This window comes from Pristiophorus japonicus, chromosome 16 (genome assembly GCF_044704955.1).
Source record: "Pristiophorus japonicus isolate sPriJap1 chromosome 16, sPriJap1.hap1, whole genome shotgun sequence".
Taxonomy (NCBI): domain Eukaryota; kingdom Metazoa; phylum Chordata; class Chondrichthyes; family Pristiophoridae; genus Pristiophorus; species Pristiophorus japonicus.
The window spans coordinates 34,628,175-34,772,353 of NC_091992.1; the positions used below are offsets into that span (position 1 = coordinate 34,628,175).

Genomic DNA, 144,179 nt, shown 5'->3' on the forward strand with positions numbered 1-144,179 from the left:
CCTTCATCTAAATCATTAATGTATATTATTACCCATTCATAGTTACCTGAGAAGGTGGCTTGCTAAGCTACTTCAGAGGACAGTTAAGAGTCAATCACGTTGGTGTGGGACTGGATAGGATGATGGGTTTCCCTCCCTAAAGGACATTAGTGAATTAGTTGGATTTTTACAACAATCCAACAGCTTCATGGTCACTTTTTAACTGATACTGTAATTTTTTTGCTTTGTGGGAAGCAGTGTAATTTATGCACCTGTGAGTATGCTCACAAGTTTGGAGAGCTGTTGAGCCCCTGTTTGTGAGCCTGGGGGGGCGTCAGGACCACCGTGCAGGGACTGCCTGTCTTTTACCAGGAACTCACCAGGGTCTGGAACAAAGTCACCACCAAGCGCAGCTCTCCACCGTCTGGAGTGGCGGCTGTCCTGCAGGAGCCGCTGCTCAGGAATCCGTACCTCCACGACCACGGTTTTAGGTGCTAGGCGGACGAGAGGGCTGTGGCTGGCGAAGTGACCAGGGTCAGGGACCTGCTCGATGGCGGAGGAGCGGGCTGGATGGCGGCAGACATGCTGGCACGGCGCCTAAACTGGGCCGATGTCATCGAGTCGCTAAAAACAGCGCTGGGCTCTGACTCAGTTAGGTGTGTCAAGGAGGCTCAAGCACATGGGGAGATCCCGTCCGAACTGACCCCTGCTCGGACGGAATTCCTCATCAGCGCCAAGCCTCGAAACCTGCCTCGGGAGCCGGCGCCTCACAACTTGAGCCACCTCGGGGAAATCCCCTCCGTGCCTTTCAGTTCTGCACGGAGGGGTTTCCTGTACAGGCTGCTTCTGCACACTCTCAACCTTGCCGTCTTCGTCTGCCGTCCGGACACGCCATGGCGCACCATCTTGCCGTCCGGAGGAGGCGGGGGTCCCCGATGGAGTGCACTCTATGCAGGAGTCATCCCACTATTTAGCGGGGACTTGGCCTAGAGGGTGGTGCACAGAGCAGTCCCGTGCAATACACTTCTAAGTCAGTTCACGGGTTCCCAGGCCGCCTGCAATTTCTGCAGTCTGGAGGAGTCCGTGTTCCATGTTTTTATTGAATATACGAGGTTGCAGCCCCTCTTCCACTATTTAAAGGGGCTGCTCATCAAATTCTGGTTGCACTTCAGTCCCACACTCCTGATCTTTGGGCACCCTGTGCGGAGGGGAGCGAGTAGGTCCGAAGGCCTCCTCATAGGACTGCTCCTGGGCACGGCCAATGGTGCCATTAGCCGGTCCAGGCAGTGGGCGGTCGAGGGGGTCGTTCAGCCCGACTGCCTGCCTCTCTTCCGCGCTTACATCCGAGCCAGGGTGTCCCTGAAGATGGAGCACGCGGAGTCCACCGGTATGATCGCGGCCTTCCGCGAGAGGTGGGCGCCGGAGGAACTGGAGTACATCATCACCCCCGGCAATCAAATTTTAATTTGATTTTATATGTTTTAAAGTTTAATTTGTTTTATTGCCGGTTTTAGTGCCCCCCCAGTCATGGGGCACTTGTACAATTCGCCTCTTGGTGCCCAAAAAAACCCCACAAATCCCCCCCCCCGCTTTAATAAGGGGGCACTTGATTTAACATTTATTTTTGGTTTTGCAACAAAAGAGTTGTCGAGCTGTTGAGTTGTGGCCAGTCACGTGATGTTCACAAGACTCAATAAAACCCCAGACAGTTGGGTTCAGGGGATCCACGATGAGACAGGTGGTTGTGAGCCTGATGGATGAACTGGCAATGTGCAGTGTGACTGTTAAATCTTTGCTCATAAACCAATTAATTCTTAGTAGCAAAGTGTTGCTATGAATTCTTAAGCAAAGAACCCATGAAGCAAATACATTACGGATACCATCTTTTTATTATGGGATTTAAAAAAAACTGCATTGAAATTGCCATGTTCGGATTTGAACTCGTGTTTTCTAGATTACTAGTCTGGTTACATAAACACCACATTACCGAACCCCTGCATAACAATAGCAAAATCAGTGAATATTGAGTAACTGCATTTTGCACACCTGAGTGCATGCACTGATTGTTATATCTTCATTAATACAATGCATGTTATTTGAAAGCCTTTGGTTGCTTTTGATAAGGTTCCGAATGAAAGAAATGAAGACATTGCTGATTTATCAAAGCTTTGTTATTTGACACGGAATGCTTTTCTCAGTAAAAATAAATAAAAGTAGAGCTGGAATTCCACAAAGCAGGATTGAGAAAGTTTGGGATTAAACTATCACGCCAGTTACTAGGGTGATTAGGATCAACCGCTCATCTCACATTGGTGGACCGTTTTTAATATATACAGGAACAATATTGATTTACATGCAGGATTAAGAAAGTTTGGGATTAAACTATCACTCAGTGAGCAGTCCTGGCCTGCAAGACTATCAGCAGGCCGGGGCCATTGGAGGGAGCAGCGTGCGACGGCCCAGCTGGGAAATCGGCGTGGTCCCGGCCTGCAAGACCATCAGCAGGCGGGGGCCATTGGAGGGAGCAGTGTGCGGTGGCATACCACTGCAGGGAGCAGCCCGTGCTGCTGCAGGAGGGCGATGGCTACGAAGCCAGGTCGCTGATTGCAGTGCGGGCAGTCACAGCAGGAGGGGCGAAGGAGCGGCAAGAGTCCATAGAGGGAAGTGACCGGGGCCCAGGAGAAGCGTGAATCTGGGGCCCAGAAGAGGTGAGGGCCCAGGGGCAGCACAGACCAGCCCACACTGCGATATGTGCGCGTGCTCGGTCTGTGCAGCAGAGCTGGTCTCCAGTTAGTCTTGGGTAATCCTTGCCAGTGGACCAAGACCTAACTCTGTCAGGCCTGTGTGGTGGCTGGTGTGCAACGGCTAACACACGTTAAAAAAATCCACGCACTGGTATCGTCCACTCTTCACGATGTAGTTCTGGATCTGGAATATTAGGTCCTTCATTGAAACACCTGTGAACTCATCCCTTTTTGGCGTGGAAGCAAGTCATCCTCACTTCGATGGTGATGCTGTGATGCTATTTACATAAATTGTACCAAGCTAGTTCTGTGGGAGGGGGAATGGAGAAAGTAGGAGGAAAACATTAGGGAGATAACAAAGACATAGCTAAATGGGTAAGTTTCAAGAACACTTTCAGTGATGGGGAGAGCTTTAAAAAGAGAAATGGATTGAGGAGTATAAAAGGGGTAGGGTTGTAATGCTCATACGCAAATGTGCAAAGAATTAGAAATAAAGTTGAGAAACTAGAGACATTCATTACAATGGATGAAACCTGATTACAGCTGGGGCAAGACTGGGCCCCCATTCTAACCTAACCTGCCCACCGGGAGTGGGGCAGTTTCGGTGCCTCCCCTCCCCTCCCTCCCTTCTCACCCCCCCTCCCTTCTCACCCCCCCTCCCCTCACTCCCTTCTCACCTCCCTCGTCACCCCCCTCCCCCCAACCCCTCTTCCCCCCACTCCCTCTTTCCCCCACTACACCCCCTCTCCCCAACTCCACCACTCCTCCACCCCCTCCCCTCCACCCCTCCCCCCCCATCCTCCCCCTCCCCTCCACCCCTCGCTGTCAGAAACACAGACACTGACAGACAGAGAATGAGAGAGACACACACAGACAGACAGAGAGATAGAGACACTAACAGAGACACACAGGGGGTGGGGGGCCGTCCCAGCACGCTGTTGGAGGACTCCCGGTGCTGCAGTCAGTAAGTAGAAAATGTTTTATTTATTGATTTTTTTAAAAATTTAGTTTTTATTAATTTTTTTTGATTGATTTATTGGTTGATTTATTGATGTATTCATCATTTATTATTGATGATGACTCTTTTTGTAACATTGAAGTGGGGCAGTTTCGGGTTGGACACCCGTTTTACTCTGTTCTGACACCCATTTTATCCCATTCAATTTTACACTCCATTGCCGTCAATGGAGAGTTAAATCAGATGGGATATAAAACAAGCATCTGATCCAGATCCTCCCACCATTCTCGACAGGTGGGTTATGTTACAATCAGAGCTTATATATAAAATGTATAAAGTTTCCAGGTGAGGTAGAGAAGGAAAGGGGAAGGACGATAGCCTTATTGGTGAAGAACACAATTACAGCCATAGAAAGGAAAGGTCTTATTGATGGTGACCCTCAGACAGCATGTGCTGAGTTAAGAAATAATCTGAGATCATAGAATCATTGGGCCCAAGTTTCGGCCTCAGTTGCTCCTGATTTTTTGGAGCAACTGGTGTAGAACAGAGTATCTTAGAAATTCAAATTCTCGGCATTTAGTTTGCTCCAGTTCTAGTCAGTTAGAACAGTTGCACTTTGGAACAGAATTTTTTTTTCAAAAGGGGGCGTGTCCGGCCACTTACGCCTGTTTTCAAAGTTTCGGCAGTGAAAACTTAGTCCAAACTAACTTAGAATGGAGTAAGTGAAGATTTTTGTACGCTCAAAAAAACCTTCTCTACACTTTAGAAAATCAGGCGTAGGTTACAAATCAGGTGTAGGGAATGGGTGGAGGGAGGGGGGGTTTAAAGGGAAGTTTACAAACATTAAACACTTCAATGTTACAAAAAGAGTCATCATCAATAATAAATGATGAATACATCAATAAATCAACCAATAAATCAATCAAAAAAAATTAATAAAAACTAAATTTTTTAAAAAAATCAATAAATAAAACATTTTCTACTTACTGACTGCAGCACCGGGAGTCCTCCAACAGCGTGCTGGGACGGCCCTCCCCCCCCCCCCATGTGTCTCTGTTAGTGTCTCTATCTCTCTGTCTGTCTGTGTGTGTGTCTCTCACTCTCTGTCTGTCAGTGTCTGTGTTTCTGACAGCAAGGGGTGGAGGGGAGGGGGAGGATGGGGTGGAGGGGAGGGGGTGGAGGGGTGATGGAGTTGGGGAGAGGGGGTGTAGTGGGGGAAAGAGGGGTTAGGGGGAAGAGGGGGTGGGGGAGGGGGGTGAGAAGGGAGGGAAGGGAGGGGGGTGAGAAGGGAGGGGGGGTGAGAAGGGAGGGAGGGGAGGGGGGGTGAGAAAGGAGGGAGGGGTGGGGGGGAGGAGAGGTAGGACGAGGGAGGGGAGGGGGAGAGAAGGGAGGGTGGGGAAGGGAGGGGGGAAGAGAAGGGAGGGAGGGGGAAGAGAAGGGAGGGAGGGGGGAGAGAAGGGAGGGGGGGGAGAGAAGGGAGGGAGGAGGGGGGTGAGAGAAGGGAAGGAGGGGAGGGGGGTGAGAGAAGGGAGGGAGGGAGGGGAGGGGGGAGGAGAAGGGAGGGAGGGGAAGGGGGGAGAAAAGGAGGGAAGAGAGAGAGAGAGAGAGAAGGGAGAGAGAGAGAGAGAGAGAGAGAAAGAAAGGAGAGGGAGGCTGAACGGGCCGGGCCTGGCCGGGCCCAAGACATCGAGCTTAGACTTACTGGATTGACAGGTAGGTAGCGTCGGGTCCGGGGTCCGGGGGGGTCGGGAGCGCGGATCGGGGGGAGCGCGGGTCGGGGCGGAGGGGAGGGGGGGTCGGGAGCGCGGATCGGGGGGAGCACGGGACGGGGCGGAGGAGAGGTGGGGTCGGTCGGTCGGGGGGGGCGGAGATCGGTCAGGGGGGGGAGATCGGTCGGGAGCGGAGGTCAGTCGGGGAGGGGGGGGAAGGTCGGGAGCGGGGGAAGCGGAGGTCGGGTCGGGGGGGGGGGTGGTGGCCGTCCGGCGGGGAGGGTTGGGGGTGGGAGCGGGAGTCAAGTCGGGTCGGGTCTGGTCCGGAGGAAGCAGGAGCTGGGCGTGGGAGAAGCCTTATGCACGCAGCCCCAGTGAGGCCATTCGGCCAGGGCTAGGGGCTGCGTGCTTTGGGCCCCTCCCACACAGTTTCGGGCACCTGGAGCTACTGCACTTGCGTGCCCACTGTAGCGCGCATGTGCAGAGGTCCCAGCACTGTTTTCAGCGCAGGGACCTGGCTCCGCCCCCTACAGCTCCTGCTGCGCCGCGCGAGCTGCAAACGACCTGCAGGGAGCCGGAGAATCTGGAAGTTTTTTTTAGGCGCACTTTGTGGCGCGAAGAACGGGCGTCCAGTTCGGGGCTGCGCCTTCCTAGGCGCGGCCCGAAACTTGGGCCCATAGAATGGTTACAGCAGGGAAGAAAGCCATTCGACCCGTTGAGCCCGTGCCGACTCTCCTAGCTAGTCCCACTCCCACGCCCTTTCCCCGTAGTCATGCAAAATTTTTTCTTTTAGATACTTATCCACTTCCCTTTTGAAAGATAAGATTGAGTCTGCCTCCACCACCCTCTCAGGCCGTATATTCCAGATCTTAACCACTCGCTGTGTAAAAAAGTTGTTTCTTACATCGCTTTTAATTGTTTTGCCAATCACCTTAAATCTGTGTCCTCTGGTTCTCGATCCTTCCACCAATGGGAACCGTTTCTCTCTATCTACTTTGTCCAGACCCCTCATGATTTTGAACACCTCAATCAAATCTCCTCTCAATCTTCTCTGCTCCAAGTAGAACAAACCCAGCTTCTCCAGTTTATCAACGTAACTGAAGTCCCTCATTTCTTGAATCATTCTCGTAAATCTTTTCTGCACCCTCTCTAAGGCCTTCACATCCTTCCTAGTGTGGTGCCCAGAATTGGACACAGTACTCCAATTGGGGCCAAACCAGTGTTTTATACAGGTTCATCATAATTTCTACACTTTGTACTCTATACCTCTAATTATGAAGTCCAGGGTCCCGTAAACCTTTTTAACTGCTTTCTCAAGCTGCCCTGCCACCTTCAATGATTTATGCACTCATACCCCCAGGTCGCTATGTTCATGCATCCCCTTTAGGATTGTACCCTTTAGTTTATATTTCCTCTGCTCATTCTACCAAAATGCATCACTTCACACTTTTCTGCGTTAAATTTCATCTGCCACGTGTCCGCCCATTCCACCAGCCTTTCTATGTCCTCTTGAAGTCTGTCACTATCCTCTTCACTGTTCACTATACTTCCAAGTTATATGTCATCTGCAAATTTTGATATTGTTCCCTATTCACCCACTTCCAAGTCATTAATATATATCAAGAAAAGCAGTGGTCCTGGAATCGACCCCTGGAGTCTGCGACTATATTGAAAGTATATCTTATGGGGGCAGCTAACCCACAACTTGCAACAGGCACTGCACCTGCAAATTGAGGTGCCGCTTCCTGGGACATCGTACATAAGTTTGGATTTGCATCAGTGCACTTGCCTGAAGAGCAGCATTACAGAGGCCCTCAACTGTCATGGCACCAGATTCATGGGTGATGGTTTCCAAATTACTCGGGCCACAGAAACATAAGGCAACCAGTCAAAGATGAAAATGAAAAGTGTAAAGTCAGACAGATATTCTGTAGTCTTACACATTTTTGCCTTTTGAAAAGGGAGAGAAAAACCTTGCACACATTTCCTTGGGAGATTAAATTAATTTAGTCAGAGTGGAAGCTAGAAAGGATTACATGAGGTTGATGGCCAAATGGCCCGTTTTCATGGCCATTTTCCGATGTTCTTACAAGTTATCTGTATAGCAGCAATATTAACAGCACTTAACCATCACAATGAATATTGATGTTCAGTTTTTAATTGCCACTTGTAAAATGGACAGATAGCTTCTTCTACATGTTTAAGAGAGGATTTCTAATATATATGGGATTCTTCTAAAATCCCTTCAATGTTGGCTGTAAAAACGATGGTCCATTTACACAGGTTTTTCTCACTGGAGGAGGATTTCCTGCAGTGTATTAGGGATGGATTTCTAGACCAATATGTCAAGGAACCAACTAGAGGGTTGGCCATCCTCGACTGGGTAATATGTAATGAGAAAGGACGAATTAGCAATCTTGTACATCCCTGTCTGGAGTAAAAATAAAACGGGGAAGGTGGCTCAACCGTGGCTAACAAGGGAAATTAAGGATAGTGTTAAAACCAAGGAAGAGGCATATAAATTGGCTAGAAAAAGGAACAAACCTGAGGACTTGGGAGAAATTTAGAATTCAACAAAGGAGGACTAAGGGTTTAATTAAGAGGGGCAAAATAGAGTACGAGAAGAAGCTTGCAGGGAACATAAAAACTGACTGCAAAAGCTTCCATAAATATGTGAAGAGAAAAAGATGACTGAAGACAAACATAGGTCCCTTGCAGTCGGATTCAGGTGAATTTATAATGGGGAACAAAGAAATGGCAGACCAATTGAACAAATACTTCGGTTCTGTCTTCACGAAGGAAGACACAAATAATCTTCCAAATGTACCAGGGGACAGTGAGTCTAGTTAGAAGGAGGAACTGAAGGATATCCTTATTAGGCGGGAAATTGTGTTAGGGAAATTGATGGGATTGAAGGCCGATAAATCCCCGGGGCCTGATAGTCTGCATCCCAGAGTACTTAAGGAAGTGGCCCTAGAAATAGTGGATGCATTGGTGATCATTTTCCAACAGCCTATTGACTGGATCAGTGCCTATGGACTGGAGGGTAGCTAATGTAACACCACTTTTTAAAAAAGGAGGGAGAGAGAAAACGGGTAATATTGACCGGTTAGCCTGACATCAGTAGTGGGGAAAATGTTGGAATCAATCATTAAGGATGAAATCGCAGCACATTTGGAAAGCAGTAACAGGATTGGTCCAAGTCAGCATGGATTTATGAAAGGGAAATCATGCTTGACGAATCTTCTGGAATTTTTTGAGAATGTAATGAGCAGAGTGGACAAGGGAGAACCAGTGGACTTTCAAAAGGCTTTTGACAAGGTCCCACACAAGAGATTGGTGTGCAAAATCAAAGCGCATGGTATTGGGGGAAATGTACTGACGTGGATAGAGAACTGGTTGGCTGACAGGAAGCAGAGAGTCGGGATAAACAGGTCCTTTTCAGAATGGCAGGCAGTGACTAGTGGAGTGCCGCAGGGCTCAGTGCTGGAACCCCAGCTCTTTACAATATACATTAACGATTTAGATGAAGGAATTGAGTGTAATATCTCCAAGTTTGCAAATGACACTAAACTGGGTGGCGGTGTGAGCTGTGAGGAGGACGCTAAGAGGCTGCAGGGTGACTTGGACAGGTTAGATAAGTGGGCAAGTGCATGGCAGATGCAGTATAATGTGGATAAATGTGAGATTATCCATATTGGGGGCAAAAACAGGAAGGCAGAATATTATCTGAATGGTGGCAGATTAGGAAAAGGAAAGGTGCAATGAGACCTGGGTGTCATGGTTCATCAGTCATTGAAAGTTGGCATGCAGGTACAGCAGGCGGTGAAGAAGGCAAATAGTATGTTGGCCTTCATAGCTAGAGGATTTGAGTATAGGAGCAGGGAGGTCTTACTGCAGTTGTAGAGGGCCTTAGTGAGGCCTCACCTGGAATATTGTGTTCAGTTTTGGTCTTCCAACCTGAGGAAGGACGTTCTTGCTATTGAACGAGTGCAGCGAAGGTTCACCAGACTGATTCCAGGGATGGCGGGACTGTCATATGAGGAGAGTCTGGATCAACTAGGCCTTTATTCACTGGAGTTTAGAAGGATGAGAGGGCCCCTCATAGAAACATATTAGATTCTGACTGGACTGGGCAGGTTAGATGTGGGAAGAATGTTCCCGATGTTGGGGAAGTCGAGAACCAAGGGACATAGTCTTAGGATAAGAGGTAGGCCATTTAGGACTGAGATGAGGAGAAACGCATTCACTCAGGGAGTTGTTAACCTGTGGAATTCCCTGCCGCAGAGAGTTGTTGATGCCAGTTCATTGGATATATTCAAGAGGGAGTTAGATATGGCCCTTACGGCTAAAGGGATCAAGGGGTATGGAGAGAAAGCAGGAAAGGGGTACTGAGGGAATGATCAGCCATGATCTTATTGAATGGTGGTGCAGGCTCAAAGGGCCAAATGGCCTACTCCTGCACCTATTTTCTATGTTTCTATGTTTCTATGTTTGTTGTGCGCGGCTCCTTGGCGAAGAGTGACCATAATATAGTAGAATTCTTTATTAAGATGGAGAGTGACACAGTTAATTCAGAGACTCGGATCCTGAACTTAAGGAAAGGTAACTTCGATGGTTTGAGGCGTGAATTGGCTAGAATAGACTGGCAAATGATACTTAAAGGGTTGACGGTGGATAGGCAATGGCAAACATTTAAAGATCACATGGATGAACTTCAACAATTGTACATCCCTGTCTGGAGTAAAAATAAAACGGGGAAGGTGGCTCAACCGTGGCTAACAAGGGAAATTAAGGATAGTGTTAAATCCAAGGAAGAGGCATATAAATTGGCCAGAAAAAGCAGAAAACCTGAGGACTGGGAGAAATTTAGAATTCAGTAGAGGAGGACAAAGGGTTTAATTAGAAGGGAGAAAATAGAGTATGAGAGGAAGCTTGCCGGGAACATAAAAACTGACTGCAAAAGCTTCTATAGATATGTGAAGAGAAAAAGATTTGTGAAGACAAATGTAGGTCCCTTTCAATCAGATTCAGGTGAATTTGTAATGGGGAACAAAGAAATGTCAGACCAGTTGAACAAATACTTTGGTTCTGTCTTCACGAAGGAAGACACAAATAACCTTCTGGAAATACTAGGGGACTGAGGGTCTAGTGAGAAGGAGGAACTGAAGGAAATTCTTATTAGGCGGGAAATTATGTTAGGGAAATTGATGGGATTGAAGGTCGCTAAATCCCCGAGGCCTGATAGTCTGCATCCCGGTGTACTTAAGGAAGTGGCCCTAGAAATAGTGGATGCATTGGTGATCATTTTCCAACAGTCTATCGACCCTGGATCAGTTCCTATGGACTGGAGGGTAGCTAATGTAACACCACTTTTTTAAAAAGGAGGGAGAGAGAAAATGGGTAATTATAGACCGGTTAGCCTGACATCAGTAGTGGGGAAAATGTTGGAATTAATTATTAAAGATAAAATAACAGCGCATTTGGAAAGCAGTGCTAGGATCAGCCCAAGTCAGCATGGATTTATGAAAGGGAAATCATGCTTGACAAATCTTCTGGAATTTTCTGAGGATGTAACTAGTAGAGTGGACAAGGGAGAACCAGTGGATGTGGTATATTTGGACTTTCAAAAGGCTTTTGACAAGGTCCCGCACAAGAGATTGATGTGCAAAATTAAAGCACATGGTATTGGGGGTAATGTACTGACGTGGATAGAGAACTCGTTGGCAGACAGGAAGCAGAGAGTGGGGATAAATGTGTCCTTTTCAGAATGGCAGGCAGTGACTAGTGGGGTGCCGCAGGGCTCAGTGCTGGGTCCCTAGCTCTTTACAATATACATTAACGATTTAGATGAAGGAATTGAGTGTAATAGCTCCAAGTTTTCAGATGACACTAAGCTGGGTGGCGGTGTGAGCTGTGAGGAGGATGCTAAGAGGCTGCAGGGTGACTTGGACAGGTTAGGTGAGTGGGCAAATGCATGGCAGATGCAGTATAATGTGGATAAATGTGAGGTTATCCACTTTGGGGGCAAAAACATGAAGGCATAATATTATCTGAATGGCAGCAGATTAGGAAAAGGGGAGGTGCAACGAGATCTGGGTGCCATGTTACATCAGTCATTGAAAGTTGGCATGCAGGTACAGCAGGCAGTGAAGAAGGCAAATGGTATGTTGGCCTTCATAGCTAGGGGATTTGAGTATAGGAACAGGGAGGTCTTACTGCAGTTGTATAGGGCCTTGGTGAGGCCTCACCTGGAATATTGTGTTCAGTTTTGGTCTTCTAATCTGAGGAAGGACGTTCTTGCTATTGAGGGAGTGCAGCGAAGGTTCACCAGACTGATTCCCGGGATGGCAAGACTGACATATGAGGCGAGACTGGATCAACTGGGCCTGTATTCACTGGAGTTTAGAAGGGTGAGAGGGGATTTCATAGAAACATATAAAATTCTGACGGGACTGGGCAGGTTAGATGCAGGAAGAATGTTCCCGATGTTGGGGAAGTCCAAAACCAGAGGACACAGTCTAAGGATAAGGGGTAAGCCATTTAGGACTGAGATGAGGAGAAATTCTTCACTCAGAGAGTTGCTAACCTGTGGAATTCCCTACCGCAGAGAGTTGTTGATGCCAATTAATTGGATATATTCAAGAGGGAGTTAGATATGGCCCTTACGGCTAAAAGGATCAAGGGGTGTGGAGAGAAAGCAGGAAAGGGGTACTGAAGTGAATGATCAGCCATGATCTTATTGAACGGTGATGCAGGTTCGAAGGGCCAAATGGCCTGTTCCTGCACCTATTTTCTATGTTTCTATGTTTCTATGTCTCTAAAAGGGTATGAGTGGCCTGTTGGGGTTATGTTAAAACTTCATTGGCTGTAAAGCATTTGGGACGTCCTGAGATCGTGAATGGCACTATATAAATGTAGATTCTTTCTTTTATGTGTTGGTAACTTTTTTGCAGCATTGTGTCTTTGTTTACCTTCAATCCAAAATCCTCAGGCTCAGCAAGGCTGCCAGCTGGGAGCAACAACTGGAGCATGACAAAGATGAGGCATTTTTGTTCCATTTGGTTCAGTACTATCCCTTTCAATCCAGTCCTATGCAGTTTAAAGAAAGAAAGATTTGCATTTATATGGCACCTTTCACAACCACCATACGTTGCAAAGCATTTTACAGCCAATGAAGTACTTTTTGAAGTGTAGTCACTGTTGTGATGTAGGAAATGCAGCAGCTAATTTGCGCACAGCAAACTCCCACAAATCGTGAATGTGATGATGACCAGATAATCTGTTTTTGTTATGTTGATTGAGAGATAAATATTGGCCAGAGCACCAGGGATAACTCCCCTGCTCTTCTTCGAAACAGTGTCATGGAACCTTTTACGTCCACCTGAAAGAGCAGACAGGTGCCTCGGTTTAACAACTCGTGTGAAAGACAGCACCATTCGACCGCGCAGCACTCCCTCAGCACTGCACTGGAGTGTCAGCAGAGATTTTTGTGCTCCAGTCTCTGAGGCAAGGGTGCTACCCACTGTGCCATTGGCTGACACACAAAGTGCAAACAACTGCCTTCAGATTCCTGTACTAACTCCACCTCAATACGATGTTGCAAGTATTGTTAGTTATAAACTGCAAAAAGAAGTAATTCAAATGTAAACATGATCGTGTTATTGGTTCAGGGTGCATGTGATTGAACATACATAAGAACATAAGAACATAAGAATTAGGAACAGGAGTAGGCCATTTAGCCCCTCGAGCCTGCTCCGCCACTCAACAAGATCTTGGCTGATCTGGCCGTGGACTCAGCTCCACTTACCCGCCCTCTCCCCATAACCCTTAATTCCCTTATTGGTTAAAAATCCATCTATCTGTGATTTGAATACATTCAATGAGCTAGCCTCAACTGCTTCCTTGGGCAGAGAATTCCACAGATTCACAACCCTCTGGGAGAAGAAATTCCTTCTCAACTCGGTTTTAAATTGGCTCCCCCGTGTTTTGAGGCTGTGCCCCCTAGTTCTAGTCTCCCCGACCAGTGGAAACAACCTCTCTGCCTCTATCTTGTCTATCCCTTTCATTATTTTAAATGTTTCTATAAGATCACCCCTCATCCTTCTGAACTCCACCGAGTAAAGACCCAGTCTACTCAATCTATCATCATAAGGTAACCCCCTCATCTCCGGAATCAGCCCAGTAAATCGTCTCTGTACCCCCTCCAAAGCTAGTATATCCTTTCTTAAGTAAGGTGACTAAAACTGCACGCAGTACCCCAGGTGCGGCCTCACCAATACCCTGTACAGTTGCAGCAGGACCTCCCTGCTTTTGTACTCCAACCCTCTCGCAATGAAGGCCAACATTCCATTCACCTTCCTGATTACCTGCTGCACCTGCAAACAAACTTTTTGGGATTCATGCACAAGGACCCCCAGGTCCCTCTGCACCGCAGCATGTTGTAATTTCTCCCCATTCAAATAATATTCCCTTTTACTGTTGATTTCTAATTTTTAATAGTCACATATTCAAAATCCAGGAAATTCCAGTCAAGTTTTCCGAGGATAGAAACAATACTGTTGGAATTGAAGCAGCAACTTGAGAATATCTAAGAGGAGGAAGAGATCCACTTGGAGATTCTTTGAAAGAAGGAACTGGTGAGTTTGAAACTCTTGAAAGAAAAAAAATCAATTTGAAGTTTCCAAGGAGCAGCTTAAATTACTAGAGGCTCCCACAGTGATAAGAAATTAAAAACAAATCGCTGCGTGTACTTGAAAGTTATTTGCAAAAGATTAGCTTCGTTCCTAGACTTGCAATCGTTATAATGAGTTAGATAATAGACTTTCTACTGCAAATAGCTGTACTAACTATTACTGGTTTGCTTGTTCGCCTTTTATTAATGCACTTGCTTAATGGATTGAAACTTAAAATGTGGCCAGAAGATGTTGGCTGGATTTTTGGGTCTTCTCCACTCTGTTTTTCGCCCTGGAGCGACGGCAATGGCGGCGGTGAGGTGTTTTGGCCGGGTAGTCAGCCTCCAGCGCCCCGCAGCGAACCTCGGGTCCGGTTTTGCGGCAGCGCGGAGCACCACCGCCTGGAAGAGCTGCGTGGTGTGCAATGCCCTTGGTTATGACACTGGCGCGAGTTTGAACTCCTGCCCAACCCGTCCGCCTGGTAAATCAGTGTAATCCAACCATCCCGTCAGCGAAGAGGTGAGTCATGCAGACCTAAGGTCAGTGTGATTGTTTTCTCTTTTAATTTTTTTCTGTGATTTGTGTTGTGGTGGCGTGGGCAATATTTTGGGAATGTTTCTGTGTGTTTTTTTTAGGTTCCCCCCTCCCTCCCCCGCCCCCCAACCAGGCATCTCTCGGAGCGCTCCCAGCCCAGCTCTTTAGCTCGGGAGTTTCCCATGCTAGCGCCCAAGAGAGGTGTACAACGCCTCCCTTAGTGCAGCGCCCCCTGACACTCAGGGCCCAGCTGTCCAAACTTACCTACTGAGGCACAAATTATTCCAGGGTGCTAACTTTCCCTCCCCACCATCATTATCGCCCCAAAAAGATCAAAACCAAAAATCCAACCCGTTATGTTCCATTTGCTTATTGTAGTTGAGAGAAATCCTATGAAAAGCATAGGACAAGTTCAGTAATTAATCGATAGGATTTGCTGTTTCATTTCCCGGGTGTGTTTGCCAAGATCCCGAGACTAAGATAAACACTCTCAAAGGTATGGGGTGTTGGGACTCGCCCATGCAAGAGATCTAAGCATCAAGAGTCAAAATAATCTAGAGAATGAAGGGCAGAGAAGACTCAAAAACATAACATGGAAGCCAACACTTATTCAGTCGGCAAGTCAAGCATTTGATTTCATGCACGTCCTGGCATCTGGTTACAAAGCAACATTTCTCACACAGAGAACCATAGACCATAGGGCGGCAGAGGGAGGGGCAGAGAGGGAGGACAGATGGAAATTATTTTTCAAACTAATATATGCCAATACATGCTATGATCAATTTTGCACAAGATTTCTTAAAAGCATGAAAAATTGTTCAACCAATAAGATGTATCAGTGTGCAAAATAATACATTTAGGCTGAGAAATTGGATCTGCTTGCATCGGCTGTTAAGGTATGGAATAGAAAATGGCGGCTGCCTCGCTTCCGCCCACTTCCGGCGCAGATCGCAGCAGCCACCATTTTGGGAAAGTCGGCAGTGCTGCCATTGCCGACCTTCCCAAATCGTAGATGAGCCAAATCGTGATGTCAATCGGCGTGCAACTCTGATTTGACAGAAGACCTGTCATTTTGGATGCTGTACCTTTTAACGCTCTCTCTAAATCACGACCAGCAGTAGGAAGAATTTCCCCATCAGTACTATTTAAGGGGATTAGTAACAACTTGCAGCTGACTTGTTTTTTTCATTTCGACTGGCTCTGTGTAAGTTTGTACAACTGCTAGAGCTTTCTACAATTATTTAAAGTTGGTGAGGTGACAGGGAGTGTTGGTGCAACTGGAGAATGCCTTACTTCTCATTTAAAGGGTTCTGCTCACATTACTTGCTCCCAGTCATTGGGACTCTACTTGCAGTTCCTCTCGCACTCGAGTATGACAGGGAGATGGAGCAGAGGCAGCAAAGAAGAGGGCAAGCTGCTCGCAGAGGGAGGAGGAGCAGAAGGGCTCTCAGCAGGAGGCCTTACCCACCTAGGGTCTTCTGAAAGCACTTCTACCTGCGCTTAAGCCAGGAGCAGAGTATTAGGAAGCTCTGCTTCACCAAGAGGATGATCACAGAACTCTGCCACCACCTGCAACCAGACCTGCCGCCTCAGTGCAAAGCAACGGGTGCTACCAGCAATGTTCACCGTGCAATGTTCCCCCTAATGTTTTTCCGGGTGGGTGGCCCCTCTAGGGATCTGCGTGGCCCAGTCACAGCATGTGCAAAATTTAACATTCAAAAAACGGTCCCAGGCTGCATGGGACTGGCAGAGAGGTGCGTGGCCATGCAGCTAAGAGGGAGCGTTGTCACCGTGGCCCTCAATTTTCTCGCCACCAATACTTGCAGTCTGGAGCAAGAGACGTAGCTAACATCTCCCAGTTCGCTATCTGACACTGCATCTGGGAGGTCAAAGAGGCTCTGTACTTCAGGAGAAGGGACTTCATTGTCTTCTCTCTGAACACAGGGAAGCAGGAGGAGCCCACATGTGGCTTTGCCAGGATATCGGGCTTGCCTGTGGTGCAGGGCACCATCAACTGCACACAAATGGCTTTGCGGGCGCCGCACATACCAATCCTGAGATGTTCCATAACTGCAAAGGTTACTCTTCACATAGGCCCCAAGTTTCCACATGATTTGCTCCCGATTTTTAGGAGCAACTGGTGTAGAACGGAGTATCTTAGAAATCGGAATTCTCCACATTTAGTTTTCTGCAGTTCTAGTCAGGTAGAACAGTTTCACTTTGGAACTGAATTTTTTTTTCAAAAGGGGGCGTGTCCGGCCACTGACGCCTGATTTGAAAATTTCCACAGTGAAAACGTACTCCAAACTAACTTAGAATGGAGTAAGTGAAGATTTTTGTAGGCTTGAAAAAACCTTGTCTACACATTAAAAAATCAGGCGCAGGTTACAAATTAGGCGTCGGGAAAGAGGGGGGGGGGGAAGGGAAGTCATTAAATTCTACAATAAATCCTTAGTTATACTTACACAAATATTATGCAAATAAATCCAACCTGAATAAAAATTTATAAGCAAAGAAAAGATTAAATAAACCATGTTCCTACCTGTGTGAAAGTGCTTCAGGCAGGCCTTTCAGTCAGCGGTGTGGTGTCGGTCCCGATGACGGGAGGGGCAGGCAGGCAGCCGTTCCTGACGGCAGTGGGGGGGAGGCAGGGAGAAGGCTGCAGGAAGCCTCATTACTTGAGGCAGCCGTTTGCCGTCGGGCCCGACGGACGGCAGGGGGAGAAAGCTGCAAGAAGCCTCAGTGCTGATCATGGAAGGGCAATGTGGTTTTATTAAAAAATGTTAAAAATTGAACAGCTACAAAGAATTTGAATAGTCTCAAACAAGTGCATGTGTTCTGTTTATCACAGTCTATCTTTAATTACAGAATGCACTCCCTCACCCTCACACACAGAAATATCAAGAAAATTAAAATACAAGCCTTTGCAAGGGTTCAATAAACAAATTTTCACTTTTTCTGCAGCACGTTTTAAAATGACCGAGTGCCAATGTTTCCTTCACACTGCGCGTGCGTGAACGCTCCAACGCGCACGCGCAGGGTTGCCGGCATGAAAAAAAATAATTTAAATTGTACCCGCCCCCCTCCTACTTACAAAATTGGCGCGAGTGGTAGGCTCCGCCCCCTGGGCGTCGCGCCAAGCAGACATCGAGCTGCAAAGCGCTCGAGAATAGCGCGGTTTTTTTCAGGCGCCGTTTTCGGTGTGAAAAACGGGCGCCCAGCTCCGAGGGGCGCCCGTTTTGCCGCGTGTGGAAACTTGGAGCCTTAATGTGCAGTTGGTATGCAATCACATCCAGCGCATTGTGATGGTTAGTGCCCGCTATCCTGGCAGCAATCTTCCAGCTCCCACATCAAACCTGAGGGTGGCTGCTTGGAGACAAGAGCTATCCACTCTGCACCTGGCTGATGACTCCCCTCCACAACTTTACCACTCGTGGCCAGAACTCATACAATGAGAGCCATGCTGCAATGAGGATCCTCATGGTGCAGACCATCGAAAGTGCTCAAGCAACGGTTTTGTTGCTTTGACCGCTCGAGTGCTCACCGGAGCAGGTGTCCCATTTGGTGGTGGTCTGCTGCATACTCCACAATTTGGCCATCATGATGGCGCAACCCTTGTCACCACCTCAGGAGGAAGGGGAAGAGGAGCAGGAGGAGGAGAAAGGAAGGAAGGAAGGAGGCAGGCAGTAGATCCCATTCCGGACGGGCAGTCCGTGAGCGCCTCATCAGACTCCGGTTCCAATAAATGAAATGAGAGCCACCACAAAACAAATCGAGAAATTTATCAAATCCAATTCAAAACAACTTCAACTAATCACCCTTGTGCATTTCCTTAGTGTTTGTCTTTTGTGTTCCATTTAATATTCTAGTGCTCCGACGATGTGCTCCCCCAGTGGCAGCAGCATGGCTGGTGGAAGGCTGCAGATGGCCTTGCAGGATAATCTAGAGCAGCTCTGGGCCTAGAAGACCTGGCTGTCGATTGCACCACCTTGGCATGGGCAGCAGTAGTATGGGCTGGCTGGATGACAGGCAACAGCAAGGGCACTGGCAGAGTTGCAGTGGTGGGAGTAGGAATGCTGTCACCTTGAGAGAGGGTAGTAGATTCTTGCTCCATGGAGGCACTTCCACTCCCCAGGGGAGGCACCTCAGTAATCCTAGCCATCTGTTGGAGTACAGATTGCTGGACTGCTGTGACACCCTGCGAGCCCCTTTCCACACTCATAAACCCAACTTCATGGGTAGCAGCCTGAGATTCCACTGCAGACATTGGGTCGCTTCCGCCTGTGCTGCAATGGAAGCTGCGACATCACCCGTCACACCCAGTGTCATGGTTATATCCACAAGGTTTTTCATGGAGTTGCTCATCATTTCCATCCTCGAAATGACAGGCTCCAAGCTCCGTGCAAAGCCCTGTGCAAGGTTGGAGCCAGACTTCTCCTTGTTCCTTGACACTGGCTCTCTGACAGGCTTGCCGTTGTACCAAGCATTTCCATTGGCATGCCCATCACCCTTCTTTTGAAGGCCTCCCCATCGAGGTTATCATCTGAGCCCTGTGCAGCAGAACTTGCACGTGAACCCGCCCTCTGGGGAGCTGGCCCCCGAGGTACCCTTGCCCCCTGACCCGCCTGCAGCCCACTCATCCCCAATTAATCACCATGTACAGATCCTGCCTCTATGTTGCACTCGAAAGTCCACGCAGTGCCTATATCAGAACTGGTGTCGGCGAGTGTCAGATCGAGTGATGGTGCCTCTCCTTCTCCTTCACTCTCCTCCTCCATGACTTTGGGGACTGTCTGTGCTGGTGGGACTTCATGGGTATCTGAAAGGAGAAAGGCACAAGGGTCGGCTTATGGCGAGGGGTTTGGCGGGAGGGGCGCGGTGGGAAGCAAGATATCCATGCATACACCATACGCAGCTTGTAAGTGAGAAGACATTGTGGGATGAGGGGGCAGTGGGATGTGAGAAGAAGGATTAGGTTTGAGCATACTGTCATCATCAGCAATCCTTTCAATGTCCCAGCTCGCCAGTGACTCACTGATGGCCTCACCAATGATCTCCAGCACTGCTTCCTCCAGCTCTGTGAGGCTCTGCATTCGGGCTTCCCCTCCACTTGTCTGCTGCTCCGCCGGTTGTGTCAGTGAGAGTGGTGCAATGTGTTTGGGTGATGTCCCTGCCTTGGTTGAATAGCTGGCAGTGTGTGCAAGGTGTGAGGTGTGGGTGTGAGTCTTGCAGCAGCGGTAAGTGTGTGAGGGTGAGGTCAAGCTATGATTCTGAGGTATGAGTTGTGATTGCTAGAGATTGTTGGTAAGTGAGTGATGGGGGGTGTGGTGCAGTGATCACTGTGTGAGGCTAGTGGTGCAGATGGTGGAATATGGTATTTGAAGATTCATTCACTCACCTTGACCACTCGTGTGAGATAATTAAACTTCTGGCAGCACTGAATCCAGGTCCTGGGGATAATAGTCATCACACTTACAGCTTCAGCTATCTCCTGCCACAGCCTTCTGGCATTCTGTCTTGAAGGCCTCCTGCCCCGCTGCGCGTAGAATCCCCAGGACCAAGGCCTCCAGTGCCACATCGGAAAATCTCCTCACCCTCTCCCGTAGCAGTTGGGCTGTGACTTTCTCCACACTTAAAGGGGAGGTGCTTCTGCAACAAAGCACCTCCCCTTTAAGTAGTGCAGAGAGCCTAGCCAAACTTTATTGGCCAGGCTTGCACCCGATATTGACCTCCCTGTTGAGTGCTAAGCCAACCAGTAGCATGTTTTACTCTGAGATCAGCGCTCCAAACTTTATAATGAGCAGGGAGCACGAATTGTGTGTGCTGCCTGCACCACCTTGAAGGGACACGGGCACATCTTGCTTCACGCTGCACGCACCCATTTTTGGGCCTTATCCAATTTCTAGGCCTTAAACGCTAAACTCACTGTCCTGAAGCTAATGGGAATAGTAGAATTGAAATCCTTAGTAAATGTTACAAATAAAAATAAGTTACAAATACTGGAAATTCACAGCAGGCCCAGCAGCATCTGCAAAGACAAAAAGAGGTCAGCGTTTCGGGTGCAAACCCTTTGTCAGAACACTCTGTGATCTGATGGTAAGCAGTAAAGACGGCTGTAATCCATCATACTCTTCCCCTCCGCTCCATGGAGCTGCTGTCAATCAATACAGATAACAGTGTATTGCTGAACGAGATGTCAGTCAGCCGGGAGTTGTACACAGAGAGAACAGACAGGTGGTGAGGTAGGTGTCAGTCAACAGATGCTATGAGCGTTTGGTGCTAAGGAAGCACTTCAGTAGCTGGCTTTATTTTCTTTAAAAGGTACCAATGGATTATACAAGCAGTTGATAAAGAACTTGGGAGTGCTTCGTGAAATAACTCAAGGCTTTGATTTACTAAATCCAACTTGTCCTGTTTGACTCCATTTTCCATCCCAAGCACCATTTCCCACCTAAAAGGGCATACAGGCAGAATACTAATGAATGGCGGTGTCTTGGAATCTGAGTAAAGTGGCCTGAATATGAATGCGTCTCAGGATCAGTTTCAGAGTGTAGAAGTGTGATCCTGAATTATGTTATTGGATTTTCTCTAGAGAAGGTCTAAACGGTGACCTGATAGACACCTTTAAAATGATGAAAGGGTTTGATAGAGTAGACCTAGAGAAGATGTTTCCACTTGTCAGGGAATCCAAAACTAGGAGCCATAAATATAAGACAGCCATTAATAAATCCACAAAGGAATTTAGGAGAAACTTCTTTGTCCAGCGAGTGGTTAGAATGTGGAACTCGCTACCACATGGAGTCGTTGAGGTGACTAGCATAGATGTGTTTAAGGGGAAGCTAGATAAACACATGGGGGAGAAAGGAATAGAAGGTTATGCTGATAGGGTTAGTAGGATGGGAGGAGGCTCATGTGAAAAGTAAACACCAGCATAGACCAGTTGGGCCGAATGGTCTGTTTCTGTGCTGGAAATTCGATGTAATTCTATGTTGCTATGGGCCACTGACATTTTGAAGGGATTCAGCAATATCGGTCGTTTCAGTGGAATGGTTCACATCATGAGCTCAGTCAGCCCACATGGATCTAATTGCGCCATATGTCAGTGTCAAGGGTCCAATATGCACCAAGCTCAAGAGTAATACTTTTGTTTGAAGTTCCATTCATATAAACAATCATCTTTGTGACTGAACAAGAGCCAGATGTGGATCCTCTGGAGACGAAATCTGCCAACAGCGACAGTTCCCAAGAGAGCTCTACTCACATTTATAAGTGCTTTCTAATCACTTCTTTGAGCTGATTCACATACAATAGAATTCAGCTGGCGTTTCTCCCAGCCTGCATTTCATTTATGATGCATTTGCTCCAATCTAGCCAACAGAGATGGATAGGTACCAAGGCAAGGTCAGGGCTTTATTTTTAACACCGGCATTTGGACCCTAGTTTTCCCAGAATGAGATGCATTCATTTTCCCATTAAAACAATCTAGGCATCATTTTTAATTGGAAAGAAAAAGGAAAAAGGGAAACGGTCATAAATATAAATGAACATTTCTGTACAAGTCTGAGTAATCCACTGCTCTAAAGTCCATGCCAATTAGTTTCCTCCGTACACCTAAAAATAATATTCCAGCAAACATGTATCTCTTAACACTCTTGTACTGAGATACTTAGAGTAAAATTCAGTCGGAGGCCGCTTAGGGCTCTAATGGTGGCGGGTCGGAAAAAATTTGGTTGCTGTGCCCTGAGAGCGGAGTGGAGCACGAAGGGAGGCATTCCACACCTCTCTTAGGGCGCTAGGCCGGGTGAGCAACTGAAAATCCGTTGCTAAAGAGCCGGCTTCAGAGCGTCCTAAGAGAGGCCTCCCTGCAAAAAAAAAAATCGGCATAAAAAACATTCCCAATAAAGTACTCCCCTCCAAATAAAGGTGAATCGCAAAAAAAATTCAAAGCAATATCAATTTCACTTACCTTTTCTCTTCATTCCTTCCCATAGCGCCCCGGGACAGCTCTGACCGCCGTCTTTCTCTGGCAATGTCACTACGGGGCGCTACAGGTGCCGCTCCAACCAAATATCGCATCGCTGTCGTAACTGGAGGCATTGCACACCTGCACGACACTCCCGGGCGGTACTGCTCAGTGCCACCGGCACTGGCACACTGAATGTGTTGAGCGGCGCGAATGCTGGTGTTCGCGGCTCCGACCCCTTTAACGTCCCTGTTCCCACCCTTTCCAGGGGCGCTAAGCAACCGAATTTCTACTCCATATCTTTTGGTGATTGTATTTGCTGAATAGAATAACCTGGAATTAAGGTACATTTGGAACCTTGGATTATGCCTTCATTCTTGTTAAAAAAAAAAATAACAATTGAAGCAAGTTATAATTTTGATTTTGGTAGAGAATTGATGTTTTACCCCTCAATGATCTAATAGTGGGAAACCCATAAAATAAATATTGCTCCAGTACTAAACGTTATAAGGGGACATACCAGAATGCTTATTCATGTCTTCTGTTGCCGTGTTTTATGCATTAGAACTGTTGGTTAGAGATAGCCTGGAGGCAACATTTTTTGTGTATAACTCCCTCTACTGTGACAACATGATGTCTAGCACCAGTGACATTAAGATATTATGGACTAATAGAATGGTTACAGCACGGAAAAGGCCATTCAGCCCCTCAAGCCCATGCCGACTCTCAGCTAGTCCCACTCCCCCGCTCTTTCCCCATAGTGGATTTTGGGTAGAGAGATGCCCTTCATTCTGTCCTCCTGAGCTGGATTTGAACTGTGGACCTAAAATCAAACAACATTGTCACTCTATTTCCAAATATATATATATATATAAAGATTTAGTAAATCTTTGTGTGAAGCTGTAATACACACCATGTTAACATTTGTACGATACAGTCCTATGATATTGGTACAGTAAAGATATGAAATGTGTAACGGTGGAATGTTAGTTTAATCTTTTAATGAGAAATACCATTTAATTCATAAGTAAGGAAGTCATCTTAATGAGTAGAGGAAATGCACATTTAAATAATCCTCCATCAAGTGTTCTATTGATGATAAATGTATAAAAATTCTAGATATGTCGTGCTGTATAACAAGTATGGAGAGTGATTTAATACTCCCTGTGGGATGTGAGTTGGTTTTCAGTTTTTTGGAGAGAGTTCAGCTGCCATATTGCACATGTTCTGAGGTTTCGATTTTGTTGAAAAGAATGTAGATTATTACAGTCCCAGATGCAACATATTTTATAGGTAATCTGATGTAGCGAGCTGGGTTCCTGTGATTGCCGCTGTCAGTTGTGCAATGAGGTAGTCAAGAGAGCCAACACTGAGGTTATTCTGATTTATTCTGGCAGTGTGCGTGTCGGGGATTAGTCTGTGCTGCAGTACCTCCTGGCTCCACCGCACAGTGGATTATATCTTTGTCTATTTTGTTTCCATTTCAGGCTTGTCAAACTCCCGAACTCAACAATCATGGTGACAGAAAGTACTTGCATTTAGATAGCGCCTATCATGACATCAGAAGGTCCCAAAGCGCTTTACAGCCAATGCAGTACTTTTTGAAGTGCAGTCACTGTTGTAATGTAGGAAACGTGGCAGCTAATTTGCGCACTGCAAGCTCCCACAAACAGCAATGTGATAATTACCAGATAATCTATTCTAGTGATGGTAGTTGAGGGATAAATCTTGGCCAGGGCACCAAGGAGAACGCCCCTGCTCTTCTTCGAATAATGCCATGGGATCTTTTACATCTGCTTGAGAGGACAGATAGGGCCTGGGTTTAATGTCTCATCTGGAAGGAGGTACCTCCGACAGTGCAGCACTTCTTCAGCTCTGCAGTGAAGCGTCAGCCTGGATTATGTGTTCAAGTCACCAGAGTGGAACTTTGCTACCACTGAGCCATGGCTAACATCTGACAGGTTTCCTATGAGTCCAGGTGACCATCAGTGCTCCACATATCATCCCCGATGTGTACCTAAACATGAAAGGGTTATCGCTCCATAAATCTTTCAATCACAGGGTTAGTTTATATTAACCAAAGATATTAAGGGATATGAGGAAATGGAGGGTATATGCAGTTAGGTCACAGACGAACCATGATCTCATTGAATGACGGAACAGGATCGAGGGGCTAAATGGCCTACTCCTGTTCCTTCGATCAAATCACCCCTTAATCTTCTAAATTCCACGGCATACAACCCTAGTTTGTGTAATCTCTCCTCGTAAACTAATTCTTGGAATCCAGGTATCATTCTAGAAAATCTGCACTGCACTCCCTCCAAGGCCAATATATCCTTCCTAAGGTGTAATGCCCAGAACTGAACACAGTACTACAGGTGTGGTCTAACTAAGATTTTGTATAGCTGTAGCATGACTTCTAACCGCTTGTATTCTAATTCTCTAGATGTAAAGGCCAGCATTTTAATGATCTATGTACATGGGGACATCTAAGTCTCTTTGGATCTCCATTGCTTCTAACTTTTCACCATTTAGAAAGTACTCTGATCTATCCTTTTTAGATCCAAAGTGAATGACCTCACATTTGCCTACATTGAAATCCATTGTCCACAGTTTTGCAAATTCACTTATTAATATCTCTTTTACAGTTCTGGCAAAGTCTACAAAATCATTATTGTTTCCTGCATGCTGTGCAACATTTCCATCCAAAGTGGAATGAGCATGCAACAGGATGAGGAAGATACTCATGGAGGTGTGAAGACTCACAGAAAGAGAGTGAGCTGAGGAGGAGGGAGAGACATTGAGTGACAGGAAGGATCTCAGGCACTGAAATTGATCAACTTACCGCCCACTGCCACCCACTGCCGCCCACTGCTGCTGATATTCCTCTGCAACATCCGCCCAGTGCCACTTTCAACATGGCCTGGAGCAGGCGGGAGGGGAGAACCGCCGGGAAGCGCCTGTCGATGTCAGCGGACGGCCGAGTGGCGTAAGTAGACTCCCGCCCCCCGAGATACCAGATTGGTGCAGGCGGGAGTCGGCGGCAGAACAGGGATGGACCGCTGCGAGGAGGCTGGTCTGTTCCCGACGGTAAGTAGGAAGATCGTGGAAAAAAGATTAGCGAACAATTTTTATTTGTTTTTTCCACAGCGACTTACCTTGATGGAGTTCACTAAAGGTCTTCCGATGGTTTTTTAACTTTTTTGTGAATGATTTTTATTTTTAGGTCTTCGACCCTCCGTGGACCCGACTCCATCCTCAGCGGCACTTGGGTGACAAGCGCCTCTGACACGGAGAATGAGAGCTCCAGCCGGCTGCCGCCCAGATTAACAGTGTTTGTCCCTCATTTGCTGCCTGCCAACCTTCGAGGGCCCTTGGTGACAAAAACCCCGCCGAAAGTACCGTCCAGTACCTTGGCGGCCATCAGCGGCACTTTGGCCGGCACTTGGACGGGCAGAGGCCTTGACCAAATTCGGCCCCTCAGTGACTGAGAACTGGTTTCAGTAGTGGATGTATCATCCCACCAAGCATCTTTGTTTATTCTATGAACTCTCACTCTTAGGCGCTAAAAACAATAGCTTCCAGCTTCTCAAGTTGAATTGTCATGTTCCACCCTATCCCTCGCCACAACCAGTTCTTATAACCTTCCATTGCACATCCAACAACTACTGACCATACAAAGAAAAGGTAAAGACTTGCTACAAATTCAGGTCTGCCACAGATACCTTCTTAGATTCAATTACACCAATCACTCCCATAAGCAGATCCCACATACATTATGTTTTGGAGTTGATTCATGTTACTCAATATCTACTAACACAGCAGTCTAACCCAGGGGATATAATAATACACCCACCTTGCAGTATGAACTGGACATGTCTTTCGCATGTGCCTTCACATGCACTTCTCCAACCATTCAGCAGGTGGATTATTTTACACTTTAACAAGATGAGGCCAAATGAAACATTAAGCTGTTTTAATTCTCAGATAGCCAGTGAACAGATGGAACAACAGTTACGATCAGTCTCACTTAATTCCATCAATACAATTTGTCATGTTGATGCAGTGGAGGAGACCAATGTGAGTAATGACATCAGCCAGAGACCTCCACAGCTTTGTTCTAACTGTTCTCAACACATGAGACAATATCTGTATTTAGTTCTTCTGGCACCTGGCAGAAAGCTTACCTCACCATACAAAACTTTGTGTTGGCTCCAAACTGATCTATGTTCTAGTCTAACCCCGACAATTTCAGAGAAACGAGTTCCAAGAAGATTATGGAGCTGTTGGACCAAAACCTTCTTCATTTTGCTCCCCTCCTGTTCATATTAACACTTTATGGCTAACGCCATTGGTTAATGGTACAATTTTAAAGAGGGTGCAGGAACAGAGAGACCTGGTGGTGTAGATACACAAATATTTGAAGGTGCCAGGACAAGTTGAGAAAGGCTGTTAAAAAAGTACACAGGATCCTTGGCTTTACAAATAGAGGTATAGAGTACAAAAGCAAGGAAGCTAAACACTGATTCAGCCCCAGCTGGAGTATTGCAGCCAATTCTGGGCACCACACTTTAGAAAGGATGTCAAGGCCTTGGAGAGGTTGTAGAGGAGATTTACTAGAATGATACCAGGGATACGGCCCTTCAGTTATGTGGAGAGACTAGAGAAGCTGGGATTGTTCTCCTTAGAGCAGAGAAGGTTAAGGTTTTGATAGAGGTGTTAAAAATCATGAAGGGTTTCGATAGAGTAAATAAGGAAAAACTCTTTCAAGTGGCAGCAGGGCCAGTAACCAGAGGACATAGATTTAAGTTAATTGGCAAAAGAACCAGAGGCGACATAAGGAAAAAAAAATTCTGCAGAATTATTGTGATCTGGAATGCACTGCCTGAAAGGGTGATGAAAGCAGATTCAATCGTAACTTTGAGAAGGAATTTGTATAAATATATGAAGGGGAAAAAATTGCAGGAATATGGGGAAAGAGAAGGAGAGTGGGATTAATTGGATAACTCTTTCAAAGAGCCGGCACGAGCACGATAGGCCGAAAGGCCTTCTTCTGTGTTGTATCATTCTATCATTCTATGATTCTATAATTATATTGCCTGATTTCTTTACATAAATTGCTTGAATTCTGTACAGCTTCAATGTTTAAAGAATGTACCAGAAGTGACCACTGAGGCCCATCTGGCTGGTGGCAAAGTTCAAAAAATACTATTTCCTTTTCCTGTTCCCCTCAGACTACTTCCTCTGCCAAACATCAATACTCTCAAAGTTGCTGAGGCTCTGCTCCCTGATCTAAAATATCGGATGAAGTGGTATTAAGATCTCAGAATGTGAGGCTGGAGATTAAAATGGAACATTGTCTAAAAAATACCTCAGATTAGTGAGCTTGTGAAGACAATTAGGCTATAAATTAGCAGAAGCTGTCTGAGTCAGAGACAAAACCAACCGCAGACTAAATGGATTTGACTCTTTGATCTTTTACATTTTATCTATGTTATATCTAAGATCTATCGCTTATTCATTTTGAAGGGCAGTGTGTTCTCGTGAAGCGCCCTGTGAGACAATTCCCTATATTTATCCTCTGAAGAGAGGTGTGGTATCAGAAGGATAGCTGTAATAAAAGTACAAACTGCTTTGGAACAGTTTATGCAGAGACATAATAAATCGGCTTCTAGGTAGGGTTGGGGAAGTAGAAATCTAAAATCAGATAACCACCAGTTGGATGTTGTGATGCGGGGGTGAGGCTGTAGTTTTTTTGTTACTGGATGGATGAGCTAAAATAGGCTGATTGTCCCTTCACATCTTTATCTATCTCGCTGCCGGACAAACTGTCCTCGTTAATGACTACTGCAACACAACAGCTGAGTTTCAGAAACAGGCAGTAAGATCGGCGCTGCAATTTTGAGGTAAACCAGCCGGTTTACGCCGGATCAAGCGAGTTAAAATTGGCCATGCAGACTCCTGTAACTAGGTGTCCGAGGCCTCTGTGATGTCAGTCACAATGTTTGTGAGAGTATACTATTCTGCACTTGTTCCTTCATTGCTTTGGGAATCCCCTATAAAGGGCCGTGAAGATGTCACTTGCTCCATGGTACCCGCAGGTCAGGGCCGTGCTGGATTCTGGGCCGCCTCCACGCCGGTGATTTGAGCATGGGCAGGTACAGCAGGAGCAGCGAGGTCAGGGCGAAGGAGCGGTGAGAGATTGTAGAGTGACATGATCGGAGCCCAGGAGAGGCGTGAATTTGGGGCCCAGAAGAGGCAAGGGCCTGGGGCAGCACTGGGCCAGCCCACACTGTGATATGTGTGTGCACAAGGTCCAGTCGTCTTGGTTAATCCTTGCCACTGGACCAAGACCAAGCTCTGTCAAACCCGTGTGGTGGCTGGTGTGCAACGACCACCACACGTTAAAAAATTCCACGCACAGGCATCTTCCATCCTTCAGGATGTAGTTCGGGACCTGGAATATTCATTGAAACAGCTGTGATCTCATTCCTTTTTGGCGTGGAAGCAAGTCCGCCTAAGAAGAAGACTCTGAAGTTAGGCAAACATGTCCCACAGGGCTGCAGTGATGTCAGAGATGCGCAGACTCAGATGCTAGGCTGCCTGAGGTGGACTCCTGAATCAACCCCTGTCTGAAGGCAGGCCCAGTCAGAGACCAATCCCTTGCCCATACAGTTAAACTGCAGCAGGGGGCTCTCAGCCTACCAAGCTGTTTCTTTTTTCTCTCTTGCCACCTCCGCTTACTCCTCCTCACTTGTGAGTTGCGAATTTCTCAATGTCCCTTTCATAAACTCACTCACTATATTCTCCAGGGCTCTCATATCTGTGCTGTTGCTTGGGTCAAGGGAGTGCTTGACTGAAGCTGCTATGATGTGTGAAAAGCTATCTTGATACTTGTTACTGCCACCTCATCTTGGGAGGAACCTGCAGGAAGAAAAAAGGTGATCTATTTATGATGCATTCCCAAGATACTGAGTGCAATACGCAGCTGCTAATCTAGTGCAGCTACAGTTGTCAACATGAAGACAGGAAGCTGGTGTATGGGATACGCTGAGCCACACTGCAATTGTGCCCTCCACCTACTGTTGTATGCAAGAGTGCTGTGAAAAGGGGAATCTTATCTTGGTATGCTGTCTCTCCACTGGGGCCAAAACTTCCATGGAAAAAGAGCATGCATGCATGCCAAGGAGGGTACGTTTCCCTTGAAACTTCTCCTGATCTGCAAAAATCTTTTCTGGATTTGCTCCCAGGTTCAGCACATCCAGAAGACTACTTTCACCTCCTTCCTTTACAGTTTTAGCAATAGGACCTCCAGGGTGTGGGGGGTCAGTGAGAGGCAAACTTTGCTCATGTTTTGCCTTTTTACATATTCTCCGTGCCTGAAAGTCCTCTGTCTTCACAAACCGCGGGGTCTCCCCTTGACTAACCAGTACATTCCTTCAAGGGCTATCCTGCTTTTGTGAGCCCTCCAGCCCAAGCCAATTGCACACCTCGCCTGCCTCTCTGCACATTTTCCATGTGCAAGGAACCGAGGCAAATGAGGGGCAAGGGAAGATTGTCTGACAAAATGAATGAGACCAGCCCTCCCCATTACCAGCACAGGTGTGCCCCTGCCATGGGTTAGTGCAGACCTCATTTTCCTGGACTTACACAATCAAGGCTTACCGATCCAGATTTTGCAAATTATGTAACTATAAGCTATTGAGGAACCTGCGGGGGCCCAAAATTTCATTTTGCCATTTTTTTGGCGTTATTTCAGATTAATGGACTTTTTTTAGTCAGAAATAATGCCCAAAAAAAGTCTGAAGTTTTGCCAAAGTTATTTTTTATTTTGCCGCAGCGCAGAAAGACCGTTGGTTTCGAGGGTGGAGATAATTGTTAGCACCGATAAAGTGAGGCCCATACTCTGCGCATGCCCAAGCATTTAAGTTTCCAGGATAACGGGAGGCACAATGGGAGGGAACGAGCTGTCTCTCTCTGGTTCCCAGAGGAAGGAAATGTGTGCTGAGGGCTGTTTTTATATAATTGTGTAGCGGGAGCTTGACACTGTAGCTAACCCATGCTGTACCTGCCCTGGGAGTGTTTTGATGCTGAAACGTGAACTCCCCGTCTGAGCCGCTGAACTCTGCAGACGGCTTGCAAATGAGTATAGTACTGTACAGTGCTAATATAACATCCTTCAACTTTCCTTTATTGTTCCACAGCCACTGAGGTGTTCCCTGGCCAAATGGCCCCGCCTCGGTTGCCCCTATCCCTGGCCAAATGGCCCGCCGAGTGTTTTATCACAGTAAACATTAAGTGCTAAATATAAAATAACTTTCTTTTATAATGTAGTAATTCAAAGACAATGGGCTCAATTTTGCCCAAAGCCATTTTTTAGTGTATTGCCAGAGTTACGCCCGTTTTTCTAGGCCAAAAATACTCCAGAAATATTTGTGCCAAGTTTTCCCGCAGTATTTTTCAAAATTAGCGCCGCGCAGCCTGTCCAGTCGACTCAGGGGGGCGGGGGGAGGGGGGGGGCTGCAGCCTGCTGTCTGTACCGAAAAAATAATGCCACACCTGCGCATGCGCGGATAAAAAAGGGCGTGCATGCTCAGTACAGCTCCCGGTCTGCAATCGGCCATTTTTAAAGAGCCAGTTGTGTGTGTGAGAACGTGGAGTGCTGTGTGAGAACATTGGAAAAATCGGAGTTCTCGGACAAGATGCAACGCGGTGCAAGGACCAAGAATTTCTTACAGGATGAAGTGAGACCAGATGGCACGAGCTGGACACCAGCAGAGGTCACATAAAAGTTTCACCAAAATAAATGAAGAAATGCTGGAACCAAGTTGCAGAAGTTTACTATGCAATAGTGACCACCCTGAGATCTGGAGGCCAGTGCAAAAAGAAGTGGCAGGACCTTGGTCAAGTAGTTAGTGTAAGTAATATTTTCATTTATTCAATGCAATTGCAATTGTAAATGTGACCATCTATATGTTCCACCCAGCAGAAAGACACCCTCCCTAAAAAGTTGTATTTCATCTTTGCAGAGGAAAGTGGCACATAACAAATGGGAAAGAACCCGAACAGGAGGAGGCCTGGAAAATCTGCACTCACTGACACTCTTGGACGAGAGGGTCGCTGCTTTGATGGGTCCTGCCTGGAGAAAAGCAACCACCACTACACACTCGGGCCCACACTCGAGGGAGAGGGTAAGTCCTGCAAATTCCACAGTCTGGCTTTGCTAAATGTTAAGTACTGCGTGGGCTAGCCATGCTTCGGTTCATGGGGATGTCTCCGTCAGCTACGCTTCGGTTGATGCAGTGTGCTATCATTCATCGTGATCCTTCAAATGAGCCTGCTGCCTGCGCTGTGTGAGCCTACTCATGCCACCCAGCCTGCCCCCTCCTCTGCTGCTAACCATTTGTCCGTTCTGTTATATTTTGCAGAACTTGAGGCCAACCCTGACAATGCAGTAAAAGATTCAGACGAGGATGAGCCTGAAGAGGAGAATATCTTCCAATCTCACCTTCCAGACCAAAGCATGGCGGTGAGAGGGAGGGGATGGATGAAGACCCCACTGGTGTATTCACTTTTGAGCAGGTGCAGGTGCCATCCATTGAGGTGCCAGCTCCTTCCCTGACTTGTTGTTTGAGTGTTGGTGGGACAATCCATGGTTTCCCACCGTCCGAGGCTGCAGGTCCCGGTGGGATGCAGCAAGGCACACCCAGGGCCTCACCGCCCGAGGCTGCAGGTTCCAGTGGGATGGAGCAAGGCACACCCAGGGCCCCACCATCCCAGGCTGTGGGTCCCAGTGGGATGGAGCAAGATACATCCAGGGCCCCACGATCCGAGGCTGCGGATCCCACTGGGATGCTGTGAGCCACACCCAGGGTGAGGAAGGGGAGGAGAGCTCGATCGCGCTCTCCTGAGGTGCAGGATCTAACAGATGTGGTTCACGTGATGGCTATGAGTGCGGAGAGCATTGACCTTACGTGATCACTCCTGGACACCATCAGTGGGGTGGGTGTTGAGGTATCAGGACTGTTGGAAGAAGTAACAACACTCTCACGAGAAATAGGAATGATGTCTGGGACCACGAGTGAGGGTATATCTGAGTCAGCTGAAACCATGTCACTGAACATGAGGGAGGGAATGACACAGATAGTTCAAACGCTCTCAGTGAACATGAGGGAGGGAATGTTGCAGGTAGTTGAGATATTTTTGCTCAACATGAGGGTGGGAAGGTTGGAGGTCTTTGAGACACAGTCAGGGCGCATGAGGGATGGCATGTTGGAATTGGCTGCTGCAATAAGGGAACACGCCCAGACCCCGCGCACCCATTGAGAGAATCAACTGCCACTCCCACTCCAATCCCCAGAGCAGCCTCTGAAGAGCCCCAAGCCGGGCCTCCACATTGCCGCCTGCCGCCCCCCCCCACCCCCCTCCCCCCCCGCACCTCAACAGGTTGCGCATTACCTGAGATGTTAGCAAGAATAAGCTTGGTACCAACCCCAGAAACATTGCACCACTGCCTGCGGGCAGGGGTGGAGTCATCAAGACCAAGCACGGCGGGCTGTCTTAGAATAAGGTGGAGGAGAGATGGGTGTAACCTTTCTTTGCTGCTGTTGTTGTTATTATTATTGTTGTTACTGTTGTAACTTTTGTTCTCAGCTTAAAAGTTTTTTGTAAGTTATATAAATTTACAAGTTTAAAGTTTGTAAGTGATCTTAAAGTTTGTAAGTGATCTTAACTGAAAACTTTAAAGTTTGATATAGGAATATTTTTATTTAAGTTAAGTACAAATGTTTGTTAACTTTTTGAATAAAATATATTTTAAATTATAACTGAATCATTTCCATTATTTGTTCCATTATTAACACAACTTTTGATGTAAACAAGAATTATTTCCATCATTTATTCCATTAAAACAACACAACATTATGGAACAGGTCCAAACAGTAATCATGGTCCATGTGGAATAGTTGGCGCTGAGCCTTCAAGCAGCAAAGTGTTCACGGATGTGCTGCTGGCACAAGGCTCAAGCAATTGTTAAAGGGGCACGAAGGACCCCCCTCCTCTGCCGGAGTACTCTGGGTTCAGGTACTTGCATGGCTTCCTTGTCCTCGTCCTCCTCCTCCTGCTCGTCATCTGCATCTTCCTCATCATTATCATCAGCCACTCTCACCGCAGGTGGGTCTTCTACTATCAGCTGCTGCTCCCTCATGATGTCTAAGTTATGCAGCATGCAGCACACAACAGTGAACTGACCGACAATCTCAGGGGAGTATTGCAAGTAGCTAGGCATCGGAAACGCTGTTTCAAGATGCCAATGGTCCTCTCTATGATGCTGCGCGTCGCAGTGTGTGGCATGTTGTATTTCCAGCCAGCTTCCTTCCGGGTTACGCGTAGGAGCATCATGAGCCAGGTGGTGAGGCTGTACCCTTTGTCTCCCAGCAGCCAGTTCTGCCCTTCTGTCTGCTGTTGAGATGGCAGATATAGCACTCTCACATAGGATGAACGCATCATGGGTGCTCCCAGGGTACCTTGCATCAACTGACAGAATGCGATGCATGTAGTCACACACGAGCTGTATATTAATGGAGTGGAAGCCTTTTCTGTTCATGTACATCTCAGAATCCTCCAAAAGTGCTCGCAAGGCGATGTGGGTACAATCAATGCAGCCCTGTACCTTTGGGAAGCCAGCATTCCTGGAGAAGCCCACAGCCCTATCACACATTGCCTGGGCGGTCATGGGGAACTTTATATAGTCATTCCTCTGGGCATATAGTGCAGCAGTCACCTGCCGAATGCAGACATGTGTTGCATGTTGAGAAATGGCGCACACATCCCCAGTTGTAGCTTGGAAGGATCCGGATGCATAGAATGAAAGTGCAACTGTAACCTTCACTTCAACGGACAAAGTAGTCCTCCTGACGCTTCTACGTTGCAGGTCTGCTTTCACCAACTCACAGATCTCAGTTACAACTTCTTTGCAGAAACGCAGCCTTCTGAAGTAGTCTGCATCACTCAGGTGCAGGTACAAATGCCTTTCTCGATATACCCAACATGGGTAAGGCCTCCTGCCCAGCACCCTACGGGCTCTGAGGTTTCTCATGTGATGACGCCGAATCAAATATCTCCTTCTCAGCACTATGATGCAGAAAGCTTGCTCAATGTATGGCATTGTCAGTATTGCCCTCATGCTTAAATGTTACCTCAAAATGGCAGGAAGGCAGGACAGATTCTTTGTTCTCTCTCCCCAAGGCCTGTATGGACCATACCCAGGTCTGAGCAAGCGCAGTGATCGGGAACCGCCCCCCCCCCCCACCCCCCACCCCTAGGCTCATTGCAGTCTTGTGGCTTCTTCCAATCGAGTTCAACAGCACCTTCCCTCCCACCCCCGCTTCCCCACCCCCCCGGGCTTGTTTTGGAGCCGAGCCCCGAGCCCCTGTGTCTGGTCGTAGGGCCGATTCTGCCGGCCGACGCTTTGAGCCTTCAGCCTTGTTTGAAGACATTCGGTGGTGGCGTGTGAGTAAAAAAAATGAAAAGTTCAGAATTCCATCAAACTTCCATCTCATCCATGGTAAGGTAGAAAAATTTAATTATTTATGCATATTTGAAGTATTCTTATCTCCCTCCATAACTTCGATGAAAAACAATGGAGTCTTTCTGCACCAGTTTTTCAATGTGCGCTGCTTTCTCTTAACTCACGAGAACGTTTTTCGGGAGTGGCCAGGTACGCTGACCTAGGATAAATTTTTGGGGGGCTAACTTTGAAAAACTGGTGCAGTCATGAGGTAATGTCCCCTATGACATAAAAAAAAATCTAAAAACATTGTAACTAATTCAATTACACTGGCGCGGATTCCTTTCATTTAAAAACTTACGCCAAAAAAAGCAGCGCGTGCCAAAAAAATGGCACAAATGACCAGGGAAAATTGAGCCCAATATTGCATTCAATAATAACATAATAAATACAGATCAACACCGCAAATCAAGATGGCATTGGTAACACCAGCGCCTTTCTTTAAAAAATCCTTAATGGCAAAACTCGCAAAACCGTGGCGTTATGGGTGGGTTTGACCCCGAGTGACATCGGAAAAACTGTACTTAGAAGAAACAGCCATTATCTGTTACGGATGGCGTTATATCCTTGGCGAAACTGCAAAATTAAGTTCACTCTAAAAAACACTGTTAGCTCAAAAAAAAGGAGCTAAATGGTGGCGAATTTTGGGCCCCAGGGGCCAGATTTTGCTGTCAAACTAACAGTGAGGTTAAAGGCGCTCGCCATTATTTACACGTAAATGGTACGGCAACTTCAGACAACAGGCAGATTCGCGGTTAAATGCCAATATCCAAACGTTGCTGCCGAGTTGCACCGCTCTGCCATTGGCTGTATTTTCATGGTAGATACGAACTAAACCCATTGCAGAAATTTAGGGCTAATAATTACAAGCGCAAGGACCCTTTATTGATGTGATCATTGTTAATTACTACCAACCATTCCCTCGGGCACTGAAAATTAAATTGGTAAGTGGGAGTCTCATTCCTTCAGGCTATGAATTGTTTTAGGAGATTTTTTTGATTCTTACTTTTCCTTTCTGTCTCTTAATCCAGTCTTTCTTTCCCTCTCTTTATTTATTTTTCTGTACTTGATTTGATATTGAATTGAACCCCTTTAAATCACCCTCTTTCTTAGTCCTTCCACTGTTTATTTCCCAATCCTTAATTGTCATTGATTAAGGAGATATCCTGTTGGTTGTCCTGTTCACTCAGGTCCCAGATGCCCTGTTTCAATCACTGAGCCATTATCAGCTCACACTTTCAGCAACTTAGTGGGCAAAGATTTTGTGCTAAAAGGTGCAAGGGCTAGTCTAACTAATGGCAGACGCTGTTAGATGCCCTGCGACAGCATAATCTGATCCAACCCATTTCAGAGTGTCCCAATGGCTAAGTAGGTGAATGGACTTCTTCATGTGATATTGATCCATATACGCCCCAGAGATCCAAGATGAATATTTGATCAGTGCTGAGTTAGATCCCAGCTGGGACAGCATTAACCCTTCTACAACTGGTCTCAATATGAATGGGCTGTGGAAAAGGGATGAAATCAGTTATCATTCTGAATCCTCCACCAATTAAGAATATAAGGACATAAGAATTAGGAGCAGGATTATGCCATACGGCCCTTTGAGCCTGCTCCGCCATTCAATAAGATCATGGCTGATCCACAACCTCAACTCCACCTTCCCGCCCAATCCCCGTATCCCTGGATTCTCCTAGAGTCAAAAATTCTATCAATCTCTTGAATGTGCTCAAGAACTCATCATCCACAGTCCTTTGGGGGTAGAGAATTACAAAGATTCACAACCCTCTGATTGTGGAAATTCCTCCTAATCTCAGTCAACTCCTTATTTGGTAATGCTGGCTGGAAAGCTAATAAGCATGGACATCAGTTAGGATATAATTGGGCTTGATAGGCCACCCTGCATTCACTTACGGTTTCATGTATGAAGGATAGCAACTTGCAAATAAAGATTTGATATGCCCATAACTGTACCCAAATGTGAGTCACCACCTATAAAAGAGGAAGGAAAAAATTGAGGGATAAATACAGTCATCTAACCACAAGATATGCTTACGCTGCATCTCTCTTCTTTGGCAGTCCCTTGGAGTCGAGGATGACTTGCTTCCACACTAAAATTGAGTTCTCAGGTGACTGATGAGTCCGATGCGGGACCTACAGTCTCTGTCACAGGTGGGGCAGATGGTGGTTGGAGGGACGTTGGTTGAAGGACGGGAGAATGGAGAACTTGGGTTGTCACGTGCTCCTTCCATTGTTTGCGCTTGGCCTCCACTTTATCCCAGCGAAGAGACGCGAGATGTTCGACGCCTTCCCAGATGCTTCTCCTCCACTTTGAGCAGTCTTGGGCTAGGGAATTCCCAGGTGTCGGTGGGGATGTTGCACTTTTTCAAGGAGGCTTTGAGGGTGTCCTTGAAGCATTTCCTCTGCCCACCTGGAGCTTGCTTGCCATGTCGGAGCTCTGAGTAGAGCACTTGTTTTGGGAGTCGTGTAGCGGGCATGTGGACAATGTGGCCCATCCATCGGAGCTGATCGAACGTGATCAATACTTCGATGCTGGGGATGTTGGCCTGAGCGAGAACACTGACGTTGGTGCACACATCCTGCCAATGGATTTGCAGGATCTTGCAGAGGCAGCATTGGTGAAACTTCTCCAGTGCTTTGAGGTGTCTGCTGTTCATAGTTCATGTCTCTGAAGCATATTGGAGGGCAGGCATCACTACTAATCTGTAGACCATGAGCTTGGTGCCGGGTTTGAGGTCCTGGTTTTCAAACACTCTCTTCCTCAGGCGATCGAAGGCTGCACTGGCACACTGCAGGTGGTGTTGGACTTCATCATCGACGTCTGCCCTTGTTGACAGTAGACTCCCGAGGTATGAAAAATGGTTCACGTTGTCCAAGGCCTCATCGTGCATTTTGATAATCGAGGAGCAGTAATGTGTGGCGGGGGCAGGTTGGTAGAGGACCTTTGTCTTACGGATGTTTAGTGTAAGGCCCATGCTCTCGTGCACTTCGGTGAAGGTGTTGATGATGAATTAGAGTTTGGCCTTCAAGTGTGCACAGACACAAGCATCGTCTGCGTACTGTAGTTCAATGACAGCGGATGGGACAACCTTGGATCTGGCCTGAAGGCAGCGGAGGTTGAACAGTTTCCCGTTTGTTCTGTAGATTAGCTCCACTCCAGCGGGAGCTTACTGAGAGTGAGATGTAGCATTGCAGCAAGGAAAATCGAGAAGATGTCACAGCCTTGCTTGACCCCGGTCCATACGTGAATTGGGTCTGTGGTGGATCCGTTGGTCAAGATCACATAGAAACATAGAAACATAGAAAATATGTGCAGGAGCAGGCCATTCAGCCCTTCTAGCCTGCACCGCCATTCAATGAGTTCATGGCTGAACATGCAACTTCAGTACCCCATTCCTGCTTTCTCGCCATACCCCTTGATCCCCCTAGTAGTAAGGACTTCATCTAACTCCTTTTTGAATATATTTAGTGAATTGGCCTCAACAACTTTCTGTGGTAGAGAATTCCACAGGTTCGCCACTCTCTGGGTGAAGAAGTTTCTCCTCATCTCGGTCCTAAATGGCTTACCCCTTATCCTTAGACTGTGTCCCCTGGTTCTGGACTTCCCCAACATTGGGAACATTCTTCCTGCATCTAACCTGTCTAACCCCGTCAGAATTTTAAACGTTTCTATGAGGTCCCCTCTCATTCTTCTGAACTCCAGTGAACACAAGCCCAGTTGATCCAGTCTTTCTTGATAGGTTAGTCCCGCCATCCCGGGAATCAGTCTGGTGAACCTTCGCTGCACTCCCTCAATAGCAAGAATGTCCTTCCTCAGGTTAGGAGACCAAAACGGTACACAATACTCCAGGTGTGGCCTCACCAAGGCCCTGTACAACTGTAGCAACACCTCCCTGCCCCTGTACTCAAATCCCCTCGCTATGAAGGCCAACATGCCATTTGCTTTCTTAACCGCCTGCTGTACCTGCATGCCAACCTTCAATGACTGATGTACCATGACACCCAGGTCTCGTTGCACCTCCCCGTTTCCTAATCTGTCACCATTCAGATAATAGTCTGTCTCTCTGTTTTTACCACCAAAGTGGATAACCTCACATTTATCCACATTATACTTCATCTGCCATGCATTTGCCCACTCACCTAACCTATCCAAGTCGCTCTGCAGCCTCATGGCATCCTCCTCGCAGCTCACACTGCCACCCAACTTAGTGTCATCCGCAAATTTGGAGATACTACATTTAATCCCCTCGTCCAAATCATTAATGTACAATGTAAACAGCTGGGGCCCCAGCACAGAACCTTGCGGTACCCCACTAGTCACTGCCTGCCATTCTGAAAAGTCCCCATTTACTCCTACTCTTTGCTTCCTGTCTGACAACCAGTTCTCAATCCACGTCCGCATACTACCCCCAATCCCATGTGCTTTCACTTTGCACATTAATCACGACTTGTATGTCGTCGTGAAGCAGGCGGAGGATGATGACAAACTTTTGAGGGCAGCCGAATTTGAGAGGGACGCTCCATAATCCCTCACGGTTGACAGTGTCGAAGGCCTTATGCTATATAGGAAGAATAGAATCATCATCATCATAGGCAGTCCCTCGGAATCGAGGAAGACTTGCTTCCACTCATAGAATGAGTCCTTAGGTGGCTGAACAGTCCAATATGAGAGCCACAGTCCCTGTCACAGGTGGGACAGACAGTCGTTGAGGGTAAGGGAGGGTGGGACAGATTTGCCGCACGCTCTTTCCGCTGCCTGCGCTTGATTTCTGCATGCTCTCGGCGGTGAGACTCGAGGTGCTCAGCACCCTCCCGGATGCACTTCCTCCACTTAGGGCGGTCTTTGGCCAGGGCCATAGCACAAATGCTGTTACGTTTTTTGAGGAAAGTGTAGTTATTATTTTTAAATGATTTCTTAATTGAATTAATAAAATATGTATACTCGGCTTTTGGTCCCTTGCTGTTTTCATTTTGTAGGCGTAGGTTTGACAGTTTACCATAATCATGAATTAGCTGGGAAATAATGTGAGCATACTGATTAATGCTGCAACCGACAGCAACACAGTCAATTAATTATGCGTGAACGTTGCATTTATCTTGAATGCAGAGCATCAGCACTAAGTTAATTTCATCCAATAACATTTTATGGGCAAGATAGCTGCTTCCTTTAGAAATTATTTTGACAGCACGTGAAAGTAAAACACAGAGGAGCAGTGTTTGCTAGGTTTGCATCGTCGATGAGCCATACAATATGCAGCTCTGCGCTACAATATTCTGCACCAGTACAGCCCTGATTTTCTTCTCACACAAAACTAATAAAACGAAGAAACCAATGAAATACTGACACTCAGCAAGATTATTTTCTGTCACCATTACAATGTCTGTCTGCGTGTAATTGTGTCTGCGGTGACTGATGATCGAGGCGGCGCAGTACACATCGAGGAACTTGGGTGAAATATTAATTTAGTGGAAACTGTGATCATTACTTTAGGAACCAGTATGGTCTATTTTCAGCAATAATACAAAACATGAACAATTATGCATAGCCCACCTTCTCCCAGGTCTCTACCAATACTGCCCCGCAATTGACTGCTCAGAGAAAAGGCTTGCACTTATATGGCGCCCGTTCACGACCACCGCATGTCGCAAAGCACTTCACAGCTAATGTGCTTTTTGAAGTGTAGTCACTTCTGTAATGTAGGAAACGCAGCAGCCAATTCGTGCACAGCAAGCTCCCACAAATAGCCATGTGATAATGACCAGATAATCTGTTCTTTAGTGATATTAATTAAGGGATAAATATTGGCCAGGACACCAGGGATAACTCCCTTGCTCTTCTTCAAAATAGTGCCATAGGACCTTTTACATCCATCTACAAGAACTGCCAGGGCCTCAGTTTAACACTTCATCAGAAAGACAGCACTTCCAACATGCAACACTCCTTCAGCACTGCACGGAAGTGTCAGCTTAGATTTTTGTGTTCAAGTCTCTGGAATGGAGCTTGAACCCACAATTTTCTGACTCAGAGGCGAGGGTGCTATCAACTGAGTCACAGATGACACTTTGAGGTTTGAGAGTGTGACCAGGATTGACTTTCTCTTCATCTTACTTGCTCCCTCCCCAACAGCATTGGGTGGTGGGGGGTGGCAACACTGTGGGGGCGCGGGAAGTGTCATTGGTGTAAGGACGATTAGCTTTCTTCCAGTCCATTTAGAAACAAGTCATGGGATTTTGTTTAATTCCGTCACTGAAAACTATTTGTTTAAACTGAATGGCCTCTCACCCCAAACATATGGACACCCTAATCAGTCTCTAATGGTACTTTGACATTATATGCGTGTTGCCAACCAGGGATTTCCCTTCATCAGCTGAACTCCATAGTGTAAACAAGCCTGGCTCCCTTATCCAATGGCATCATAGTAAACAACTTGCATTAATGTAGCAGTTTTATTCTAACAAAGGGAAGCCAGCAACAATAGATGATTTACAGATGGAGATGGGCATTGAACCAGGAAGGAGAGGTTAGGAAGGTTGACCAAACGATTACTTAAGAGATAGGTTTTGAAAAGGCTTTTAAGGTATGAGAGGGAAGTGGAGTGAAAGAAATGTCACGGCAAGAAATTGCAGTGAGCAGGATGCTGAAGACTTTACTGCTCCTGCTGGGACAAAGGGAGGCCATTGTAGGTCTGTGAGGGCTGACTATCTGACTAGTGATTTGGTACAGGGCAGGATTGCACTATTTGGAGTTTATAGAGGGTGAATGAATGGAGGCCACAAAGGAGAGCATTGGAATAGCAAAGTCTGTAGGTGACAAGCACAGTTTTCAGGTTACTGTGATGAAGGGGCATTGGTAGGGATAGAAGTGGGCAGTTTTGCAGAGTTGGAAGTATGTGGTCTTTTGTGGTGGAGAGGTTATGGAGCCTGAAAATAAATTAAGGATCCTGAGCTTGTGAATGGTCTGGTTGACCCTCCAGGATCGATTATGTTGTGTATCTGTAAAGCATGCTCTCCCATGTTCCGCCACCAGGGAGCTCATCCCCTGAAATCCCAAGGGATCCCAGCCTCCCTTGGGAGCACTGTATAAAAGCCGGCCCCTAAGGCCTGTTCCTCACTCTGGAGTGTCTTATTAAAGACTGAGGTCACTGTTACTTTAACCTCCCTGTGTGCAGCTTCATCTGTGTTAGGAACACAATAACTGGTGACGAGAATTCGAATCCTACACAAAGATGCAGCAAACTGTGGGCATCCTGGAGAAGTTCTCGGAGGGTGAGGACTGGGAAGCCTATGTCGAACGGTTAGACCAGTACTTTGTAGCCAACGAGCTGGACGGAGAAGGAAGTGCTGCAAAAAGGAGAGCGGTCCTCCTCACAATCTGCAGGGCACCGACCTACAGCCTCATGAAGAGTCTTCTGGCTCCGGTGAAACCCATAGATAAGTCGTATGAAGTACTGTGTACACTGGTCCGGGAGCATCTTAACCCGAAGGAGAGCGTGCTGATGGCGAGGTATCGGTTCTACAAGTGCCAGCGATCTGAAGGTCAGGAAGTGGCGAGCTACGTCGTCAAGCTAAGCCGATTTGCAGGACAATGTGAGTTTGATGGCTCAGAGACCTTTTTGTACTGGGCATTGGGCATGAGACCATCCTACGAAAACACTTGATTGTAGAGACACCAACCCTCAGTAAGGCCATTGCGATAGCACAGGCGTTTATGTCCACCAGTGATAATACCAAACAAATCTCTCAACACACAAGTGCTAGCAATGTTCATAAATTAACTGGAACTGTGTTTGCGAGCAGAAATGTACAGGGCAGAACCCACGAGTCTGCAACTGCCTCAGGTGACCCAGATGACTCAGAGTCCCCAACAAAGGATGAATGCAAGGCAATTCACACCTTGTTGGTGTTGTGGAGGCTTCCATTCAGCTTATTCATGCCACTTCAAAGTGTATGTTTGCAAGAGCTGTGGAACAATGGGGCACCTCCAACGAGCTTGCAAACGAGCTTCAAGCTCTGCAAAACCTGCTAACCACCACGTGGCAGAGGATGATCGGTCCATAGTGGATCAAAGCAATTTCGAGCCTCAGAGAGAGGAGGCAGATGCTGAAGTACACAGGGTGCACACATTTTTGACGAAATGTCCACCTATAATGCTAAATGTAAAATTGAATGGCTTACCCGTAGCCATGGAACTGGACACTGGTGCTAGCCAATCCATCATGAGTAAAAAGATGTTTGAGAGACTGTGGAGCAACAAGGCATTCAGACCAGCCCTGAGCCCCATCCACACGAAACTGAGAACGTACACCAAAGAGCTTATCATTGTCCTGGGCATTGCCATGGTCAAGGTCACCTACGAGGGCACGGTGCACGAAGTGCCACTCTGGATTGTCCCGAGTGATGGCCCCACACTGCTTGGAAGGAGCTGGCTGGGTAAAATCCACTGGAACTGGGATGACATCCGAGCGCTATCACATGTCGATGAGGCCTCATGTACCCAGGTTCTTAACAAATTTCCTTCCCTTTTTGAGCCAGGCATTGGAAACTTTTCCGGGTGAAGGTGCGTATCCACTTGGTCCCAGAGGCACGACCCATTCACCACAAGGTGCGAGCGGTACCTCACATGATGAGGGAGAGAGTGGAAATCGAGCTGGACAGGCTGCATCGCAAGGGCATCATCTCCTCAGTGGAATTCAGCGAGTGGGCCAGCCCCCCGATTGATCCAGTACTCAAAAGTGATGGCACGGTCAGGATTTGCAGCGATTATAAAGTAACTATTAATCGTTTCTCGCTACAGGACGAATACCCGCTACCTAAGGCAGACAACCTATTTGCGACGCTGGCAGGAGGCAAGTCGTTCACCAAGCTCGACCTGACTTCAGCCTACATGATGCAGGAACTGAAGGAATCTTCGAAGGGCCTCATCTGCATCAACACGCACAAGGGACTGTTCATCTACAACAGGTCCCCGCTTAGAATTCGGTCGTCTACAGCGATCTTCCAAAGAAACATGGAGAGCCTACTCAAGTCAGTACCACACACGGTGGGGGTCTTTAAGGACAACATGTTGGTCACGGGTTGGGACACCGCCGAGCACCTACAAAAGCTGGAGGAGGTCCTCCAGCAACTGGATCGCGTAGGGCTGCGGCTAAAAAGGTTGAAATGCATCTTCATGGCAACAGAAGTGGAGTTTTTGGGAGAAAGATCGCGGCGGATGGCATTCGGCCCACAGACGCCAAGACAGAGGCTATCAGGAACGCGCCCAGGCCACAGAATATCACGGAGCTGCGGTCATTCCTGGGACTCCTCAACTATTTTGGTAACTTCCTACCGGGGTTAAGCACCCTTTTAGAGCCCCTACATATATTATTGCGCAAAGGTGAGAACTGGGTATGGGGAAAAAAACAAGTAATTGCTTTGGAGAAAGCCAGAAACATTTTATGGTCACAAGCTGCTTGTATTGTATAACCAGTGTAAAAGACTTGTGCTAGCATGTGACGCGTCGTCGTATGGAGTCGGGTGTGTATTACAACAAGCTAACGTTGCGGGGAAGTTGCAACCTGTCGCCTTTGCTTCCAGGAGTTTGTCTAAGGCCGAGAGGGCCTACAGCATGATTGAGAAAGAGGCATTCGCGTGTGTGTTCGGGGTAAAGAAAATGCATCAGTACCTGTTTGGCCTCAAATTTGAGCTGGAAACCAATCACAAGCCCCTCACATCCCTGTTCGCTGAAAACAAGGGGATAAATACTAATGCCTCAGCCCGCATACAAAGGTGGGCACTCGAGCTATCAGCGTATAACTATACCATCCACCACAGGCCAGGCACCGAGAACTGTGCGGATGCTCTCAGTCGGCTACCATTGCCCACCACGGGGGTGGAAATGGCACAGCCTGCAAACTTGTTGATGGTGGCGCAGCCCGCAGACTTGTTGATGGTCATGGAAGCGTTTGAAAATGATAAATCACCTGTCACGGCCCGCCAGATTAGGACTTGGACCAGCCAAGATCCTCTGCTGTCCCTAGTAAAAAACTGTGTACTGCATGGGAGCTGGGCCAGCATTCCCATTGAAATGCAAGAGCCAATCGAGCCGTTCCAGCGGCGAAAGGACGAGCTGTCCATTCAGGCAGACTGCCTGTTGTGGGGTAACCGCATAGTGCTACCCAAAAAGGGCAGGGAGACGTTCATCTCAGATCTCCACAGCACACACCCGGGTATAGTAATGATGAAAGCGATAGCCAGATCCCATGTGTGGTGGCCCGGTATCGACTCTGACTTAGAGTCCTGTGTACGGCAATGCAGCGTATGTGCTCAGTTGAGCAACGCGTCCAGAGAGGCACCACTTAGTTTGTGGTCCTGGCCCTCCAGACCATGGTCAAGGATCCATGTCGACTATGCAGGCCCATTTCTCGGTAAAATGTTTCTGGTGGTGGTGGATGCTTTTTCAAAATGGATTGAATATGAAATAATGTTGGGAAGCACCGCCCCCGCCGCCATTGAAAGCCGAGGGCCATGTTTGCCACCCATGTCCTGCCTGACATACTGGTCACTGACAACGGGCCATGTTTCACCAGTGTCGAATTTAAAGAATTCATGACCCGCAATGGGATCAAACATGTCCCCTCGGCCCCGTTTAAACCAGCCTCCAATGGGCAGGCAGAGCAGGCAGTACAAACTATCAAACAGAGCCTTAAACGAGTCACAGAAGGCTCACTCCAAACCCGCCTCTCCCGAGTACTGCTCAGCTACCGCATGAGACCCCACTCGCTCACAGGGGTGCCCCTGGCTGAGCTACTCATGAAAAGGACACTTAAAACCAGACTCTCGCTGCTTCACCCCAACCTGCATGATCAGGTAGAGAGCAGGCAGCAGCAACAAAATGTAAACGATGGTCGCGCCACTGTGTCACGGGATATTGATCTGAATGACCCTGTGTATGTGCTAAACTATGGACATGGTCCCAAACGGATCGCGGGCACGGTGATAGCTAAAGAAAGGAATATGGGTGTTTGTAAACAAACTGGACAATGGACAAATTTGCAGAATGCACCTGGACCAAACGAGGCTACGGTTCACAGACTGCCCTGAACAACCCACAGCAGACGCCACCTTTTTCGAGCCCACAACACACACCCAAAGGATCAACAACACCACGCCGGACCAGGAAATCGAACCCATCACGCCCAACAGCCGAGCAAGGCCAGGCTCACCTAGCAGCCCTGCAGGGCCAACAACACGCCAGCCCAGCGAGGGCACAGCCAACACACCAGAAGAGACATTTGTACCGAGGCGGTCCACCAGTGAAAGAAAGGCTCCCAACCGCCTCAACTTGTAAATAGTTTTCACTTTGACTTTGGGCGGGGGGGGGGGGGGAATGGGAGTGATGTTGTGTATCTGTAAAGCATGCACTTCCAGATTCCGCCACCAGGGAGCTCATCCCCTGAAGTCCCAAGGGATCCCAGCATCCCTTGGGAGCACTGTCTATAAGCCGGCCCCTAAGGCCTGTCTCTCTGGAGTGTCTTATTAAAGACTGAGGTCACTGTTACTTTAACCTCCCTGCGTGCAGCCTCATCTGTGTTAGGAACACAATAGATTAGCTATCTCTTCAAAAAGTTTGAGGCCTTTCAAAGGGCTGCATTCGAACACATGCTAACTCTGTTGGCGTGGGAGACTGGGCAGAAGATTTGTCTCCCTCCAGAAAATGGCTACCTAGAAAAAGTGGCGGCACCTGGTTCCACCGAGTTCCTCCCCCAAATTCCAGCTGCTGCCAGCCAATCTGCCCATTTTAAGCCTTTAACCCCGGCTGGTATTTTGGCTCTATTATCTTTTGAACTTTTTATTAATAAGCATAATTTACCGGAACACAAATACAGATAGTATTTGTACCGTTAGGATCTGTTGTAAAGTGTGAGTTTTTTTGGAGGAAGTAAATTCATGGATCTAGAAATTCATTTGGACAGCGCCACTCGCGAGGGTTGGAACAGGGGCGCTGAAGGGTTTGCAGCTGCGAGCGCCGACATTCGCGCCACTCAGCAAATCAGTGTGCCAGTACCAGCAGCGCTAAGGAGTATCGCCCGGGAGCGTAGCATTGGTGTGCAATGCCCCGGTATCGACATGTATGCACTGCACCTGTAGCGCCCCATAGTGACCCCGCCAGAGAAAGCAGGCATGCAGAGCGGTCCTGGGGCACTACGACAAGGAATGACTGCATGAGGTAAGTGTGAGCGATCATTTTTGTTTGCGATTTAACTTTATTTGGGCTGAGTAATGTGTGGGAATATTTTTTTTGCAGGGAGGCCTCTCTTAGGGCGCTACGAAGCTGGCTCTTTAGCACGGGATATTCAGTTGCTCACCTGGCCTCGCGTCCTTAGAGAAGTGTGGAACGTTTCCCTTGGCGCTTCACTCCACTGTCAGGGAGCAACCATTGAATTTTGTGGCTGCCATCACAATCCATTTTCCGGCGCTAAATTTAACGACCGCCCGACATTAGCGCCTGAAAAACCCTCCAACCGAATTTCCAGCCCATGATTTTTAGAAGAGAAATCAAAGTTGAATCACATATTTTGTCCTGTTACTGGAGCTGCTGTTTCTTGCCATTCGGAACAAATTCAGAACTGACGGCACAGATTTTCCTTGGTTGCACCAGGGCAATGTAAATGGGTGGAAAATTGAGTGGACTCCACGGCAGGCATGTGATCCCCCTCACCTGCGTTCCCTCTCTGCACTTCACTCAGGGGATTATTTAAGTCCAAACGCAACAGAGACAAATCTGCCCAAACATTTATTATGAACAGAAAAAGTTGCTGGGTCCAAACAAGCCAATCCCTTTTCCATTGACTAACCCCTACTACTTAACATGGGCCGAAAAATCTGTGGAGGCAACATCCTGAGCTCTTTTCACAACCTCAAGATGTCCCAAAGCGCTTTTGATGTACAGCCACTGTTATAATGCAGGAAACGTGGCAGCCAATATGCACACAGCAAGCTCCCACAAACAGCAATGTAATAATGACCAGATAAGCTGTTCTTTTTTTAGTGATGTTGATTGAGGGATAAATATTGGCTAGGACATTGGGGATAACTCCCCTGCTCTCCTTTGAATAGTGCCTTGGTATCTTTTACGTCCACCTGAGAGAGCAGACTGGGTCTCGGTTTATCATCTCACGCAAAAGACGGCAGCTCCGACAGTGCAGCAGCGCTCCCTCAGCACTGCACTGGAGTGTCAGCCTAGGTTTTTCTGCTTAAGTCTCTGGAGCAGGTCTTGAACCCATAACATCTGACACAAAGGTCAGAGTGCTACCCACTGAGCCGCAGCTGACACTGTAAATAAGGTAACCATTTAGCCTTTGTTTAGGCAAGGTGAAAATAAACAATGAGGGCACAACAGCTTTATTCACAAGTTTTCAAGGCGATCTATGTCTCTTGAGTGATATAAAACATATTTAGAAATAGCCCTCTTTTGTAGAAAGGTCATATTGCTCTGAGTGTGTGACTGTGTTCTGTTCAGACTGGTTGCTCATTCCCCTACCTGGGAACCTCCAGCACTGACCCTACAGAAGTCTATGGAGTCAGGGGAGGTTAATATCACTGATAAAATAGGGGAATGTCACATGAACACTTCAAGAGTTTGCTCGCTAATAATGTCAGCAGTGGTTTCTGGCCCTATGCCGACTTAATCAGGATAAATGCATTGTTAAAATCCAAGCCTGATTATGTGAATTTGAAAATAATTTTCCACATTACGATATAACATTGGCAGTATATTTACAGTGTCAAAGGCTTCACAGCAGACCTCCTTCCGTTAATGCAGGTATCATTAACCAGGACTGTTCTGTTCAGTTCTTTGTACTTCTTTGAGTAATGCCTTGTACATGATTTCTCCCATGTAATGTTCTTTTCAGTCCACATAGCTTTCACATTTGATGCAATCTTTTCTGCATACCACACTGTGGTCATTCCATAGAAATTCCTTGTAGAATGCATGATACTTTCTATACAATTGCCCATGTAATGGTTTGTTCTTTAAAGCTTCTCCATGTAATGTAATGCTACACTGTTTTTGCCACAAGCCAGCACTGTACTTCAGACATCTGAGATCACTGATGTGGAAAAGGGACTTAAAAGTGCCTCTGCGAAAATGCCGGAAGGATGTGAGAGTGTTTAAGAGCACTTTCATGGGCTCAAGACATAAATGGATCTTTAATCTCCACATCTACAAACTGAATGAGCAACACAACCCAGTCTGAACTGAGCGCACTACCTCGCTCAGATTAATATGACCTTTGTACAAAAGAAGCCTATTTCTAAATATGTTTTATGTCACTCATATCAGAGAAATAGATAGCCTTGAAATCATGTGGACTAAAGCTGTTGTACCCTCATTTACTATTCTTTATTTTCACTTTTTTTAAACAAAGTCTAAATAATAATCTTATTAGAGCTATAAAGCTACTGCCATTAAATTCTACTTTTGTCTCTGGTACTGAAGATATTATAGGCCCCATGTACACCAGTTTGAGGATACATGTCTACATTCACATGTATGGTTGAGTAGGGCATTGGAAGGTCATTGGCTCCCATTAAACCATATCCCAACATGAGCTACTGCCTTCCGGAGACAAAAGAGCTCATATGGAGAAAGCTGGTGGAGAATTGAAAGTTCCTGTTCTGTCTACTTCCTGTGGTAGACAGGAAAGGAGTAATTTTAACATAACCTGCCTGGCGCAAACGGGCCGGGTTCGAGTCAGACGTTCATTTTATAGCCCGTCTGATTTTACAGCCGTCTGACGTCAATGGAACGTGAAATTGAGGGGAGTGGAGGTGTAAAAGGGACTTCCAACCCGAACCTGAACCTGTACCTTTCCCACTGGGCGAGTTAAACTAAAATTACCCCAGGAGTCTCTCAGTGATTATGTGGCCCACATTGTCCTTGATTCAGTATTTAATACCACACACATAAATGACAGTTCAGTGTTCGAAAATTAATCTCTCTGTTCTGAGTGGCAATTGCTCATAGCACCAATTTCTTCGCCATGCTTAGAATCCTGGGTGAATTATATGTAATTTCAGGCCAGCGGAATTGCCATAACAATAAAAAAAACATTACCAGCGATTAGACCACAGAAAGGGTCATTTTGGGTTTGTAGATTTTATCAAACAAATCCAATTCAAAAAGATATTAAAACTTATCTACAAATTTATTGACAGGCTGCGTACAAAGCAAACAACATATCAAATACACAATCAGTCTTTTCTTTATCCGTCCTCATAAAGAATCCCCTACGCCATGCTGGAGATTTGCATTTCTGTAATTAATTAATTAGACTGTGATCTCTAGTTAGCACCTCAACATTTCAGAATGTGATATGTTATCCAGTAGCACAGACCCTTTTAAACAGTCATATTTTTAGAATTCATCAGTGGCAGTTGGTGTGAAATCATTAGTGTTGAGAATTATAACATTGTTACAAATAGCATCACGTCTCAAACATGCACAAGGTCAAGTATAGCACAGATCACTGACAATGCTGACAACACACTTCAACCCTTATCTCAGAGCAGTCTTGTGTTTCATAATATTTACACTCAGCACATTTAGTCTCATGCCCAAAGTCTCCCCTGCTCCAGCAATTTAAGAAATTATTGTTGAATTTTGTCAGGTCACTGTGATGTCAAATTGGTTGAAACTGCCAGAACTCAATTTTATTGTGCGGTAAAATCAGAGAATTGGCAGGCAAGACAGCACAAAGAGATATGTGGAAAATGCACTAATGATGCATTGGGTAGCCAACAATTTCTGCATAAATAGGTTGGGAAAGTCTCTGCTTATTGCCTGTTTACTTAATAGCTACAGGAAAAAGTATCTCTTCGTCTCCTTGTGTTGAATTTGAACCTTGAATTCTATGCAGAAATTGACTGCCACTTTTCCCTCCATCACAATAGTGACTACATTTCAAAAGTACTTCATTGGCCATGAAGCACTTTGGGACTGCGCTTTACATGACCTTGTGCATGTTTGAGACGTGATACTATTTGTAACAATGTTATAATTCTCAACATGAATGATTTCACACTAACTGCCACTGATGAGTTCTAGAAATATGACTGTTTAAAAGGGTCTGCACTGCTGGATAACATATTCTGACGTAATGAAAGATGGTATGAATATTCAGGGGTATTTGACCCTTTAGAAGGATAGACAGAAAGGAAAAGAAGGTGGTGTAGCTCTGTTAATAAAGGATGAGATCAGTGCAGTAGTGAGAAATGATATTGGCTCAGAAGATCAAGATGTAGAATCAGTTTGGGTGGAGATAAGAAATAATAAGGGAAATAAGTCACTGGTGGGAGTGATCTATAGGCCCCCCCCAATAGTAGCTACACTGTAGGACAGAGTATAAATCATGAAATAATGGGGACTTGTAAGAAAGGTACTACAATAATCATGGGCGATTTTAATCTTCCTTTAGATTGGACAAATTCAATTGGCAAAGTTCATAGAGTGTATTCGGGATGGTTTCTTGGAATAATACGTTGTGGAACCAACCAGGGAGCAGGCTATTTTAGATCTGGTAATGTGTAATGAGATAGGATTAATAAATGAGATCATACTAAAGGATCCTCTAGGGAAGAGTGATCACAGCATGTTAGAATTTCAAATTCAGTTTGTGGGTGAGAAACTTGAATAAAGGCAATTACAAAGATATGAAGACAGAGTTGGCTAAACTGGACTGGGAAAATAGATTAAAGGGTAAGACGGTAGATAAGCAGTGGCAGATATTTAAGGAGATATTTCATAACTTTCAGCAAAGATATATTCTAGTGAGAAAGAAAGACTTGAACAGACGGATGAACCATCTGTGGCTAACTAAGGAATTTAAGGATTGTATCAAATTTAAAACAAAGGCATACAATGTTGCCAAGATTAGTGAGAGGCCAGAGGATTGGGAAATTTTTAGAAACCAGCAAAGGACGACTAAAAAAAATAATAGAGGGTGAAGATAGATTATGAGTAAATTAACAAGAAACTTAAAAACAGACAGTAAGAGCTTCTACAGGTAAATAAAAAGGAAAAGTTTAGCTAAAGTAAACGTGGTCCCTTAGAGGATGAGACTGGGGAATTGATAATGGGGAACAGGGAAATGGCAGAGACTTTGAACAAATATTTTGTATCGGTCTTTTCACATTAAAAACATCCCGATAATAGATAATCAAGGGGCTATAGGGAGGGGGGAACTTAAAACAATCACTATCACTAAAGAAAAAGTACTCGTTAAAATAATGGAACTAAACGTGGACAAGTCCCCTGGACCTGATGACTTACACCCTCAGGTCTTAAAAGAAGTGACTACAGAGATAGTGGATGCGTTGGTTGCAATCTACCAAAATTCCTTGGATTCTGAGGAGGTCCCAGCAGATTTGGAAAACTGCAAATGTAACGCCCCTATTCAAGAAAGGAGGGAGACAAAAAGCAAGAAACTATAGACCAGTTAGCCAAACATCTGTCATTGGGAGAATGCTGGAGTCCATTATTAAGGAAGTAGCAGCAGTACATTTACTTGATCATAATACAATCAAGCAGAGTCAGCATGGTTTTATGAAAGGGAAATCGGATTTGACAAATTTGCTACAGTTCTTTGAAGATGTAACGAGCAGGATGGATGAAAGGGAACCAGTGGATGTAATGTATTTGGATTTCCAGAAGGCATTCGATAAGGTACCACATAAAAAGTTACTTCACAAGATAAGAGCTCACGGGGTTGGGAGTAATATATTAGCGTGGATAGCAGATTGGCTAACTCAGAAAACAGAGAATTGGAATAAATGGTTCATTCTCTGGTTAGCAAACTATAACTAATAGGGTGCCACAGGAATCAGTGCTGAGGCCTCAACTATTTACAATCTATATTAATGACTTGAATGAAGGGACCGAGTGTACTGTAGCCAAATTTGCTGATGATACAATGATAGGTGGGAAAGCAAGTTGCAAAGAGAATACAAAGAATTTGCAAAGGGATATGTATAGGTTAAGTGAGTGGGCAAAAATTTGGCAAATGGAGTGTAATGTAGGAAAATGTGAGGTTATCCACTTTGGTAGGAAGAATAAAAAAGCAAATTATTATTCAAATGGAGAGAGATTACAAAATGCTGCAGTGCAGAGGGGTCTGGGGGTCCTTGTACATGAAACACAAAAAATTAGCATGCAGTTACAGCAAATAATTAGGAAGGCAAATGAAACGTTGGCCTTTATTGCAAGGAGGTGGAGTATAAAAGTAGGGAAGTCTTTCTACAACTGTACAGGGCGTTGGTGAGACCACACCTGGAGTACTGCGTACAGTTTTGATTTCCTTATTTAGGATTGGAGGCAGTTCAGAGAAGGTTCATTCGGTTGATTCCTGAAATGAGGGGGTTGTCTTATGAAGAAAGGTTGAGCAGGTTGAGCCTATACTCATTGGAATTTAGAAGAATGAGAGGTGATCTTATTGAAACATATAAGATTCTGATGGGGCTTGACAGGGTAGATGCAGAGAGTACATTTCCCCTCGTGGGAAAATCTAGAACTAGGGGGCATAGTTTCAGAATAAGGGGCCGCCCATTTAAAATGGAGACGAGGAGGAATTTCTTCTCTCAGAGGGTCGTGAATCTTTGGAATTCTTTACCCCAGTGAGCTGTGGAGGCTGGGTCATTGAATATATTTAAGGTAGAGATAGACAGATTTTTGAACTATAAAGGAATCAAGGGTTATGGGGAGAGGGCAGAAAAGTGGAGTTGAGGCCAAGATCAGATCAGCCATGATCTTATTGACTGGCGGAGCAGGCTCAAAGGGCCAAATGGCCTACTCCTGCTCCTATTTCTTGTGTTCTTATATAAATGCTAGAAATGTAAATTTCTTTCTTTCTTTCTTTTTTTCCCCTTAAACAGAGTAGGCTATACTTGTGACATGGTCAAACAGACCTTATTGTTGGAGTATGGTGACTCTTACCACTTGCACTCAACATAATGTCAGCCGCATCAACTGTTGTTAAAGGTAGGTGCTTGTCAATCTGTACACTAGACCTCACATCACTAGCAGGCTAGGATTTCAGCAGTGTCACTGCAAATCAAGAAGATGTCTGTCTTCACACGAGCCACCATCTGAATCCCAGAAGCTGTGCGACTGCTGCAACTTGTACAGAACATAATGGATTAGAGACAAATTCCATATCTCAGTGTCAGCCTAGAAATGTAGGTCAAGGAGACAGCCAGTCATGATTTATTCAGTAGCCTTGTTAGCAACTGCAACTACATAAACAGTGAGAGAACTGGAAACTTCCAGCCAGTCTAACAAGGTGGTGCAGCCTGTACTACATTAGAACTGGTGTTCAATCAGATGCCTCAAATATGACTGGCAAGCTGGCAGTAACTTACGAACACAAATCATTCTCTGGGAAGTGTCACCGGTCTTGATGTGATAGAGCACCATAGTGAAATCAGAATAGACAATTTGCCTGTAGGAGTTACCAAGTGTTCACAGCATGCTATAATTACAAATGATTTGAAGCCCAACACAAATACTCATTAGATAAAACAATATTATGTAAAGCCACTTTATTAATTTTCTGCCAATCAATAAGAAAAATGGAGCAATATCCCACAGTATAGTATATCGAAAACAGGTCAGAATTGATCAACAAAGAACAAAACCATAAGAGCATTCTGTTGAGCTGATTTTGTTTCCGATTATGCCTCTATGAGGATGTCTAATTATGTTTTGAGAACATAATATGTTAGTACTTGCTTTGTACAAAAAGATGTTTTTGACCAGTATGTTCAGCTTTAATAGTTTCAGTGCAGACGGTGCCATAATGTAGTCACACCCAAGCATCTTGTAAGCCATGGGATCGCCTTGGTAATGTTACACCAGGCATGAGCTCAGAGTCATTTTATATACATCACCACAGGAATCTTGTGTCTGGAGTGAAAGGTTTGATCTGTTCCAAATACTTGGAATGACCTGTTTGATAGGTCCCCATCCAAGAACAATGATCATCACATAGTTAAAGCATCAAACCAATAGAAACATAGAAATTTACAGCACAGATGGAGACCATTTCGGCCCATCGTGCCCGCGCCGGCCGACAAAGAGCTGCACGGCCCTCGGCCAGCTGCCCTGAAGATTACATATAAACCTATGAACAATGAACAATGGCGGAAAGGTAAAGAGCACCCAGCCCAACCAATCCAACCCACACAACTGTGACGCTCCTTGCACCGAAACATTCTACACTGCACCCCAACCGGAGCCATGTGATACCTATTGACTAAAGCAAGCAGATGAACGTCCACATATTGGTAATTCTTAGTCCACTTAGGGGCCCAGGCCAGGACTGTGGCCTGTAATCTTAGAATTTGGATGGCTGATTCTTTTTTCAATGTGAATTTTTAAAGTGCCCTGCTTTGCAGTGAGGGAGCACTGATACCTCACTAGGCTGGGCATCTCCAACACGCTTGTTTTATATGGCAGGCGCCAAAGCTGCATCCCCTCGTGGTGCATGCACCCACTACAGGCAGGCTAATTAAGGGACCTCCATCTGATGCTGGAAAGTTCTCCGGGGTCATTGGCAGAGATGCTTGGCGAGTGCAAACCTGACATAAGTGCCACGATCACAGGGCCGTGAATTTACAGGGCTACTGTTTTGGGCATGATTTGTAAAACCTTCCCTTTCTCTTCCTATTCTCAAGATTAACCAGTCAGAGAAAATGTCACAACTAACTAGGCACCTCACAGTGAGTTGTGTCAAGCACTCTGTATGTCCAAAGCATCAAAACAGATACTAACACCCCAGCGAATGTAGGCCGTGAGTTTGAGAAAGATGTACAAGGTGAGTCACAATTCACAAGTGTAAAGGAGCAAATGGACGTGACAAGAAAAGCAGGGGTAAGAGCTGGCAATCTGGCCAACATATATCTACCTTATGGGCAATGAGTAGGCATGCTGGAGGGACTTCCTTCAAATAGGAGCTAATGTAGGACCAGAACGCATTTGCCCATCTTTGGTTTCCAACATAAGCAGCCTGTAACAACTGACAGAGAATGTGCTGCAGTGCTCCTGTGACATCACTACAGTCATTCATGAGAGATTTACTCAAATATTTCAGATTTGGTTTTGGGGTTCAGCATCTCTGACCAGTGCCTTAGGTGAACCCTCAATGCCTACAAACTAGATTGTGGCTTCACCGATGCAATAGTTAGGTAATATATAGTGAGCCCAGGGGTTAAACAGAAAATCCTCATCACTGTATATTAGCTATTGGTTGTATCACATGCCAGCCCTCATGTGATCTTCCCAATGTCAGAAGGTGATAGAATAAACACTTCATTAGAACATGGCTTAGAATATAAACTGCCAAACAGATTTATTAAACTGGGTTCTGTAGCACCCATTTTTTAGGCGCTAGGTGGCCTCCTTATACTGAAAAATGGAGTCAGAGCTGTGTGCACAAACTTCTGATGGAAGGGCGCCAGGCGCCATCTTGGTAAAGGGGTTTGTCCGTGCACACCTATCGACCTCCGGCAGCATGCACAGCAGGCAGATTAAGATTCAAGCAGTGTGTAACACTGATTTGACACCAGCGCTGCCATTTTCAAATGACACGCTCCAGCCTTAACCTCGCACAGCTGAACACCGATGTTAAATGGCCCCCACCTGCAATATTTAAAGGGATCGTGAACTAGATACAGGTCATTTGCTGGATTATTTCTTCTGGTTGCTGGTGCAATTGTACGCGTTGTTGGAGCTTTCGTATAGTTGCCTAAAGTTTGAATAGTCTACAGGAACTGATCTGGTTGGTGCCGAATTACTTTTATGTTCATTTAAAAGCTTGTGCTGGTATAAGTTGCTTCCAGACATGAGTGGTCTGGTCGGCCATTCTCTTGGAATTAAGCATGACTGGGAGAATGAAGAGAGACTTCTCAAAGCAGGACAAGCTGCTGGAAGAGGGAGGAGGAGGAGGCAGGAGGCCACATTTTCCGAGGGTCTTTAGGAATAATTCTCTTACCTCAACATCAGCGACAGTCGATGCACGAGAGATCTTCGCTTCACTAAAGAAGTCGTGAGTGGAATCTGCCAATTGCTGCAGCCAGAACTGTAGCCTCAAGGCAGAACAAGGGTCACTTAATTTTTATGCGTCTGGCTTCTTCCAGGCTGCTGCTGGCGATATAAGCACTGTCTCAGAGTTTGCAGTACACATAAGGGAAGCTTCCTATACAAAGAGAGATAGCTTCATCTCAGTTCCTCTTGCCAGAAAGAAGCAGGTGGAGTGAGCACGAGGGTTTGCATGGACTGCAAGTTTCCCCATAGTGCAGGGTGTTATTGACTGCATGCAAATTGCCTTGCCTCCATCTCATGCCACGGCCATTTTCATGAACTGAAAGGGATTCCACTCCCTCAATGTGCAACTGGAGTGAGACCATAGGCAGCACATCACGCAGGTCACTGCCCAATATCCTGGCAGTAGTCACAATGGCTTCATTCTGCAGCAGTCCTCTGCACCAGTTGTATTTGACCCACCACAGCAAGACAACTTTTTCTTAGGCGATCCCTTGAATCGAGGATGACTTGCTTCCATGCCAAAAAGGGATGAGTTCAATGAGTTCACAGGTGTTTCAATGAAGGACCTAATATTCCAGTCCTGTATTGAAGGGTGGAAGATGCCTCTGCATGGATTTTTTTAATGTGTGGTGGCCGTTGCACACCAGCCACCACACGGGCTTGACAGAGCTAGGTCCAGTGGCAAGGATTAACCAAGATGACTGGAGATCTACTCTGCTGCACGGGCCTAGTGCGCACACATATCGCAGTGTGAGTTGGCCCGTGCTGCCCCTGGGCCCACGCCTCTTCTAGGCCCCGAACTCACGCCTCTCCTGGGCCCCGATCACATTGCTCTGCAATCTCTCATTGCTCCCTCGCCCTGACCTCGCCGCTTCTGCTGTACCTGCCCACACTCCAATCACCGACCTGGATTATGATGAAGTCCAATCCACTCGCCCTCTTCACAGCCGTCACTCTCCCGGACCAACTCACGCTGTACCTTGCAGTGGCATGCCACGCTGCTCCAGGGCTGCAGCAAGCCGCTCCTTTTATGGCCCCGACCTTCCGTAGCACCCAAACAACAGGCGGCACCAATCCTAATTTAGTGCCCGAGATGTTTTATCCTTTTCAAAAATATCTAAACTTTGCTAGCTTATCTCTAGCCTGGCATGTTACCAATCATTCAGTAGATGACATAATTAATGGGCGATACCAGTAACCTCAACCACATCTTCTCACTTACTCACAGTCCTGACCTTTCCTCTCAATGACCATCACATTATTCTCTTTCTGACAACACAGAAATAAAAACCATCAGAGATGGTACATTTAAATCCAAATCCAAATTTATAAATCCAATCATGACATAAACATACAAAAATCAACTAATCCACCTTGTGCATTTCCCTAGTGCCTGTCTTCCGTGTTCTTTTGCCTCTCCGAGTGCTCCTATGAGGTGCTTCCCCAGTGGCTGCAGCATGGGTGGTGGAAGGCTGCTGACCTTCAACTGAGGAGATTGCAGATGGCCTTGGAGGTCGATCTCAAGCAGCTCTGGGCTCAGAAGGCTGGGCTTCAGATTGCACTGTCTCGGCCTGGGCTTGAACAGTCTGGACTGGCTGGCTGATAGGCAACAGCAGGGGCACTGGCGGAGAAGCTGGGGTGGGAGCAGAAATACTGTCATCCTGAGAGAGGACAGCAGGTTGGTGCTTTATGGATGGGCTCCAAGCTCTGTGCAAAGCCCTGTGGCAAGTTGGCGCTGGACTCCTCCATACTTCTTGACATTGCACGCAGGCTTTCCTGTGCACTAAGCATTTGGTTGTGAACACCCATCAGCCTTTTTCTGTAGCCTGGCCCATCAAAGTCCTCATCTGAGTCCTCTGCAGCGGAACTAGTGTGCAACCTCTCCCACTGGCGGCTGGCACCTGCACTATCCTTTCCCCCCACCCTGGCTCCATCGCACTTGTGCCCACCTGCAGATCCCTCCTCTATTGTAGCCTCTAAAATACACACAGTGTCAATAAGTGAGCTGCTGGATCCAACTGTAAGATCGAAGTGACAGTATCTGCTTATCTTCACTTTCTTCTGCCTCTTCCTCCACTGACTGGGCAGGTTCCAGTTCAAGGGTATCTGAAATGAATAAGGGGCAAGGGTTGGCTTGTGGTGAGGGGAGAGGAGAAAGTTAGAAGTGGGTGCATACGACATCTGCAGCTTCTTAGTCAGAAGAGACTGAGGGATGAGGGAGAAGTGGGAAGAGAGGAGGAGCACGAGAGAGGAAGGAGCGGCAAACTACAAAGCAGCTAGCCGGAAAAAGGGAGCAGACAAAAGGCAGGTAACTATAGGCCGGTTAGTTTAACATCTGTAGTGGGGAAAATGCTTGAAGCTATCATTAAGGAAGAAATAGCGGGACATCTAGATAGGAATAGTGCAATCAAGCAGACGCAACATGGATTCATGAAGGGGAAATCATGTTTAACCAATTTACTGGAATTCTTTGAGGATATAACGAGCATGGTGGATAGAGGTGTACCGATGGATATGGTGCATTTAGATTTCCAAAACTCATTCGATAAGGTGCCACACAAAAGGTTACTGCAGAAGATAAAGGTACGCAGAGTCAGAGGAAATGTATTAGCATGGATCGAGAATTGGCTGGCTAACAGAAAGCAGAAAGTCGGGATAAATGGGTCCTTTTCAGGTTGGAAATCGGTGGTTAGTGGTGTGCCACAAGGATCGGTGCTGGGACCACAACTGTTTACAATATACATAGATGACCTGGAAGAGGGGACAGAGTGTAGTGTAACAAAATTTGCAGGTGACACAAAGATTAGTGGGAAAGCGGGTTGTGTAGAGGACACAGAGAGGCTGCAAAGAGATTTAGATAGGTTAAGCGAATGGGCTAAGATTTGGCAGATGGAATACAATGTCGGAAAATGTGAGGTCATCCACCTTGGAAAAAAAAACAGTTAAAGGGAATATTATTTGAATGGGGAGAAATTACAACATGCTGCGGTGCAGAGGGACCTGGGGGTCCTTGTGCATAAATCCCAAAAAGTTAGTTTGCAGGTGCAGCAGGTAATCAGGAAGGCGAATGGAATGTTGGCCTTTATTGCGAGAGGGATGGAGTAGAAAAGCAGGGAGATCCTGCTGCAACTGTATAGGGTATTAGTGAGGCCGCACCTGGAGTACTGCGTGCAGTTTTGGTCACCTTACTTAAGGAAGGATATACTAGCTTTGGAGGGGGTACAGAGACGATTCGCTAGGCTGATTCCGGAGATGAGGGGGTTACCTTATGATGATAGATTGAGCAATCTGGGTCTTTACTCGTTGGAGTTCAGAAGGATGAGGGGTGATCTTATAGAAACATTTAAAATAATGAAAGGGATAGACAAGAAAGAGGCAGAGAGGTTGTTTCCACTGGTCGGGGAGACTAGAACTAGGGGGCACAGCCTCAAAATATGGGGGAGCCAATTTAAAACCGAGTTGAGAAGGAATTTCTTCTCCCAGAGAGTTGCGAATCAGTGGAATTCTCTGCCCATTGAATGTATTCAAATCACAGATAGATAGATTTTTAACCAATAAGGGAATTAAGGGTTACGGGAAGTGGGTGGCTAAGTGGAGCTGAGTCCACGCCCAGATCAGCCATGATCTTGTTGAATGGCGGAGCAGGCTCGAGGGGCTAGATGGCCTACTCCTGTTCCTAATTGTTATATTATGTTCTTATGGAACAGCACCAATGTACTTGGGAGGGTAAGAAGTAAAAAGGTCACAGGAAATCAGGGAAGTGATTGGTTGGTCAGTATTTCTCTCTTTTTCTTGGGCAAGGGTTGAAATTAAGAGCCAGGATTAAAAAAACTAAACATTCAAAACTTCAAAACTTCATTAATTAAATAAAATACATTAGTGATGGCTGGGGAGACGATGTGTTACTGCTGCTGTATGTGGGAGCTGATGGACACCACTGAGATCCACGGCGACCACATCTGCAGTAAGTGTTGGCTGCTCGAGAAACTTCGGCTCCGAGTTGATGAGCTGGAGACTGAGCTTCAAATACTGCGACACATCAGGGAGGGGGAGAGTTACCTGGACGCTGTGTTCCAAGCGGCAGTCACACTCCAAAGGTTAAATAATTCAAATTTGGTCCATGGTCGGGGACAGGTGGGTGTGACTACGAGTGAGGCAGGTATGGGGACCCAGCAGGTAGCAATAGAGGAGTGCGTGCTCTTGTCGAACAGGTATGAGGCTTTTACTCCCAGTGTGGACGGGAGCAGGGACTGCAGGGAGGATGAGCAAACTGACCACAGCACCGTTGTATAGGGGGCCATTGAAGTGGGGGGAGTAAAAGAAATGTTGTAGTGATGGGGGACAGTATAGTTAGGGGGATAGATACTGTTCTTTGCAGCCGAGGGCATGAGTCCCGAAGGTTGTGTTGCCTGCCCAGTGCCAGGATTAAGTACATCTCCTCTGGGCCGGAGAGGAACTTGGAGTGGGAAGGGGAAAGATCCAGTTATCGTGGTCCACGTAGGTACCACTGGCATAGGTAGAAGAAAGAAAGAGGTTCAGTTGAGGGATTATGAGCAGTTAAGGGCTAAATTAAAAAGCAGAACCACAAAGGTAATAATCTCTGGATTGCTACCTGAGCCACAAGCATATTTGCATAGGGTAAATAGGATCAGAGAGCTAAACTCGTGGCTCGAAGACTGGTGTGGGAGAAATGGGTTTTGATTTGGCACACTGGCACCAGTACTGGAGTAAGAGGGAGCTGTTCTGGGAGACAAGCTTCACTTGAACCATGCTGGGACTAGTGTCCTGGTGAATCGAATAACTAGGGCTGTAGAGAGGGCATTAAACTAAATAGTGGGGGCAGGGGAAGGGTTAGGTGAGCGGAAATTTAAAAAGTCAAAGAGAAAGGAGAAGGCAATAGAGCAGGGTAGCGATAGGGGAATGATAACCAGAGTGTGACAGGAAGGGACAGAATGTATAAAAATAAGGGTGTATCAGAACGTGTGGTCAGAGTAGGGAAAAATGGTCAAAAGCCAAAATTAAAAGCTCTTTATCTGAATGTATGCAGCATTCGTAACAAGATAGATGAGTAGACAGCACCAATAGATATAAATGGGTATGATCTGATAGCCATTACAGAGACGTGATTGCAAGGTGACCAAGGCTGGGAACTGAATATTCAGGGGTATTTGACAATTTGGAAGGACAGACAGAAAGGAAAAGGAAGTGGGGTAGCTCTCTTAATAAAGGATGAAATCAGTGCAGTAGTGAGAAATGATATTGACTCAGAAGATCAAGATGTAGAATCAATTTGGGTGGAGATAAGAAATAATATAGGGAAGAAGTCACTGGTGGGCATAATCTGTAGGCCCCCTAACAATAGCTACACTGTTGGACAGAGTATAAATCAATAAATAATGGAGGCTTGTAAGAAAGGTACGGCAATAATCATGGGCGATTTTAATCTTCATATTGATTGGACAAATCAAATTGGCCAAGGTCGCCTTGAGGAAGAGTTCATAGAGTACACTGTGGAACCAACCAGGGAGCAGGCTATCTTCCATCTGGTACTGTGTAATGAGACAGGATTAATAAATGATCTCATCGTAAAGGATTCTCCGGGAAAGAGTGGTCATACTATGGTTGAATTTCAAATTCAGTTGGAGGGTAAGAAAGTTGGGTCCCAAACAAGTGTCCTGATCTTAAATAAGGGCGATTACAAAGATATGAAAGCAGAGTTGGCTAAAGTGGACTGGGAAAATAGATTAAAGTGTAAGACGGTTGATGAGCAGTGGCAGACATTTAAGGAGATATTTCATAACTCGTAACAAAAATATATTCCAGTGAGAAGGAAAGGCTTTAAAAGAAGGGAGAACCATCCCTGGCTCACTAAGGAAGTAAAGGATGGTATCAAATTGAAAACAATGGCATGCAATGTTGCCAAGATTAGTGGGAGGCCAGAGGATTGCGACATTTTTTAAAACCAGCAAAGGATGAGAAAAAAAATTATAAAGAGAGAGAAGATGGATTATGAGAGTAAACTAGCAAAAAATATAAAAACAGACAGTAATAGCTTCTACAGGTGTATAAACAGGAACAGAGTAGCTAAAGTAAAAGTTGGTCCCTTAGAGGATGAAACTGGGGAATTAATAATGGGGAACAGGGAAATGGCAGAGACTTTGAATAAATATTTTCTTTCTGTCTTTTCGGTAGAAGACATTAAAACATCCAGATTATAGATAAGGGGCTATAGGGAAGGGGGAACTTAAAACAATCACTATCACTAAAGAAAAAGTACCCGGTAAAATAATGGAACTAAAGGTGAACGAGTCCACTGGACCTGATGGCCTACATCCTCGGGTCTTAAAAGAAATGGCTGAAGAGATAGTGGATGCATTGATTGCAATCTATCAAAATTCCCTGGAGTCTGGAGAGGTTCAGCGGATTGGAAAACGGCAAATGTAATGCCCCTATTTAAAAATGGAGGCAGACAGAAAGCAGGAAACTATAGACCAGTTAGCCTATCATCTGTCAGTGGGAAAATTCTGGAATCCATTATTAAGGAAGCAGTAGCAGGGCATTTGGAAAATCATAATGCAGTCAAGCAGAGTCAGCATGGTTTTATGAAAGGAAAATCATGTTTGACAAATTTTCTTCAGTTCTTTGAGGATGTAACTGTTGTGTATCTATAAAGCATGCACTCCCAAGTTCCACCACTAGGGAGCACATCCCCTGAAGTCCCAAGGGATCCCAGCATCCCTTGAGAGCACTGTATATAAGCCTGCACCTAAGGCCTGTTACTCACTCTCGAGTGTCTAAACAAAGACTGAGGTCACTGTTACTTTAACCTCGTTGTGTGCCGTCTCATCTGTGTTAGGAACACAACAACTGGCGACAAGTATATGAATCCAACGCAAAGATGCAGTAAACTGTGGGCATCCTGGAGAAGTTTTCGGAGGGTGAGGACTGCGAAGCCTATGTCGAACGGTTAGACCAGTACTTTGTAGCCAACGAGCTGGACGGAGAAGGAAGCGCTGTAAAAAGGAGAGCGACCCTCCTCACAGTCTGCGGGGCACCGACCTACAGCCTCATGAAGAATTTTCTGGCTCTGGTGAAACCCACAGATAAGTCGTATGAGGAGCTGTGTACCCTGGTTCGGGAGCATCTTAAACCGAGGGAGAGCATGCAGATGGCGAGGTATCGGTTCTACAAGTGCCAGTGATCTGAAGGTCAGGAAGTGGTGAGCTACGTCACCAAGCTAAGGCGACTTGCAGGACAATGTGAATTTGATGGCTATCTGGAGCAAATGCTAAGAGACTTTTTTGTACTGGGCATTCGCCACGAGACCATCCTACGAAAGCTTTTGACTGTAGAGTCACTGACCCTCAGCAAGGCCATTGCAATAGCACAGGTGATAACACCAAACAAATCTCTCAGCACACAAGTGCTAGCAATGTTCATAAATTAACTGGAACTGTGTTTGCGAGCAGAAATGTACAGGGCAGAAACCACGAGTCTGCAACTGCCAGCAGGCCTCAAGTGACCCAGGTAACTCAGAGTCCCCAACAAAGGATGAATGCAAGGCAATTCACACCTTGTTGGCGTGGTGGAGGCTTCCATTCAGCCTATTCATGCCGCTTCAAAGGGTATGTTTGCAAGAGCTGTGGAACAATGGGGCACCTCCAATGAGCTTGCAGACGAGCTGCAAGCTCTGCAAAACCTGCTAACCACCACATGGCAGAGGATGATCGGTCCATAGTGGATCAAAGCAATTTCGAGCCTCAGAGAGAGGAGGCAGATGCTGAAGTACATGGGGTATACACATTTTCGATAAAATGTCCACCTATAATGCTAAACGTAAAATTGGATGGCTTACCCGTAGCCATGGAACTGGACACTGGCACTAGCCAATCCATCATGAGTAAAAAGATGTTTGAGAGACTATGGTACAACAAGGCACTCAGACCAGCCCTGAGCCCCATCCACACGAAACTGAGAACGTACACCAAAGACCTTATCACTGTCCTGGGCAGCGCCATGGTCAAGATCACCTACGAGGGCACGGTACACGAACTGCCACTCTTGATTGTCCTGGGCGATGGCCCCATACTGCTTGGAAGGAGCTGGCTGAGCAAAATCCGCTGGAACTGGAATGACATCCGAGTGCTATCACATGTCGATGAGGCCTCATGTACCCAGGTTCTGAACAAATTTCCTTCCCTTTTTGAGCCAGGCATTGGAAACTTTTCCGGGGCGAAGGTGCGAATCCACTTGGTCCCAGAGACACACCCATTCACCACAAGGTGTAAGTAGTACCTCACATGATGAGGGAGAGAGTGTAAATCGAGCTGGACAGGCTGCAACGCAAGGTCATCATCTCCCTAGTGTAATTCAGCGAGTGGGCCAGCCCGATTGTTCCAGTACTCAAAAGTGATGGCACGCTCAGGATTTGCGACGATTATAAAGTAACTATTAATCGCTTCTTGCTACAGGACCAATACCCACTACCTAAGGCAGACAACCTATTTGCGACGCTGGCAGGAGGCAAGACTTTCACCAAACTCGACCTGACTTCGGCCTACATGACGCAGGCGCTGGAGGAGTCTTTGAAGGGCCTCACCTGCATCAACACGCACAAGGGACTGTTCATCGACAACAGATCCCCGTTTCGAAGTCGGTCGGCTGCAGCGATCTTCCAGAGAAACATGGAGAGCCTACTCAAGTCGGTAACACGCACGGTGGTTTTTCAGGACGACATATTGGTCACGTGTCAGGGCAGGACACCGTCGTGCACCTACAAAACCTGGAGGAAGTCCTCCAGTGACTGGATCGCGTAGGGCTGCAGCTGAAGAGGTCAAAATGTGTCTTCATGGCAACAGAAGTGGTGTTTTTGGGGAGAAAGATCGCGACGGACGGCATTCGGCCCACAGACGTCAAGGCAGAGGCTATCAGGAACACGCCCAGGCCACAGAACGTCATGGAGCTGCGCTCGCTCCTGGGACTCCTCAACTATTTTGGTAACTTCCGACTGGGGTGAAGCATCCTCTGAGAGCCCCTACATGTGTTATTGCCTAAAGGTGAGAACTGGGTATGGGGAAAAAACAAGTAATTGCTTTTGAGAAAACCAGAAACATTTTATGCTCCATCAAGCTGTTTGTATTGTATAACCCATGTAAAAGACTTGTGTTAGCATGTGATGCGTCGTCGTACAGAGTCGGGTGTGTATTACAACAAGCTAACGTTGCGGGAAAGTTGCAACCTGTCGCCTATGCTTCCAGGAGCTTGTTTAAGGCCCAGAGGGCCTACAGCATGATTGAGAAAGAGGCATTAGCATGTGTGTTCGGGGTAAAGAAAATGCATCAGTACCTGGTTGGACTCAAATTCGAGCTGGAAACCGTTCACAAGCTGCTCATATCCCTGTTCGCTGAAAACAAGGGGATAAATACTAATGCCTCAGCCCACATACAAAGGTGGGCACTCGCGCTATCAGCGTATAACTATACCATCCGCCACAGGCCAGGCACCAAGAACTGTGCGGATGCTCAGTCGGCTACCATTGCCCACCACAGGGGTGGAAATGGCGCAGCCTGCAAACTTGTTGATGGTCATGGAAGCGTTTGAAAATGATAAATCACTTGTCACGGCCTGCCAGATTAGGACTTGGACCAGCCAAGATCCTCTGCTGTCCCTAGTAAAAAACTGTGTACTGCATGGGAGCTGGGCCAGCATCCCCGTTGAAATGCAAGAGCCAATCAAGCCGTTCCAGCGGCGAAAGGACGAGCTGTCCATTCAGGCACACTGCCTGTTATGGGGTAACTGCGTACCCAAAAATGGCAGGGAGACGTTCATCTCGGATCTCCACAGCACACACCCGGGTATAGTAATGATGAAAGCGATAGCCAGATCCCATGTGTGGTGGCCCGGTATCGACTCTGACTTAGAGTCCTGTGTACGGCAATGCAGCGTATGTGCTCAGTTGAGCAACGCGTCCAGAGAGGCACCACTAAGTTTGTGGTCCTGGCCCTCCAGACCATGGTCGAGGATCCATGTCTACTATGCGGGCCCGATTCTCGGTAAAATGTTCCTGGTGGTGGTGGATGCTTTTTCAAAATGGATTGAATGTGAAATAATGTCGGGAAGCACCACCACCGCCACCATTGAAAGCCTGAGGGCCATGTTTGCCACCCACGGCCTGCCTGACATACTGGTCAGTGACAACGAGCCGTGGTTCACCAGTGCCGACTTTAAAGAATTCATGACCCGCAATGGGATCAAACATGTCACCTTGGCCCCGTTTAAACCAGCCTCCAATGGGCAGGCAGAGCGGGCAGTACAAACAATCAAACAGAGCCTCAAACGAGTCACAGAAGGCTCACTCCAAACCTGCCTCTCCCGAGTACTGCTCAGCTACCGCACGAGACCCCACTCGCTCACAGGGGTGCCCCCGGCTGAGCTACTCATGAAAAGGACACTTAAAACCAGATTCTTGCTGGTTCACCCCAACCTGCATGATCAGGTAGACATCAACGGGGTCCCAGTTTCCATGGAGAGCGACACAGGGGTGAGCCAGTCTGTGATGAGCCAAACAGTTGTGTACCTGTAAAGCATGCACTCCCATGTTCTGCCACCGGGGAGCGCATCCCCTGAAGTCCCAAGGGATCCCAGTATCCCTTGGGAGCACTGTATATAATCCGGCCCCTAAGGCCTGTTACTCACTCTGGAGTGTCTTAATAAAGACTGAGGTCACTGTTACTTTAACCTTCCTGTGTGCAGTCTCATCTGTGTTAGGAACACAACAGTAACGAGCAGGGTGGATAAGGGGAAACCAGTGGATGTGGTGTATTTGGATTTTTGGAAGGCATTCGATAAGGTGCCACATAAAAGGTTATTGCACAAGATAAGAGCTCATGGAATATATTAGCATGGATTGAGGATTGGCTCACTAATAGAAAACAGATAGTCGGGATAAATGGGTAATTTTCCAGTTGGCAAACGGTAACTCGTGGGGTGCCACAAGGATCGGTGCTGGGGTCTCTACTATTTACAATCTATATTAATGACTTGGATGAAAGGACCGAGTGTAATGTAACCAAGTGTGCTAATGATACAAAGATGGGTGGGAAAGCAAGTTGTGAGGAGGACGCAAAGAATCTGCAAAGGAATACTGGTGCAGCGCCCAGAATCCGGAACCCTCGAGACTGAAGCCGTTCCGGATTCTGTGTTTTTCTGGACGTTGGAACATCTTTCTGATGTCACGAATCCGGAAACACCCAAGCCCAGGTTCAGGTATTTCCGGATTTCGGAACGTCAGAAAGCGGGGCGGGGGCGGATGCTCGCCAAGGAGCTGTTCGGGCCGCCGGCCCCGTCGATGAGGTGGTCGGGTGGGGCCCAGCTGCCAAGGAGTTGTTTGGACGGGCCCCGCTGAAGAGGAGCAGTTCGGGCGGGGTCCCGCCGAGGAGGAGCTGTTCAGGCGGGGTCCCGATTAGGAGGAGCTTTTCGGGCAGGGTCCGCCAAGGAGGAGCTGTTCGGGTGGGGTCCCGATTAGGAGGAGCTCTTCGGGCAGGGTCCGCCAAGGAGGAGCTGTTCAGGTGGGGTCCCGATTAGGAGAAGCTCTTCGAGCGGGGTCCCGCCGAGGAGGAGGTGTTCGGGTGACGTCCCGTTGAGGAGGAGGTGTTCGGGCGGGCCGGAGAGGAGGCCCCAAGGTAAGGGCAGTGGCGGTGAGGTAAGGGCAGTGGTGGCGAGGCGAGGGTCGGTGAGGCGGGGCCGAGGTCAGGCAGGGTCAGCGGATCTGGATTCCAGAACATTTTACAGATTCCGGACTACCCTGCCACCAATCGGTCCGGAGTCCGCATTCCGCAACATGCCGGATTCTGGAACTCCGGATTTTGGATGCTGCATCTGTATAGACAGGCTAAGTGAGTGGACAAACATTTGGCAGATGGAGTATAATGTGGGAAAGTGTGAGGTTATCCACTTTGGCAGGAAAAATAAAAATGCAAATTATTATTTAAATGAAGAGAGATTACAAAATGCTGCAGTACAGAGGGACCTGGGGAGTCCTTAAGCATGAAGCACAAAAAGTTGGTATGCAGGTAGAGCAATTAATCAGGAAGGCAAATGGAATGTTGACCTTTATTGCAAGGGGGATAGAGTATAAAAGCAGAGAAGTCCTGCTACAACTGTACAGGGTATTGGTGAGGTCACACCGAGAGTACTGCATACAGTTTTGGTCTCTGTATTTAAGGAAGGATATACTTGCATTGGAGGCAGTTCAGGCAAGGTTCACATGGTTGATTCCTGAGATGAAGGGGTTGACTTATGAAGATAGGTTGAGCAGGTTGGGCCTATAGTCATTGCAGTTTAGAAGAATAAGATATGATTTAATTGAAACATCTAAAATACTGAGGGGGCTCGACAAGGTAGATGCAGAGAGGATATTTCCACTCATGGGGGAATCGAGAACCAGGCGGTATAGTTTAAGAAAAGGGATCGTCCATTTAGAACTGAGTTAAGGAGGAATTTCTTCTCTCAGAGGATCGTAAATCTGTGGAATTCTCTGCCTCAGAGAGCTGTGGAGGCTGGTTCATTGAACATATTTAAGGTGGAGATAGACAGATTTTTGAGCGATAAGGGAGTGAAGAGTTGTGGGAGCGGGCAGGGAAATGGAGCTGAGTCCATGATCAGATCAGCCATGATCTTATTAAATGGCGGAGCAGGTTCGAGGAGCCACATGACCTACTCCTGCTCCTATTTCTTATGTTCTTATTAGGTATATTGATACCCTCATCCTCGATTCCTCCAGTCCCGTCAGTGCCCACGGTCTCAGTAATGACCTTTCCCATGATAGCCAGTACTGTCTTCTCTATGCGAGCTAAAGAATTGAGGCTCACTTGTCCTCCTCCAGTTTGTTCCTGCTGCCTATTGTTTGGAACCACCTTCTCCTGCAAGAAAGAGGGAAGTGTGTCAGTGAGTGTCCTGCAATATGTTTGGATGATGTGGCTGTCATGGATGAATAGCGACCAGTGTGTGCGAGCTGTGAGTTGTAGGTGCGAGGCTTGTAACAGTGCTAAGTGTGTGAAGATGAGATAAACTTATGAAATGTAGGGTTGAGTACTGATTGATAGAGATTGTTGGTAGGTGGGTGAAGGGGATGAAGTGAATTGAGCAGTTTAAGAGGCTAGTGGTGTAGTTGGTAGGATATGGCATTTGAAGATGCACTTACTCACCTTGACAACTCGTCTGAGATCGTTAAACTTCTTCACCAACTGCATCCATATTGTTGGAGCAACACTCTTGGCATTGACCTCCATCGCTATTTGTTCCCACTGCCTCCTGAGCATCTGTCTAGTGGGCCTCCTGCCCCCCTGCGGTTACAGGACATCTCTCCTTCTTGACATCTCTCCCACCAAGACCTTCAGCGTACTGTTTGAAAACCTTGGTGTATGCATGGTCGCTCATGTGTTCAACCATTAGTCAAAGTATCAGAGCACAGATTGATTTTTCAAAAGACTCCTACCACTTCTTGAAGCCACAAATGCACTTCCCCTTTAAGAGTTGCAAGGTGACTTTAGGTAGCGGCCATAACTGGTGATATCATGCCCCTGCTGATGGGTGCAGCCAATGAACAGTGCGGGTAGCACTGGTAGTATGCAGCAATGATGTAAAACCGCAGGCAGCATGAATTTACCGCGCTGTCTGCAACAAAATGAACGAGCATGAGTTAATCACGTACGGCATTCCCCACGCTCGTTTGCGTGAGTTAGCCAAGTTCTCCCCCAGTAAGTTAATAATTAATTGCAGTAACGACAGGCTTAATTATCCATCCTCAGAACTTAGTCACTTCTGCTGCGCTAAACTTCAAATTGAGCTGAAATGCATTTGTTAAAGTGGCTTCTGTACAATCATGTAATTTTAGTCATTGCTTCTCTAAAATCGATATTTTCTAAAATCATAAAGTGCTTAAATGATTGAATCAATAAAAATGAATCTTCTCTGTAAATCTCAGCAGTTTTACAAATTGTATAAGACAGATCTATGACTAAGCTTTTTCTGACAGCGGGAGGCATCAAACTGACTTCAAATGTGGCTCTATGCAGACAGGCTTAGGGGGGAATTTTAACTCTCAAGGACGGGTGTGTTGAGGGCGGTTGGGAGATAAAAATGTTAAATTTCTCAAACCCGACCCCCACCCATCTCCAACCCACCCACTCCGGGTCGGGAAACGAGCTCTCAGGAGGCGAGTTGGCCAATAAAATCTTTTAAGGAGGCTGCGTGCCTCCATTTTACCATCATTTTTATTTTTACCCATGGAGGCCGTGTATCCCACATCCCAGGAATCCCAGCAGGTAAAAGGAGATGAGAAGGGCTGGATCCATCTGGTAAGTGAATTTACAGCACTGCTTGTGGGCCAGGAGGAGTATGAGTGCTTCCCTCAGCCGCAAAACCCCCTGCCCCAAGCCAACCTCTTTACAATGCCCACAATCTTCTGCTACTCTTGCACCCCTCCCATCATCTCCAACTGCCCTCACCCCACTTCGCGATTGCCGACTGCCCCCATCACCCCCGAAATCTCCATACACTCAACCTGCCATATCTCCTATTGGCCCTCACCTCTGCACAAGCTCCAACTTATCTGCCATCCACACACCTACCCCTAAGCTGGCTGTTGGGTGGGAAACTTTGCATCCACGTTTCCCTTTCACATGTTTCCCTTTCATCTGTTTCCCTTTCCCTAACAATGCCCCCCACCCCCACCCCTCCCCCTCCAGCTCTCTTCCTGGCTCCAAGTAAATATTGGAGCCAATGGTTCTATTTGGAAAACTAGGTTTGGCCCAGCATTCCGTCCTCAACTATTGCTGCCCTCTCGTTGTTGTTTATTGGCTCTTCTGTATACAAAATGGCAGCTACCTTTGCCTTCTTAACAACAGCCACTGCACTTTGAAGTATTTTTTGTTGTTGAAATGTTTTGTGACATTTCTGAGAGATGTAAAAAGATGTTGTATAAAGGCAAGTCTTTCTTTCTTCCTTTCTTTCTTTCTTTCTTTCTTTCTATCTATCTTTCTTTCTTTCTTTCTTTCTTTCTTTCTTTCTTTCTTTCTTTCTTTCTTTCGTATTAAGGTTGCTTGCATCCTTATTCATGTTATTTCCCCATGGTCTAAACTGATATGAAGGTGATATAAGTAATAATACATTTTATGAATATACAAAGGATGCAGCTGAGACAAAGAGGAGCTAAGTCTCTCAACAATTAAACTAAAGACTAAATTTAGATCTGTATTATTTGACCATGCAGAATATTGCGTGGAATGAATCTTCTGTAATATTGCCAGCCATTTTCTCTTTGTTTATACTGAAACAGTTATCTTTTGGCATTAATCTTATTTCCACTTTGCTTATCTCAAACTCATATTTAGTGCAGTTAATTAATCACAGGTATACTGCATTACTGTTCAAAGAGTAAATCCCCAGTTAAGCGAATTATTGTGAGATGAACCTGATCAAAAAAAGGCCAACTAGCAATTTTGTACGACTTTTTTGCACACGAATTAGGGGGTAATTACCCATACATTGTAAAACTGATGGGATGGGATCGGCTCCCCATTTATGGCCTGCTCAATCTCATTTTTGATCTGATCTCGTCAGTTTCCCGCCGGGCAGTTAAATTAATATTACCCCTTTGTTCAAATTAGTTTTAAAACATTACAATTAAAATGGATGTTACGCATTCAGCTAAAAACCAGGCACTATCGCCTAGATTCCTGCAGGGGTCTCCCGATCTCTTGCCGTAGCAGAAGGCCCAAGGAAACAGCTAAAATAACCATTTATGCCATTTCTCCAGGGCTTCCACTGAACTTCAGTCAAAGTTACGACAAGAGATGGAGAACTCCACAGATTATTCTCCCCCCGATAGGTCTAAAGGACAAAGGGTTAGAAATTACATCGCGGCAGCAGGCCAGGATGAACTGGGCACAAGGAATGATTCCTGCGTTGAAACAGGTAGGCCCGAGGCCCTATTGAAATTTGGCCTCGCACCTCATTTAATTAAATCAGCGACTGAAACACCGACAAAATTGTCCTCATGAATTTAGCAGTGGAACCAATGCCTGAGCAGACTTTCCCACTGGTAAGCTTTGGTCATATTTCATCCCCAAAAAATGGACATAACTCAGCAACCTCTTGTCTTTATGTGCAAATATTTTTGTCAGAAAAGAGTAAATGTGCCACTAGTAACAATCACAGTAATCCAATTAGGCTGCTCTTTTCCAACATTACAACAATGACTACACTCCAAAAGTATTTAATTGGCTGTAAAGTGCTTTGAGTTGTCCAGTTTGCATGAAAGGTGCTATATAAATGCAAGTCTTTCTTTTTCTGTTCTTGTCTCATTCGAAGTGAGTCAATTTAGTTACTAATGCTTCGATCTAGGTGTCATCAGATTGGCCCAAAGAAATTGCATATTTACAGTTAGCATTTCATGCTGTATGTTTCCATTATCAGTCTTCAAGCAGTTTATAAGAGTATAAAAATTCCATATAGCTGTGAGGTACATGGATGGAGCATATCTCAATGGACATGTACTTACATCAGTCCTTCAAAGACTATTGCTTTATCCAAAACATACTTATTTTACCCAAGCTCTGCAAGGTAGTTTCAAAGGTTATCATCTAAGGTAGATTGGGAAACTACGTTAAAAGGTATGACAATGGACAAGCAATGACTAGCATTTAAAGAATTAATACATCATTTACAACAAACATACATTCCTTTCAGGCACAAAACCCCCACAGGAAAAGTGATCCAACCGTGGCTAACAAGAAAAGTTAAAGATAGTATTAGATCAAAGGAAGAGGCTTATAATATTGCCAAAAAGAGGATTTTAGAATTCAGCAAAAGAGGACGAAGAAATTGATAAAGAAAGGGAAAATAGAATATGAGAGTAAACTAGCGAGAGACATAAAAACAGACTGTAAAAGCTTCTATAGGTATGTAAGTAAATGTGGGTTCCCTACAGGCTGAGACAGGAGAAATTATAATGGGGAATAAGGAAATGGCAGAGAAATTAAACAAATACTTTGTGTCTGTCTTCACGGAAGAAGACACAAAAAATCTTCTGGAAATAGTGAAGAACCAAGGGTCTAGCGAGAATGAGGAACTGAAAGAAATTAGTATTAGTAAAAAAATAGTACAAGTGTGACATCCGAAATCTGGAAACCTCGGGACCAAGGCCATTCCAGAATCCAGGTATATCCGGTTTTTGGAACAACTTTGCCTGGGCAGAAGTAGGTAGGGGAGGGGAAGGGGGTTCGGGAAGGGGAGGGAAGTGGGGGGTTGGGCGGCCAAGGGGAGGGGAGGGGGAATCAGGTGGGCCGAGATAAGTTGGGTCGAGGTAGGTAGGGGCGAGTTCGGGGTGAGGTTGAGCGGGCCTAGGCCGGGGCGAGGTCGGGCAGCTGGAGGCCGGGGCGAGGTCGGGCAGGCCGAGGCATGGTCAGGCAGGCTGAGACTGGGACGAGGTTGGGCGGCCAGAGGTCGCGGCGAGGTCGGGTGGCCGGAAGTCGGGGCGTGGTCAATTGGGCCGAGGCCAGGGTGAGGTCAGGCAGGCCGAGGCCAGGACGAGGTCGGGCGGCTGGAGACTGGGGCGAGGTCGGGCATGCCAAGGCATGGTCAGGCAGGCCGCGGCCGGGACGAGGTTGGGCGGCCAGAGGTCGGGGCGAGGTCGGGTGGCCGGAGGTCGGGGCGCGGTCCATTGGGCCGAGGCCAGGACAGGGTCGGGAGGCCAAGGCGGGCAGCCGACGTGGGGAAGTCCGGATTTCAGAACATTTCCCGGTTTCCAGAGGGCCCCGCCACAGATCGGCCTGTGTCCGGATTCCGGTACATTCCGAATTTTGGAACTCCAGATTTCGGATGCTCAGCCTGTACTGGGGAAATTAATGGGACTGAAAGCCAATAAATCCCCTGGACCTGACGACCTATATCCTAGGGTTTTGAAAGAGGTAACTATAGCGATAATGGATGCATTGGTTGTCATGTTCCAAAATTCCATGGATTCGAGAACAGTTCCCATAGATTGGAAGGTAGCTAATGTAACCCAGCTATTTAAGAAAGGAGGGAGAGAGAAAACGGGGCTGGGGGGATTGTCCTGTGAGGAGAGATTGAGTAGACTAGGCCTATATTGTCTCAAGTTTAGAAGAATGAAAGATGATCTCATTGAAACATACAAAATTCTTACAGGGCTTGACAGGGTAGATGCAGGGAGGATGTCTCGTCTGGCTGAGGATACTAGAATCAGGGGTCACAGTCTCAGAATAAGGGTTGTCCATTTAGGACTGAGATGAGGAGAAACATCTTCACTCAAAGGGTGGTAAATCTTTGGAATTCTCTACCCCAGAATGCTGTGGAGGCTCGGTCTTTGAGTATATTCAAGACAGAGATCGATAGATGTTTGGATATTAAGGGAATCAAGGGATATGGGGATAGCGCAGAAAAGTGTTGAGGTAGATCAGCCATGATCTTATTGAATGGTGGAGCAGGCGCGAGGGGCCGAATGGCCTACTCCTGCTCCTATTTCTTATGTTCTTATGTCCTTATGTAATGAGAAGGAGTAGTTGTCTGGTTAACACACCATGAACTTTCTCGGTTACCATATTAGAACCAGTTCAATGGACTAGATTTTCCTCCGCTATATCACCCAATTTGGAACGGTATTACAGAGGAAAATCCAGCCCAATATCTCACTTACATTCTTGTTTCTAAATAACTCCATTTGTATTAATTTAATAGTTTAGCTTGTCGCACAATTGCCCCATGTGACTGAAATTATCCATCTTCTAAATCGACATGAGGCAGAATGGAATTCCTTTGTGCTATCCAGCAGCAACAAAGGGTTTGTTGTTCATACATGGCATGCGATCCCAGATTGCGCTTAAGGTCACACTTTGTTTCGTAGGGAGCGAGGGTTTTCCCAAGAAAAGATACTGCTCATGTTAGACATGAAGGAAAAGTTTCTAGCATTAGCTCGAATTGTAATGATGGCAACCACGACACTAACCCATTCAGTTACCGATGTGAGGGAACTCACATAGCCATTTGGAAGTCATGGGCCATTTAGCCTCCAGTAAAGCAACGGCAATGAAAGAATTTAATGATTTCAATACTTTCACTTGTCTTAAATCTTCTAGAATAACCAGCCTCTGGCAGTAGCATATCTGCTTCAAAGTAATCTTTTCAAAAACACTCACCTCCTGCCAAAAGGCAGAAATCCCAGGACATACGCATATTATACACAATAAATATCTCATATCAGAATTACACTGCCAGCATACATCAGAGGATTCTGAGTAAATCCGAATTAATCTTTATGGTGACAAACATGGCTTATATAGCATGTCAGTTACAATATTCTAAGACTAGAACTTGATGCAGCAAAATGAGGGATGAAGCACTTGATATCATTTAATATTATTCATTCTCATAGTCCTCCTGAACAGGTGTAAAGTTTCCTTTGTTGTATTAATTAAAGCATCTCTAACTAGGTGCTATAAGATCAACCACCTACTAGGTCTACCACCTAGAAGAACAAGGGCAGCAGGCGCAAGGGTGCACCATCACCTGCAAGCTCCCCTCCAAGTTACACACCATCCTGACTTGGAAATATATCGCCGTTCCTTCATCGTCACTGGGTCAAAATCCTGGAACTCCCTCCCTAACAGCACTGTGGGAGTTCCTTCACCACAAGGAGTGCAGCGGTTCAACAAGGTGGCTCACCACCATCTTCTCAAAGGCACTTTGGGATGGGCAATAAATGCTGGCCTTGTTAGTGAAGCCCACATCCTGGAACAAATTTTTGAAAATGCGGGCTGCATAAGATGTTCCTTCCAAAAGAAAGTTATAATTTTTTTCAAATGCATCCAGCTTCGTATATCTGAAATCTAAATAAAAATGGAAATGCAACATGTGACATTGAAGTAATGTTTCAATAAATCAAAAGAATAACTTCTGTCCCCCAATGTTTCACTGATGTAAGCATTGGTCGCCTCATTCTTTCTAATGTATTTCTTAATTATTTCTTTATAAACTAAAGTTGGGCCACAGTGGGACTCTCGATGATAATGCAAGATTAGACATGTGCTTTTGTTCACTTTGGTTTTCTCCTTTACACCTTGCTCGGAAGGAGGTAACTTATTTAGTTTCCACAGGAGCCCACAGGTACTTCCCTCAAGTGGCCATTTGTGGGAGCCGAGAGTGTGAGTGATAGCAGCCTGTCCAACCTTGGGCGATCATGCACGTGTACTGTTGGCATTCACAGCAACTATCTCTCTCCGGCACAGTGGATTGGGAAGCGTACAGATTCCTCCATTCCTAGTGCACTGTTGCTGAACAATATATTGGCACAGATCTGCTGAAGCTTTTATAATGATGTTGGTACACTCCAAAAACAATTAATGTTAAACTAAAGGCCATATAAGGACTGTCCTTATAACAGTAATTATAATGGACCCAAGTCCCAGTGGCAGGTGCAGGGAGTTTCCGCAATATGAATCTGTTATTACAAATAAAAGAAAACTGGTCTATCAAAATGCATCTATAATAAATGTCCTTTCACACTTCTCAAGCAGCAAAGTTGCCATTGATAAGTATAACTCTCTAAGCCATTGCAATATTTACCCACAATTACTACACAAAATATAAAAAATGCCAAATTAACCACAAGCCTCAATGTTCATTAAAAAACGACTCACCAAGGCTTCTTCAGGAGCACCTCCCAAACCCACGACCTCTACCACCAAGAAGGACAGGGCAGCAGGTGCAAAAGCAAAATACTGCGGATGCTGGAATCTGAAATAAAAACAGAAAATGCTGGAAATCTCAGCGGCATCTGTGGAGAGAAACAGAGTTAACGTTTCGGGTCGATGACCCTTCGTCAGAACAGCAGATTGGGTCAGCAGGTGCATGGAAGCACCATCACCTGCAAGTTCCCCTCTAAGTCACACACCATCCTGACTTGGAAATATATCACTGTTCCTTTATCGTCACTGGGTCAAAATCCTGGAACTCCCTTCCTAACAGCACTGTGGGAGTACCTTCACCACACGGACTGCAGCGGTTCAAGAAGGCAGCTCACCACCACCTTCTCAGGGGCATTTAGGGATGGGCAATAAATGCTGACCTTGCCAGTGACGCCCACATCCCGGAACGAATAAAATCAAAGAATTACTGAGGGTGCACTATCCCAGTTTGAAAGAGATGTTAGTCCTCAAGCAGGAGGTTAGATTGCACTTGCCAATCCCAGAAAACTCCAAAGACCCAGTGATACGCAAGCGATACTTGTTTAATAACTTTAAGTCTACAGTGGTAAATGTCATAGAAACATAGAAAATAGGTGCAGGAGTAGGCCATTCGGCCCTTCTAGCCTGCACCGCCATTCAATGAGTTCATGGCTGAACATGCAACTTCAGTACCCCATTCCTGCTTTCTCGCCATACCCCTTGATCCCCCTAGTAGTAAGGACTTCATCTAACTCCTTTTTGAATATATTTAGTGAATTGGCCTCAACAACTTTCTGTGGTAGAGAATTCCACAGGTTCACCACTCTCTGGGTGAAGAAGTTTCTTCTCATCTCGGTCCTAAATGGCTTACCCCTTATCCTTAGACTGTGACCTCTGGTTCTGGACTTCCCCAACATTGGGAACATTCTTCCTGCATCTAACCTGTCTGAACCCATCAGAATTTTAAACGTTTCTATGAGGTCCCCTCTCATTCTTCTGAACTCCAGTGAATACAAGCCCAGTTGATCCAGTCTTTCTTGATAGGTCAGTCCCGCCATCCCGGGAATCAGTCTGGTGAACCTTCGTTGCACTCCCTCAATAGCAAGAATGTCCTTCCTCAGGTTAGGAGACCAAAACTGTACACAATACTCCAGGTGTGGCCTCACCAAGGCCCTGTACAACTGTAGCAACACCTCCCTGCCCCTGTACTCAAATCCCCTCGCTATGAAGGCCAACATGCCATTTGCTTTCTTAACCGCCTGCTGTACCTGCATGCCAACCTTCAATGACTGATGTACCATGACACCCAGGTCTCGTTGCACCTCCCCTTTTCCTAATCTGTCACCATTCAGATAATAGTCTGTCTCTCTGTTTTTACCACCAAAGTGGATAACCTCACATTTATCCACATTATACTTCATCTGCCATGCATTTGCCCAATCACCTAACCTATCCAAGTCACTCTGCAGCCTCATAGCATCCTCCTCGCAGCTCACACTGCCACCCAACTTAGTGTCATCCGCAAATTTGGAGATACTACATTTAATCCCCTCATCTAAATCATTAATGTACAGTGTAAACAGCTGGGGCCCCAGCACAGAACCTTGCGGTACCCCACTAGTTACTGCCTGCCATTCTGAAAAGTCTCCATTTACTCCTACTCTTTGCTTCCTGTCTGACAACCAGTTCTCAATCCATGTCAGCACACTACCCCCAATCCCATGTGCTTTAACTTTGCACATTAATCTCTTGTGTGGGACCTTGTCGAAAGCCTTCTGAAAGTCCAAATATACCACATCAACTGGTTCTCCCTTGTCCACTCTACTGGAAACATCCTCAAAAAATTCCAGAAGATTTGTCAAGCATGATTTCCCTTTCACAAATCCATGCTGACTTGGACCTATCATGTCACCTCTTTCCAAATGCACTGCTATGACATCCTTAATAATTGATTCCATCATTTTACCCACTACCAATGTCAGGCTGACCGGTCTATAATTCCCTGTTTTCTCTCTCCCTCCTTTTTTAAAAAGTGGGGTTACATTGGCTACCCTCCACTCGATAGGAACTGATCCAGAGTCAATGGAATGTTGGAAAATGACTGTCAATGCATCCGCTATTTCCAAGGCCACCTCCTTAAGTACTCTGGGATGCAATCCATCAGGCCCTGGGGATTTATCGGCCTTCAATACCATCAATTTCCCCAACACAATTTCCCGACTAATAAGGATTTCCCTCAGTTCCTCCTCCTTACTAGACCCTCTGACCCCTTTTATATCCGGAAGGTTGTTTGTGTCCTCCTTAGTGAATACCGAACCAAAGTACTTGTTCAATTGGTCCGCCATTTCTTTGTTCCCCGTTATGGCTTCCCTTGATTCTGACTGCAGGGCACCTACGTTTGTCTTTACTAACCTTTTTCTCTTTACATATCTATAGAAACTTTTGCAATCTGTCTTAATGTTCACTGCAAGCTTCTTCTCGTACTCCATTTTCCCTGCCCTAATCAAACCCTTTGTCCTCCTCTGCTGAGTTCTAAATTTCTCCCAGTCCCCGGGTTCGCTGCTATTTCTGGCCAATTTGTATGCCATTTCCTTGGCTTTAATACTATCCCTGATTTCCCTTGATAGCCACGGTTGAGCCTCCTTCCCTTTTTTATTTTTACGCCAGACAGGAATGTACAATTGTTGTAGTTCATCCATGCGGTCTCTAAATGTCTGCCATTGCCCATCCACTGTCAACCCCTTAAGTATCATTCGTCGATCTATCCTAGCCAATTCACGCCTCAGACCTTCAAAGTTACCCTTCTTTAAGTTCTGGACCATGGTCTCTGAATTAACTGTTTCATTCTCCATCCTAATGCAGAATTCCACCATATTATGGTCACTCTTCCCCAAGGGGCCTCGCACAACGAGATTGCTAATTAATCCTCTCTCATTACACAACACCCAGTCTAAGATGGCCTCCCCCCAAGTTGGTTCCTCGACATATTGGTCTAGAAAACCATCCCTTATGCACTCCAGGAAATCCTCCTCCACCATATTGCTTCCAGTTTGGTTTGCCCAATCATGAGTTTATGTTAAATGATTAATGGCATTGGGATCCTTGAGTGGGTATGTAATCAAATTGATCTCAGCAAATAAATTACAATGGGAAGATTAAACATTACAAGGTGATCAGAAATCAATTTTCCAAAACTCAAATTAAATCAGACCAAAGCACACATGAAATTGCAAGAAACACATTTTACTTTACCTGATTTTAGTGTGTAATATTATATTAGCACTCAGTGTCAGCTTGGCTTAACTGAGTCAGAAAGTTGTGGGTTCAAGCCCCATTTCAAAACTTGAGCATATAATCCAGTCTGATGCTTCAAAGCAATATTGAGGGAGTGCTACATTGTCACACTTTCCTCTGATCTGCTAACCTGAGGCTCTATCTGCCTGCTCAATTGGCTATAAAAGATCCCATGTTATTAGTTGAAGAAGCTCAGAGGAGTTCTCCTGGTATCCTGGCGAACATATTCCTCAACCAACACTACCAAAAACAGATTATATAGTCATTTGCTTATTTGATATTTGTGAAACTTTGCTAAGCATAAATTAACTGCTGCATTTTCCTACATAACCAAGCCTTCAATGTAATCTATATCTGTAAAGTGCTATGGGATGTCCTGAGGATATGAAAAGCACTATATAAATGGGAGCTCTTTCCTTCATTTAGTGCTGGCCCATCCAATAGCTTCATACTTATTTCTAACTGAGAAACACTGAGAGCACAAGCTGGGAAACAGAAGTGATGGCACAGAAGCCTCCATCTGAGGTGAACCTATATTGATATATTCATGAATTGTGACCATTGTCCCTTCAATAACGTTTGTAAGAGGAAAATAATAGAGTCTGATGTTTTGAAGGATGTTACCAATACGTGAAGAGAATCCTTACGATTGTAAAATGATGTCAAAGCAATGCCTGAAAATGTAAAATTAAAATATTTGGTTATCTAACAAAGGATCCCAATAAATTGCCAATGACAATGTATTTTTACAAGCACATTTTAAACCGATAAATATATTGCTTCTATGTTGACTTGTCTTAATTTGGGGTATTATTCATTTAATTAGTACACAATGCAATGAAAAAATAAATCCATGTTTAAATCTATTATACCTGTTCTATAGAAATTAAATTTAATTGGAGAAAATAACTAACAAATGTAGTATTAATAAAACATTTAATATTGATGCAAAATGCAAACCGTGGATATTCAATAGTCTGCATTTATTTGCACTGAAGTGAAAACCTGTAATAAATTAAAATTATTGAATGACCTTTTCATATTGGACAAATATTTTCTCATTCAGGTAGAATTATATCTCAATTTGACTTTTTGTGCTGTGTTACCCAGATGCAGTCTCTTTCAGTGGAAGAAGCATGACTGATCAGCGTGCGATACTGACTATGCAATGGACTTATTCCAATAAACTGTCTGATCATTCTTTCAGAATCCATCAACTTGCATAATGATTGACATTATGACTCAGAGTAGCAACAAAACCAGAAAAAATCGCTACTGCTTAGTTGTGGTCTTGCTTGTCTGTTCACACATATCTACTGTTTCATTAAAGTTTGCACAGCAAGGAAATTACAGCCCTAAGTGACAGCCAGCTCTAGTAAGCAGGTTTAAAATCGTCTGCGATGTATGACTAGTGTATTCCTGAGATATGCTGTTTGGAGTTTTGAACATGTTAATTAGAAGCTTTCTGATCTACAGTTTTTTTTACTGAGACTCTGCTCTGCACCGATGAATTATTAAATTAGCTGCCTACTTTTTCATTTCTGTGGGAAATTATTACCCATGTTTGGGTCATTCCATGCTAGGTGTCAGCCATGGCTCAGTGGTAACACTCTCTCCCCTGTAAGTCAGAAAGTCATGGGTTCAAGTTCCACACCAGAGACTTGAGCACATAGGGGGAAAATTCAAGGCCCCACCAACGACTCCTGCGACATTCCATGGGAGTTTAGTGGCGGTGGTAATCGGTAGCGCCCCGCTCCGCTGGCGATGATGACATCATCATTGTGCTCAGTGACCCGCTTTCATCCCGGAGCAAAAATTCGGGAGCGCCCCCTGAAGCTGCACTGGGTGATGCCAGCGACAGCTTCAGGGGGCGTGAACCAGGCTGTAGGCCGCTCACAGGGCAAAATTTAAAGGGGAGGTGGCACTTTGAAAAGAAAAAAATGGGCTGACTTACCGATCGCAGCCTGCTTCATGTTGGATCGGGGGTCCGTGCTACGATCTTGCAGCCCTGCACTCCGCTTGAGTGCTGGGCTGATTCCGCGGCACCCCTTTCTCCCACATAGAGTCTGCAGTTTGGCCCTCTCCTTTAATGAAGGGGAAGGCCCTGTCTACGCATCCTGCTGCCCCTCACAGAGTTCTTCTGCCCCGCTAGTGCCCCACAGAGCAAGTGACTGTGTTATATTGCGTAATTTAGGTCATGGGGCAGGACTTCCGTGCCTGATGCAGAAAATCACGCCTCGCGGATGTTACTGCCTCCAAACGGGCAGTTTCCCGCCCATAATCTATGCAGATACCTCTAAGGCCCCATCTGCTCTTGTGTCCCAGCCAATATTTATCACTCATCCAACATCATTAAAATGGAGTATTTGGTCATTTATCTCACTGCTGTTTGTGTGACCTTGCTGTGTGTAAATTGGCTGTTACGTTTCCTTGCATTATAACAACAACTTTAAAGTAGCAAAACACCCCAAGCCACTTCACAGGAGCATTATCAATCAAAATTTGGCAACAATGACAACACTTCAAAATATTTGATTGATGTTAAGCACTTAGGGATGTCATGTGCTCATTGACCTACACTGGCTGCCGGTTCAGCAACGCCTCAATTTTAAAATTCCAATCCTTGTTTTCAAACCCCTCCATGGTCTTGCTTCCCCCTGACCGCCCCCCCCCCCACCCCACCCACCCCTCCCCACCCACCTCTGTAACCTTCTCCAGCCCTACAACCTTCAGAGATCTCTGCACTCCTCCAATTCTTGCGCAGTCCCGATTTTAATCACTCCACCAGTGGCAGCCATGCCTTCCGTTTCCAAGGGCCTGTGCTCTGGAAATCTCTCCCTAAACCTCTCCGCCTCTCTAGTTCTCTCTCCTCTTTCAAGACGCATCTTAAAACCTACCACTTTGAACAAGATTTTGGCTACGTACGCTAATATCTCCTTATGTCGTTCGGTGTCAAATTTTGTTTGATAATGCTCCTGTGATCTTGGGACGTTTTATTCCATTAAAGACACAATATAAATGCAAGTTCTATCGGAGACAAAACAGATTGACAGGTGACCAAGTGCTGCAGTTCCCAGCTTTCAGTAAATAACTCCTCATTTCACAATAAAATCCGATGAATAAACCAAAGCAGTGACCAACCCAATTTACATACAATCAGTCACTATGCAGTGCTGCACTTTCCATATTTCTGCAGCTGTAGGGGGTGTATATCTTGCTGTACTGTAATACTGTATCTTATGGCACTTAATTTAGCAGAGCCATTTCTCTGGGCGAAATTAAAGAAGAGTGCCCTGATGCTGATTACATAACTTTGCAATTAAATGTAATGACTGAGCTGTGAGTCAAGGGTACCTTGAAGCAAATTATCAAACGCTAATTGGTGCCATCTAACAGGCTAATTGTAGCAGCATATAGATTTGCAGTTTTTAGTCATACCTTGCTCTGATTCTACAAAACGACTCTGGCCACGATCATAACAGGAACAGGCAGAGTAGGCTTGGGGGGAGGGGAGAGGTGGGGCAAGCGGGGGAGGGGAGGGGAGAGGTGGGTCAAGGTGGGGAGGGGAGACGTGGGTCAAGGGGGGAGGGGAGAGGTGGGGCAAGCGGGGAGAGGGGGGAAGGGAGAGGTGGGGCAAGTGGGGAGGGGGAGGGGAGAGATGGGGCAAGCGGGGAGAGGGGGAGGGGAGAGATGGGGCAAGGGTGGAGGGGAGAGGTGGGACAAGCGGGGAGAGGGGGGAGGGGAGAGGTGGGGCAAGGGGGGAGGGGAGAGGTGGGACAAGCGGGGAGGGGCAGGGGAGAGGAGGGACAAGCGGGGAGGGGGAGGGGAGAGATGGGGCAAGCGGGGAGAGGGGGAGGGGAGAAGTGGGGCAAGCGGGGAGGGGGAGGGGAGAGATGGGACAAGCGGGGAGGGGGGAGGGGAGAAGTGGGGCAAGTGGAGAGGGGGGAGAGGGGGGAGGCGGGGAGGAGTGGAGTTTCCGACATGCTGTGGAGTTTTGACTCCACAAAGTGCCTATTTTTTTTGCCAGGATCCCCACCTGGAAGTCAGCCTGATTGACAGGCTTGGCTTCCAATCAGACTTGCAGCCGCAAGCAAGTCCAGAGCAGGCCGCAACCCCAGGTGGGGAGCCTGCAGCTGCTACTGGGAGCGTGACAGGAGAGAGGTTTCGAACCCCAACCCTGGGGGGTCTTTGTATAGAAACATAGAAACATAGAAAATAGGTGCAGGAGTAGGCCATTCGGCCCTTCTAGCCTGCACCGCCATTCAATGAGTTCATGGCTGAACATTCAACTTCAGTACCCCATTCCTGCTTTCTCGCCATACCCCTTGATCCCCCTAGTAGTAAGGACCTCATCTAACTCCTTTTTGAATATATTTAGTGAATTGGCCTCAACAACTTTCTGTGGTAGAGAATTCCACAGGTTCACCACTCTCTGGGTGAAGAAGTTCCTCCGCATCTCGGTCCTAAATGGCTTACCCCTTATCCTTAGACTGTGACCTCTGGTTCTGGACTTCTCCAACATTGGGAACATTCTTCCTGCATCTAACCTGTCTAACCCCGTCAGAATTTTCAATGTTTCTATGAGGTCCCCTCTCATTCTTCTGAACTCCAGTGAATACAAGCCCAGTTGATCCAGTCTTTCTTGATAGGTCAGTCCCGCCATCCCGGGAATCAGTCTGGTGAACCTTCGCTGCACTCCCTCAATAGCAAGAATGTCCTTCCTCAGGTTAGGAGACCAAAACTGTACACAATACTCCAGGTGTGGCCTCACCAATGCCCTGTACAACTGTAGCAACACCTCCCTGCCCCTGTACTCAAATCCCCTTGCTATGAAGGCCAACATGCCATTTGCTTTCTTAACCGCCTGCTGCACCTGCATGCCAACCTTCAATGACTGATGTACCATGACACCCAGGTCTCTTTGCACCTCCCCTTTTCCTAATCTGTCACCATTCAGATAATAGTCTGTCTCTCTGTTTTTACCACCAAAGTGGATAACCTCACATTTATCCACATTATACTTCATCTGCCATGCATTTGCCCACTCACCTAACCTATCCAAGTCGCTCTGCAGCCTCACAGCATCCTCCTCGCAGCTCACACTGCCACCCAACTTAGTGTCATCCGCAAATTTGGAGATACTACATTTAATCCCCTCATCTAAATCATTAATGTACAGTGTAAACAGCTGGGGCCCCAGCACAGAACCTTGCGGTACCCCACTAGTCACTGCCTGCCATTCTGAAAAGTACCCATTTACTCCTACTCTTTGCTTCCTGTCTGACAACCAGTTCTCAATCCATGTCAGTACACTACCCCCAATCCCATGTGCTCTAACTTTGCACATCAATCTCTTGTGTGGGACCTTGTCGAACGCCTTCTGAAAGTCCAAATATACCACATCAACTGGTTCTCCCTTATCCACTCTACTGGAAACATCCTCAAAAAATTCCAGAAGATTTGTCAAGCATGATTTCCCTTTCACAAATCCATGCTGACTTGGACCTATCATGTCACCTCTTTCCAAATGCACTGCTATGACATCCTTAATAATTGATTCCATCATTTTACCCACTACCAATGTCAGGCTGACCGGTCTATAATTCCCTGTTTTCTCTCTCCCTCCTTTTTTAAAAAGTGGGGTTACATTGGCTACCCTCCACTCCATAGGAACTGATCCAGAGTCAATGGAATGTTGGAAAATGACTGTCAACGCATCCACTATTTCCAAGGCCACCTCCTTAAGTACTCTGGGATGCAGTCCATCAGGCCCTGGGGATTTATCGGCCTTCAATCCCATCAATTTCCCCAACACAATTTCCTGACTAATAAGGATTTCCCTCAGTTCCTCCTCCTTACTAGACCCCCCGACCCCTTTTATAACCGGAAGGTTGTTCGTGTCCTCCTTCGTGAATACCGAACCAAAGTACTTGTTCAATTGGTCCGCCATTTCTTTGTTCCCCGTTATGACTTCCCCTGATTCTGACTGCAGGGGACCTACGTTTGTCTTTACTAACCTTTTTCTCTTTACATATCTATAGAAACTTTTGCAATCCGTCTTATTGTTCCCTGCAAGCTTCTTCTCATACTCCATTTTCCCTGCCCTAATCAAACCCTTTGTCCTCCTCTGCTGAGTTCTAAATTTCTCCCAGTCCCCAGGTTCGCTGCTATTTCTGGCCAATTTGTATGCCACTTCCTTGGCTTTAATACTATCCCTGATTTCCCTTGATAGCCACGGTTGAGCCACCTTCCCTTTTTTATTTCTATGCCAGACAGGAATGTACAATTGTTGTAGTTCATCCATGCGGTCTCTAAATGTCTGCCATTGCCCATCCACAGTCAACCCCTTAAGTATCATTCGCCAATCCATCCCAGCCAATTCACGCCTCATACCTTCAAAGTTAGCCTTCTTTAAGTTCTGGACCATGGTCTCTGAATTAACTGTTTCATTCTCCATCCCAATGCAGAATTCCACCATATTATGGTCACTCTTTCCCAAGGGGCCTCGCACAACGAGATTGCTAATTAATCCTCTCTCATTACATAACACCCAGTCTAAGATGGCCTCCCCCTAGTTGGTTCCTCGACATATTGGTCTAAAAAACCATCCCTTATGCACTCCAGAAAATCCTCCTCCACCGTATTGCTTCCAGTTTGGTTAGCCCAATCTATGTGCATATTAAAGTCACCCATTATAACTGCTGCACCTTTATTGCACGCACCCCTAATTTCCTGTTTGATGCCCTCCCCAACATCACTACTACTGTTTGGAGGTCTGTACACAACTCCCACTAACGTTTTTTGCCCTTTGGTGTTCTGCAGCTCTACCCATATAGATTCCACATCATCCAAGCTAATGTCCTTCCTAACTATTGCCTTAATCTCCTCCTTAACCAGCAATGCTACCCCACCTCCTTTTCCTTTTATTCTATCCTTCTATCTATTCTATCTATTCTATTCTATCCTGGGGGAAGCACTCCTGCTCCTCCTAGATCGCAAGCAATGCTGTAAAGGTACTTACCTCCTCCCCGAAGCTGCCCTCACCTTGCTTCAGCTGCCAGGTTTGCCAAGGCCCAGGAAACCTGGCCGGCCTGGGTTAAACCTGCGAGCGGGTTGGCTGCCTGCCCCCTGTCCCGCCTCCGTTAAAGCCAGAAGTGGGCGGGTTGGGGGAGGCTTTGAGGTTTTAAAAGTTTTAACGTCTCACCCGACCCCAACCCACCCATTTTTGGGGGGGGGGTTAACTCTTTTGGTGGTTGACTCTTAACTGCCCTTTGAAATGGCCTAGCAAGCCACTCAGCTATAACAAACTGCCTCCAAGGACTGCAGCGGTTCAAGAAGGCAGCTCACCACCACCTTCTCAAGAGCAATTCGGGGTGGGCAATAAATGCTGGCCTTGCCAGCGACGCCCACATCCCAGGAACAAATAAAAAAACATTCTGTTCCTGAAGTGGTGTAGATTTGAAGGTTTTAACTCATTAAGTGGTCCACAAATAGGAGTTGCAATGTGCACACAAAAGCTTTTAAAAATCCAATATATTGTTAAACTAAACAGCAGATTCATTTGCATTTTGAAATCATGTTATTTCTGTGAGTGTTTTGTTAACATGAATGTGGAGACATTTCTGCTGCTGAATATCAGAATTGGAAACAGTAAGTGTACCAGATCAAGGTTGATTTATCGTTTTACAATATTCCACGGTCAAAATGGAAATGTGCATTCCTTTCATTTGTTTTATTCGGGCACAGTTCAGCTGCTCCAGACACAGACTTTGCTCCAATTACCATATGTTTTAGCCCCTTCTGAGGCCTGATGCATAACACATGCACAGGCTCTCAGTTCCTGGAAGCACTTCTGACACACATTATGGATGTTAGGCAGTTCTTCTTTTCCCAGAAGGTAATGAGTCTTTGAAATAGATAGAGGGCTGGTACGGGGGATACTGACTCTCGGCCTGCCTTCAAGAGTTGGATCGGTTCTTCACTGGGGCAGAGATCACATCACATAGAAGGTAAGTGTCTTTATAGCCAACACTTGGTCCATGTTATCTCCTGGACTGGTTTTGATCGCCTGAGGGAGTCAGCGAGTCCTTGGGTTTTTTCTGATTTTTTGCCTCTCCCAGGAGATTACATGGCTGTTGTGCTTGGGGGGTGGGAAGTCATGATCCATGAGGTGTGGTGCAAGCTTGATGGACCAGTTGGTCTTTTCCTGTCCATCAGTTCCAAATGTACGACTCTATTTCATTCTAATGTTTGCTGTTTTTTGTTCCCACTGGTCAAAAAAGCCTCCAACAGCTCATTGCAACCTTATTTACAATGGCAACAATCTCCAGCCATGATTAATAGCTCCATCATGTAATGAGTTGAGCACTCACAGATTGTGATCTACGTCTCCGCACTCCCCCTGTTCGTTGTCAGTGGACAAATATTCCACCTATAGCCGCAGATAATGTGCTCTTCAGTGCCTGTAGTGTTCCAGTGCATTGCGGAGTGGTGTCACGTTCAGCGTCAAATGCACAATGCATGTCATAGTATGTGTCAGAAGTGGTTCCAGGACTCACACAGGCTCCCGAACTTGGTGGAAGCTAAGTTCTGCCCAAGTAGCGCCCAAAGGACCGTTGAGATGCCTGACGGTACTTTGGGCGGGGGTTTTGTGGAAAAGTCCTGGAAAGACTGCCCGGCGGCAAAAAAACAACTTACGCCATGAATCTGTGCGGGAGCAGGCGGGACCTCCCGATCTCGGCGCCAAATGCAATCCTTGGCAAAATACCACTGAGGATTGAGTCAAGCCCAGGGAGTGGGGGGGGGGGGGGAACATATAAAATTTAAAATTTCCAAAAAGAAAAAAAAAACACTGGAAAACCTTCAGGGGACCCCATCCACCTGAATTGCTGGGGAAAAAAAGAATTTTACTAACCTTTTTTTGCAGGTCTTCATACTTACCGTTGAGGTCAGACCTGCCTCCACACGGCAGTCGGACCAAACTGGCAGCTCGGCGGGCGGGAGGACACTTACGTCAGTTGCGCATCAGCGGGTGGTCCCCAGCGGTATTCCCTCCCCACCGGCGGGAGGCCTCCACAAAACTCCCTCAGAGGGGAGACCGCCCAGAAAACTCAGCGGTAGTGGGCGGTGAGTGCACCAAGTTCGGCCCCATGGTAATTGGAACAGAGGGGCCTGGGGATCTTGGTGCATGAAACACAAAAGATTAGTATGCAGGTACAGCAAGTAATCAGGAAGGCAAATGGAATGTTGGCCTTTATTGCAAGGGGTGTAGAGTATAAAAGCAGAGAAGTCCTGCTACAACTGTACAGGGTATTGGTAAGGCTACACCTGGAGAACTGCATACAGTTTTGGTCTCCGTATTTAAGGGAGAATATACTTGCATTGGAGGCTGTTCGGAGAAGGTTCACTAGGTTGATTCTGGAGATGAGGGGGTTGACTTATGAAGATAGGTTGAGTAAATTGGGCCTATACTCTGGAGTTCAGAAGCATGAGAGGTGATCTCATCGCAACATATAAGATAATGAGGGGGCTCAACAAGGTGGATGCAGAGAGGATGTTTCCACTCATAGGGGAAACTAAAACTAGGATACATAGAGCTAGAACCTCCACATTTTTTCATGCTTAATGCCCACTTAACACCCATTTTACCGCTGAAATGACATATAAGGCCCAGATATCGCCCATTTTAGCACAAAATGGAAACTGACGGGCATTTTTCAGAAACTTATCAGCGAGCATTACTTTCCACAGGTGCTTAACACCGGGAAAAATATTACCGCCCACCCAATTTTTTGGGGCGGAATCATCAGAATGGGCGAAGGAGTCGGACGATGACATCGGCCCAGACAATCAGGCTGATGCTGAGGCCATGTCCCTGTCCCCATGTAGACCTCATGAAAGGACTCTTGGTGGCATGATAGCTGCAAGAGCCTTATGTCAGGAGCTCATCAATGATCGCTTTGCCTGAAAGAATGTTGGTGTTATTTACAAGGCTGACACACTGCTGGGTGCAGGTCATACATCAATGGTGGGCATCACCTTGGTGATAGTTAAAGTTTAAGTTGATTGAAGTTATGTGTAATTATACCCTTTGACGTTAAGGAATCACCAGCGTGTAACGGCGCAGCCATCTGAGCCAATGTGCTGCAAGGTTTTGTTCAATAAAAAACATTTAAACCGAACATTAGTCTGAAATCATCAGTATTTCAGTACAAACCAACCCTTCCCACCCCCCCTTCCCACCCCCCCACCACTCCCGCATCTCCTCCCCACCTTTAGTCCTTCCCCTTCCCCTCCTGACTCCAAGCCACCTGGCCGAGGAGGTCCTCAGGCAATGCTTCATTGGAGTGGGGGGGGTGGGGGGTGACTGCCGAAGCGCTGCCTGAACGGATACGGGAGAGGATGGTCCTGAGGTGGGAACGTGCTCTGAGTCAGAAGCAAGATGTTGCTGCTGGCTCTCATGTGTGGTTGGCAATGGGGGTGCGGCACCTTGGGGTGCAGTGCCACGCTCCGGGAACACTGGTGGCAGTGGGCTCCCAGTGCCTTCTCCATCTCTTCCATGTTATATCTTATTTGTTGGACAACAACTCGGTGCCAACTATGTTCTTCGTGCTTAGTAGGCTTTTTGCTGCTGGTGAATCTCCCTCGTGCCTCCCACAACAGTCAAATAAGCACACACCACAGCCACACACGCTTTCAGTGCCTCTGAGCTCCCTCTCTTTCCGTCTCCTCTTCTGCGCATGTCGTAATGACCCTTGACCTCCTGAATCGCGTGAATCGAGCGTTGCCATGCCATTGCTAAGGATGGCCACACTTTACGGCAGAAGGTCAAAAATTTTAACAGTACCGCCCATTTCATATTGCTCGCGGTAACACCTATTTTCAAAAATGTAGACTAGGTGCTTTGAGAATGGGTGAGAAGCCGGCGATCTGAAAACCCTATTTAACCGCCCACGCCGGAAATAACGCCCATTTTTGGGCGATAAGCACAAAAGTGGAGGTTCTAGGCCACAATCTCAGAATAAGGGGCAGCTCATTTAAAACTGAGATGAGGAAGAATTTCTTCTCTCAGAGGGTTATAAATCTATGGAATTCTCTGCCCCAGAGAGCTGTGGAGGCGGGGTCATTGAATATATTTAAGGTGGAGGTAGACAGACTTTTGAGCGATAAGGGAATAAAGGGTTATGGGAGTGGGCAGGGAATTGCAGCTGGGTCCATGATCAGATCAGCCATGACATTAAATGGCGGAGCAGACTCGAGGGGCCAAATGGCCTACTGCTCCTATCTCTTATGTTTTTATGACTCAAGTTATGGCCAGAATTTTAATCTGGAGGCAGGTAGGGAGCAGTGAGGGGTGGGGTGGGGAGGTGGCTAGAAAGTGGTCGGGAATCCCGGGAGAATGGGTTTCCCACAGGCCCTGCTGAATTTAGCTGCAGAGCCAAATGGAGAGGCTGGCTGGCTACATGCGGGTAGGCCTGCAGCACTAGGCCACAGAGAAGAGGGAGCAATGGATCGGGGGCAGTGAATCGGGGCTGGAGGATGATTGGAGGATGGTGGGGGGAGTGAATCAGGGCTGGACAATGATTAGGAGCTGGTGGGGGGAGTGAATCGGTGCCGGAGGATGATCGAGGGGTGAATAGGGGCCGGCAGAGCTTCGGTGGGGTGGGGTGGTGCGGGTGGTTGATGGCCGGAGGAGCACTGGGGGCTGGATGGGGCAGATCGCAGGCCTCAGGTGGGGTGATGTTGGAGGCCTCAGGGGAAGATCGGAGGCCTCGGGGGCGATGCAGGCCTTGGGCGCGATGCAGGCCTTGGGCGAACAGTTGACAAATCCGAGGGTGGGTGAGACAGGGACGTTGGATGCAGCAGCTACCTTGTGAATCCAGCAGTCCTTGCCGATTCCCCGAGGAATCCAACCAGCCAGAGTTAAATTTTAATCACCATGAGGTACGCCGACCTCATGATGAGATTTAAATGGATGACCCCCTCCTGTGAGTGGGTTGGCTACTCACCCCCCAGCCGCCCTCCCACCCCCACCCACAGCTCCCCCCCCCTCCCCCTGTCCCCAATCCCCACCCCGTCCCACCTCCGTTAAAACCGGAAGTTGGCTGGTTGGAGTTGTGTCGGGCTCAGGATTTTGTTTTTTTAACCCTTTAACTTCCCACTCAACCCCAAACATAACCCACCTGTTTTGGGGGGTTAAAATTCCTCCCAATTTGTATGGAGCACCTGATCTGTGTACTTTTTGAACTAATTCAGTGTTTCTTTCTTGTGTAGCTACTTTTTTTTAATAGCTGTGTCTCTTCTTTGCTACGTCACTATTTAGCTTGTTTGACAGAGGCTCATTCCAAGCAGCCATGACAATCTCCGCTACATCTTGAATGAGCACTTGCATCCCATGACCAATACATCCATCCATGTCCCTTTGGAAAGTTACCAGCAACACCAAAGAGGCGTCCACTTCTATCATGTATCAGGATTCCCCAGAGTCTGCACTCATTCACTCTCACACACCCCATGCCTTGACAGACCAGGGAGTGCTGCAGTACAATCGAGCCAGCGTGCCAAAGATTCCTGTAGCCTGCTGCGACCTGCACAACATTGATCAGCCTGTCTCCGGTGACTCCACCAAGATTCACAAAATAAACAAGGATTGCTGGTTACAGCTCATACAATGAGCGTGTGATTGACTCTAGTATTTGGGAGAGGATGGTAATAAAATGAATGGCTACGCTCCTCTTGCACATTCGGAGCATACTAATTATTTGTGGTCCTGTATCTTAGTCTATAATTGCTTGTGAAGGTTCTCGCTGTTCAGTGAGATATCCCAAGAACAAAAAGGAGACAATACTGTACACTTCCATCCTATATTTCAGATTTGTGATTGGACTCAATCATCCCATCCATCCCCCAATAATGGAGTCCTCGGTGTTGCTGAATCCATGCACAGAGTCAGCCGAGAACAGTTATATACTGAGGAATCGACCATCAGGAAGACAATTCTCCCAGTAAAAGGCACCAGGGAACTCTGCAGACATCGTACATGGATCTTTGATGCTCACTATTAGGAGTACAAGGAGATGCAGGCCCCTCCTTTGCAAGAAACTTCCACATATATAAAAACATTGTAGTAACATATCATAGAATCAATGATACAGTACAGAAGAAGGCCATTCGGCCCATTGTGTAGAGATATCCAATTATTCCCACGCCCCTGCTCTACCCTTCAAGTATTTATCCAATTCCCTTTTCAAAGTTAATACCTTTCAGGCAGTGCATGCCAGATCACAACAAATATAAAAAAGATAAAAATGAATTAACACCCACCGTTATAGTTCGAATTTTCACTGCATGCTGCAGTCACTCACCCATCAAGTGACAGTTATCTTCAGTGTCCGTACCTTTGTACTGTCCATGTGCATTGTCTTTGAAAGGGATATGCCTATCTGAATCTTAACTAAGTAAGTCAGGCATTGGCAGATTAACCTGAAATGGTCAAATTCAAGTTGCAAATTCTCACGTTAATGACACAAAAAATGATTGATTAAAGAAAAGTCTATAGAACTCCCTCCAATATATTCTTCCAAATATCCAGGCACATAATAATGACACTTTCATGTTTCCAAAAATTTACATGTTGAAATTCCATTGCAGAAAACAACCTTAGCTTCTCCATAAACCCTAATCTCCTTCATTTGCATGTGGGGCAGATGGTGCCACAATGTGCCTGTGCCTTGGCAGATAACATGGAGGCACAGGCTGTCCTGGCAGCTCAGCGAGGGCTCTGCCAACATATCGTATGGTGTTTTCATGGGCAAACAGTGAGACTGATTAAAAAATATACATCAATGCATATAAATGCTGGTTATTAATTTTTTTGAAAACATTTGGAATGATTTATATTTCTGTTTATAGAAAAGGCCATAAAATCTTTGATAAAAAAAATCCATTAGTGCTTTCGTCCTCTTAACAGTGCAGCTGCATTTATATGGGCGGTAAATGAACGTCCCACAGCTAGTAAAAAAGAATTAAACTGTGCTGTACATCTGGGAATAACCATGAGCCAATGTTGTTCATGCAAATTTAATGAGTTTTTATTACAGATCTGAAATCCAGTTTCCTTCACGGTGTTTATATGGTTATTAAATTTGCTACATGATGTTTTGGCAACAGTCCTGACCCAGATTGTTAGGGATTTAGTCACAATCTTGGCAAGCATGTAACATGCCAGCTTTAGGCACTGTGTAATCATATTTTTTCTGTCTATTTTACACTTTGGATTATTTTCGAACCATTTTCGGCATTACTAAGCCACGCTGGGCTGTGTGGTTGTCAGTGCATTGTTATATTTGCTAAAGTGTTGGATAACAATTTAGTACAGGATGGGATTAAATTAAAATAGCCTAATTTAACAGGGCTGATAAACTGGCCCAGAAATTCGGGTGCGCCCATTTTGGGGCGCGCGAGGGGTGCAGGGTACTTTCCCTGCGTCTAAGTGGTGAAGCCTGAGGCTCACAGGGGTCCATCAGGGGGTCGAATCGGCAGTTGGTTGTTCTGATGAAAGGCCATTGACCTGAAACGTTAGCTCGGTTTCTCCCGCCACAGATGCTGCCTGCTCTGCTGAGTGTTTGCAGCACTTTTTGTTTTTATTTTAGATTTCCAGCATCCGCAGTATTTTGCTTTTTATCCTTGATTCTGCTTTGACTTCGGACTCTCTGAAGCCACAATTTTCTGATCCTTTGCAGATGGCAAAGAGCCTTGCTGGTGATGGGTATGGGTTGAGAGAACCAGCCCCCAACTTCGGACCTAGGAATTGCGGCATATTTTGCGATGACAATTTTGGGAGCAGCATGGGGTGGCAGATTCGTGGATTAGCATCAATGACATTAAGTGCTGATTTAAAGTTGTTTCCACTCTGAGGGCAGGCCCGAGGCGGGCGACATCCTTGGTGCGACCTGACCCCACAGCTGTGTTGATCCAGGCCTCTGACAGGATTTTGCCCTGATTGCACTTGTTAAGCCCGCCCTGCGAGATTCCCAGCCAATTAAAAGGAAGCGGGTCTGATAATGTCGTTTGCTGACGCATCATCAGCCAGTTTCCTTAAAGGGACCATGCTCACATTTTGGCAGTTGTGCTGTCAGTGTTCGGCAGCATTGAGCTGCTGCAAACACTGACAGACTTTACACAGAGGTGCACGGCTGCACCCAGGCTCTCCCATCACTCCCTCCAGATGATTATGGAGGGAGTCACAGCAAACAGGGTGGTTCTCTTCCCTTCCAATGTGTCTGAGCACCAAGCTGAGATTTTTTCAAGGGCACCAATGCTAGTGGAATTTATGGCACGTGAAGTTGCGATGAAAGAAGCGATCTGTCAATGGTGAGAGAGATTGCTCCAAGGAGGTGACACTGGATAGAGAGTTCACTGCAAATTCTTCAAACCTCCATAAAGCTGAAAAGTGTATTCCAAATCCTGAAGGCTCCAGCTTCTTTGATTGGAAATTGAACAGCTATGAAATGGTAGTTTTTATACCACTTCTGCAGCTGTCAACTAGTCAACCCAATCCAGAATTATTGAGAACCCGATACACTTACCTGTCGTGATCCCCGAGGAACGTGAACCTCGTAATAAACTTGGAAAAATCCTTTGGACCTGGTAAAATGCTGCTTAAATAGCTTTAAGCAGCTTCGTAACTAGTGCAATTGTCTGACACGTCGCTTAGTGCCAGGTCTGCAATCCACAGATAGAGCCGGCACTTTGGAAATTCACAAAGAGGCGGGTTCAGAGTGGACTCCCTCCACACTGTCAATCACGGCTATTTTGACAGCGGACCCACCTCCAAACTCGCACGTACAGGGCTAGTAAGATTCCAGCTTGTGTTTCACAAGGCTTTGCCCACAGAGCACACCTCACGCATTTTCAATGAGTGCCAGGATCTGGGCTGCTCAAGAAAACTTCTTAAAGGGAGATTGTTGCTGTTAACAATATTTCCTTTGTTTGCCTTTCCAAATAAATTTTGCTCCCTGCATTTGTTGGTTTTGCTGTGTTACCTGACATTCTTTGTTTCTGTTTACTTCCAGTATTTTCTGATGCATGCTCCACTCAATCTAGCCAAATTATGGAGCAGGGTCATGAAACAGGTGTCAGGCCCTTCAATAGAAATGCCTATTTTAGGCAGCCACCAGGACGGTTAAATATTGCCCAATGCAATATGTTGTATGGGCGCGGGACCTAGCCCTGCAAAATTGCTGCTTTACACCCTACAAGTAACGGCTTCCAATTCCGCCCCCAATGAACCTGTCTTCAGAGCTTACTCTCAAGAGTTAAGGGATCCTATCACAGTAGCAGGGTTTACAAGACAATAATAGGAAGTCACACGCATCATTTGTGACCAGCAGACTAAACTCAACAACTGAACGTTCATCACAGTTATACTGCAAGGTTTCTTTATCTTGATAGTTTGACTAAAAATAGACCAAAGAATGATTAAAGTTTTTTTCAGTAATAACTATAGTAGCCCTGATTTCAGGAAATTATGTATTAAAGCAGTTTCTAACCTTCTTTACATAAATTTGTACATTTAACTTACTAAATGGGGCGAATTAGAATTAGAGAAATGTTTCTAGTTATAATGAACATTTCTCATTTGATAGCATTGCCTGTATTAATAAATAAGAAAGCAGTTTTTGTTCAGAGTGTCTACTGACACCGCTGAGTCAGCCGATGAATTGGAGGCGGGGCGAGACTTACGACAGGACTCACAATAAACAGTCTAATTTACAGCAAACACAATCTATTTACTCAGCAAACAGAGTCTATTTAAACAGTGCACTACAGCAAACTGTCTACAGAGTCTATTTATAAAGAGTCTCTGTGAATGACAGCAAACAGAACTCATGACCAAAACTACAGCAACGCCACCCGATAAAAACAGGGTAATTTCTCCAGCAAAATGCAATGAGTGGAGGATAGTTACATCGTACAAATCATGCACGTAAAAATCAATCCTAGTCACTTACAGCAGTGATTGGCATGGGAACTACCCAATCATCTCCATTGTGACCAGGAATAGTGGCGTCACTATATGGAGACAACTTTGTTCTGCAAATTAAGATCTAGTAATGCACTGCAGCCTTGCTGGAATTCAGTTATATGTGATTTCACACCATTGAAGCTTCAGAAATGATATGAAGCTGTGAACAATATTGAAGTGTCGCATATATTCTACTAAATACTGTACCAGCACTAATGAAACACAGCAGGACTGTAGCGAGCACTGGAGAATGTCAGAGACAAAATTATATAAACCTCGCTGATTAGCTATTAGCTAACGCAAATGATATCATTCTCTTTTTTGACTATCGCCTGGTCTTTTTCAAATCCTTTCAATGCCAGTTACTGCTAATAATCTCTATGGAGCTTTTCAGTGATGCTACCACCAAGAGGGAGCCTGTTTAATTATAGTGAATCATTATGGAATCATCACCTCAATTAAGTCTACTGAGCAAAATTAATTTGCCGCCTTGAAAGATGAGCATGGAAAAAATTAGCAAGCCCATTTTTATTTTTAAACAGAATTGGGTAAACGCAATCCATTTTGGACCTGTTATGTTATCTGTTATGGTCACAAGGTTGTAAAATTCCACTTCATCTTCCATTGTATTAGATGCTCTGTCTAAACTATCACGAAACGTCAGAATGACTTCCGAAGGTCAAAATAAATATAAACGTGTGGTGAGTAGAGTGGCTCAACTGTTCCAATTCCCCTTGATCTTTAACCTTTTAGCAATTATTATAAATCCTGTTATCATATTGCTTAAAACAATTTGCTCAATCATATAATATAGCCAACATTTTGGGGCAGGTGGGAGTTGCTGAGTGTGTCATCACTGAGAAATAAAAATGGTGTTTGCATTCCTACTGCTGATCTGAAGGAAATATTTGGGGGTGTGGGGGGTGGATATGCGGGCTCTGGGAGAGGATTTAGTCAAGAATCTCTGGCCTGGATTTTCACCCGCCCACCTCAGCAGATACTCCAGGTACAGGCTGTTGTGTATTGCTCTGGTACATTAAATGTATGATAAGTACAATGGTGCACCACAGAGGGCGCTGTGATGGGAGACCTGATAGTACCTGCACGAGGCAGTATAAAAGGCTGCCCACCACACCTGTGGGGCACTCTGGAGCTGTTCAATAAAGGACGAAGGTCACAGCAGTTAGATCAACACCAGACCGTGTGGAGTCAGTGATTTGTGTGCTACATACACCACATTGGCAACGAGGAAGCGGACGAACTCCACACAACCATGGCTACTCTGGGCTCGCTAAAGGATTTTACCGTGGGCAATGATTGGGAGGCCTTTACGGAAAGGCTCGAGTACTACTTCACAGCAAACGACCTGACGGAGGACACAAACGCACTGAGAGAGAAGCGTAAGGCAATATTGCTTTCCAGTTGTGGCGATGAGGTTTACTGTCTCGTCAGGGATTTGCTGGCACCCGGGAGTGCCAGGAACAAGTCATACGAGGAGCTGACTGAACTCATTCGTGACCAGTTGAAACCGAAGGAGTGCATCCTCACGGCCAGATACAAATGTTACCATCACTGCAGACCCGAGGGCCAGGATGTCACCAAATATGCTGCGGACCTCAGGAGACTCGCGGCGCCGTGTGATTTTGGTGCACACCTGACGAGGCGTTGCGTGACATTTTCGTCATGGTGATCGGCCATGAGGGCCACCTTCACAAGCTGCTAGCCACGGAACCCACAGTCACCCTGACAAAGGCCATCACCATCAGCCGGGCATATATGACCTCGACGTACAGCACCAAGCAAATGATCCACACAGTCTCAAACCCGGCAGGCACTGTCCACAGGATAGCGGCCACCATGGACAAAACTGCAGAACGTGGCTCTGCCCGGGGCAGAGAGCATGGGCCTCCGGGTCCTGGAACTCAGAGTCCGCTGAGGGGGGCCAATCAAACAGCACCATGCTGGCGCTGCGGAGGAAGCCATGGGACGCAGATTTGCGGAGTACACGTGCAATACCTGCCACATTAAAGGCCACCTTCAGCATATGTGTAAAAGAAATCGGACTCACCATGTGGCTGAGGAGATGGGGGATGATCCACTGTTCAGTGTGGAGCAGGCAGAAGAAGATGAGGTGTTGGGACTGTATACGTGCACCGACGAGTCGCCCCCAGTGATAATGGAAGTAAAAATTGACAGAGTCCCAGTGAGTATGGCAGTGGATACGGGATCGGGTACGGCGTTGATGAGTCAGTGAACTTTTGATAAACTGTGGGGTAACCTGGCAGTACGACCCAAGCTGGTCCCGGTCACGGCAAAGCTGTGTACTTACACCAAGGAATTGATACCTGTTCTCGGCAGAGCGGATGTACAGGTATCTCACGGGGGCGAGACGCACAGTTTACCTTTATGGGTCATTGCAGGCGATGGGCCGACGGTCCTCAGAAGAAGATGGTTGGGAAAGGTCCGTGGGAGCTGGGAGACTTCTTCACTCCCCCACAGACTGCTGCTCCTCGGGTTTCCAAAGGGCAGGGCAACCGAGCTGGAGCTGCAGCAGCAGCCCAGAACTCCTGGCCCCAAGCAATCCTGCAGCCTCAGCCTCCACTCAAGGTTACAGGTGCGGGCTCATTGCCGGGGTGCGGGCCGGCGGGGCGCTGCGGTCCATCGGTGGCCGGGGGACCCACGCAGCAGAACAAGCGAGCGGTGGCAGTGGCCACGATGGTGGCAGCCACGGAGGCAGCGGGAGAGACGGCCACGGAGGCAACGGGAGAGGCAGCCACGGCAGGAGCTGTAACGAAATGCCGTGCCGAGTTTGAGAGCGCCAGCAACGAGTAAGTCCAGCATCAGCGCCAGAGGAAGAGGATCGTGGACAAATGCCTGAAACCTTTCCCCCAAAACACTGCAAAATTCCCTCTCCCCACCTTCTGTGTTTCCCTTTCCCCCCTTCCGTGTTTCTTTTTCTTCTTTCTAGGCCAGGTGAACACCTAAGATGGCAGCGCCCAACGGAAGCCTCGTGGGAGCCACAAGATGGCGTCTTAAAAGGGAAATGCTCCCAGGCGTCTTAAAAGGACCTCACACCACTGCGGTCCCCACATAAAGACTTTTGGACTTCCATAAGGCTAGAGCGAGCCTAAGTGTGCCATGTGAATGTAGGATGATGGATTTATGACAAGAAATAATATTTTAATGCTAGGTGGTCACTGTGTTTAAAATAATGGACATGAATTGCGAATTACGACAAGAGTTAATATTTCAATGCTAAATGGTCACTGTGTTTAAATTCAGGGGCGTGGATCCGCGACAAACATTATCAATGGGCTAATGCGTTTTTCGATTTAGGGGATTCTAGCAACGGCTTTTTGAACTGGCGGGGGGGGGTGGGCAGTGATGTTGTGTATTGCTCTGGCACATTAAATATATGATAAGTACAATGGTGCACCACAGAGGGCGCTGTGGTGGGAGACCTGATAGTACCTGCACGAGGCACTATCACAGCAATTAGACCAACACCAGACCGTGTGCATACATCACACAGGCTCATTTTCTTTTTTTGTGATGGGCTCCCAGCACTATTTCTAGTCCTGCTGCGTTTCCCGCCTTGAGTAAGGAAGGGATCAATCCCTACATTAATTGCCACAGCACAGCATGGGCAGTGGTATTGACTGAACGATTTTTTTTTTCACATTATAAAAACATTTCTTGCTTTACCCCTGGTGTCAGTCGTGGCTCAATGGGTAGCACTCTCGCCTCACAATGTTGTAGCCCCACTCCAGAGACTTGAGCACCAATATCTAAGCTGGCACCACATTTTCGGATTAGACATTAAACCGAGGCCTCATCTGCCGTCTTAGGTGGATGTAAAAGATTCTGGGAAGTTTTCCCTGGTGTCATGGCCAATATTTATCCCTCAACCAACATCACTATAACAGATTATCTGGTCATGATCACCTTGCTGTCTGTGGGACCTTGCTGTGTGCAAATTGGCTGCCACGTTTCCTGCATTGCAACAGTGACTGCACTAAGTACTTCATTGGCTGTCAAGAATTTTGGGGTGTTCTGAACTGGTGAAAGGCACTATATAAATATTTTTTGGTGCAATCAGTCATTCTGTGATCAATTGCACAAGACAGTTTTTTTAAATTATACGTTCACAGGATGTGGGCATTGCTGGTAAGGCCAGCATTTATTGTCCATTCCTAATTGCTCTTGAGAAGGTGGTGGTGAGCCACCTATTTGAACCACTGCAGTCCGTGTGGTGAAGGCACCTCAATAGTGTTGGTCGGTGGTTGCAGCCCACCTTAGAAAGATGCGAGTGTCCCCCTAAATCAGTATCCATTGATTATTAAATGATACCAGGATTTTCACTTCCACTACTCTATCTAAAAGTCTATTTTGTATATTGATTCCTCCTTGTGTAAAGAAGCATTTCCTGACAACACTGCTAAATTTTCCACACAGTAGTTTGAAGCTATGACCTTGATTTTAACTCCCACCTCTCTCTGACAGGCGGGAAAGGGTCGTGCTAAAATATCGGAATCAAGTAACCCGAACCCAACCCAACCCCATTCCTGACCGCTGTAATATTAACCATGGCGATTCAGTTCTCGCTAAAAGCAGACGGAGACCTACTTGACATGCAAAAGTCACGTCCTGATGATGTCATCAGCGTGCGACTTATTTTGAATCTCAACACAGGGAGAGTCACGCGCTGACTGCTGCCCGGTAATAGCAACACGGTGGGAGGAGGCGACTGGCCAGAAGAGGCCCAGATTCAGGTTTTAGAATTTTGCCTGGTTTTAAGCTCCTGTTGTGGGCCAGGAGGAGCAGGAGTGCTCACCCCAGGCCTCACAAGGAAGGCTTTGGCCTTTACCCACTTCCCTATCATGACCATCAGCAAGCTTCCACTTCCTGATCACGGCCTGGATTCTTCCTCCTGTCATGTTTGTAACTACAATGTAACACCACTGTACTACTGTATACACTCAACACAGATGCGCACCTTGACCACAGGGGGTGAACTTGTGGGAGACACTCCTTACCTGATCACTCAGGTATTTAAAGGGAGGTCCCACGCAGGGTCATCACTTCTGGAGTGCGGAATAAAGAGTTAAGGTCACTGAATGGCCTGGTCCCTGGAATGTGCCTCGTGTGGTTTCATGCTGTAGAGTAAGGGCTTTACATTGGCGATGAGAAACGGGAATTCACGACCCACGAGAATGGCCACCGGTAGCACAGATGAACGGTACTGTGTTGGGGAAGACTGGGACGATTTTGTCGAGAGGCTTCAGCAGAGCTTTGTCACAAAAGACTGGCTGGGGGATGCAGCGGCCGACAAGCATCGGGCTAATCTTTTGACCAGCTGCGGGCCAAAGACTTATGCGCTCATGAAGGACTTACTGGCACCCGAAAAGCCGTCGGACAAAACCTTTGAAGAACTTAGCAAGTTGATTGGGGAGCACCTCAAGCCGGCGAGCAGCATACATATGGCTTGACACAGATTCTACACACACCGACATCATGAAGGACAGAGCATACCGGACTTTGTAGCGGACCTCAGGTGCTTGGCCAGCCTCTGTAAGTTCACAGATGCCTGCAGGGGGAGATGCTAAGGGACTTCTTTATTGAGGGTATTGGTCATTTGGGGATTTTTCGCAAGTTAATTGAGACCAAGGACTTGACCTTGGAAGCGGCGACGTTGTTGGCTCAGACTTTCATGGCAGGGGAGGAAGAGACGAAAATGATTTACGCGCACAACTCTGCCTCCAATGCGGCAATGGATCAGGGAGTCAACGTCCTCAATGCTACTCAGAGCCCCGTGGGCAGGCAGGGGCAGTCCGACATTCATCAGACAGTAATAGACCCCAGAGTAGGACCTCAACAGAGACAATGGCAGGCTGAACGTAAGTTCACGCCATCACAGTGGACAATGCGGCCTGGGATGGGGCCATTGACACCTACTAATAGGGTACTTAAGAGCAGTCAGAGGGACAGTCAGCCCGGAATTCCTGGCCACAGCCCTTTTGTCCCCAATAATGTAAACTTTAACTCGTGCTGGAGGTGTGGGGGAAAACACTCAGCCAGATCTTGCAGATTCCAACAGTTTGTCTGCAGAAACGGAACCTCAGTGGCCATTTAGCTCGTATGTGCAGAAAGCCTGCAACCAGACTGATATATGAGGCAGGTGGACCAGAAGAGGGTTCTGTGAGGCAGGATGAGTTTTGGGGCAAATCGACGGATGCCGAGGTTCAGCGGGTCCATGTGGCGAATATTCACAGTTCATACACCAAAACGCCACCAATGATGATGAGGGTTTTATTGAACAGTATCCCAGTACGAATGCCAGCCAGCCACTCATGGGCGTTCAACAATTCGAGAAGTTATGGCCACACAAACCCAGTAGACCCAAATTAGAACGTATCGAGACACAATTAAGGACTTACACCAAAGAAATCTTTCCGGTGCTAGGCAGTCACGCACGATGGCTTAGTGAACCGGCTGCCACTCTGGATTGTCCCGGGCAATGGTCCCGCACTGTTGGGAAGGAGCTGGTTAGCCGAGATGAATGGGAAATGGAGGGATGTTCACACAATGTCCTCGGTGGAGCAAAGTTCGTGCTCACAAGTCCTACAACAATTCGAGTCACTTTTCCAACTGGGCGTCGGGACTTTCAAAGGCACTAAAGAAGTGATACACATCCACCCAGACGCCAGGCCAGTGCACCACAAAGCCAGAGCGGTGCCGTATGTGATGCGGGAGAAAATCGAGAGCGAATTGGACCAGCTATTGCGAGAGGGCATCATCTGTTGAATTCAGCGTCCCCGTTCTTAAAGCGGATGGCTCTGTCAGGATCTGTGGCGACTACAAGGCCACTATCAATCGGGTGTCCTTACAAGATCAATACCCGGTCCCGAGAGCGGAGGACCTCTTCGCCACGCTGGCAGGCGGTAAGCTGTTCACCAAGTTGGACCTCACTTCAGCCGATATGACCAAGGAACTGACCGACAAATCTAAACTGCTGACCACCATCACCACGCACAAGGGATTGTTTGCGTATAACAGGTGCCCGTTTGGCATTCGATCAGCGGCCGCGATTTTTCAAAGAAACGTGGAAAGCCTGCTTAAATCCATCCCTGGAACGATCGTATTCCAGGACGACATCCTCATCGCGGGTCGAGACACCTCCACAACCTGGAGGTGGTGCTATGCCGACTGGACCGGGTAGGCCTGCGACTCAAGAAGTCTAAATGCATGTTCTTAGCTCCCGAGGTTGAGTTTCTGGGCAGGAGGGTTGCTGCAGATGGGATTCGGCCCACCGAATCCAAAACAGAGGCGATTTGACGAGCACCCAGGCCCTGCAACACATCAGAGCTGCGTTCATTCCTGGGACTGTTAAACTATTTCGGGAACATTCTGCTGAACTTGAGCATGTTATTGGAGCCGCTACACGTGCTCCTGCGTAAGGGTTGCGATTGGTTTTGGGGGGACCGTCAGGAACGGGCTTTTGATCGGGCGTGAAACCTACTGTGTTCAAACAAGCTGTTGACCCTATACGACCCTTGCAAAAGTTTAGTTCTGACATGTGATGCATCGTCCTATGGGGTTGGCTGCGTGTTGCAGCAGGGTAATGCTGAGGGTCAGCTGCAACCTGTGGCTTATGCCTCCAGATCGCTCTCACAAGCAGAACGGGGCTATGGGATGGTTGAGAAGGAAGCACTCGCATGGTGTAAAGGAAATGCATCAGTATCACTTTGGTCGGAAGTTTGAATTAGAAACGGACCATAAGCCATTCACATCCCTGTTGTCAGACAGCAAGGCTGTCAATGCCAACGCATCAGCTCGCATACAGCGATGGGCTCTCACGCTAGCGGCCTATGACTACTCCATCCGGCACCGGCCCGGCACTGAAAATTGCGCTAACGCGCTCAGCAGGCTCCCACTGGCCACCACCGAGGGGGCAGTTGAGCAAAGCGCTGAGATGGTCATGGCTGTTGATGCCTTCGACAGTGCAGGCTCCCCTATCACAGCCCGCCAGGTCAAAATCTGGACAAATAGGGATCCCCTCCTATCCCTGATTAAGAAATGTGTCCTGACTGGGGATTGGGCGCCCGCACATGGAGCATGCCCTGAGGAGGTCAGACCATTCCACAGACGGATGGATGAGCTCTCCATCCAAGCTGACTGCCTACTATGGGGCAGCTGGGTAGTCATGCCCCAGAAGGGCAGGGAGGTGTTCATCGGGGAATTCCACAGCAAGCACCCAGGCATTGTGATGATGAAGGCCATTGCCCGGCCACATGTTTTGTGGCCCGGAATTGACTCAGACCTGGAACACTGTGTTCGCAGGTGCACGACATATGCCCAGCTGGGCAATGCCCCCAGTGAGGCCCCGCTCAGCCCGTGGCCTTGGCCCACCAAGCCATGGTCACGCATTCGCGTTGACTACGCGGGCCCGTTCATGGGGAAGATGTTCCTTATTGTTGTAGATGCGTGCTCGAAATGGATCGAGTGCATCATCCTGTATTCATGCACGTCATCTACCACCGTGGAAAGCTTACATGCAATCTTCGCTACCCATGGCTTGCCGGACATCCTGGTTAGTGATAATGGCCAGTGTTTCACGAGCCATGAATTCCGGGAGTTTATGTCAGGCAATGGCATCAACCACGTCAGGACTGCACCATTCAAGCCGGCCTCCAATGACCAGGCGGAACATGCGGTCCAAATCATTAAGCAAGGGATGCTCAGGATTCAAAGACCCTCTCTACAATGCCGCCTATCGCGCCTCCTGCTGGCCTATAGGTCCCGCCCGCACTCACTCACGGGGGTCCCACCCGCAGAGCTACTCATGAAACGGACACTCAAAACTCGGTTGTCCCTCATCCACCCAGTCCTGACCGACATAGTTGAGGGCAAGCGTAAGGCACAAAACGAGTACCATGACCGGAATTCGAGGGGGAGATGTATATAAATAAATGATCCTGTATTCATCCTCAATCATGCCATGGGACCCAAATGGCTTGAGGGTACTGTAATTAACAAAGAGGGGAAGAGGGTCATTGTGGTCAAACTCAACAATGGTCAGATATGCCGTAATCATCTGGACCAAGTAAAAAAAAGGTTCAGCATCGACACGGAGGAACCTGAAGAAGACCATGAGATGGAGCTCACACTACCGCCAGTGAACGTGCAACAAGAGCAATCAGAGGAATGCACAGTCCCTGCGGTCAGCCCGGAGAGGCCGGAATCACCACAGGTGACAGACACTCACGTCAGTGTCCAACAACCAGAGCCCAAACTGCGGCGCTCCACAAGGGAGCGCCGACCACCTGAAAGACTAAACCTATGATCCCAATAAGACTTTGGAGGGGGAAGGCGATGTCATGTTTGTAACTACAATGTAACACCACTGTATTACAGTATACATTCAACACAGATGCATACCTTGACCACAGGGGTGAACTTGTGGGAGACACTCCTTACCTGATCACTCAGGTAGTTAAAGGGAGGTCCCACGCAGGGTCATCACTTCTGGAGTGCGGAATAAAGAGTTAAGGTCACTGAGTGGCCTTGTCCCTGGAATGTGCCTCGTGTGGTTTCATGCTGTAGAGTAAGGACTTTACACCTCCCACCTTCTCCTGATCGCTGGCTGAAGCATCCCTCTCCCCCCGCTGACTGTCGGGAAGTGTTCCCACTGGTCCCCGGCTGCAGCCTCCTGCCATTAAATTTCCAATCCTGCCCGCCAACCAGGCAGTCAATCTGGCTGGCTGTCAGGCAGGAATCTGCACAGAATTATTCAGGGTCAGTCCATTCTCGAAAGAGATAAAAAAAACACTCCAGGAGACATCCCCGCCTCTAATTCTTAATGTGTGGAACATTGGATGATTGCTGGCAGAGAGGCTTGTTCACCACAACTTCTTAAATTGTTATGTTTAATGCTTGCAAGCAGGGGGAAGAATCTTTAAAGGGTTGCTTGAAGCCAGTAATCATTTCTCTTCCTCTGATGTTTCCAAAAGAGGCCACACTCAAATAGATTATGGAAATAATGATAATTTTTTCATGCAACAATTCACAAAAGGGTCGTTGATGTTTCAAATTATAACAAGAAAAAGGAACAAATTAAATCATTCTGCAAATCCAGAGCATTGGAACTTCTTTGAAAAGGAAATATAATCAAAATCTGATAAGATGTATTGGCTTAATATCACAATCCACTTTGCTTCACAAATGTAAAACAGGGCTTTTATACTCATTCGGTACAATGGGGGAAAGAACAGCAAATTGATTTAAAACACAATGTCATCCTGCCACAAGGATGTGATTTTACAAGCCATCCCGATTTCTCAAACAAGTCAGAAGACTGTAAAGATTACTCGAGGGAGAATTTTAAATTTGATCATTTATTTTATTCATCTCTTCAAAGAGGGAGGGTGAGTGCTCTTTGTTGTTCTGTGAAAAAGCAGGAATCATGCCTGCCTTCCACCCTTTCACAGCCCTTCCCTTTTGTTCTTTCCCTCCCTCCTCCTTCCCGCTCTTTCCCTGCCTCCATACATCCCAAACTTCTTCCAGTGCTGACGAAAGGTCATCGACCTGAAATGTTAACTGTTGTCTCTCGCCACAGATGCTGCCCAACCTGTTGCGTATTTGCAGCATTTTCTCTTTTTATTTCAGATTTCCAGCATATAAAGAATAGAATCTGTTTGAGTCTGGAATTTGAGTCTGGAAACCATACAACATTTGCTATCATTTATAACGTCATGCGCCTGGTCAGTTGCACTGCAGAGAAAATAAAGGTCGTCTGGACCTGTTCTGCAGAACAGCAACACAATCAATTCTGATGAGCTAACAAACAACTGAAGCGAAGCTCCAGCTGCTTATAATTATTAGAACCTGTGATGTATCATAGCCGGCAACACCAAGGTATTTTTTTAGCTTAAATAAATACTGGAAACCCTTTTTAAACCATATAACCTGTCATTAATCAAGGTCATGTTGGAAGCAACATATTAATTTCAAAGGATTAGCATCTCTTCACTTTGTTTCTTTACTAGTACAGACTGGCCAATATTCTTCAGGCGAGCCTCGCCTGACCTGATTGTAATCGAAGCTTCTTTGTGCAAGTCAAAAAAAGAGGGTAGTTTCTTCTACATGGACGTGCATACAGAATCCAGGTCCAAACAGTGGATAGTGTTATCCATGCTCACAAATATTGTTTAAGATGCGCTATTACGTTGCAGAGCAGCAGTTTCACCTACTTTAAGAAGCTTCATACGTGACAGCTGTCCAAAGTAATCATACTCCTTAATGAAGATTAAAGCGTTTTAAGCAAATTCATATATTTTCGCCCCAGTCACCTTAGTCCCATGCTAAGAAAGTCCCTTCCTAAACATCTACAACTTCCTCGCCCCCTTTAAGACCCTCGTTAAAACCCACCTTTCATTCCTCCTAATTTCTCCTTCTTTGGCTCGGCATCCATTTATCTTTACTAGGTCTCTGTGAAGCACCTTGAGACATTTTTGTACGCTAAAGATGCCATAAATATGTAAGCTGTTGTTATTTCCAACATTGGTAGCAGTGCCGATCGCACAGTCATTGTGGAGGTGAAGTCTCATCTTCACACTGAGGACACCCTGCACTGTGTTGTGTGGCACTACCACCGTGCTAAATGGGATAGATCCAGAACAGAACTAGCAGCTGAAAACTGGACATCCATGAGGCGCGGTGGGCCATCAGCAGCAGCAGAACTGTATTCCACCACAATCTGTAACATCGAAACATAGAAACATAGAAAATAGGTGCAGGGACAGGCCGTTCGGCCCTTCAAGCCTGCACCACCATTCAATATGATCATGGCTGATCATGCAATTTCAGTACCCCACTCCTGCCTTCTCTCCATACCCACTGATCCCTTTAGCTGTAAGGGCCACATCTAACGCCTTTTTGAATATATCTAACGAACTGGACTCAACAACTTTCTATGGTACAGAATTCCATAGGTTCACAATTCTCTGGGTGAACAAGTTTCTCCTCATCTCGGTCCAGATGGCTTACACTCCTTATCCTTAGACTGTGACCCCTGGTTCTGGACATCCCCAACATTGGGAACATTCTTCCTGCATCTAACCTGTCCAATCCTGTCAGAATTGTATATGCTTCTATGGTATCCCCTTTCATTCTTCTAAATTCCAGTGAATATAAGCTTAGTCGATCTGGTCTTTCTTCATATGTCAGTCCTGCCATCCCGGGAATCAGTCTGGTGAACCTTTGCTGCACTCCCTCAATAGCAAGAATGTCCTTCCTCAGATGAGGAGAACAAAACTGCACATAATACTCAAGGTGTGGTCTCACTAATTCCCTGTACAACTGCAGTAAGTCCTCCCTGCTCCCATTCTCAAATCCTCTCGCTATGAAGGCCAACATGCCATTTACTTTCTTTACTGCCTGCTATACCTGCATGCTTACTTGCAATGACTGATGTACCCAGATCTCAAACTTATCCACATTATACTGCATCTGCCATGCATTTGCCCACTCACCTAACCTGTCCACATGACACTCTTGGCATCTTCCTCACAGCACACACTGCCACCCAGCTTAATGTCATCTGCAAACTTGGAGATATTATATTCAATTCCTTCGTCTAAGGGAGGGATTCAAATTCCTGGAACATTGGAACCGGTTCTGGGGGAGGTGGGACCAGTACAAACCGGACGGTCTGCACCTGGGCAGGACCGGAACCAATGTCCTAGGGGGAGTGTTTGCTAGTGCTGTTGGGAAGGAGTTAAACTAACATGGCAGGGGGATGGGAACCTATGCAGAGAGACAGAGGGAAATAAAATGGAGGGAGAAGCAAAAGATAGAAAGGAGAATAGTAAAAGTGGAGGGCAGAGAAACCCAAGGCAAAAAACAAAAAGGGCCACATTACACCAAAATTCTAAAGAGGAAAAGTGTGTTAAAAAGACAAACCTGAAGGCTCTGTGCCTCAATGCGAGAAGTATTCGGAATAAGGTGGACGAATTAACTGCGCAGACAGCAGTTAACGGATATGATGTAATTGGCATCACGGAGACATGGCTCCAGGGTGACCAAGGCTGGGAACTCAACATCCAGGGGTATTCAACATTTAGGAAGGATAGACAGAGAAGAAAAGGAGGCGGGGTGGCGTTGCTGGTTAAAGAGGAAATTAATGCAATAGTAAGGAGGGACATTAGCCTAGATAATGTGGAATCGGTATGGGTGGAGCTGCGGAATACCAAAGGGCAGAAAACACTAGTGGGAGTTGTGTACTGACCACCAAACAGTAGTAGTGAGGGTGGGGAGAAACAAACAAGAAATAAGTGATGTGTGCAATAAAGGTACAGCAGTTATCATGGGCGACTTTAATCTACATATAGATTGGGCTAACCAAACTTGTAGCAATGCGGTGGAGGAGGAGTTTCTGGAGTGTATTAGGGATGGTTTTCTAGACCAATATGTCGAGGAACCAACTAGAGAGCTGGCCATCCTATACTGGGTGATGTGTAATGAGAAGGGACTAATTAGCAATCTTGTTGTGCGAAGCCCCTTGGGGAAGAGTGACCATAATGTGGTAGAATTCTTTATTAAGATGGAGAGTGACACAGTTAATTTGGAAACTAAGATCCTGAACTTAAGGAAAGGTAACTTCGACGGTATGAGGCGTGAATTGGCTGGAATAGACTGGCAAAGGACACTGAAAGGGTTGACGGTGGATAAGTAATGGCAAACATTTAAAGATCATATGGATGAACTTCAGCAATTGTACATGCCTGTTTGGAGTAAAAATAAAACGGGGAAGGTGGCTCAACCGTGGCTAACAAGGGAAATTAAGGATAGTGTTAAAACCAAGGAAGAGGCATATAAATTGGCTAGAAAAAGCAACAAACCTGAGGTCTGGGAGAAATTTAGAATTCAACAGAGGACTACTAAGGGTTTAATTAAGAGGGGGAAAATAGAGTACGAGAGGAAACTTGCAGGGAACATAAAAACTGACTGCAAAAGCTTCTATAAATATGTGAAGAGAAAAAGATTAGTGAAGACAAATGTAGGTCCCTTGCAGTCGGATTCAGATGAATTTATAATGGGGAACAAAGAAATGGCAGACCAATTGAACAAATACTTCGGTTCTGTCTTCACGAAGGAGACACAAATAACCTTCTGAATTTACTACGGGATAGTGGGTCTAGTGAGAAGGAGGAACTGAAGGATATCCTTATTAGGCAGGAAATTGTGTGAGGGAAATTGATGGGATTGAAGGCCGATAAATCCACGGGACCTGATAGTCTGCATCCCAGAATACTTAAGGAAGTGGCCCTAGAAATAGTGGATGCATTGGTGATCATTTTCCAACAGTCTATCGACTCTGGGTCAGTTGCTATGGACTGGAGGGTAGCTAATGTAACACCACTTTTTAAAAAAGGAGGGAGAGACAAAACGGGTAATTATAGATCGGTTAGCCTGACATCAGTAGTGGGGAAAATGTTAGAGTCAATCATTAAGGATGAAATAGCAGCGCATTTGGAAAACAGTGACAGGACCGGTCCAAGTCAGCATAGATTTATGAAAGTGAAATCATGCTTGACGAATCTTCTGGAATTTTTTGAGGATGTAACCAGTAGAGTGGACAAGGGAGAACCAGTGGATGTGGTGTATTTGGACTTTCAAAAGGCTTTTGACAAAGTCCCGCACAAAAGATTGGTGTGCAAAATCAAAGCACATGGTATTGGGGGTAATGTACTGACGTGGATAGAGAACTGGTTGGCAGACAGGAAGCAGAGAGTTGGAATAAACAGGTCCTTTTCAGAATGGCAGACAGTGACTAGTGGAATGCCACAGGGCTCAGTGCTGGGACCCCAGCTATTTACAATATACATTAACGATTTAGATGAAGGAATTGAGTGTAATATCTCCAAGTTTGCAGATGACATTAAACTGGGTGGCGGTGTTAACTGTGAGGAGGATGCTAAGAGGCTGCAGGGTGACTTGGACAGGTTAGGTGAGTGAGCAAATGCATGGCAGATGCAGTATAATGTGGATAAATGTGAGGTTAGCCATTTTGGGGGCAAAAACACGAAGGCAGAATATTATCTGAATGGTGGCAGATTAGGAAAAGGGGAAGTGCAATGAGACCTGGGTGTCATGGTTCATCAGTCATTTAAAGTTGGCATGCAGGTACAGCAGACGGTGAAGAAGGCAAATGGTATGTTGGCCTTCATAGCTAGGGGATTTGAGTATAGGAGCAGGGAGGTCTTACTGCAGTTGTACAGGGCCTTGGTGAGGCCTCACCTGGAATATTGTGTTCAGTTTTGGTCTCCTAATCTGAGGAAGGACGTTCTTGCTATTGAGGGAGTGCAGCCAAGGTTCACCAGACTGATTCCCGGGATGGCTGAACTGACATATGAGGAGAGACTGGATCAACTGGGCCTTTATTCACTGGAGTTTAGAAGGATGAGTGGGGGTCTCATCGAATCGTATAAGATTCTGACGGGATGGGACAGGTTAGATGCGGGAATAATGTTCCCGATGTTGGGGATGTCCAGAACCAGGGGGCATAGTCTTAGGTTAAGGGGTAGGCCATTTAGGATTGAGATGAGAAGAAACTTCTTCACTCAGAGAGTTGTTAACCTGTGATATTCCCTGCCGCAGAGAGTTGTTGATGCCAGTTCATTGGATATATTCAAGAGGGAGTTTGATATGGCCCTTACGGCTAAAGAGATCAAGGGGTATGGAGAGAAAGCAGGAAAGGGGTACTGAGGGAATAATCAGCCATGATCTTACTGAATGGCAGTGCAGGCTCGAAGGGCCGAATGGCCTACTCCTGCACCTATTTTCTTTGTTTCTATGTTTCTAACTCATTAATATATATTGTAAATAGCTGGGGTCCCAGCACTGAACCCCACTAGTCACTGCCTGCCATTCTGAAATGGACCCGTTTATTCCCACTCTTTGCTTCCTATCTGCCAACCAGTTCTCTATCCACGTCAATACATTACCCCCAATCCCATGTGCCTTAATTGTACACACTAATCTCTTGTATGGGACCTTGTCAAAAGCCTTTTGAAAGCCCAAATACACCATATCCACTGGTTCTCCCTTGTCCACTCTACTAGTTACATCCTCAAAAAATTCTAGAAGATTTGTCAACCTCATGGCCCGCCATATCCCTCACTCTACCATTACCATCATGCCCGGGGACCAACGCTGGTTCAATAAGGAGTGCAGAAGAGCATGCCAGGAGTAGCACCAAGCGTACCTAAACATGAGGTGCCACCCTGAGGAAGCTGCAGCACAGGCTTATATTCATGCTAACCAGCGGAAGCAGTATGCTATAGACATAGCTAAACAATCCCACACTCAGCAGATCAAAGCACTGAAGTCCTGCTACATCCAGCCATGAATGGTGGTGGACCATTAAACAACTAATGGGAGGAGGCTCCATGAATATCCCCATCGTCAATGATGGCGGAGCCCAGCACGTGTGTGCAAAAGACAAGGCTGAAGCATTTGCAACCATCTTCAGCCACAACTGCCAAATGGATGATCCATCTCGGCCTCCATTTGAGGCCCCCACCATCATAGAAGCCAATCTTCAGCCAATTCGATTCACTCCACCTGATATCAAGAAACGGCTGAACACATTGAATATAGTAAAGGCTATGGGCGCCGACAACATCCCGGTTGTTGTGCTGAAGACTTGTGCTCCAGGATTAGCCGCGCCTCTAGCCAAGCTGTTCCAGTACAGCGACAACACTGGCATTTATCCGACAATGTGTAAAACTGCCCAGGTATGTCCTGTCGTCAAAAACTAGGACAAATCCAATCCGGCCAATTATCGACTGATCAGTCTACTCTCAATCATTAGCAAAGTGATGGAAGGTGTTGTCGACCATGCTATCAAGCGGCACTTACTCACCAATAACCTGCTCACCGATGCTCAGTTTGGGTTATGCCAGGACCACTCGGCTCCAGATCTCATTACAGCCTTGGTTCAAACTTGCACAAAACAGCTGAATTCCAGAGGTGATGTGAGAGTTGACTGCCCTTGACATCAAGGCAACATTTGAAGAGTGTGGCACCAAGGAGCCTTAGTAAAATTGAAGTCAGTGGGAATTAGGGGAAAACTCGCCACTGGCTGGAGTCATACCTAGCCTGGTTATTGGAAGTCAATTATCACAGCGCCAGGACATCACTGCAGGAGTTCCTCAGAGCAGTGTCCTCGGCCCAACCATCTTCAACTGTTTCAATAACCTTCCCTCCATCATAATTTCAGAAGTGGGGATGTTCGCTGATAATTGCACAGTGTTCCGTTCCATTCGCAACTCTTCAGATAATGAAGCAGTCCATGCCCATGCAGCAAGACCTGGATGACATTTAGGCTTGGGCTGATAAATGGCAAGTAACATTTGCGCCACATCCTGGGGGTCACCATTGACCAGAAACTTAACTGGACCAGCCACATTATACTGTGGCAACAAGAGCAGGTAATCTGCTGGGTATTCTGTGGTGGGTGTCTAACCTCTTTGACTCCACAAGGTCTTTCCACCATCTACAAGGCACAAGTCAGGAGTGTGATGGAACACTCTCCACTTGCCTGGATGTGTGCAGCTCCAACAACACTCAAGAAGCTCGACACCATCCAGGACAAAGCAGCCTGCTTGATTGGCACCCCAGCCACTTGCTTAAACATTCACTCCCTCCACCACTGGTGCAACATGGTTGCAGTGTGTAACATCTATAAGATGTACTGCAGCAACTTGGCAAGGCTTCTCTGGCAGCACCTTTCAAACCCGCGACCTCTACCACCTAGAAGGACAAGGGCAGCAGGCGTATGGGAGCACCATCGCCTGCAAGTTTCTCTCCAAGTTACACACCATCCTGACTTGGAAGTATATCATCGTTCCTTCATCATTGCTGGCTCAAAATCCTGGAACTCCCTCTCTAACAGCACTGTGGGAGTACCTTCACCACATGGACTGCAGCAGTTCAAGAAGGTGACTGAACACCAGATTCTCAAGGGCAATTAGGGATGGACAATAAATGCTGCCCTTGCCAGCAACGCCCACATCCCATGAACAAATTAAAAAAATATATGTATACCATAATTTTCTGTTTGTTTAATGAGCTAATTGCATATCCAATATGTCTGGTACCATAAATGGAGTCGAACTATGTAGATGAATATCATGTTTAATTGACTGTTGTATCAAACAATTTCTAGATTTAGATTGTACCTGTACTACCATTTAGTATGGTCTCTTGCCCAGAGAACCCATCCACTAGCATCAAAAAACAATTAGATAGCATGAGTCATTTGTTTGTACACAAGAAAGGAAACATTTGCGATATCCTAATGTCCCATCCAGTTAAAAATAGGAGGTCGCATGCATTCTGCTGCCCATTCTACGTCTGAAGTGTGGCCGTAAGGAGGACTCTTGCAACAGAAAACCTTTTTTAATGTACATCATGATGCAATTCTAATCTACACTGAGACCAAAAAGAGATCAGAGGTCATCGAGAGGCAGAATTTGCAAACCTAGAGACTTCATTAATAGCAAAGCACATTTCTTGAACAAAGTAATGGTCTTTCCTTATTATAATACTTTATTGATAGTATTTATAAAGTTCTATCATTGTATCCTCATCTAGACCTAGATTTCCCTCATCCTGCCCCAGCAGGAAAGGCCATCGACTGCCTTGGTGTTGTGTCAACTTTCTCAGTAACCCTTCTTCATCAATGGTGATCTTATTTAATTGGCCACTTCCTGTACCTTTTCATTCTCAGCACCATACTTCGTTGTGGAAACAAAGATAAATTACTCATTCATTCACTCTACCATTCCTGTATCATCCATGAGAAGATTTATTATTTTGTCCCTCATCAATCCTACCCGTTCTTTAATTATTCTTTTACTTTACATGTGTTTCTAAAATGCTTTACGATTTCCCTTTCTGTTGCCCGGCCGCCTTTGTTCATACTCTCGCAACCTATCCAATCTCTTTTTTTGTTTCTCCTCTGTATTTTCTGTACTCCTTATGATTCGCGTTTGTATTATTAGATTAGTTATAGGCCTCTAATTTTGAAAGAATATTAATATATGTCCAACTCAGGATTGTGTGTGACTTGGAGGTGAAATTGGAGGTGAAGTTGTTCCATGATATTGCTGTTCTCAATAGTAAAGGGCACGGGACTATGGGGTGGTGTTGAAGGAAGCTTGGTGAGTTGGTAAAGCATATACCATAGACAGTACATACTTCAGCCACAGTGATTGGGTAGTGGTGATTGGGTAGTGGTGATTGGGTAGTGGTGATTGAGGCCAGTGGGAGGGATGCTGATTCAGCGATTGCTTTGTGTTGGATGGTGTGACCTTCTTGCGTGTTGTTGCAGCTGAATCAATCCATGTGAGTGGTGAATATTTCATCGTACTGTTGACATGAACCTTGTTGATGGTGTTGGGACTTTGAGGACTCAAGAGGTGGGCCAAAGGGTCATCGAGCAATGCAAATGAAGCTCACTTTCCCGAATGTGGCTGTTGTAAACAAGCACTGCAAGGGAGGTTCTGCAGGGAAAGAAATCTTTTTTTTGTAGTTGGCACTGACCTTCCGCTAGGGAGAGCCAGCTTTCTTACTCCAGTCAAAGCGCCAGCAGCCCCTTGGGAACTGCTGGCACTGTAAATCCTGTCCCTGTGAAACTGTGCTCTCCAAGCACACCACGAACAATGCACTGGGAGCAACATTTAAATATTGGGATTAGCTCACGGGAACATTATCAGCACCTATAGGTGACTTTTTTCAAAACAGTTGCTAACAGTGTTTGAATTGTACAATGTTGTTGTCAGGTATGATATCTCTGCGACATTAAAATGGTGCATTTCTTACAGTTGGAGGCCAAGCTGAAGTCGTCGTATTGGGGAGAAGGAGATGAGCGTTCTTGCATTCGAAATAAGGACATTTCGCAGAGAAAGCATCACTCTAGAAAGGCAATAACATTCAGCATTATTTTTTTTTTATGAGTTCTTGGGATGTGGGTGTCACTGGCCAACCCAACATTTATTGCCATCCTTAATTGTCTTTGAGTGGCTTGCTACACCATTTCTGAGGGCAGTTAAGAGTTAACCACATTGCTGTGGGTCTGGACTCATGTATTGGCCAGACCGGGTAAGGACGGCAGATTTCCTTCCCTAAAGGACATTAGTAAACCAGATGGGTTTTTACCACAATCCAGGAGTTTCATGGAATTTGCGCTGTTTCACCGCCCGGTTTCTCGGTAGTATTGGCCATTTTGAGTGAGAATCGGGTCGGTGAAAAATTCCCCAGCTGAGGCACGCCGGCGGTTTCGAAGTCCCACTGGGCAACGAACCGCCGGCGTGCACCATCTACAGATCGTCCTGGCGCGAACTTTGGCTGAGCGGGGACCCGTAGGTATGTTAACCGCCCACGAGGATCAGCGGAGCTGGGCGGTAGGTAAGTAGGTCTGCAAGAAAATGGATAATGATTGATTTTTTACTATTTGTTTTCAAAATCTGTAGGAGTGATTTAATTTAAAAGTGTCTTGGGAATGTTTTTTTGATTTTTTATTTAGGTTTTTAGAAAAATTATTTTTATTCTTCTTTTAGTGTTAGGCCCGACCCGCAGCCTCGGTGTAAATTTTTTAGATTTTTGTATTTTTCCACCATTTTCTTTAGGCACTGCCCAATCTAGCCAAAATTGCACTTTCCCACCCAGATTGGGGGCTGCAAGGCCCATATTTTTTGCTGGGCGGATTTTTATTTTTTGGAAAGTTTTCGCCGGCGATAATCTTCCCAGCCTGAGTGTTTTTTTGGGCGGCAATCGGGTGCTGGTGGGCTTTAGGAAAATCCTAGCCCATGGTCACCATTATTGATACTAGCCTTTTTTAATTCCAGATTTATTTAATTAACTGAATTTAAATTCCCCAGCTGCCTGTGGTGGGATTTGCACTCTTGTCTCTGGATTACTAGCCCAGTATCATAAGCACTATGCTCATCATTGCCAAAGCTTATTAAAGGGGAAAGTATTTGGCAAATCTTTTTTCCATTTGTGTGCAAACACACAATGCAATGATGAATCATGTCAAAACTGATCATTACATAATGTCACAAAATGGCTCGCAGCTCTTCTGGTTCCTTTCTTCTTCAGCTAAAAATGCTTTGTCATTAAGACAGCCCCCACCCACTTTAATGTAAGAAAACATCCCATTTTAATTCTGCCCTTTAGGATTTATGAGTAGCAGAAAGCGGCGTCATTAATTTTTTCCACATGTGTGCACTGCAGACTTTAATGTCTGCACTGCTGAGGTGGTACAGGAACCATTCAGCCGCTTCAAAGAAAATTTGTAAAAGATTCCCGACACAGTGAAAAAATAAACAGAGTTACAACATGGTGGTTCAAGTTCACTCTATTATCTTTACAGCATTGGGAGTTTAAACAAACCTCCACAGTATGTCTCCATGTTAGTTTTCATTTGCTCGCATTAGATTACAATCCAAACTTTAATTTAATGGTCAAAAGGTAGCAAAGCAAAGTAGCAGAAAGTCTCGGGTGTTGGCAAATTCTGGAGTATTTCAAACAAAAGTAAAACACCCCCCGCAATTTTTACATTTCATTTTTCAGTTACTCTTTGAAGCCCACTATTTTCTGATAAGATCAGTCAAACAAATTGCTTCCAGACCAGCAATCACTGCCGACAAGGCTGCACTTCAGCCTGCTTCTAAGAGTTATGCAAAATGGACAAACTTGACCAACCCTCTGACTGTGCTCATCCCTCACCCTTTCTCGTGCAGACAGCCTGATTGAGACCGGGAGCCATCCTTCAAAGTATAGTGGGCAACAAACCTTTCGGTGCTTGAAGAAATCTCAGATCGTAAAGATAAAGGGAATGCAATGGAGTTTGTACATATGAACTTTTGGAAAGGTTTGTTAAAATGTCACATAAAAGGTTGTTACAGAAATCAAGGCACGTGACATTACAGGAAAGGCAGCCAGATGAACAGAGAGATAGCTGGAGGACAGACAGCAAAGAGAGGGGTAAATAGATGTTTATTTTAAATTGTGGGGGTGTATACTGCAGCGATCTATGCTAGGACCTCGTTTTATTTTCCATCTATATCAATAATTTGGGTGCAGGACTGACATCAAAGTTTGCTGAAAAGCTAACAAGACAAAATTGTGAGGAAGAATGCAGGAGGGTAGCAGACTGGGCAAATAGGTGGCAAATGCAGCTCACTGCAGAAGTGGAACATTTTGGGAAAAGGAATAGTAAAAGGAAGTGTATCCTAAATGCTAAGGGGCCGAAAGTGCCCTTTTCCTTAAGGCCTCTTAACACTGGAAAGTGGCAGCCATGCTGCAGAGTGCAATGGCCACCGACTTTTCGTGTAATGGCCGCCATTATTAAAATTACGCTCCTGCGATATCCCGGCGGTTACCCGCTGCCTGCCCTACTGCTCCGCTGCTGCCAATCCATGCTAAGTGCGTCATCACACTGTGCACCGCCGATGTACACCCCCGACAGCAAAATTCCGCCATGAAAATCTTCCTCCCGCCGGGTGGTACCAAAACTTGCTTTTTCCCAGCGGTGCAGTGAGGCTGTGGCCTTCTGCAATGGCAGTGCAGTTCCCATTAAAGGAGAGGATGCACTGCCGCTGCCACCATGTATTTTTTTGTCGGCCGACTGCCATGTCGACCTACAATTATGCCCCCAGGTTCGGCCGGGCCACCAACAGGGGTGCCAGGCCACTGGCCCAGCCGAAACCCTCCCTGGTGGCCCAATGGACTGAACTTTAGAAATAGCGCAGGCTCTCCCCGTTAAGTGAAGGGGAGAGCCATGGTGACTCATTGCTATGATGACATCCCCTCCCCCCCACCCCAACTTCAGCCCCTCTGGTGTACTCACCACCTCACTTCCGCCCCCATTCTGAGCGACTTCCGGTCCACCTGAAAAAAAACCAAAGAGTGGAATTTCGCTCAAGAGGCCGCCTCAACCACCGCGGCAGTGAAAACACTCGACACGGGTTGCGTGTGCCCCGTTTCGGGCGGAGGGCTATTTCGGCCCCTAAGATTCTTAACAGATTTGAGGAAGAGAGATATAGAGGGGTCGTTTTAATTTTTGGTGATAGTGTTAAATGGGCAACATCGGATTAGCCACCTGCTGTACACCCCGCCCGATTTTGCTGACGGGCTTCAACAGGCGACTGATCTGATTGTACCTATTTCACCTCATCGTCATAAGTTAAAATGATCCCCTAGCAGTGTAGATACATTTAACAATAAGGGTAGAGTTGCAAGTGGTAAAGACCCATTAAAAAAAGCAAATGGAATTCAGGGAGTTATATATATGTATATTGAATAATAAAAGCAAGGAGTTAATGTTGCATTTGCACAGTTAGAGTATTGTATGCAGTTCTTGTCACCAATTAATGAAGTATATTTTAGCCATGGAAAAGGTCCAGTGAGTGATACCAAAAATGAATGTGTGTTGAAATAGAACACTGTAGAGGAAGCAAAATCATCATCTGGGCTCTGCTCTAAATCTTGGATGATTAATAGTACAGAACACTTTATTGGTAGTTATGAAGAAAGTCTTGAAAATTTGAGGGTTTTTGCACTGGAAAAGAGAAGGTTTGGGGCGATCTAATGAAGGTTTTCAAAAGTATGAAAGGTTTTGAGAGGATAACTTTGGAAAAAGTTGTGTCCGGTGCTTGGCAAATCAGGAACAAAGGGGGTATATCATGAGAAGAATGAAGAGGGAAGTTGGACTATATTATTCACACATAATATAGGGAGCTATACCACAGGGGACTATTGAGGCAGAGACTATAATAGCATAGATGGGTATTTGACAATGAAACAGATAAAAAGATTTGGAGAAAGGGTTGGGAAATGGGATTACAGTACATAGCTGCAGTCAAAGAGCTAACACCAGTACAGACACGACGGGACAAATGGCCTCCAGTGCTGTAGATTCTATCTAACTGGTGCCTTATTTTGCTATAGTACATCTCATTAGTCTGCCAACACATTGTTATCTAACATTAATCATCCAAGATATAGAGGAAAGCCCAGATGATGAATATTTTTCCCTCGCTACAGTGCTCTAATTCAACATACCAGTCCCCCGTGTGACATTTTTAACACCCTCTTGCATTTCCATATACTGAAGTTACGAAGACATAGCAATTGCAGATGCTATAAGCTTTATCCAACATTATAATGGATCTATCAAACTAAAATGTTTTGGCATGCGTTATGAAATATGTCAAATTACATATACAACGAGGCAGATCAGTCCATGGCAGGGGAGCAATTTCATTGATATGAAACGACAGTGATATTGCTCTAGATCCCTTTTTATATTTCACATCTCATTTTACTTCAGTGCGAAAGCCCCTCACTGTCCACGGATCTCCCAGGAAGCTGAATGTGCTGCATAATCAGTCCTGCAACCTTCCATCAAGGGTAACATAGCATGACTGAGCATAATGTTCCCCAAAGCTTGCAGCCTGCATTGAGTGATTTGCCAGATTTGTGAATAGCCTCTCCTTTGTGTTACCTGTGTGTACCAGATTTCGGTGGGATTTCTCTGACATTTGAGGGTAGTTTTTTTGTTGTAGTCTTACATCCGCATCAGGTCTGGTAGTGTAATGGCTATGTGACTGGACTCGTAATCCAGAAACTTGGACTAGTAATCCAGAAACCTGGGCTAATAATCAGGCAACCCAGTGTCAGCTGTGGCTCAGTGGGTTGCACTCTCTCGGTGGGAGGGGCTAGGAGTGAGCAGGTACTGCTGATTACTGCAGGAGTTGGAGTGAGTTTGTAAAATGTTGGTGGTGGTTTTTTTTTCAAATTTTAGGGCCCTTTTGGCCAATAAACATCAGCCAGATGGCTGCTGAGGGGTCTGGAGTGCCGGGCCTCTCAGAGGACAATGCTCCCAGTGTGAATTTAATCAGGGGAGAGAATGTCTTGAGAAGGGAGAATAAAAGGCCCAAAGATTTGGGCCGGGTCCCCAGGAGTGGAAAAGAAAGCACGGTGGTGGTTCACTGCCTGGATAAGGAGATGTGAGCTTCGGATATTATCCAGGTAGTACATGAGGACTGCGGTGAGGGAAGTTGCTTTGCTTGCCGACCAAAGCCGAATGGTGGATTCAAAGTGACGGTCAGTGGCCGAGAGGAGGTAGAAAGACTTTTACTGAGCCTGAAGTTTGGTGAGAAGTACTTGGATGTATCTTTGCTGGATTCCGAAGAGGAGGTTGTTTCATTCTTAAACCTGCAGGTTTATGTTGAGGACGATGTGCTGATAAAAAAGTTGGAGTCGTGGGACATTAGACTTTTCTGAGTAATAAAGAAGAGATACTATCCTGGAACGCAGGAAGCCAATAGAACCCGTTATGTAAAAGTGCAGTTCCCAGAGGGGGTGAAGTCATTACCCTACAGCATGAAATTCGAGGCAATGGAAGGGGTGCAGTACTTCCGGGTTCTGCATGATAACCAGGTGAAAGTTTGCTATTACTCGTCTTGGACAGGACCATTTCGTAAGAAGCTGTCCGGATCTATACTGTTATAACTGTGGCATGCCTGGACACATTGCTCGGAACTGCAAGGCAGAGAGCTGTGCAGTTTGTCGCAAAGGCCCCACCCGCTGTGAGTGTGAGGCAGAAGAAAGCTCCTTGAGCGACGAGGAGAGGGGAGAAGGAGCAGGAGGTGTGAGTGGAGTGGCCAGAAGAGCGGAGCAGGCGGAGGACACAGCCGCTGAATGGAATGAGGAAAGAGCACAAGAAGAGGCAGAAAATTGCAGAGCAGAAAACAGGATGGGGATGGTGGAAAACACACCAAGTATGGTGGAAAAGGACAAAGTCAGCGGAGGGTCAGGGACAGAGTCGAGCCATATTATGGCTCGCCTTCAGCTGTCAGTGGGGGGAGCAGAGGCGGGTGCGGGGTAAGTGTAAGTACGCCAAAGAAGACGGGGAGTAGTACACCTTGGGGAGCAGGAGGGGGCAAGACCAGGAGAGGGTGCAAGAGGCAGGAGCAGGACAGGAGCGGAGAGACAAAGACGCCAAAAGGGAGCAAGTTGGGTAGAGACATGCCATTGTCTCAGAGAGAAAAGAAACGGGGAGCAAGGGTCACTGGTGGAGGTGAGGCCGAAGGATGTGGCACTGTTGGAGAAACCATGTCAGCAGGAGGGCTCTCTAAGGGAGATTCTGATGGGGAACAGGGACGGGAGATTACAGAAGAGCTTGAGAGTGAGGAGTCAGAGGAGGATGGAGACATGGAATTGGAGGGTGGGGGGGCATCATGTGGAAAGGGAAAGGTTAGTGAGGGGCAGAAGGAGGGAGAAGGGGCAGTTCTGAGACCTAAATTTAATGTAAGGAGGAGGCTGAAACTGCAAGGAAAGTTCAAACAGGAAGTGAAAAAGAGTCGGAGGCTGCAGGAGAAAGCAACAGCTGCCGAAATGGTTGGGAAGGAGCATGAGAGGAGGGAAGGACCAGCGAATAAATGATGGGGGGATTATCAGGCACACTTCTTTTAGTAGGAGCAATGATTACATTGGTCTCGATTAATGTGAACGGACTGAGGGGGGAGGAGAAGAAATTGCAGCAGTTGTTGCAATTTTTTAAAGGCACTGACCTGTTGTGTCTGCAAGGAACCTTTTGGGATGAGGATATCCTAGAAAGAGTTCGGAAGGTTTGAAAGGGAGAAGTGTTTACAAGTTGCGCAAATAATAACCATAGAGGGATGGCTGTTTTAATGAGTTTGTCCATAAAAGAGAACGTTGCATTGGTGGACAAGGACAGAGAGGAAATATTTTACAGCTAAAGGTAAAAATGGATGAATTGAATTGTGATCTCTTTAATATCTATGCGCCGAATGACCATTGCAAGCATCGTGAGTTTTTTCGGTGGTTATTCACAGAAGTGGCAGAGGTGGAAAACCCTTATATAGTGGGGGATTTTAATGTATTTTTATCTCGGATGGACATTTCAGCCGAGATGACCTTCAAGGATGATATCTCCAGAGATTGTAAAAATGATGGCAAATTTAAATTTAAGAGACTTATGGAGGGATTGGAACCCCATAAAAAGGGAGTTCTCCATGAGAGGTTGTGTGAGTGATGTTTTAAAACAGAGCCGAATAGATTTTGTGTTAATGCGGGAAGGGTTAAGTTCTGAGGTGATGGAGATTCATTATAAAAAAGTATTTTTTAGTGACCACTCCGCTTTGGTTCTTAAAATTAGGAACAGCAGAGTTAAGATCGGTCCGGGGTGTGGCTTTTAAACAATCAGTACCTGAAATAAATTGCTTTTAAAGAAGGGATTTTAAATATAATAAAGAATGCTTGGAAGGAACCTTTATCCTTGAAAGGAAAAAAAGTTTGATCGGACAATTTCAAATATGAGGTAAAAGTCTTTTCAGTACATTATGGCAAAAAAAGAGCAACAGCTAACCGGCGTCAAGAAGAGAATATTAGCAGAAGGTTTACAGATATCTGTTATTTCTGTAATGTACTTATGAATGACTCCACGAGGCAATGTGTTGTACTCAAACTGTAGTGACCTTGGTCCTTTATTCGTAACTTCAGAGTGAGGCAGTCACATGATGGTTACCCTTTTATACAGCCTCTGCCACCTTTACCCTCCCGAATTCACTCACTTGCTAATTTTGGGGACACTCTATTCCCGACATCTCGCAACAACATTTTGTTCTTTACATTAGGAATAGTACCGACATTTTGCAACAACATTTTGTTCACAATCTTAATCGGTTCATTACATTGATTGCCATGCATACAATGTCTCTTTAAGTTCAGTTGGTTGCAGTTAAGTTAAGAGAACCCTGCTGGCTTTACCCCAATCAAATCCTTTGTTAGACACCACGTGTTGGTCCCTCAGCATTGCACTTTGTGGTATGGCCACGGCTATCTTTTTTTTCAGCCACGCTGCACCTCGCTGCAGCAGGGACGCCATCTTGCCTCTGTCCTCGAGGTCAACTGCCTTGATCCTTCTCTCCCGCAATTCTGCCACAAAAGCTAGAAGAGCGCCTGTGAACTCGATCTTCTCCCCAGGAGTGCTGCCACTGGAACCTGGAAGGTTCTTTTAGGTCGTTCCGGTCGGATCATTGCCATGCAATCGTGATGGACGGTCTGTGCCTCAGGTGCTGCGTGGGTCTGTTCTCTGGTGCCTGGCCCAAGTGAAGGTGAGGTTTTGCTCTGCCTCTGAGCACGGGGGACATCGATTGCTGGAGTGAAGAGGTCTTCCCATTTCCACTGGATCTTCCCCATCCACCTTCTTCCACGTAGCATTGGACCATCATCTGCAACAATCCACAGAGGTAACTTGTGCACCACGCCATTATGGATTACACTTACATCCGCACTACCAAGGACTGGGATCAGCTCCTTGATGTAGGTGCGCAACTTTTCTTGTACTGGAACCAGCTCGGGACGTTTTTCATTCCACAGCCTCTCAAAGGCATCCTGGCTCATCACTGACTGGCTCGCTCCCATGTCCACTTCCATGAAGACTGGAACGCCATTTATCTCGACTTCCATCTTCACTGGAGGACAATCGGTGGTGCAGGTATAACACTCCATACACTTTTTCTTGGGGCTGAGCTGCCTCTCTGGGCAAATCATCATACTCCCCGCTGGATTCAAAGTCATCTATCGACTCCTCTGCTAAACGATGAGTCGTATTTCTTTTACACCTACACTGGAGGTGGCCCTTCATGTTACAGGCTTTGCATATGTACTCAGCAAACTGACACTGGTGAGCCCTATGGTTTCCTCTGCAACGCCAGCATGGTGCTACTCGATTAGCACCCCTCGGCGGACTCTGAGCTCTGGAACCCTGAGGTGTATGCTCTCTGCCCTGGGCAGAGCCATGTTCTACAGCCTTGCCTGTGAAAGGCACCATTCTGTGTACAGTACTTGCCAGGTTTGAGATCACAGGATGAATAATTTGCTTGGTGCTGCAGCTCAAGGTCATGGATGCCTGACTGATGCTGATGACCTTCTGCAAGTTGACTGTGGTGTCGGCAAATAATAGCTTGTGAAGGAGGCCCTCGTGGCCAATTCCCATAACGAAGAAGTCTCGCAATGCTTCGTTGAGGTGCGAGCCGAAATCACATGGTGCCGCAAGTCTTCTGAGGTCAGCGGCATATTTTGCAATCTCCTGGCCCTCAGGTCTGTGGTGAGTATAGAATCTGTGCCTGGTCGTGAGGATGCTCTCTTTTGGCTTTAGTTGGTCGCAAATTAGTTCAGTCAACTCATCGTATGTCTTATCCTTGGCCTTTGTGGGTGCCAGCAAGTCCCTCACGAGGCGGTAGATCTCGGGCCCACAACTGGTCAGCAGTATAGCCTTGCGCTTCTCCGCCAATGCGTCCGTCTTCCCTGCCAGGTTGTTTGCCACGAAATATTGCTTGAGCCTTTCCGTGAAGGCATCCCAATCATCACCCTCTGCGAAGTCTTTTAGTGTGCCAAAGGTAGCCATAATCGCCTGAAAGTCTGTATATTTGTCGCCAGTTGTTGTGTCTGTAATGTACTTATGAATGACTCCACAAGGTAATGTGTTGTAGTGACCTTGGTCCTTTATTCGTAACTCCAGAGTGCGGCAGCCGCATGGCGGATACCCTTTTATACAGCCCCTGCCACCAGTTGCACCCTCTAGTGGTGCCAGCATAGTATATACACAGTGTAAACCTTATTGATAGTACATCAGGTAAACAAGTCTCCATCTTATGCAACTATACCGTGAATACACAGAGAGTATATCTATAGTCTGCATTTTTAACAATATCTGTAAAGCAGTTGACAGAAGGGATAAGGGAGCAGAGACTAAATGAAAGGTTTTAAATGAATAGTGAGAATTATTGCAAGCTGAAAAATCTCTTCCCAAAGGCGAAAGATCTATTGGAGGGAGAAAGATGCACTAGATATTTTCTAGAGCAAAAGAAGTTGCAACAAAGGTTATCATTAATTGGAGAGTTGAAGGTTGGGGAAAAGATCATTAATGAAAGTGGGGAGATTATGTAGGCGGCTGGTAGCTTTTATCAAGAGTTATATACAAAAGAAGACATTTCCAAATTGGCAATGGAGAAGATTAGTGTTTTTATTGAAGAGGGTTTAAAGAAGGATGAGAGAAGCATGTGTGACAAAGAAGTAGGATTGGCGGAAATAAAAGTAGCAATAAGTGGAATGAATGGAAGGAAAGCCTAGGGTCAGATGGACTAAGTGCAGAATTTTATAAAGAATTTTTAGAGATTTTAAGTCCATTGGTCTTAGAGATTTTTAAGGAGATTAAAACTGAGGGAAGCTTGGCCCCATCTACTGCCCAAGCACCCAAGGCCCCACCCCACTGCTGACCAGTATCATTAAGGACACCGAGGCGGTCAGGGTCCGCTGGAAGGAGCACTTCGAAGATCACCTTAATCGAGACTCTGCCTTTGACACGAGTGTCCTCGACGCCATCCCGCAGCATGCTACCCGCCACCATCTCAGCAAAACCCCAGCCCTGCACAAGGTAGAAAAGGCCATCCGTCAGCTCAAGAACAATAAGGCATCAGGACCAGATGGAACCCCGCTGAGGTACCAAAGTATGGTGGAGAAGCACTATTAACACAAATGCATAACCTCATCTCTCTTATCTGAAGGGAGGAGAGCATTCCGGGAGATCTCAGAGATGCCGTAATCGTGACCATCTTTAAAAAAGGGGACAAGTCCGACTGCGGCAACTACAGAGGAATCTCCTTGCTGTTGGCCACTGGGAAAATAATCGCAAAAATCCTCCTCAACCGTCTTCTCCCTGTGGCTGAAGAGCCCCTCCCAGAGTCACAATGCGGATTCCGTCCGCTAAGGGGTACAACGGACATGATCTTCACCGCGCGACAACAACAGGAGAAATGCAGGGAACAGCATCAACACTTGTGCATGGCCTTCTTCGACCTCACAAAGACCTTTGACACTGTCAACCACAAGGAACTATGGAGTATCCTCCTCCATTTCAGCTGCCCCCAAAAGTTTGTCACCATCCTCCGCCTGCTCCACGATGACAAGTAAACAGTAATCCTGACTAACGGATCCACCACAGACCCAATCCTCGTCCGGACTGGGGTCAAGCAGGACTGCAACATCGCGCCAACACTCTTCTCAATTTTCCTTAGTGCAATGCTCCATCTTACTCTTAACAGGCTCCCTGCTGGAGTGGAACTAAACTATAGACAGGATAAATCTGCATTTGGAAAGGCAAGGATTAATTAGGGACAGTCAGCACGGATTTGTTAACGGAAGATCGTGTTTGACTAACCTGATTGAATTTTTTGAGGAGCTAACTAAGAGGGTCGATGAGGATAGTGCGTATGATGTAGTATACAAGGGGCTAGAATCTCCACTTTTTTTGCCTGCTTAACACCTACTTAATGCCCATTTAACCGCTGAAGTGACGTATAATGCCCAGATATCGCCCATTTTGCCACAAAATGGAAACTCACAGGCTTTTTAGGAGACTTTTCGCGGAGCGTTATTTTCCCATGTGCTTAATGGCAAGAAAAAAAATTACCGCCTGCCCACTTTTTTGGGGCGGAATCAGCAGAATGGGTGATTTTAACGCCCATATTATTGCCCAGCGTTACTTTCCTCACAGACTTAACGCCAAGATTCAATAATAACGCCTGGTCACTGTTTTTTGTCGTAAAGAGCATATTTACCCAAAGTAGCGGCGATGGAGATCGCCCACTGTCAATTTCACCACCTCGCACACATATCGGCCAGTATATCGCCCGCTCAAAAATACGCCCACAAAAAGTGGAACTAACCGGGATGGATGCCAGCGGTGTGGCTGTCATTTGTTAAATCCCATTCTTAAGTGAGGAGCTGATATCAGAAAGATTTGCCTGAAAGAGCGCTGATGTGAGTGACAACGCTGACACACTGCTGTGTGTGTGCAGCTGAGACATCAATGGTGCCCATCACCTTGGTGCCAGTTAAAGTTCACGTTGATTGATGTTAAGTTGTATTTAACCATTTCACGGTAAGGAATTACCAGTGTGTAACAGTCCAGCTATCTGAGACAATGCGCAACAAGGTTATGTTCAATAACAAAAGTTTAATATCAACATTGGTCTCAAATCATAAGTAACACAGCCAGTAACACCCAACCCCCGCCCACATCCCACTTTTTCCACCATTGACATAAATCACATGGTCAACATATCCAGCAACACAAAGAATACAAAGGCAAAGCAAGAGCATGGTCCATAGCCCTCATACATTGCAACAAATTACATACACCCAGATGGAGATATAACACAGCCATCACCTGCGCACATGCACCTCACTTTCCTTCCCCCCTCTCTTTAATCTCCCCATATCTATCCCTTCCCCTCCTCACTCCAAGGCGCCTGTCCGAGGAGCTCCTCAGGCAGTGCCTCATTGGGGGGGATGAAGGCAGATGCGTTGGTTGAACGGGTATGGGAGTGGGGGGTGCCGAGGGGGCAACATTTTCTGATGCAGAAACAGGATCTTGGTCCTTGCTTGCATCTGTCATTCACAGTGGTAGTGCAGAACCGAGGGGTGGAGTGCCATGCTTTGGGACCACTGGGAGGGCTGTGGCAGCAGCGTTCTTGGGTTATCGCATCCAGGGACACCACCATGCGTGCAATGTACTCAGACATGGTGGCCAGGTGTCGGGATATGGCCCCCAAAGCTTCGATGAGCTGGTCACCAATGTCTACAGTCCTCCTGGACAATTGAACCATCTCTCCGCTGTCATGTTGCGCTCGTGGAACAGACGTGCCGCGTCTACGAGGCCTCCGCGGGATCGGCACCATCCTGGGGACAAATGGGGTGTCCTGTGGAGAGGTGCTTGGGGCCGGCACCTTCAGAGTGGAGGCAGGAAGGACCGGAGGACCAATAGATGGCCTTGGGGTGGCATAGATTCTGGAGCATGGAGATGCAAGTTCTTTGAAGTCTGCGCTCTCATCCGTCGAGAACAGATCCAGCAGATTGAAGGCGACAATCGGAGCTCCTCAGCACCAGATGTAGTCGAATCGTCTGCCGACTCCTGCCTCGCGCCCCCACCTTCTCGCCTCTGTGGCCTTGCCTGGGGCCGCGCTGCTGGCTGAGCTGCAAGACACAAATGAGGTTGTTAGAAAGGTGCTAGGGTGACAAGGTGAGTCCAGCGCTACACACAGCAGATGCACGACAAAAGCACCACCGCTCTCAAAATCATCGCAGACATCACATTTCATGACCTTCAACACATCGTGGATTGCAATGATTTTCATTAGGCCAGCATTATTTCTATGACACTTTTAGAAATCATCTATCATACACGATTGGTCGGATATGAGTCGGTGTGGCATCTATTGACTTTACCTCACGCAATAGGGTAAGTTTTACTCACATGGCATCACTTCTGGGTCTGTAGATGCATCCGTGGCTGTCCGGGGGTTCTTCCCCACGAGTGCTGGGGACTGGTGACCTCCCACCTGTTTGCCTCTGCATGGACCTCATCATCGATAGCTTCTTCTGTAAAAGGTGACAGGACGACATGGCATGAGATCATTACGTGATATCATTGCTAGGTACTGTCACAGAGACTGATACAACACATAACCGACAGATGTAATCATGATTATTCTGATTATTACCATTCTTTACCTAAAGACGTACACTGTGACCGCAGACTTTGAGTAAAACATTCCCGGTAAAAGTGCAAGACCTCACATCTGCTGATAATCACTCATGACTGTTACAAATCAAATTATATAAATGCATAAATACATGTAAATCAATGTAATATTTACTCTTGGGAATCCCACAAGGTCATTCCATCGTTTGCAGCATTGCCGTGTGCAAATTGGCTGCTGTGTTTCCCACACTACAACAGTGACTACACTCCAAAAGTACTCCATTGACTGTAAAGCGATTTGAGATGTCCAGTGGTCGTGAATTACATTATATAAATCCAAGTCTTTCTTTTAGAATGGGCATTCAAAATCCCTCCATGTCAGTTTGAGAACTTGAATTCAGTTCAAATAAATATGGAAATAAAAAATAAAAGGCCAGGACCTTGCTATATTATACTATATAGTACCATGAAGTAAAAATCCAGACAAGTGACCCCAGTCCCACACCAACGCAGTTGACTCTTAACTGCCCTCTGCAAGCCACTCAGTTTTATCAAGAAAACTGTACGATCGGTTCAAGAATTAGGCGCACCACCACTTATTCAGGGCAACTAGGGATGGACAATAAATGTCAACGACAGCCACATCCCAAGAATGATTTTCTTTTAAATCAGGGGGAGCTAAATTTGTTAAACCTGGCACCCTTATCTGTCATCAGAGAATGGAAGTCTCACTGCCTCTGACCAGACTAGATTTTATGTGCAGGTTCCAAAGAAGAGATTAAAGTATTCTGTCACATTAACTTCACTCTGTTCTGGTACTTAAAGTTTAGGGAATCCCAGAAGCAATTATTCACCTGCTTAAACTTGTAGTGAATTATATGAAGCATGGAAATGTTTAGTTATGACCTCATTAGATTAGTCAATAAACATTTAATTAGATTTTCTGGCAATGTTTAATGCGTGTGTAAAAATTGCTAACAGCATTTTCCAGGTAATTACATTCAACGACATTTTATCAGGAAAGTATCCCTGAAAGGAGTGCCTGCTTGTCACAAAACAATAATCCTTCTCTTCAGGTAATCTTTTAACAAGTCTTAAATTTATCAGAGATAATTTATCATAACGCAGCAGGAGGCCATGCAGCCCATCGTGCCAGGTACTGACTCTTTGAAAGAGCTATCCAATTAGTCCCACTCCCTTGCTCTTTTCCCATAGCAAATGTCTCCTTTCCAAGTATATATCCAATTCCCTTTTGAAATCTGCTTCCTCCATCCATTCAGCAATGCATTTCAGATCATAACAACTCGCTGCATGAAAAAATTCTCCTCACCTCTCCTCTGGTTGTTTTGCCAAATATCTTCAGCACCAAAACTTTGTACACTTTGGTCTGGGACTGATCACAAAGCAGAAATCTTATCTGACAACATTATAAAATGTGAGAACAATATGAGACTATCACCTAAACCCACAGATGAGATTATAACCTTGAATCCACTGCTGGGACATCCATTATTTACAATAATATATAAAGCTTTGAATGTTGGTCTTTTTTGGCTGGCTGTGGGTATCTGTGGCCTGCCGATGTGTTCCCTCTGATTGATTTGTGATGACATCAACACTGAAGGATTAATGATTGTGACAATCACTGCAAGTTTAATCAGGTGATAATAGATTCAATTCAGTCAGATCATAATGGAGTAATTTCATCATGAGGTTCAGAAGATGATTATCAATGTTGGAGTAAAGCTTCAGCAATGTATGGCTGTCATCTCAATCCCAAAATCAGATTACCTTGAAATTCCTTCTTATATTTTCAAATGTACCATGCAATTATTGTTGTTTGTATGCCTGTACAGCTGGCAAGCTGACGCCAACTGTCAGTGTGGCCATGTTGCGAATCTGTGGTGCTATTCAATAATTGCCATGACATTACTAAAAGTTTGTGGGAAATCGTTTGCAAAAACCAGCTTCAGTGCGTAAATGCACCATGTGATGTTGCACTGGGTCACACAGACCAAGAAGGCCCAAGGTTTAAAATCTCGCCGATACTGAGTTAGCCGATCACAGCCAGAGAGGGGCGCTACAATTGGAGTCAAGTCCCTCAGCCAGGGAAAGAAAAAATTCAATGCGGGTTTGTGAATCTTACAGTTATCCAGTGACCTTCATTGTGTGGGTACAGATGTGGATGTTGGGTGAAGACTAAGACTTAGCTCAGCTATATTGCTGCCCTATTGACTGAGTAGACCATCTGCATCGAATGACATCGAATTTACAGCAGAGAAACAGGCCATTCGCTCCAGCTGGTCTATGCCGGGGTGTTTATGCTCCATACAAGCCTCTTCCCACTCTACTTCATCTAACCCTATCAGCATAAACTTTGATTCCTTTCTCCTTCATGTACTTATCTAGCTTCCCCTTGTTTCATCTGCCCATTGCCCTGGTTAGGTTAAAAAACGAGACCATAAATGGACGGAGATGTAAAAAAAACGACCTCCTCATCCAAAACATCCCGACTCGATTTTTGAGTGGGTTTCGAAATAGGCAGCCAGAGCTCCCTCGCAAAAGAGGCAGGAGCCTTATAAAATATATTTAAATGATTGTCCTGTGCATTTTGTAGCGCTCCGTTATAATTTTGCTGCTCCACTGTGGAACTGTGTTGAACAGCTGAACCAACTGCAGGTTGCTCGAAAATGCCACCGCTGCCCCTCCCCACACGGCACTTATTGTGTTTGTTGGGCGATGACATCTGGACCTCATGAACGCTCTTCCTGGCCCAAGAAAAATCTTACCACCCACTGCCAATCTGTTGGATTCCCGCAAACCGGCACCACCTCACACCATTCCAATTAGCGAGCTGCCGTCACTCAACGGGCGATTCCATTCTAATGAGGCCCAGTCATAAAAATGTTTCAGGCTCCCTAGTCGTACCATTGGGTGGATGTAGCTGATGCCCACCCACCCTAGTTACACCATGGTCCAAAATTAATCCCTTACTGTCTAGGCTCACATACGAAGAATAGTCAAGGCAGTAGCGAAGTATGAGCGCCGGTAGAACTGAATCAGGATATTCCGTGGGCGACAAATATTGAGGCAGAAAAGGGACATTACTGTGAAGCTGGTATTTTCCTGATGGGACTTGTTTCCTACCACCTACACACTTCGCCTTGAGCTGTTATAAAATAACAATCACTCGCCCTGTGCAAACACTCTGATCTGTCCAAACACGTTGACGCACACAGCACCTGAATCTACAACAGAACACGAGTAACAAAACAGGTCATTTTGTAAATATAAACGTGGCTACAAATGTGGATTAAAACTCAGCAAGCTTTCAGCAACAGCTAATGACATTTCTAAGGGCTCTCACTCCAATGTGTTGACAAGCTGTAGACAAGCCGTGATGTGCACACCTCAACAGACACAGGGGCGAAATTGCCCCTTTTTTAAAGAGGCCCATTAGCACCTCGGGGGGGGCACTAATAGGGCAGAGGAGACTTTTCACCGGGGGAAGGGGGCACTACCAACTCTCTGGAAGTTGCCATGGCAGCGTCACACCCCATGGTTAGTGCCCCGGGCCGGCACGCAACTGGCAATGATGTCATTGCGTGCACGGTGACCCCTCAGCGCCCCGTGGGAGAAATTGCACCACAGGCCCGCGAGGCTGGTGCAAGCAGATGTCAATGCCAACTTCGCAGGTCGATGCCTGCTGGCCGACATCTGCTCTGGGGACGATAGTTAAAGGGGAGAGCGCCAGCGCCCCGGACCGCCCCTCTTTTTTGGATTGCCGACTCTTGGGTCAGCTCCACGATGGCGGCCCTAGCTTTTTAAATATTATTTAAAACTACCTGTCCAGTGATTTTGTATCCAGTGAGTAGCTGAGTTACACAGACCAGGAAGTCCCAAGATCAATCCTCGGTATTGCTGAGTTAGCTGGTCTCAACCAAGACGTGGTCGCGGTACGACAATGTGCCTCAGCATTTCTCGGGGCAGGGAAGAGAAGATCCCTATCTAATACTGTAGTGAATGAACGTACATGGACATTGGGTGAAGACAAGATGGGGCTCAGCTGTAATGCCCCGAAGACAGAATGACCTTCTGACACTTTCTTTCAAGGGTCACACTGGAATGAAGGATTGGTGGGTAACTGGATTCTGTGGAACTGTACGTCAGCTTATAGACCAATTATAGATGCCCCACTCACCCCCGTCCCCATCCCACCACCCAAACTCAGAGAAGTATTTTTATTTTGTTCTCAGGATGTGGGCGATGCTGCAAGGCTGCATTTTTTGCCCAATCCTAAATGCCCTGTTTGAAATCGAATCATTTGCTGGGCCACTGCAGAGGACATTAAGGGGCCGAAATTTGGTTGCTTAGTGCCACCCATTAGGGACACTAACGGGCCGCTAAGCTCCTACTGACCGAGCACCGCGCTGGCAACGCCTCCCGGGAACTTCAGTCAGGTTCACCGGCGGCGCTAACAGTTAGCGCTGCGCAATCTAGCACCATCCACTTGGTGACATAGATGTGCGTACAACACCCCCTTAGTGCCATGGTCGCAAACTTCATCGGGTTTGCCTGCCTTAGCGCCTGGCGTTAATCGCGACAGGGAAAGCAGGCGTTCGCCAACCTCCAGGGGTGATAAGGAAACGGCTGAGCAGGTGGGTGTCCATAGGTTGCGATTTTTGAATTTCCATTTAGTTATTGTGCACTTATTTCACCTTGATTGGTGTGCATCAGTCTTCGAAAGAGCTCTGGTCCATTTTTTTTCAGTCTTCAGGTTGTCCATCGGACCTCCCCATTAGGCACGAGGGTCCCGGTGTCCTAGCGGCAAAACTTCAGTTGCTATGCGGCGCTATCGCCTCAGGAATCAGGGTTAACGCCCTAAGAAGAGTATGGAACGCTTCTCTTAGCACTCTGCTCCCCTCTTGGGGTGCTAAAACTGAATGTCCTGGTCGGAGGCGGTAAACATTGTGACGAGGCGGTGTCACCGTCTCAAACGAGCTATACTGAATTTCCACCATAAGATTTAACCATGTGTTCACTGCCATTGTTACGTCCACTGGCACCGAAAGAGCAGTGAAGATTTGGGAGGACCTCAGGTCCTTTTTTAGCAGATTGTACTAAATCCTTGCTGTACTGGGCCTCCCTAAACATCCCTGAGAGGTCAAGGTTTGCAGGCCTTGGTTTGTGAACCCACTCAGGAGGGTAACTCCAAGTCAGCACCCACCTCTGCATCCAGCAATGCTTCTGCTCCTCCTCCTCGAAGTAGCTCATGTAAAGGGGGAATACCAAAGGGCACCCCCATCCTGTGCCTTGCACTGATGTCCTCCAAGCAGCTAGGAAAGACAATCCTTATTTCTCTAGATTCTGTCCTCTGAACGTACTCTAAATGCTCCATTTACTTTGCAGCATCAGCATTCTTCTAATTCTCTTCCTATTGCCACTTTTCCCATTGCTTTTATACTTTTCTGATTTTCTGGTCTTTTATTTAAAAAAAAGAGAAACTTGCATTTCTATAGCGCCTTTCATGACCTCAGGACATCCCAAAGCGCTTTACAGCCACTGAAATATGGTAATGGAATGGTTATGCTTCAGAAACATTTCTCTTTGTCTATTGCATCCATGCATCAATGTATAAAGATTCTGAGGAAGAGATGTTGAACAAATTAGTTCATAAATAACAACGTGATAAAGGTCTTTAAAATTATGAAGGGGTTTGTTAGGGTTGACATGGACATAGAGGAGATGTTTCTACTTGTGGAGAGTCCAAAACTAGGGGGGGAAATTGGGTGCCTCCCGGGCGCTAACCAGGCGCAAATGACTCTGCAGCCGATGTGGCTCCGCTACGACTCCCTCTAAATTCAGCGGAAGTTTAGCGGCAACGCTACGGCGTTGCACCACGATCTCCTGCGCCCAGAGATTGTGACATCATCGCTGTGCGCATCGAAATTCGGCTTCGCCCCCTGAAGCTGCGGCGGTCGATAACAGTGACGGCTTCAGGGAACGCGTACCGGGCGGCCGGTCATGACCGGGGCGGAATTTAAAGGGAAGGTGGCCGGCTGATGCTGAAAAAAAAAAACCCCCGTTTCACTTCACACTCCGCTTTGATCGCAGGGTCAGTGCCACGATCGCTCTGCCGGCACTCTGCTGGGCTGATGGCGCAACACCCCCACTCCCCGGTGGTCCAGGTAGGGGGGAAGGGGGTTTCCATTATGTAGAGTCGGCAGCGTGGGCCCTTCCCTTTAATTCAGGGAAGAGCCCCTCATACGCGGCAGTGCTACGCGGCCTAGTGCGTAGCACTCCTGAGCCGTGTGCCCCGCTCCCTCCCCAGGAAGGAAGTTGAACACTCAATTTAGTGCTCAGCTCCCTTTCGGGCACGGTAACCCTAATTTATCGCGAGGGGGGAGACTTCTGCGCTTGGCGTAAAATCTTGCCCCCCGTGAGTGTTACCGCCCCCAAACAGGATGCTACCAATTTCTAGGCCTGGGGTCATAAATATAAGATGGTCATTAATCAATCCAATAAATAATGCAGGAGAAACCTCTTTGCCCAAAGAGTGGTGAGAATATTACTACCACAGGGAGTGGTTGAGGCGAACAGCATAGATGCATTTAAGGGGAAGCTGGATAAACACATGAGGGAGAAAGGAATAGAGGGATAAGCTGATAGGGTGAGATGAAGTAGGATGGGAGGAGGCTTGTGTGGAGCATAAACACCGGCACACACCAGTTAGGCAGGATGGCCTGTTTCTGTGCTGTAAATTATCTTTACATTGCTACCTCTTCCAATAAAAGGAACAGCATTTGCCATACAAGTCCTTCAGTCCATTTACCTAACCTGTCACCTTTTTATGCTGCATACAGCCACTAGGGGATGCTGAACTATTAGTCACTGATATATGGGCTGTAGGTCCATTCTTGCGACATTGAGTTCTCTGTCCTCTGTATCAGGTGGCCCTATCTCCACATGGTGCGCTGTGTGCTGGAACATTGGGCTAATCCTGGCTTATCTTAACCATGTGTTATTGAAATGGCAGGTGCGTTCTGGCAGTGTTATTGTGTATTTGACAACTTGTGAAGGTGATTTTTCCAATCCTTTATACATAAATATATACCTTTAAAATATTAGTGACTTTTAAAATTAATATTTTCTTTCCTCTGAAACTGAAGGCTTTGTGTCTTAATGCAAGGAGTATCCGCAATAAGGTGGATGAATTAACTGTGCAAATAGATGTTAACAAATATGATGTGATTGGGATTACGGAGACGTGGCTCCAGGATGATCAGGGCTGGGAACTCAACATCCAGGGGTATTCAACATTCAGGAAAGATAGAATAAAAGGAAAAGGATGTGGGGTAGCATTGCTGGTTAAGGAGGAAATTAAGGCAATAGTTCGGAAGGACATTAGCTTGGATGATGTGGAATCTATATGGGTAGAGCTGCAGAATACCAAAGGGCAAAAAACGTTAGTGGGAGTTGTGTACAGACCTCCAAACAGTAGTAGTGACGTTGGGGAGGGCATCAAACATGAAATTAGGGATGCGTGCAATAAAGGTGCAGCAGTTATAATGGGTGACTTTAATATGCACATAGATTGGGTTAACCAAACTGGAAGCAATACGGTGGAGGAGGATTTCCTGGAGTGCATAAGGGATGGTTTTTTAGACCAATATGTCGAGGAACCAACTAGGGGGGAGGCGATCTTAGACTGGGTGTTGTGTAATGAGAGAGGATTAATTAGCAATCTCGTTGTGCGAGACCCCTTGGGGAAGAGTGACCATAATATGGTGGAATTCTGCATTAGGATGGAGAATGAAACAGTTAATTCAGAGACCATGGTCCAGAACTTAAAGAAGGGTAACTTTGAAGGTATGAGGCGTGAATTGGCTAGGATAGATTGGCGAATAATACTGAAGGGGTTGACTGTGGATGGGCAATGGCAGACATTTAGAGACCGCATGGATGAACTACAACAATTGTACATTCCTGTCTGGCGTAAAAATAAAAAAGGGAAGGTGGCTCAACCGTGGCTATCAAGGGAAATCAGGGAGAGTATTAAAGCCAAGGAAGTGGCATACTAATTGGCCAGAAATAGCAGCGAACCCGGGGACTGGGAGAAATTTAGAACTCAGCAGAGGAAGACAAAGGGTTTTATTAGGGCAGGGAAAATGGAGTACGAGAAGAAGCTTGCATGGAACATTAAGACGGATTGCAAAAGTTTCTACAGATATGTAAAGAGAAAAAGGTTAGTAAAGACAAACGTAGGTCCCCTGCAGTCAGAATCAGGGGAAGTCATAACGAGGAACAAAGAAATGGCGGACTAATTGAACAAGTACTTTGGTTCGGTATTCACTGAGGAGGACACAAACAACCTTCCGGATATAAAAGGGGGCGGAGGGTCTAGTAAGGAGGAGGAACTGAGGGAAATCCTTATTAGTCGGGAAATTGTGTTGGGGAAATTGATGGGATTGAAGGCCGATAAATCCCCAGGGCCTGATGGACTGCATCCCAGAGTACTTAAGGAGGTGGTCTTGGAAATAGTGGATGCATTGACAGTCATTTTCCAACATTCCATTGATTCTGGATCAGTTCCTATGGAGTGGAGGGTAGCCAATGTAACCCCACTTTTTAAAAAAGGAGGGAGAGAGATAACAGGGAATTATAGACCGGTCAGCCTGACATCGGTAGTGGGTAAAATGATGGAATCAATTATTAAGGATGTCATAGCAGTGCATTTGGAAAGAGGTGATATGATAGGTCCAAGTCAGCATGGATTTGTGAAAGGGAAATCATGCTTGACAAATCTGGAATTTTTTGAGAATGTTTCCAGTAGAGTGGACAAGGGAGAACCAGTTTATGTGGTGTATTTGGACTTTCAGAAGGCTTTCGACAAGGTCCCACACAAGAGATTAATGTGCAAAGTTAAAGCACATGGGATTGGGGGTAGTGTGCTGACATGGATTGAGAACTGGTTGTCAGACAGGAAGCAAAGAGTAGGAGTAAATGGGGACTTTTCAGAATGGCAGGCAGTGACTAGTGGGGTACCGCAAGGTTCTGTGCTGGGGCCCCAGCTGTTTACACTGTACATTAATGATTTAGACGAGGGGATTAAATGTATTATCTCCAAATTTGCGGATGGCACTAAGTTGGGTGGCAGTGTGAGCTGCGAGGAGGATGCTATGAGGCTGCAGAGCGACTTGGATAGGTTAGGTGAGTGGGCAAATGCATGGCAGATGAAGTATAATGTGGATAAATGTGAGGTTATCCACTTTGGTGGTAAAAACAGAGAGACAGACTATTATCTGAATGGTGACAGATTAGGAAAAGGGGAGGTGCAACAAGACCTGGGTGTCATGGTACATCAGTCATTGAAGGTTGGCATGCAGGTACAGCAGGCGGTTAAGAAAGCAAATGGCATGTTGGCCTTCATAGCGAGGGGATTTGAGTACAGGGGCAGGGAGGTGCTGCTACAGTTGTACAGGGCCTTGGTGAGGCCACACCTGGAGTATTGTGTACAGTTTTGGTCTCCTAATCTGAGGAAGCACATTCTTGCTATTGAGGGAGTGCAGCGAAGGTGCACCAGACTGATTCCCGGGATGGCGGGACTGACCTATCAAGAAAGACTGGATCAACTGGGCTTGTATTCACTGGAGTTCAGAAGAATGAGAGGGGACCTCATAGAAACGTTTAAAATTCTGACGGGGTTAGACAGGTTAGATGCAGGAAGAATGTTCCCAATGTTGGGGAAGTCCAGAACCAGGGGACACAGTCTAAGGATAAGGGGTAAGCCATTTAGGACCGAGATGAGGAGGAATTTCTTCACCCAGAGAGTGGTGAACCTGTGGAATTCTCTACCACAGAAAGTTGTTGAGGCCAATTCACTAAATATATTCAAAAAGGAGTTAGATGGAGTCCTTACTACTAGGGGAATCAAGGGGTATGGTGAGAAAGCAGGAATGGGGTACTGAAGTTGCATGTTCAGCCATGAACTCATTGAATGGCGGTGCAGGCTAGAAGTGCCGAATGGCCTACTCCTGCACCTATTTTCTATGTTTCTATGTTTCTATGTTATGACACAGAGATCATTTTTCTCAGGTGAACCATCGGGTGTGTGTGGGAGAATTTATTTGCACCATCCATATTGCCTGGTATTTTTAAGCAGGCTGTCAGACACACAGAGCAAATGCTGTCATGCAATACTTAATAAAGCAGATTTTAGATTAGAAGCTGTTTTCCCCTTGCTTCAGCATCTTTTGTCATACAGGAACGTGTATGTTTTTATGACAACATTTGGCTCGAATTTTACCGGCACTGAGGGGGCGGGATTGGAGGTTAGAGCCCGCTGTCAACCCACCTCTACGCTCGTCTCCCATGTGTCGTGTCTGTCACTTGGTGTTTTAGCAAACCCGACACCAAACGGCAGGGGAGGCAATTTAGTTTATTACAAGGTAGCTAAAAGCCAATGTAACAACATTTTGACCTGCACTTACCATTGTTCCAGCTTTTTCATGAGGTTAACAGCACTTGGGGATCACTTTAGGTTAGTAGGTCGGGTGTTCCATCAGTATCTGTTCTTCTGAATAGTTGGCAGTTGCAAATGTGGTACAAAAGCTACCATTTCACAGCTGTTCACTTTCCAATCTTAGAAGCTGGAGCCTTCAGGATTGGAAGACATATTTGAGATTTTTGCAGTTTGTTAGTGTTTGGAGTAAACTCTCTATCCATTGTCACCTCCTTGGAACAACCTATCTCATCATTGATAGATCACTTCTGGCATCTCAACTTTAGCTGCCATCTATTCCATCAGCATCGGTGCCCTTAAAAAAAATCTTACCTTGGTCCTCAGAATCTCACCAAGATCAGCCCTAATACCAACATCACCAGGCACATCAACAACACCAACCTTCTCCGCAATCAACTGATGCTGCACACAACACAGAGCATCAGCACCTAACCACATTGCTGTCCAGGAGGCCTGACCAGAGCCAGGTTTACTTCACTTGACATTGTACACCCTGGCTGTCACATGATGTGACAGGTTGACACCACCCCCCACCCCCACCAGTGTCAGAAAGCATCACTTCAATGACCAAACTATTCCTTTCACACTCAGCACCACTGCGGAGGGAACTGTTATGTCTCACCATTCACTGCAACTCACTCAGCCACTTCTAAAGTGGCACACAAATTTGTCCAAGAATGTAAAGTGGTGAAAATATACATTTCAATGTTTGACAACACATTAACAGAAACGTTACATGAACATTGGATAAAACACCCAAGTGCCTATCCTGGTGTGTTGTTAGCTGGTATGATTGGACAAGGATGAGGGTGAGTGTGAGGGGTGGCTAATGAGATGGGGAAGTGATAATGTAGATAGAGCGAGGTGGGTGGAGGTGTAAGATAAGTTGGTGTGAGTAAGGATGTGCAGGAGTAGGGTCGGGAAGGTAGAGTGATGGGGATGTGATGAGTGGCACAGCAGGATGAGGTTGAGTGTGGCTTTGCCATCACTTTTTGTGATCTACTGAGATCATTGAAATGTTTGTGCCACTACAGCCAGATCCTCCTGACGACATCCCTACTTGTGCCCTCCTGTGCAATGTGAAATCAGGCTGCATTGGTCTCCTGGGGAGGTCTCTTCCACCGATTGGAAGGGAAGAGAACCTCCCTACGTGCTGTGACTCCCTCCATAAGCACACGGAGGGAATCATGAGAGAGCTTGGGTGCAGCCGTGCACCTTTGTGCAGTGCTTATCAGTGTTTGCAGCACCTCAGCACAACTGTCAAAATCAATGTGGACATGGTCCCTTTAAGGAAACCGGCTGATGATGCATCATCAAGTGATGTCATCAGACCCGCTTCCTTTTAATTGGCCGGGAACCTCGCTGGGCGGGCTTAACAAACCCCTTCATCACAAAATCACTTCAACTGAGCGGGATGGAACCCGCTGCGGGCCGAGTCATGCTGCAAACCCCAGCCGCCTCATTCGCGATGAGGTGGGTGAAATTTGTGTCTGCTTCACACGGTCATGCCTGAGGCATGCAAAGCATGTTGATTGGTAAATATCAGTCAATCAAAAAACACCCTCTCAAAAAATTCCTATTCACAAACATCTTGGGGCCGGACTTGGTTTATTCACCGGCCGCTGCCGCCGAGTTTTTGGGCGGTCTCCCCTCCGAGCGAGTTTGGTGGAGGCCTTCCGCCAACGGGAGGGAAGACCGCTGCGGACTGCCCGCTGACGTCC

The 144,179-nt window shown here is 46.3% G+C and overlaps 1 long non-coding RNA gene across 1 annotated transcript; it reads left to right on the forward strand.

Annotated features, from left to right (window-relative positions):
- The first annotated feature begins 5,291 nt into the window (after positions 1–5,291).
- LOC139227014 (uncharacterized) lies at positions 5,292–82,854 on the forward strand. The gene is made up of 4 exons (XR_011587353.1): positions 5,292–5,394; positions 13,912–14,029; positions 73,050–73,207; positions 82,378–82,854. It is a non-coding gene; the product is annotated as an uncharacterized lncRNA (long non-coding RNA).
- Positions 82,855–144,179: the final 61,325 nt, after the last annotated feature.